The following is a 144,179-nucleotide window of genomic DNA, read 5'->3' as shown; positions in this document are numbered from 1 at the left end:
GAAAGGGACTTTTACACTCTGAGAATATTGTGAAGTACTGAATGCGCATCAAATTAGTCCAAGACTTCGCGTTTACAGAGTAGCTTTGACTCTAGTGGTACGAGTGATCTCGATAAACGAATGTGCGTAAGTGAAATTCGTAAGCGCACTAATCAAACGAAGTTTTTACTACATAGTTCATATGAGCTCAAATTGTGTTGCAGAATTTTGATTCATTTTCGCAGCGTGTAGCATATGACGTGACACGTAAGCAGAGTTTTTTCCAGAACATTTGGTCCTGGTAAAAGAAGTTAAAATCAAAATATGAGGGGGGTTACTGCACTGGGACACTATTTTGGCATTATAAAAATTTTGAATATTTGCGAATACCGACATTAATATTGCCGGACAAAGGAAGGATATAGACAATCGCACGTTATAAATTGCTAACGAACGCGTGGACTACATCAGAGTGACGTACAATCACAGTTTGTCTTAGCTCCGAAAGGGAAAGGAGTCATTGGTCAACTCTCTGAGGCGAAGGGAGTTGCTTGGAGGAAATGCTACCCGTCATTTAAAAATATATTCTGCGTTCAGCTTCATATAAATGTGTCATCTAAACGTCATATTTTATCAAAATACTGTAGATCGAATCTAGAACCACATACGTTAATACACTTGTTATAGATATTATTTTCTCCAACTTCTGAAAATGGAAATACCGGACACCATCCTGGAGTTAGAGGTCTGCACGGGCCCGACCCGGCCCGGCCCGTGAATTTACAATGTGAGGCCCGACCCGAGTCCGAAATATGTTTTAGCATTTAGACCCGAGCCCGGCCCGAGCTCATGTAATAGTCAAATGAGCCCGAATTACAGAAACTTAATAATTAACGCAAAATTACATTTAATTTACAGCAATTAGAGGTTTAATTTTGGAGTTGGGCCTTAAAAGTTCTCCAGAAAGAACGGTGGAATATATATCGCTATAAAGTATATTTACAAAGCAAGGCCCGAAAAGCAAGAGAATTATGGTTATATATTTAAAAATTTACGACCCGAGCCCGGCCCAAAATAATCTGAATAGAATTGAGAATAGGACTAGTAAGACAAAAAATTACCGGGCGTTCAATGTCCGGTTTTGAAATCGTACCGGACACCAGACAAGAAGGTAAAAAAACCGAATTGTCTGGTACAATACCGGGCGGTTGGCAACCCTAGTTGAAAGGTCGAGTAATCAGACATGTGTATTATTATTATTATTATTATTATTATTATTATTATTATTATTATTATTATTATTATTATTATTATTATTATTATTATTATATTAGGAACAAGAAAACGTGATATCGTGCTTGAATATCCTCAGAATACAAATCGAATTAGTTTTCTCTGTTTCCCTGTATCGTAAATTGTTATTATTACACCTTTCTCATGGATGAACGACACCAAAGAGTGGATCGTATTACACTCAAAATTAGACTGGTCCATCTTGATCAAGTTAAAATGCTGTTGGTATTTAGGCTATGGCTGGCAGCTTATGATGATATTGTACCCAATATGATTTAGGTATATGCGAAACCATTTATGTAATGTATTCTTTTCCCACTCTGTTGTTTATACAATGAGTTTGTGATTATTTCTAACAGAAGCTTGAAAGCAATTGTAAATTGACTAATTAAGCCGCATTTCATGACATTTATATGAAATACATTTTTATGTAGAGCTAACAAGTCTCTGCTGTTGTTCGAGGCAAAAAGGGAAAGTATTTAATATCAAGAGAAACAATACTAACCTCTCCTGTACAATACTTAATCGCTGTGGCAAATCCTTTCATCTCAATTAGTATGGCCCACAAGACAAAAAGTACATTTTTCGATTCTCGTCTCGTTTTCGATACGAGAATCGAGACGAATTTCATGGGTAACACCAGTTCTCCCAAATCTTAGATCTTAAATTAGGGATGGGCAAAACCGATTTTTAATAAAAACCGGAAACCGGTTTCTAGAAAAACCGAAACTCTAAAAAACTACATTTCGTTTTTCAAATTTCACCGAAACCGGTTTCAGTCTTCTCCAAAAACCGATTCAGTTTTTCAAAGAAACCGGTTTCGATTTTCTCCAAAACCGATTTCGATTTTCTCCAAAACCGGTTTCGGTTTTCACCGTAACTGGTTTCGGGGAAAACTTTTGGAAAACACATAAAACTATTTCCGTGGAAACGGATTCGGTTTCCGGAGAACAACGAAATACTATTCTGGTCAGAAATAGAACAAATTTTGGAAAAACCGTAACTGGTTTTGAAGAAAACCGAAACCGGCTTTTGGAGAAAACCGAAAACCGAAAATCCGGTGTTTGCGCCCACCACTATCTTAAACGCGGTTTTACTATTAGATGATTCATAATATAAAAACCACAAATTGATAAAGTGATTGCACGAACGTAATGAAGAACATTTATCAACGTTTGCAGATGCATAGCGTTTTATTATACGTATATTTAAATTATACTTATTATTGGAGCATAAGTACACTCGAATAATAAATATTGTTTTAATGTTGTTATTTCAGATCTTTCATGGATCTCTCGTGGCGCGGAACGGTTGTGATTACTTCTAGACAAATTTAAGAGAAAAATCAAGGCATAAATTTTGCAGAGAAAACAGGACGGCACTAAGGGTGGGTGGGGGTGGGCGACCGCCCACCCATCCGCCCACCCCAACAGAAGTAGAATAATGAAGGTGACATCCTGTACTTCAAAAGCAATAGGTATTACTATTGATTGTAATGTAATAGGTTCTAGGATCCTGTTTCACTCTGCAATGAACAATGATTTTATTTACAAACATAATTCCAGATGCAGCTGAAAGTCAATTTACACTGGAATAAGCAGTCTTCACCCTAAAGGTGAACATTTCCTCTCATTTGAGAAAATTGAACCACTTGCACGTCATTATGGATGTGATGTCGATAGTGTAGAGGTGGAAATGAAACTTCTTCCGAAAGTTTTGAAACGTTATGAGGAGGAAAAGCAATGCAAAATTACCTCCGTTTCTCAGTATACTGAAGTGATGGATCGTTTCAAAATTGCTTTTCATTAAATTCACAAATTAGGCGTAATTGCTGTCACCATTCCTATATCTAGTTCACCATGAGAACGTTCTTTCTCGTGTCTTAGACGGGTCAAAACATATCTAAGAAATCGAATGGAAAACTGTAGCCTAAGCAATCTTCCTTTCCTTTCAGTAGAAAGAAAACTTGTAATGAATATTGCTGTAGAGAATGTGGTAAAATTATTCGATGTTGGACATAACAATCAACGCAATGTACTCCATTAAAGTGCTGGTATAAAAGTTTATTGTAAGCTTGTTCGTACCATGTGAAGCCCTTCATAGTTTAAAATACATTATTGTTTCTGTAGATCAAGATGAAGTTTTGTTAATTGCTATTTACTTCTTTATCCAATTTATAATTGTTTTATTTTTTTTCAACTTGAGTTTCAATTTCAAAGATTTCTGTGTAAGGTATGACCAAACAATATATGCTGTCGAATTTCCCAGTTATTTTAGTAACATAGATCTTTGCTGTTGCATGTAGAGATCACGTCAAAAAAAATCTAATGTGCACAAATTAAGGATATACGAGAGAAAATACAAATGATTTATATGTTTTGTCTTTTGCTTTTTTGTATTAAATGCTTCAAAGATAAAAAATGTTTGCAATAGCCTATTTTATTCTTGTTTTACTTTACTGACTTATTGTGTATTTTATGATATTAACGAAAGGTAGAGTATTATCTGTTTGTGTTGTTTGAACCTTTTATTTCTATGCATTCATGTGCATTCTTGGAGGGAGAGAGAGAAGGTCAAGCTGTCCTGAACTTCATCGACTACACAGTACACACCGTTATTATTGTTTAAAAAAACTGGAAGTAGAGGTAGTGTGTCTGCTACGCGGAATTCGGTAGGTCGAGCATATAGCCACGAACTCCCGCAGCCCGTCCTAAGTCCTGCATTTCTTCAGACCCACCAGGCGAATTAAGAAATTGTACGTTCTATAAAGCCAAGACAGCTGTTTTCCACATCTTGTCCCTCCCCTATTTCGGTCTGAGCCTTAACTAACTAAAGAGTTTAAAGAATAAAACTTAATTATTGTCCAAAAAAAAAAGTCTACATTGCCCAGTTCTTATTTTCATTGTCTGCCCACCCAGCAACTAGGTCCGCCTTTTCCCGCCCACCCCATCAAATTTTTCTGGCGCCGTCCCTGAGAGAAAAAGTCTCCGAGAATCAAGAAGAGACGGTAGTTTTCTTTCTTAAATTATGAGTCGAGATGAAAAACCTTACTTCTCGTCTCGTCTCGTCTCTTAGGCAATAACAACTCCGATTCATTTAAAATGACATTTGTGTCCTGAAACTCCTTAGACCAGCCTTACACAACTTTTTTCAACTTGCGGCGCACTACGGGTGTAACTTGATTTCTCGCGGCACAATCATAGATATTATTATTTGTAAATATAAAATACCATGGCATTTTTTTCTGTGATTACTGATATCCTTCTCAAGAGAAGGAAGCTCGACCACTGGTTTTCCCCCATGGTAAATCATTATGCTTATTTTTCATTCCAATTTAAAAATAGAAAACAATTGCAATGAAATATTGGACTCAGGTTTTTAAAACTATGCTTTCTTTTTCGAAAACTGTATCCAACCTTTCACTAAGAAGAAAGATCACTAAATAACAAACGAACAAATCTCTTTTAGTTTTAGAACACAAATGTAGGTAATTTGTATGCATGTTTGCTTTGTCGAAAGGATTGAATATTTTAAAATTTCAAGTTACGAAATAGCCTGCATTGCAACAATAAAGAAGCAATAATAGTCATAACAATGATAACAAATCCTTTTTTCAACATTAAAAATGTACAGAAAAGTAACACAGTAAGAAACTTAAAGTTGTAGATTCATAGTAGAGGTTCATAGTAATGTGAAATACAAATATACATTTTTCGTATGTCTTGCAATTTGATTGCTATAGAATTAATAATTTGTTTCGATTTCCTCGCGGCACACCGGTTGGGAAACGCTTTGCTAGTCTAATGACTAGCGGGCGCGCCTTTTCTGCACGAGATGCTGGGTTCGATTTCCTATTGGAAAGCCTTGGAAAAAAATTTAACACATTACGCTAGTTCGGTTTCCACCTTGAATTTTAGGTCCACGTCTCATACAACCTCGGTGCTGAAAGAGGCGTTAAACTCTAATCAAAACAACTAACTTTTGTTCTTTGTTTTGAGTTTAACATCCCTTTTCAGTTCTTAGAACCGTAAGTATAAGCTTTTACCAGCTTTTATATCGTATAAGCTTTTGTGGAACCTAGTTCGCCAGCACCAAAGGAGAAACCGCGACTACACTAAAAGTGTGGCTATTGTTGTTAACATCTGATGACAACAGCAAAAAGCACGGAACGGTTGACGCAATTTTGTTCGTAAAAGCACATGTAAACAAATCATGTTATATTTATACACTTCTTCAGTCAGCGGATGAAAATGTTTTCATCTGCATAAAACTCTACTCGAAGTTCTTACCTGTGCCATGCTGCTGGTATTGTTTATAGTAATAATAATGTAGACACAACTTGAATATGAACTAGTGGAAAGTTTCTGCTCTTTCTTGATACGGTTAAAATATTTTATTTTATAATTTGTACACAAGAGGCACGAGGACTAATTTAATGTTTCTGATGTGTTCGATACAAATTAATACAGGTTAATCTTACCTTAGTAGAAATGGAATAATGTGTAGCCTCAGCACTAAAAAGACAAATATGTAGAGGCGGCTCGTGCGGGAAGTTACACTAGTAAAATGTAGTTTTTCTTTTGCTTTAAAGTACTAATGTACTAAAGTACATTTTCTTAATGTACTTTATTATTATATACAATAGTTAATGCACTAGACAACCTTTTCCCATTAGCTTGATCATCATCATCATCATCATAGATATTCTGCCATTATTGGCAGGTCACTTGCTGCAACTAAGCTTCTCTGCTCCACGGTCTTCCGCTAACCTCTTCGTCTTCACGTACGATTTTTCTGTTTTGATATTGTCCATTAAATTGTAGTCTCCTTCTCTCCTCCCACACTTTCCTGTCACCATACCCTCTAGCACGTCCTTCATGATACAGTTCCTTCTTAACCAATGTCCGTCCTTAGCTTGAAGTCCCAATAATAATAATAATAATAATAATAATAATAATAATAATAATAATAATAATAATAATAATAATAATAATAATAATAATAATAATAATAATAATGGTGTGACTTCTCTCATTGGGCCGCCTTTGCATCCACGTTTTTACATTTTTCCTTTTCCTGTATGAAACTTAAGTATGAACATATAGACATGATAAATTCAGTTAGATTAGGTCAAAAATGAGGAAAACCCGGACAAAATTAGTAACTTTTTGAAACTCGGGGGATAAGTTCTTCTGATTCTATGGAGTCATATCCCAAAAGCCCTGCACCTACGACTTATGCGTCATTCAAAATGGCGAACCCCATTTGCACGCCAACCTTGTCTTCCGATATTTTCTCACGTTATAACAATTTGATGTGAACCATACTTGAGTATATTATACATGAATGCTTGGCGCATGCGTTGATGTAACATGGTACCAGTAGGATATGTTTCCATTTCAGATTATTTGTAAAGAAATTGATTTTTTAAAAGAATGTCAAGCAATTTTGTTTTGTGACTGTAAAATATGGCAACAAAGGGTATAAATGACATATCCATAGAACTTGCGTTTCAAAAGCTTTTAAACTAATTATAATTCGTTGTCTTCTGATAGACAGAAACTTCACATTGATCGCGCAATTAAGGGCTGCAAAAGTCAAAAGGCGTCAAAAGAAGGCTTGACTTCTGCCATCAGTGTTGTTGTATTTTGTATTCTGATGACATGTTTTATTGTAAATTTTTGATACTCTTGGAATAGCTAGGTGCCTTTATAATTTGTATGCCAAAAGATCCGTACCTATTGCATTGTATCATTCAATACGGTCACCGTCAACTGTACCCAAATACGTTTTATCTTCTTGTTTTAAGGTTAATTATAGAGCCTCAAACTATTTAATTGAATATTTTCCAATTGAAACATATTTTTAATGTACAGTAACACTTCTATGTTACACTGTTAAACACTTTCACATATAGTACTATATAACAACATTTCTCACCTGAGGATTATACATATCCCGGACACAAAACTTTGCTCTTTTTCTATATTATAAGAACATAGATTAGAACGTAATTATAACAAGACTTCTATCACTGAAATGTTACATAAACAAAACGTAAAACATTATTAAAAAATACAGGCAATACATATTAATAGTTCAGAGCAACAAATAAACCTAATTTTTATAACATAATACAAGACATCTGTTGCTTTCAATTTGAAGATAAGATGCGAATGTGATATCAGGAAAGAAAGAAGATAACCAAAAGTAAAGGTACAATATGGTCAACTTATACTAGCGTTCCACTGTCTCTCCATCATTGTCACTGTCACTCTCAATTTCTGACTCACAGCTTCCACATGATTCTCCTCTGCATTCGACACACATGTCACCAGAAAGCAATCTAGCACGTCGACAACTGCATCTTAGGCGCACATGAGAGTTTTACAAGAGCAAGATATCAGTTTTGTAAGACTGTTTGGTGATAGCGGATCTAAAGTAAGAATGGTATATAGTTGTCCATTTCATCCCTGCCATCCCCATTGCTGGCAGAACATTTCCCTGCCAGGCTTGGATTTGGTAATAAATAACGAACATTCCTCATGTGATCGTCCCGTAAGATATGCAATTTACTCGAACCTGCTGTCGGTGGTAGAGCTGCAAGGTTAAAATCAGTAGTCAATGATTGATATCCCAAAATCCTCCTGTATGTATAGTATCGACAGGAAGCCAGAGTGTCACCATCACGTGCTCCATATAGCCGTAAGAAAAATTGCTCTCCTGTTTTAACAAGCTGGTCAGGATCTGCATAAGGATTATTGAGTGTACTTACCATCAGTTGTAATTCATGGTCTTTCTCCAATAATCTGTAACAGGTTTTCTTTCCTTTTTGGAATATGGAAGATTTAGTGTCACATTCTGAAACTACGTGTGTAAACAATAACACTCTGCACATATTGCAGATAAAATCCTGTCAGTTCTGTATGTTAAACACTTTTAATGGTTGATGGAGTTTTTTCCTTCTCTGTGAAAGAATATGTTGCAAGTGGTTAAGAGCAAGAACAACCAGCATGATCAGAATGTCAGTGTCTTCAGCTACAACGACAACATTATTGTATGACATTGCCACATCGATTACTATTGTGACAATCATACGATCAGCATCAGACTCAGCAATAAGTACTTCAATTCCAAGAGATCTTAGATGTTTACTTGCGAGACTTGCGAGACTTGTTTCGTAGAAACAATGATTGTGTCACAGTAGGAACCATACTTTCTTGAAACATAATTTCCGCCGATGAAGTATACATACTTCTCCTGTGTCTTCATCCTTTGTACTCGGGGCTGCTGTATGTCCATCAAAAACTAGGGTCTACTATAACTCTGGTACTTAGATTCTTACGAATGTGTTATGAATATACATAATACAAGTTGCAGTATGTAGCATTTCGAGGCAACACAACCTTATACTGTACGTATCCTCCATCAATCACGATCATATCATACCTTACTTCTTGTTTAGTGGGAGAGAGATTTTCCTTCAACAGAGGGACAACACAAGACTTGTTACATTTTGTCATTAAACCATTTTCAAACAAACATGGTGGGTAAGGTGCGAGTTCATACTCAAGGCTGTTCGCAACATCTTCATCCGAACTCATAACGTACAACATTCTGTTAAACAGCTGCATGGAATTTAATCAAATTTTCTCGCCATTTATAGTAACGATTCTGTTCACAAAAGGGAGATGTTTTACTTTTTGATTTCGCGTAAGTTTCACAGTAAATATATTCTTATTTACTACACTCATTGGAAGAATCGCAGTCAACCTCATCATCCTCTACGGTTCCTGTTGATATGGATGATAACTTATCACCGGTATTGGTGAAAGGCGAATGTTCTTGAAACCAAACAAAACATTTTCAATTACTTTTGCGTCATGACCTCTCCATGAGTGACGCATCTCAATGTGTTGCTCTGATCCACCTCCTCGAATCCCAGTATATTCCTCGATGATATTTACATCTTCTGTCTCAATAGCATACAAAGGATCCATGTTGCTAGAGAACTATTACTATTTGTTACACCTTTACCATGAGTTAGACGACTGGTTGTTTTTATTGCCTTCAACACCTGCTGTATAACCAAATCACTCCAAACACCCGACTCAACTTCTTTGGCTGACGAATAGCAAAGTTTCCGGATGTGGTAAACTGCTCGTATGCATCTTAGGAAATCATATTTTGAAGGTTCATTATTTGCTGTAAATATAGATATGAAGTTCTGGCATAATTCAGATGACCACTTACATGGAAACAGGGTAGCATTCTCTGAATGCAATGAAGACGATGTTTCCAATCTCCAATCATTTCAGCACGCACATAAAATCTCATGATATTCACTTGTTCGATGTAGAATGACCATAATTTACTGGTTCTGCTTTTTTTTTTTTTTTTACTTACTTCTTTGATTACATCATGTACTACAGCCATTGCCTCGTTTAGAGTTGAGGATGAAATGATAGATTCGATTGTTTCTTCGCGAGAGAAGAGACCGGAGGCAAGCTTCTAAAGTTCTATTATTATTATTATTTTATTTATATGTTTTATTATTTCTTCGGTTAAGTTGGACTGTTTCCGTATAGAAATCAAAATAGACAAGAGTTAAGTGTGCACGAAGAGTTCTTAAGTAGCTACGTCCGATGATCATTTTTGGAATAGAACCATGGACATACATAGTTTGTCATAGCTCTTCCAGGCCACTACCAGACATAATGTATCAAACAACACCTATGAATGACATGAGGAGGTGAAATCCGCGAAGCTTTAGAACTACATTTGAAAAATCCTCATTTTGCTACACAGCCTTGACTATTTATGATGCCTTGAGGTACAAGGCTGATCACGAAACAAGGAGAGTTTCCACACAGTCCTGAACCAAACTGAAAGGTACTGTATATAGCTGTTGGGTCAGATGGGTTCAGATTTATTAACGACAACACTCTTACAGTACGTATCGAGTACGTTTAAGTACCTTCAAAGACTGTTTCCATATATCCACTCCAACCAATTTGATAATAATCTGCACCAATATACTTTACTGTCCAAGATCATTCCAGTACAGGCAGACGTAAAAACAGTAGTTTTCATAGCATTTAGATCCAGTGCAATAATTGCGGGCATTGTCTGTATGGTTTTATTTGAATATTCTCAAACTTTCCCAATTCCTCAGCTGTTAGTCTATTCTTCAGACGAGGTACTTCTCTTGGTAGGAATAGGTAGGTAGGAAGGTGCAATGCATTGTATCCATCCCAAGTTGTGAAACGTGTTGTGTCTATCAATGGTTGTAACGTTGAAGTATGAATTATCAAAAGAAAATTGCATAAAAGCACCCTCCCCGATTTCTACCTAGGTAAATCATTAGAAACAGACAAGACAGATGATTCGTAGTGTTGTATTTCTGTGTATTTAATCTAATTGATGTCCATCAGGAATTTTACGACTTCTACAGACCTTATTTTGTCCGGCTACTGTGAGATTTCTAATTATAGGAGAACAACGTATAATACATCGTTGAAAAGCGTATAATATATATATATATATATATATATATATATATATATATATATATATATATATATATATATATATATATATATATATATATATATACATTTTAAAGATATGTTTTGTACTTATTGTAGTTTATCATAAATCAAAAAACGAAAATATTTGATTTTTAAAAAATGAATATTTTTTACAGATACTATGAGGTGGAAACACTGTCGCCTGCTCTGCTGCTGCCAAATCATACCAACCGATGCGCCAGACATTTATGTACAACATACCAAAGAATTGTTGATGTAAAATAACATATAAAAGGTGGCAGAACAATTTTATAATACAAGTGTCGATAGCCATATTGAATATGACGGCCATTTTGAATGACGAACAACTTCTAGGTACGGGGACTTTTGGGATGTGACTTCTTTGAATGAAAGGAACATATCCTCCAAGTTTCGAAAAGTTACTAATTTTGTCCGGGTTCCGACCTCTACAGACTGGACAGGAAACAATAGTACCAAGACACATTGAAGTAATGTAAAAGAGTATAGAAGATTCAGAATTCTACCGAAAATCGAACTCAGGTACCCGGTATAAGGTGCAGATATCTTAACATCGATGCCACCCACTTCCTGAGCTGCAATTCAGTCTATCAGTCTCAGAATCGGTGCCCAACTACTCAGATAGACTATCTACGTCCGACAGTTTGTCCGGGTTTGATTCTTGGGAAGGTTGATCATTGTTTTACTTCTTGTATATCATTGAGTTTGGACATAGAGGAATTGGTATAATATAAAATCAGTTATTATTTTTTTTCTTTGCAGGAAAGTACGCATGGGTGGGTCGTACGGGTCCTGACCACCCCCCGAAATTCCAACCTTTCTGTAAATTTAGTCTAATTTTAGGAGTGATTTTTACAAATTTCAATATAATTTATCCTCACATTGAATTTGGACTCCCGAAATAAATTCCTACGTACGTGCGAGCATAGCTCCCTCTTGCAGGATAACCTCAAGTGACTTTTGCTGTATTTTTTCTTTATTCCTAAATACAGGTTTTTTCCAACTGCAACACATTCGTCACAAATTCAATATAGTGTTATTTCTCTTTAGAATGAAGTTTCAGAATTAGCGTCTTCTGAAAAAAAAAAAAAAAAGATTCATTTGAGTAGGAGTTGCTGATAGATTATCTCTTTAGATATAGGGAAAAGCATTTTGGTCACAAACAAGATCTGTAAATAATGTGCTAAACACTATCATCATGGGAATATATACTGGTACATTCCAGGATTGATTATCTAACGCTTTGCTGATACTTTAACAAACAATTGATAGTATTTGTACTGTTGTTTGAGTCCACTTGTATGTTTAGGCAGGAATTTTCTTCTTATGTTAAGTAAAAACCAATTGATTTATCTGCAATGACGCACAAAAGGAGAATTTAAACAAAATAAATTTGTTCATTTACCAAATAGTGTCCTTATTTATGATACGCTAGTTTAAGATACTCGATGTTCCTTCACTTTTTTTTTTAAATTTATTTTTCTGTAAGCAACACAAAGAAAATGAACGTACGATTTCGAAAAAATATACGTACTCAGAACAAATGCTATACTTTTCTCATTCACCAAGAACACGCAAGCATAGTATGATGAGCGTTTAAATGAAAAAAAAAAAAAAGTCAAATATAGACCCCTATATGTTTATAACTCTTGAACCACCAGACTGATCTCGATCAAATTTTCAACATAGATGAGGTTCGGGCTTGAGGTGTTTTTTATTATTTCACTTTGACGATGCAACTTAGGGGAAGGGGATATATATAAACATGATCGAAGATGACCGATATTAGTGTCGACTCTATAGTTTTCTGAGTTGCTAAGATAAACAGTGACACTTCCGATGCCGTTTAAATCCACATTCAGCCCCGTAACTTTGGGGAGGAGGAGGGATATATATAATCGAAAATGACTGATATTAGTGTCGAATCCGTATTTTCGGGATCGCTGAGATGAACAGTAACACTTTCGATACCGTTTAAATCCAAATTCAGCTCTTTATATGCAAAACAAAACGTATTGTCCCCGTGCGAAGAACTGGTATTCTACCAATCGATACGTCTCTTTTAAGAGTACAAAATGATATGGATAAGTATAAATCCTTATGCGTAGTTCTTGAGAAAATCGAGGAATTTTTCGGAAAACTAAAAATTAATGCTGTACTATAACCACACCACCTACTACGATAAAAATAGACTACTATATCATACCTACTGAAACATACACTTATTCATTATGACTTCATTTTTAAATATATTCCTCTCCCCCTCTCTACGTTGCACCGTCAAAGTAAAATAATAAAAACTATGCCAGGTCCAAATCTCACCTAGACCCCTATGTTGAAAATTTGATCGAGATTAGTCATGTGGTTCAAGAGTTATTAAGTTACAAACGTAATCACTTTCATTTTTATATATGTGTGGATTTCGTAGATGCGAAATGGTCTACTATTCAAAATTACGATAGTTATCAGTTCCCATTGGATACGAAAACTTCAAAACAGGAAATGAAAATTGGTGGAAGAGATAGATATATGGACGAATAACTATAAGAAATAGTAGACTACAATGTGCTTTATATTAAATAATCTTGAACAACTGTTCTATTTACGAAAGCAAAAATCATAACATTTTACCTTTGAAAACACGCGTTCTAATTTCATTTAAGAAAACCATGAACTATCAGGCATTTTAGGAGCAGGAATATAATGAAGCATAATCCCACCTAATATTTTTACAGTTCAGCGTATATTCGCCTTAAATTAATTTACTAAAGGTTCAAAAACTCAAGCATTACATCGTTGTTAGGTTATATGCAAAAATAGGTGAAAAAATAACTCCGTAAATTGGTTTCAACTTTTAGTCTTCGGTAATCATTAAGTAGCGTAAGTCTTATAATAAATAGAAATCTTTGGTTCAACTGTCCGTTGTTATACCTTATAGGTTAAAGCAATGCTTCTCAGCTTAATTCCTATCGCGACCCCCATTTTATCGCCTCCTCGTGCTAGCGACCACTTCCTTATAATTTCTGATTTGTAATAAGTTTATGTGGGGTTTTTAATATAACCAGTGGCGTATTTAGGGGGGGCTTCCGGGCTTAAGCCCTCCCCGAAATCTTACTTACTATGATAAAGTATATGAAATATCTTGCAGAATTTTCACATTTTCAGACAAAGCCCCTCCCCGAAAGTTAGCAAAGCCCTCCCCGAAATAAAATCGTAAATACGCCACTGAATATAACTATTGAGGAGATCTCACAATATCTGTATATTTCTATAATAGTATAATCCATTTCTTGTATATAGTCGATAGTAACTTTCCTAAAAACGAATGGATTAAAATCAAATTTGGTCAGTTCATTCCTATTACAAATATCAAATCCGATCCGTCATACTGTTTCAAAATTGAGGCCGTTTGAAAATCTTAAAAGTTCAAAACTCCCTTAATTTCTGGTCATATGTTGAAAAATAAAGAAATTTCTAATTTTGGTTAAAAAAAAACTTGGTCAATTGTTAAAAAAGTTATTGAATACTTTAAATGACTTGATAATGTGTGTCACGAAGATTGAACCGGACATTGCTGCACTAGTGAAATCACACCATGCTCAGGTTTCTCATTAGCTTTCACTTGTAATTGTTTCTCAATATGCAGGTTTTATTGTATTTGTATTTTTCTGGTATTTCAATATGCAGTTCTCATTAGTTTCATATCGTAACAGTGTAATTTAAATTGATTTTTAAACAATTCTACAGCTGTTGAGAATGTTTAGACCTATTTTTAGTTGTTCTTAACAGCATGTATAAAAATAAAAATATGGCTATCAGAACAAAATTCCAAATAATATTTAAAAATATTTTACGGTATTAGATTTTAATTATATTAATCTTTTCCTCTTATCTTCGCAACACCGAGGCTGAGAAACCCTTGGTTAAAGGAGGGTAATGATATTTGCAAGTATAAGTGAGCAGTCATATTAATAGTATGGATTGAAATGGAGGGCGCCAAGAAAAGGACAATGCTGTGCTTCACAAGTTCATATAATGAAAAATAACCAGAAACTTTTGAAAGCTAACCCTATACTGAGCCATTATGCTGGCCATTTTTAGAATTGTCTTCAATGGATTTTAATACTCGTTCTTCGGACGGGAAGAATACGTTTTATTTTGCACATAAAGTACTAATGGGGGCTGATTTTGGATTTAAAAGGCAACGGAAGTGTCACTGTTCGTCTCAGTGACTCCGAAAACTATGGATTCAACACTAATATTGGTCATTTTGGATCACTTTTAAATATCTTCCCTTCTCTAATTTGCATCGTCAAAGCAAAATGATAAAAACTATCCCAGATCCGAACCAAACCTCATCTATGTTGAAAATTCGATCGAGATCTTTTGGATGGTTCAACAGTTATTACGTCACAAACTTAGTGACTCATTTATATATATAAATATATAAAATGCGATTTTCTCGAAAAAACATTTCAAATAATTTTTGTCTGTCTTACGAGTATATCATTCACGACCTTACAATACGTCATTATTCAATTGACTACGAGAATGTCAATATGATTATTCAATTGCAACATTTGGGGCGAGACTATGAATTTTCTTTAGAGAAATACACTATTGAAACAAAGCAGTTATGTATTAAGTGACCCTGGCGTATTTATAAGTCATTAAGGTTTAGAAAGTTGTCTTCTATAATAAGTGATCAATGTGGTAAAAGCAAAGAATGTAAAATATGTTAGACGTTATATATCCTTTGTCTCAGTAAGTGACTATAACATTAAAAAAACTAAATTTGAAGTATTTTTGTTTCCTAAAACAAATTTTAAAAGAAAACGTTTAAGTCACCTTTTCATGAGGTAATCAAATCAAGGCTAAGCGATGAATAAAACGTACAACTTTAAAATTGCATTCTTTTAATTTCCTTGTATGCGGAAATGTATTTTCTTTTTCAGAAACAAAAGAAAGAATGTAAACATAAGGAAATGTCATTTATGAAAGTGACTAACTAAGAATCAAATCAACCACTACATACTATTTAAATTCCTGGAAAAAATGTTATTTTGTAGATGTGCGTGTTAACAGAAATTCAAATAACTTGCTTATCTTGATCCATACAGAGCTGGAGTAAATGAGTTTACAATTATTATTATTATTTTTTTTTTCGCTTTCCGCTTGTAACGCTGTTTGTTGTAAATCAATGATGTCAGAATATTTTGTTATTTATCATATTTTGTGACAACGTTTTAACTTCCCAATGTCGATAGTTATTCAAAGTATATTAATTTTATTACATAGATACAAGTTTAATAATAAAATATTTTGAAGCATGTTGGCTAGTTCTGTCCAATCTAGTTCCGTATGCTCATCTAAACTAAGATTTCTTAGGATTAGGATTAGATTTCTGGGCTTTCGGCATCTATGGCCATGTTAGTCCTTCACGTTTGAAGGATTACGTCCCTTGGCGAGCACACTTCCAGGGAAAGGGAAGGAAGAAAGCAATCTGGAACCTGTATGTTGGGTAACATCCCGGCATTTGTCTAGTGTATAAGGAAAATACAGGAAAGCCTCACTCAGGTTGGCTGCCTTGTAAAAGCTTTTACACTTTTTCCATCGAGTGTCCCCACCGGGAATCGAACCCGGGACCGCACAAACTAAGATTTCTATCAGTTACATCAAAAAGGTCATCAGGAAGTCAAACAAGTATTGAGTCTTTGGCGCTCGAGATGGCGTTTGAATCTCAAATCTCAGGTTATTGAGTTGCAGCGGTTAAAGCCCAATGTCAGTTGACAGTTGAAACTAGTAGAAGTGCAAAAAGCGTTGGAATCCTTATAATCAGATAAGGTATTGTGCCCTGAAGAAGAGTGAACTTTATGCGAAACGGCGCTAAATTTTACAATTTTACTTTAATAAAGGTACAATTGCGCGCAGCCTGTAAAGAAATTTGTGCTGTTTATGGGCAAGATATGTTATCAAACAAAAGCAACAGCCAAAAGTTGGTTCACTCACTTCCGTTCTTGTCGTCCAAAATGCTTCTCGCAGTGTACAACTAATGGCAGCTAAAATGGATGATATTCTGACGAAAATCGAGCATGGACGGCATGAAAAATATAGAACAATGACCTAAACATCCATCACCAACCAATGTTAAACCGTTTGGAGAGAGATATCTAGAAAAAGAAGCTCGAGGTTTCGGCGCCACATGATCCGACTCAAAAACATTTACTCGATCGAATTTCTATCCGTAAATGTCCACGGATATGTAACGAGCTCGAGCCATTTCTGATGCAGTTAATCACGAGTGATGTAGGATGGATAATGTACAAGAATGTGCGAAAATGTCGTGGTCGAAGCGAGAAGAAGTTCTACAGTCTGTAGCAAAGCCTACACTGACGCCTAGAAAAATTATGTTGTGCCTTTTGTGTTTGGTGTAATCGGAAGGACAACATCGTGCATCACGAGCTGCTGTCACCGGGTAAAATGTCAAACTCGGACCTGCACTGTCGGCAATTAGAACGACTGCAACTAACAATTCAAAAGAAACAGTCAGAACTGGTCAACAGAAAAAGTATACCAAATACCACACTGACAACGCCAGACCTCATATACCTTTAACGACCCGTCAGAAATTGAGAAGCGAAAGAAAAAAAAAGTTTGTCATCGGCTTATTTGATAGGAAATATGACTTTCAAAATTATTTCAACTTTGGTAGAGCTCGTAACAGTACGTTTCTGCTTTGTTTCCCATTATAACGCGAAAATACATTTAATCACTGCATTCTAAAAAGAAAATCCTTTTTAAAAATCAAGAATCAAAAGACCAGTCATTCAATAGGAAAGAAAAAGTACATGGGTTTTCTAGCTTCATCGAATTGTTTTTAGGGCTAATAGATTCACGTTCAAAAACAAAAATGTTTTAGTAAAAAAATTAAGTGTGTCTGCAATAAATGTTCCAAAAGTGTAGTATTTTATAAAATGAAATTATCGTTCAAAATGTATGAACAAGATAAAACTTTATTATAACTATTCTGTATAAGACATTGAGGTTGCTGAAATTCGAGGAGAGAACGTTTAAAACTCTATCCACAACTTTCTTACTTCAAAAATTGCGACAAGATATTACAGTAAAGGAAGAAGGAATTCAGTAATGATGTAATATAATACCATACCTAAAATAACTGTTTATGATTTTGAACGTGTAAACTGAACTCTCTGAAGTTCAGAATAAAATATTTTCCGAACGGAGAACAAGATGTAAGCAAGATTTTTTAAACCAAAACAAAAATGTTTTTTATCTAATAGTACGTTTACCTTGCCTACCAGTTTGTATTTAGGCAACTAGTAAAACACGCGTTGTATAACAAGTTGTATAACTTCCGGGTACTTGATAAAATATTTAGGCAACCAAAACATCACTTGGGATATAGGATTGCATAACTTACACTTGCAGGTAATAACTGCAATGCCAGTCCACAAAGCACAATCAAGACAGGCAGTCCCGGGCTGAACATAGGACCCACAACTACTCGATATTGTAAATACTTTTTCTTAATTGTAGGATTCACTATAGAAAAACAAAAGTGATACTTAAACGAGAAAGTCTTAGGGGAAAAAAGAAAGCGAAAATTTCTTTTTTTTTAAAAAAAAAGGGGGGGGATTTTCATGCAAGAAACTCCGTCTCCAAAAAGCCGCTTTTTAATCTCATATTAGAATAGTTTTTCCATTTAATTGTTTTTCTTTTAGCCAATTTGGAATTAAGTGTGTCAAATGAAATCGTTAAGTTTTACATCCCACAATTACGCCGGCTAGGCTAAAGGAGACAGTGATGATGAGAAATGAATGGAATGGTGGAATGAAGAAAGTGGGAGGAAACGGAAAAACCCTGAGAAAACCCACGCACACGGCAGTTGTCCACCACAAGGCTCACTTGGTGCGAGCTGGGATCGAACCAAGGACCCCATGCACCAGAAGTGAACACTACCACTGAGCCACCGCGGCTCCTTAAGTGTATTAAAATATTTCCATTTGTTATATCTTTTATTAATGGGGTATTTTTGATTTGTGATTAGTAAGAATTATTGTATTAGACAGTAAAATGAGCTAAGGTTTATAGAAACTTAAGTCTTGCTTCCATTCCGCAGGTTATTTCTAATTTTATTGCTTGCAATCATTAAGTCTAAATATAAAGGTATATTTTTTTTCTTGGAATAGATGGTTTAATGGTAAAGCTTGTGCCTCTGATGCGAAGGGCTCTGGTTCGATATAAGGGTATGTGAGGTATTGGTGGTCAACATCCTGTCAGGGGATTTTCTCGAGATTCTCCTTTTTTCCCTCACTACCTTCACTTCACCAATTCTTTCATCATTGCTCACGTCTATTGAACACCCGTCGCCTTTATCTTACAGTGGCATAGCCATGGGAGCTTAAACTGAGAATTTATTTCGTTTTATATTTTAAACGTTATTTTGTTTTAATTAAACATTAAAAAGATTTATTCCATGCTTTAATTGAATAATTTCCAAATTTTTTAAAGAACAATAATTTCCATATTTTTTTAGAGAGCACAGTTTGGTTCCAATTTCTGACAAAAGTCACTACGAATACCAAAGCAAATACACATGCGAACTATTTTAATACACTATACTGAATTAAATTACAAATCTGTCCCAACTGACTAAAATAAAATTTCTGGAATAAATTTTAACAAAAGAAATTTTAATACTTTGGAAAGAACTGAACATGCATTGCCGGTGATGAATTGGACAAACAACTCAATATTGTAGAACTCTTGGTCTGCTTGCTCATCTTAACCTTGTACCTTGTTTCAATTGCCTCTGTCGCTACATTTACACTCCTTTGTTTATTAGATAAATCACTGTTCTTGCTATCTCATCTGTAGATTGCGTTAGCATACAAAGCTGAAACATCTGGACGTTTAACTAAAAAAAAAAAAATGTTTCTTAGTCATTATTTAGTGCGGAAAATTCCATGTCTCAAAGGTATTTGAACTCAAGACCTTCTGTTCTGATGCGTAATACTCTGGGACACTAAAATCGTATTAGCTGCCTTCACTTACTTACCTTTTGTTAACTATCACCGCCATTCTTTGTTAAAGAACTGGTCTATGTTTGAGAGGTAGCTGTACTGTTAATGAGTAATAAGCGTTGAAAGATTATAATTTGTAGCCTGTTGTGTGAAGTTCAATTGTTTCTTTCCGTCAATTTTTAGTTTTTGTTGAGAAATGCTTAGAGTTAATAAAGACTGGAAAAATTATCAACAATAACAACAAAAAAGGCTGTAGAAAAACATTTACTTTTAAAACTATATATTTCAGCCGTCATATAGTCATAACCGTAAACCATCATATAGACTGTACTGACTCAAAGGCCTTGCCCACACAAACTACCCTGCAGTAAAAAGTTTCCACTCATAAAAAAGAAAAGGTACTGGTACTCACGTTTTTTAAGAATAATTGACGTTATTCAAGTTCATGAAGTAGTTAGTTCATTATACTTCTTTTTGAATCAAAAGATCAAATAGTTGGGTTCCTGGTAGGAGCTCATGTGGTTCGGATTCCACGTTAATCACATAGAGTCTCGCTGCTGAATGGGACGTAAAACTCAAAAGCAACTCAACTCAACTCAAAAGATCAAATATATTTCAATAAAAAAAAATCTTTTATTGATCCATTTTTAGTTTTCCTAAAATTCTTGATTGTTTTATATTGTTTCAAACTTGGAATGAAAAATGCTTTGTTATGTTGCCAGAGTCTTGGCAAATTTTATCAACAAATCTCAAAAGCTTTTAACTTCAAATAAAATGAATAAATTGTAACTAATAGCTGAAAAGTAAAACCATATCCTAAAATTCATCCATGCAAGCTTGGAAGTTTGAATCAATATGAATTCAGGAATTGGACAATATTGTTATTAGTACTGGTAATACTTTGAACTAAGGAATCAGCCGACACAAGTACTTTAGCTTTGTTTTCCATGATCTGTATGATAAACAGCACTGTGCTATTGCATACTTTTACTGTAAAAAGACGTATAAGTTTCCCGCTTTCGAGACAGGCCATGAAAGCCCAAGGTTGTGTGTGGAGATGAAAGATTAAATAAACAATATTGGCACGCATGAAGGCGATAATCAGGTCTACACCCCGATTCTTTTATTTGCACTTGGTTGTCTCAGGTGTACCCATTTTAAAGAGACTGGATGAACCTCAGATCCGCATTGGAACGAGAAAATATTTCGCCACCTTTAGGAATCGAATCCAGACTTCCCAATCACAGGTAACCTACTGCCTTATCGATTACGCTCTCATACTAATAATTTTGGATCCTGCAGTTTTATGGGAAGAAATTTCGGATATTTAACAGATTTTCTTTTTCTTTTTTCTTTTTCTTTTTCCTTTTTCTTTTCTTTTCTTTTTTTTTAAGTTTGTAATTTGGTTAACTGTTACTCTCCCTTGAGGCAGTACAGAGAAGCCGCGCCGGTGCCTTTCTAAAACTCATAAGACTAATAGTTGAATGCGGAGAGAAAAAGGAAGAGAAAAAGTCACGCTATGGTAAATTTCTTCCGCCAGCTTTTATGAAGACAGGATGAGACTTCTGTGATCGCAAATGAGATGAACGATTTGCAGAAAGACAAATACATGCATTTTCTTTCTTTTTTGTTTGTTAGTGTGTAGTTTAACTTTTCTCCTTAGTATTGAGACTATGTGAGACAGTGGCGTATCCATGGGGGTGGCATCGGGGCGAAGACGAAAACTTTCTTATTTTATATATAAATAAAACCCATACCAGATTTTGGAGCTCTTAAAAGTAGCTCTAAGTAGCAGTATTACAACCCAGCGCCCCCCCCCCAGAAGTCCGTTCTGGATCCGCCCCTAATGTGAGATATGCACTTACTGTGAAATGTGGTACTAATATATTATATAGAAACTAGAATACCTCCACCGGGAATCGAATTTGGGTCTTCCTACGAAAAACGAGAGTATTAATGTAAGATGGCTTAGTGGCAGAACACTCATCTCTAATGGAAGTGTGACTGTTTGATCTCCTATCATGTGAATCTGAAGTGGATAATATGGTGTTCATGTGTTCTCTCTTCTCCACTCACATTATTATTCCAGTAATTCTACTAAAGTTATTATCATCCGTTCCTACAACCTACAGAAATAACTGTGGGATTTAAACTAAAGATTATATTTCGTTTCCAGTAGAACGCTAATTGTTTAGCAGCGAGAGAGTTATATTCATGGTATATATATATATACAGTGAAACCTCTACTAACGGACACCTCTATAAAGCGGACACCTCCCATAACGGACATATTTTGTAATCCCCAAACACTGGAATAGGCAAAAGCACATAGGCAAACCTCTCTAAAGCGGACACTCTCTAGTACGGACACGGACAGTCTTTCCTGTCTTTTATAGGTATTATTTGCCTCCGTATTACGGACACTCTCTAGAAACAAGTTGAAAAGTACAGTAAAAAATAATACATTTTTTGTGATTCATACGTGTGTCCGCAAGGAAGCACATGATGGTGTGACAACATTTTGCCTCCTCAACTGTCTGCTCAAGAGGAAAGGTCTCCGTTTAACATCCTCATGTTCTTTGCTTCCATTCTACTCTCAACCAACCTGTTTTAGATACAAAATTGATTGACAGTTGCCTGCCGTTTGGGATGATAAGTCATTCTACTGTCCGCTGGAATCTCTAAGCAAAAGACAAGTTTGGTGTTTTTTGCCCGCGGGTACGCATATTGTTTCAAAAGTCATTACTGGACTGCAATTAACTCACAAATTAAAGCGATACACCAAAAACGTAGTAAGTAGCAATAATTGTAAAGCGCAGAGAATTATAACATCTTATTTCCATGTTGTGCCTCGAACATAGAGTATTGGATGGCGCAAGATAATACAGGTACAGTAACATTTTGGTAATATTCGTAAACACATAATTCATGCAAAAATATTTTTCTAATTGCACAATACCTTGTATTAATTTACGTAAGAAGCAGGGATGTAATGGGGCGTATACGAGGGTATACGGCGTATACCTACCTGAATTTTTTATAACTCAGCGTATACTAATCTTAAATTTACGAAAGAGTGAGCGCACATTGGGTGCGTATACGCCAAGTAGTCTTGTGTATACGCTATACTGTTTTAAACGATTGAGCGTATACCTACCAAACGTTCTAGCATTACACCACTGGTAAGAAGATACTGAAACCTCTCTAAGGCGGACACCTCTCTATAGCGGACAATTTTTGATTCCCCACGGCTGTCCGCTTTAGAGAGGTTTCACTGTATAAGCGAGAATAAAAAGCGTAAAGGACTATATAAGTAGTATGGCAATATTGTAATTTTCCTAAGATTAGCCATATCCCAGGTGATCCAAAAGATTAGCACATTTAGCCTTTATAGTCTTATGTTTGAGTTCATTTGGATATAGAATAACAATAATTATCAAACTTGATTTTCATATCACATAATGCAATTGTTGTACACTTACTAGTAGAATGTGTATGTCACTGCTAGAAATATGAATGAATGTAACTGTTAGTAGTATGAACGCCTCTATTAAGAGTGTGTATCTCTATTCGGAGTATGTGTGTTCTATTAGGCCCTATATTATATTATATTATATTATATTATATTATATTATATTATATTATATTATATTATATTATATTATACTATATTATATTATATAATATACTATACAATATTATATTAACTATGCATTTTTAAAAATAATAATATGCATACATAATACATAAGTATATAAACAATCAATTGCACAAAACAAAAACTATAATTTATTTGCAACGAACGAGATATGTTTTAGGACCATAAAATTTGATTTTCTAGATTATCTCGAAAACTACGCATGACAATTTACCCTTAGGCCTACCACTCACTGGCGACAAAACAGTTGCGCAACTATCGTGTCGCTGTCGCCTACAGTCAGCAACATTTTTGTCGCCACACCCACGCTCACTGGCGACGGCAACAGAAAAAATGCCGGGCATATCACAATTTGGCGGGATTAGACACAATGCGATGAACTTCAAAGAATATGCTATTATTTGTGCGCTAATGCTGAACTTAAGAAGGAAAAAAGAAAAAAAAGAAATATTGGGTACGCTATATAGTGAATAGAACTATTTTTCTTAACATGTTCTTCCACGGGGTCTGGAGAAAAATAATCTCAAAATTGGGTGGATTGAGCTTCCTCAAATTAGTACAAAAGGTCTATTAGACATGTATCCTAGAGCGGGCACCTTTAACATGGTCATAAGAGGTAGTTCTTTGTCAATTCACACTCGGAATAAGCCTCCACAGGTTTTCGGATGTGTTGAAGTTCAAAGCAGGACATGAGAGTTCTGAGAATCATTTCATCGACAGTTGGGCACCCATCTGAAATGCGGAACTAAATAATTTGAAGAGGTTAAGAATGAGGGCGGGGGAGGGGCTCAGAGGGTATTTATAACATTATTGTAACAAGATCTTCTAAAATGTTCTTGCAATTTTTAGAAGTAAGCAAAAAATTATCCTAAATACGCCAATGCTATCAAAGTTCTGAAGGTAGCATTAGGGCAGTAAATTGTGCGGGGGAGGGGGCAGGGGGCAACTGCCTCCAGGGAAGCTCCCCGCCGTTCGAGGGAGCGTCCACTTTAAAACAAAATTTTCTTAGTCCATATACTATATGGACATGAAATTATAAATGAAACATCAAGCAGGTTCACTACATTACATAAACAAAACAACACACAAAAGGTAAATAAAACAAAAATGAGTCGTGGGCTCATTTCAGTAAAAATTGTCAACTATTAGGGGCCTAGAAATAATATTCATTTGTATGGCTTTGAGATTTGTCAACATTGTCCCCTTAATTAATTTGTCATTTATGGAACGGCCCAGGAGCGTAACTAACGTCCCCGCAGACCTTGCCGTGCGGGAGTGCCCTTAGGCTCCGGGGTGCCCATAAAGAGTAAGATGGAAAGAGGGGGCCCAAGAATTAGAAAAAAAATCATCTTTTTGTAGTGGGCCCAAATACGCGTATTAATGCTTGACCCCCAGAAAAACAATCTAAGTTACGGCGCTGGGTAGCGTGAATGAGTGAAAAAATATAACAACATTGTATATCGTAAATAACTGTAATACGAACGGGAACGATTATTCGAATCAAAAGATAACAATAAGAACGAAAATATAAAACGAGTGGAAATAATTAACAAAAAGAAACTTAGCTACAATCCGAAAAGACTGCACTATGACTGTATTCTCAGATGTTCTGCGTATAGCCGTAAAATAAAACTTGACTTTCCTTGTTCTTTCCGCGTACTCTTCACGTTTTAAATTGGGTCATTTTTATACTGTACAGTTGATTTATTTATATATATATATATGAAGTGAGAGAAAGAAAATTGAGAATTATAATTTTATATGTATTTTTTCTACGTGTGGGAACTCGATAAAAATAGTAGTGTGTAGTATGACAGCCATATGTAATTATCGAATTACCCAATTACCGAATTATCGAATTTACCTACCGGTGTTATTTTTTCTTAGCTGGAAAAAAATACTAATTTTTATATACTACTTTTTATGTGACACTGGGCGTTTCTCTATTTCCTTAATTAATTTTTTATTGTCTTCATCAATAAATACAGATATACATGTATTAGCTTCAATTGCGAACACTTCTTTTCACGCGCTACACACGGAACGAACTGTTACGTATGTGAAAAACCTATAGAAAACATTTATTTTATATCTCTCTGCTTGGAGGTACCTCGGCAACTTTTCTATCGCCATCACCGCAGTGAGCGGACTCCCATAAGACTCAATGCATTTTTAGATGTTGCGCAACTGTTCCGTCGCCTAGCTGTTGCCCTGCTGTCGCCCTGCTTGGCGACACCTCGGCAACTTTTCTGTCGCTGTCGCTTCAGTGAGCGGACTCCCATAAGACTCAATGCATTTAACCAGAGCAACAAGATAGTTGCCCGACAAAATGTTGCCAGTGAGCAGTAGCCCTTATTTTGTTCGGGGCCGCGGTGGCTGAGTGGTAGAGCGTTCGCGCCTGGTGCCTGGGGTCCTTGATTCGATCGCAGCTCCCGCCAAGTGAGCTTTGTAGTAGACAAGAACCGTGATTTTTCTCTGGGTTCCCCCCATTTCCTCCCACTTTCTTTATTCCATCATTTCATTAATTTCTCATCATCACCGCCTCCTTTAGTCTAGCCGGCATAACCGTGGGACGTAAAACTTAAAAGATTTCATTTCATTTCATTTTACATCATTTTGTTTATTTCAATGATCAGTGTTGATCGGTATTCGATTTGTTTTCCTTTAAAGGCTAATAACAGAATAGAGTTTCCACTTTTGCGTGTGTAAAGTTAAACAAAGAAATCTTTTAAAGTATCTTATCCATTTGTGTAAAGAGAAAATATTACGCTTCGATTAAGTCACAAGGAAACTGAAAAGAAAGCGTCGCACTGGGTCTGGGAGTCGCTGCTATACAAAAGGTAGTTATAAACGTGAAGCGAACGAGTGAACAAGCGTTCGATTCGTTCCGTGTCGTGCACAGGACTTGTGAATTCAGGAACTAATGAGATAGAAACACGAAAAGTTGTTTTCACCGGGATTTTCTTCCTTTATTAGTATTACTATTAATTTAGCTGACTCTGGAGAGTATTTGCAGCTGAAACACGTAAGTTGTAATCTTTCTATTACAAAGAAAATAATAATTATCATAAAATATTTCTTTTTTATAATTTTCAATGATTTACCTAGAGCTTCACACCTATTTTCAGCAACAAGTCAATATGACACATAAACATATTAGCTTATCACGGGATCTGAAACACTTTTGAGCTACAACCGGGAATCGATCCGTACTCTCACACATGAAAAGTTTGCAGCGGGATTTTCTTCCTTTATTAGCATTACTATTAATTTAGCTGACTCTGGACAGTATTTGCAGCTGGAACACGTAAGTTATAATCTTTCTATTGCAAACAGAAAATATAATAATCATGAAATATTTCTTTTTTTATAATTGTTAATGATATACCTAGAGCTTCACACCTATTTTCAGCAACAAGTTAATATTACACATAATCATATTAGCTTATCACGAAATCTGAAACACTTTTGAGCTACAACCGGGAATCAATCCGTACTCTCACATGTGAAAAGAGGAGACATTAATCGTTTACCCATGAGCACAAGGACACCCACAGGATTTCTAGAGGCGGCGAACTGAACGGCGAAACACCACACACAATAACAGAAGCGAACACTCACGCAGCTTGCACCATACACGGGGGTACACATGCAAGTTATCACACACATTGCATAACCTTATTATAGTAAATATACTATAGAACAATATTATTTTTATATAGGGTGTTCCATTAAAAGTGACGGATTTAATATGATTAATAAAATACTGTATATTAACAAACTGGTAAATATTTTTACACCATTACAACGAATAAATATTTCGATTTAAGAATCAAAGATGATATTCGGTATATGCTTCCAACGATTTGTATATTTCTCCAAGGCATTCTATTAAGCATATGAAATCCGTCGGTTTTGTTGGGACACCCTTTTAAAATATATTAAGTACTATAATATATAAACAAACAAATCGAATATGTGTTGACATTTATTTCGTAACAACTGAACCCTTTTCAAAAATCTAGGGGTGAGCAATTAATCTCCCCTTATTCTACCCTGTGGACGGCCATGCAAGAGAAAATAGTTATTTATTTATTTATTATTTTTCTGTTTAAATTTTATGTTTTGAGGATGTTCACCTACTCCCTAGCGAAGTTTGATATTTTTCAGCTCTTCTCTCTGTTCTAGTGGGTAGCATGCGTCCTTTGGTGCACAAGTTCGATGGTTCAATTCCCAATAGGAGAGCATTGAATGCACTATACTGAGTTAGATCTCACATTGAACTCTGGTTTTCATCCTAGCTTTACTTCAAAGGACGTAAATACAAATCAATCAACAACGTTGCAAAAATAAATAAATAAATAAATAAATAAAAAGAAAATTTTAAAAAACACATCCCAAGTCACCTGAATTTACTTTTCCTCAAAATATTTACAAATTTTCAGATAAACTATTCAAAGGCCAATTTACATTGTAATCATTAACAATATTAATAACAACAATAAACAATGTGAAATGAAGTGAAAACTTGGCTAGGAAATGTATTTAGAAGTATCATATTGGCACTCGTTGACAGAGCTGCCGAAAAAGTGGAAAGAAATTTCAGTTAGAATTGCCAACCGTTAGCTTTTAACCTCGACATCTTACGCTTGCAAATCAAGAATTTCCACTCTACTTTAAAACACCCTAAATATATATATACAGTATATATATATATATTATAATTCTTTGAAAATTAGGAAAGATGTGAAAATAAAAATCAACAATAAAAACTTAATGAGATGATTGTATTCGAAAATGAATGAAGGGTAAGAATTAACCAAGAGGTAATACTAAGTTTAGAAATTTCGTGGAAAGAAGAAAATATTCAAGAACTATCGTCCTACAACTGACAAAGTACTACAAACATTCTTTTTAACGTGTTAACAATTTGAATAGGTATCAGATCATATTGGGATTCATAACATCAACGAAGGAAAGTATTTAAAATATTGTAACATGACATTAAACTGTAAATAAAAACTATTAGTACTTTATTTATATAATTTTTAAATTCTATGAAACTGTGCTTCTAAAATTTTAATTTTGTATTTCGTTTCTCACAAGTCAGTCAGAACATATTTAAAAAATGTTACTGCTACTTACAAAATACTATTTTTTTTAATCACAGCAAACTCACGATTACTTGAAGGGTACACGGAAAGAATCGACATTTTACATTTTTCTCAGGAGAAGCAATTTAAAGTGTTGATGGTCGCCTTCTTTTTTTGTATAGTTGTTTTTCTTGTGTAAGTTTGTCTGCAACAAGTAACTTTTTTCACATTATTCGAAAATGTACTTCTAGTGCATTTAGAAGTACAAACTAGCACCAACATTTGGTGTTCATATTAACTTTTTCGGAAAAATTGCAATGAGCCCCTTTTTCCGTGTACCCTTCATTTGTGTACGCGCTTTTAGTGTGCTGATATATTTTCCTATTTTGGTGTTCTTTAAAACACGAGTTGCTATGCACTAAGAATGAATTCCATAATTGATATATTTCCTTTTCTGTCAATTAAATGCCTTTAATAGCATTAAAGTTCATATTTAAAGTGAATAAAATCATATAGCCTATATATATTATTTCACTCCAATCAACATAGACGATTATAGAGTGAAACTTAATTTATCTTCTCCCCCTTAACCCTCAACATACAAAAGGTATAAAATTCTCATTGTGCTTCTGTTTGCATTACACACCAATGAATATTTTCAAATCTTGATTGATCACTGGCAGAGATAATTTAAATATGGATCACAATTTATATAGTCTCATTATTGAAATGTAGACTTAGATAGGAAATATCTCTTTAGATAATCATGCGCAACAACCGGCCGACTGACCTCTTTTATCCGGTCCATCTGACCCCTTATTAGAAATATGCTTCTTACATAATCTTAAACTGAATTGAAAACATTTACTGGATAACTAATATCCATCTTAGGAATAGCATCCGCTTAGTGTACCATGTAACATTGAGAGATCAGTTCAGAATATGAGTAAACAAATTCCCCACTAAAATGATAAATAAATAAAAATTTTCTGCGTTTATTTAGTAAATGAATACTGTAGTTATCGTTATAACAGTTTTGTGTTTCTGTGTTGTTAGTGAACGATGATCGAGTTTCTCAATTAAATATGCTCATTCCAATGTTATTAAAATGTATGGCCCTCTACGCCAGTTAGTCCTCTGTGATTGGCCCACTACCTGTTCCAAATTGCACATACCTGCTAGAGCACTGCGCAAATTTTCCGGTCACCAGGTCGATATTGGTGACTAGAAATTTAGAGCTGGTGACCAGTGTTCAATAGGAATGGTTTCTGCCCAAACTCACAGGGCTGCGCAGTTTCTGTTTCGCACGAAAATAATTGTCACTGAGTGAGAGAAAACATGGAATGTGAAGTCTTTCTTTGTCAAACCAAAGGCCGGGGAGCAGTGACGACGCCAGCTTTAAGTTCTTAGGGGGGCAAAGGAGGGGCAGATACATTTTCGGGGGGGGCGGCTATTTGCCATACCAAAAATGATGCATTTATTACGTTTGACTTATTTTACATTACATTATGTATTTCGTTGCTGTTTTCATATTAGACCTATATGATTACAAATTAAACTTATTTCAAGTAAAATTTGTAACTAACAAATAAGTAACCTCTACACATGAAACATTTTTCAATGAAACTTTTGAGGCCTAAACATAAATTGAATTAGTTTCGCATATGCACAAGTAACACAAGCGTCTTGCTACGTATCTCTTTCTCTCTCTCTCTCTCTCTCTTTCTCTTTATATATATATATATAAGAGAGAGAGAGAGAGAGAGAAAGAGGATTTAGGAGGAGCTGCTGCAAATGTCGTGGTCCAATCCAGAAGGAGTGTAAGTACTAGATAGAAAAATGAAACCGTAGTTTAGAAAAACACATCTCCGTATGTACAAATACAAATTCTCTTATTATTAATGAAATTCTTATTATTCCTTGGGCCTCTGAAGTGATTATGTGTGCCCAAACAGCGAATGTCACGAACATCCAGATCCTAACTGTTATAACATTTTTGTTCCACAAGGAAAATCACCGAAGTAAATTAATTAGGAAAACTGTGAAACACCACCGAACGTTACAAAGATAACTTAAGTCATTATTTATATAGTTTTTAAAGTGTATAGTAAACTCACGATATACTTATTACAGTCTGAGGTCTGGCTGCACCCCGCTTTCTCAGTTTTTACCTTCTCAGCAAAACTTGTGTCAGAGATGTGGGCATTTCTTTGGAACGCGTCGATAGCATAATTCAGAATGGCTTGGGTATGCTCAAGTTCTCGGCATAATGGGTCCCCAAAATATCTGTCAGGAGAATAAAAGAGTGACGGCATTAAGAGAAGTCTTCTTCCAATTTGACCATAATGCTGATCAATTTCGCTCACGAGTAGTAACCATGGACGAAATATGTTTCTACCACCATGATCCTGAAACGAAACAACAGTCAATGGAGTAGTAGCACTCATTTCTCCCTCGCCCCAAGAAGTTCAAGACACAGAAGTAGGTTGAGAAACCGTTTGCAACATTCTTCTGGGATAAGTATGGAGTCGTATTCATAGACTACCTCCGCTACGGTTAGATATTTAATCCAGAATCTCTACATTACTTACAAAACTAAAAGAAAAATTCGAAGTTCAACGCCGCGGAAAATGAAAAGAAAGGAATTATGTTCCTTCAGGAGAATACACCTGTCCATAAAGCCCCTGCGAACACAACTGACATTGCATAATCTAGGATTTCAATGTCTAGATCATCATTCTTATTCCACAGATTTAGCTCCATCTAACTATTACGTGTACTTATTTCCCAAACTTAAATAACACTTGAAAGGACGCCATTTTAGATCTGATAGGGGTAGTGCTACGAACAGTGGTGCGAGGAAATCTTCAGATTTTTTCTTTTCTGCAAAAACTGGTTCACTATACAAGGTAGTATATTGACTCTCGGGGGAAGTGTAAAAGTAAAACTTCACCATTCCACGTGCATTCCTTCTGGGTTGGGCTACGAATATTTCAGCAGTTCCTAGTCAATATGGTAGACGTCACGTCAGTATTTTGAAACAAAATACGTAAGGGAGCAAATTACTAACTAAAGATCAGCACTCTGACAATACGTTTTATTGGGAATCAATTTAATTCCATAAATTTATTATCATTTACAGGAAGAGAAAACACAACTCTTTTTATCCCTTTCAAAAAATTAATCACTGGTAGTTGCAAACCAACCTCCTGAATATTGAAAGCTGAGAATAATGTTTCAGAAAAAAGAAGTATAGAACCTTTAAATAAAACAAAATATGAAACTGAAAACTTAAAACCTGGATAAATACAAACAAGTTACGTAACTGGTTTTACCTTTCTTTTGTTTCCAATCGAAGTTGATCCAATGAGAAGAAAACAAATCGATCAAATCTAGTATTGTTCGCTAGGCACAATAATTAAAAATTATAAGAAAGAAATATAACTAAAATTTACCTCAAAAGGCGCTAAATTAGAAAACAGAAATATGCGTGCATACCCAGACGCTCAAAGAAGAAAGCTTGAGGACTAATCTGCCACATAGTAAAGGCATGGAGAGTAGACTACAATTTGACAATGAAATTGATTATGATACTGATATAAAATACTACATGTAGAATGTTTAAAGATTGTAGGAGTCTGGGGGGGCAGTCAGGGGGGCAGAAGTAGCTACTAGGGGGGCGCTCGCCCCCCTTGCCCCCCCTTTGGCGTCGTCACTGCCGGGGAGGGGGGAAGGCTATCATAATTTGTACGTAAGAGATACTGGCGACCATTATTTTTGAGTTGGCGAGTGCGTCTGATTTTGAAATTTTGTGCCCTGTGCTAGAGTGTAGGTAAATTCACAATGGCGGATCTAGAAAGTAAAAATTGGGGACTATGATAGATATCATGAGTTTACTATAAACTTTTAAAAATATATAAATAAGAGCTTGCATTATTTTTGTCACTCAAAAACCCGGCGCGTGGGGAGGCGTAGGCTCTTCCTGCCCAGAACTATATACACCATTGTAAATTCATTTTAACTAATTTTCGGCGTAACGTAATTCGACCAAATAGCAATTCCTGTTTCTCCAAGTGTCCAGGTCATTGAGCGAATCAAAAAGGCGGCGAAACAGGAAGACATAGCTTAAGTATAAAATATGCATAAACGTGCTAAAGGAAAGATGACCCATATGTGTATATACTATGAAAACATAACATATATCCATATACGTGTCGTATTTCCTCTGGCACGTTTATGCGTACTTTATACTTGAGCTGTGTCTTATATAAGTTTATTTCTAAACACGATTACAATGCTAGACAGGATCTGCGATTATGTATAACATAGCACACAATACAAAGTAAAGTTATGTTAATATAAGATATAACTCGTACGTGTCAGAAAACATATCGTATACTCGTACAATAGAATTGTAATCTATACTTAAATTATCTCTGCCAGTTATTAATCAATGTTTGGAAATACTAATTGGTGTATAACGTTAACAGAAGTGCAGTTAAAATGTTGTTCCCTGTTCGTGTTGGAGGTTAGGGGGGAGAAGACGAATTGTGTTTTATTCTATAACCATGTATATTGATATTAAAGTGCAATTATGTATAAATATAATTTTATTAATCATGAACATAAGCTTTAACGGTATTAGAGATTCTGATATGAGCCTAAAGTCGCTAAATTCGATTCAATAGGAAACCAGTTGAGAATGCTCCATGAGCATTGCCAGATGGAGCGGGAAAGAAAACTGTGATTGTTTCTACATGTAAAAGTAAGTCTTTTTATCCGCACCTTCGTCAGTTTCTCGCAAAAACTCGACAGGAACGAATTCAGTTTCTCTCTATGACTTACGGTTCCCGAGATATGGCTCCTTAAATCTTCCGAAATTCGAACTTTTTTGGCCAATATCTGGGAAACGGTGCCCAGTACTATTTGGTACTATTTGCTGGTTACTATTTGGTACCAAAATGTTCACCATCCTCTTAGGTATTAATCAACACCAATATGATCTATGACTCACGGTTCCCGAGATATGGCTCCTTAAATCTCCCGAAATCGGAACTATATTTTGGCCAATGTCTCGGGAATTTTAGGTCATAGAGAGATGATATTGGTGTTAATCAATACCTAACAGAATGGTGAACATATTTTACCAATATTTACTGGTAGCCACTGTCCAAGATAGTGGTCAGTTGGACAGTGGCCACCGGTTACTATTTGGTACCAAAAAGTTCACCATCCTTTTAGGTATTGATCAACACCAATATAATCTCTATATAACTTATGGTTTAGAGCAGCGTTTCCCAACCTTTTTCAACTTGCGGCACACTATGGGTGTAAGTTGAATTCTCGCGGCACAGTCATAGATATTATTGTTACTATTATTATTTGCAAATATAAAATACCATGGTAATTTTCTTTCTGTGATTACTGATCTCCTCACAGAGATGAAAGCTTGATCACTGGTTTTCCCCTATACTAATTCATTATGCTTATTTTTTATTCTAATTTTAAAATAGAGAACAATTGCAATGAAATATAGGACTCAGATTGTTAAAAATGCGCTTACTTTTTCGAAAACTGTATCCAACCTTTCACTAAGAACGAAGATCACTAAATAACGAACGAACAAACAAATGTCTTGTACTTTTAACTTTGCTGTTTTAACCAAAACCGGTGCATATTATTGCAATCATACAGCTTGCGATGCGTCGAAGTCAAAACACAACTGTTGAACAAAGAGTTGTTTTGTCATTCATGTGCGAATGAGTGTTCTACGAACGTTCACTTGACGCGTACCGTACAAGTGCTTCCATTTCAGATGTTAGTATGACTCTCAATTGAAACGTAACATAGCAGCTAACCGTGGAAATGTGTACGAGCCGAAATACTGTCTGCTACACAGTAATAGAGGTAGAATAATATATTACAATCACAGTAATTTTTTCCATGGTAGAAATTCATAGTAATGTGAAATACAAAAATTAACATTTTTTTAATGTCTTGCAATTTGGTTGCTAAAGAATTAATAATTTTGTTTCGATTTCCTCGCGGCACACCAGCGGTCCATTCGCGGCACACCAGTGTGCCGCGGCACACCGGTTGGGAAACGCTGGTTTAGAGTGACGTGAAAAATTCCATTACTCTTTCAGAAAGTTTTTGATGCTCTATCGCATGGAGGGCTCAAAATTATTTAAAAAAAAAAAATCGCAAAGAACAGACACACATAAAGAATTCAGTAACTAACTTTTTTTAAGTTCGTTGAATATATCAAATAATTATGGAATAAATTGCTAATGTATGGGAAATTTCTTTAAAATAAATAAATAAATAAAACCGTATATCATAAAGATACTGAAAGCGCGTGCCCGGATAATCGTGAGTTTGCTGTATATCAAAACGTAGTATTTAATAAGTAGTAGTAAAATTTTGTGATGTACAACTCTAACAGTCGTTCCATGCAAAATTTAGCTGCCGTTTCTGTTTTCGAATAATGATGTAAAGAAAGAGAAGCTATAATCAAAATCAAAGTTTTAAAATCAGGGCTTCGTAGAATTTGGAAGCGCTGTAAAGTGGTAACAATTCTATTTACAGATGAAAAATGTGTTAAACATTATGCTATAATAATGGTTCCTAACCTAGGGGACGTGAAGAGCGAGCAGGTAAGGCGCGACCACTGGTAGAAATAAACTACACCCGTAATTACAAATATTACGAATAATGTAACAAAGAGAAGCTAAAATAAATACTACACATACACAAAACATCTACAATGTGCTGGAGTATGAACTGTGATTCCATTGAGAACAAAGCTAGTAAAAATATTCATAAGACGGTAGCCTGCCATATTTCCTCATGAGAATACGGGACACCTTCGATCCCACCCACCCAACTGTACAACACAATACTTTTTTGAAAACATTTTCACTGCATTATTTGAAATGGGTACAAAGAAGTAACGAACAATCTGTTCTTAACAAACGCTATGCTGCTGGAGAACTCTTACGAGTGTTTTGCGTTTACATGACTTTTTTTTTTTTTTTAACCTGAAAATGCTACCAAAATAATATGTCATTTAAGAATCTAGCAGACAAAAGAAAATAATGAACCTACAATGTCCTACATAAACACAATAGTGCGTATTCTAAAACGACTCACGAAAATTAAATGTTGTTCATTGATGATGATAACAATAATGCGGTTTTCACAGAAAGAAAATTAGTACATGAAATTTTACTCATATATTGTACGAAATATAATTTTCTTTTCTTAAATACAGAACGTTACATCTTGCTGATATTGATATCGAAAAGTTGGAGGATCGGGTCAGATGCTCAAGTATGTTTTGCCCAAGCATTAAAATGTTGGACATTTGCTTAAGTACCTTATCTTGCTATTGATCATGAACTGGAAATCCATGTCAGGCAAGAAAATCTTGACTAATGGTCAAAACGGAAGGTTGAGATTTTCATCTATATATATAAAAGAGAACGCACAAAATCCTTTGTCCGCTCATCACGCTAATACGGCTGAACCGATTTCTTTCATTTTTGGGGGGTTGTTAGGATTTGGACCCTAGATGGTTTTTATCATATCACTTTAATTTTCAATTAGCAGTGTCTTGAGATAATTGACCAATCAGGTGTTCATACGTAGAAAAAATCCTTTGTCCGCTCATCACGCTAATACGGTTGAACCGATTTCTTTCATTTTTGGGGGGTTGTTAGGATTTGGACCCTAGATGGTTTTTATCATATCACTTTAATTTTCAATTACCAGTGTCTTGAGATAATTGACCATTCAGGTGTCCATACGTACAAATCCTTTGTTATTAGTTCATCATATAAAAATAAACGTACTTATATGCAACCCGCATGACCCTGTGACTCGGCGGGTTAACATAAATGACAGGCGCTATAAATCACTTGAAAGCGAAAAAGTAAAAATTATCTAAGTAACAAAGTTTATTGCGTTCCGGGATGACCGCAGCGAAGCGGGGCGGGTTGGGGTGACCGCAGCGAAGCGGGGCGGGTTAACATAAATGACAGGCGATATAATGTTAACATTAGTGCAATCTTCTATGGTTTTTATCATATCACTTGAAAGCGAAAAAGTAAAAATTATCTAAGTAACAAAGTTTATTGCGTTCCGGGGTGACCGCAGCGAAGCGGGGTGAACGCTGCTAGTATATGATAAAATATAAGCAGGTTGGCACAAATTAGATAAAATTTTACTATGATTTTTTATTAATAAGACTGAATGTTTTTCATGAATCATTTATGTCAAAGAAGATCTTAATATTCCTGAAGTATGTGCATGGGCTTGCAATTTAGGACTCAATCCTAGCAGTTATCACATTCTCAGTATCATATTTTCCATATTACGGAGGCAAAACACTGTATCTGAGCAATTCAAGGTACAAACTTGATTTCTTTCATTGCTTAAAAGACTTAAGAAAAAGAGAATAACTAAATACAGACGATATTGTATTTAAAACAAACTGTCCTTTTACACTGTATGCACGAATTCTTCAATAAATCACATTAATTTCTTAGGTTATGTCAGTATAATTCAAATGAGCTGTATTGAAGGAAATTATATTAAATTTTTCATTGTTTGAAACAATATGTTTTGTGTGTAATAAGAACAGTGTTAGCCAGGAGACGAGATTTAAGGCTGTTTCGTCTTTAAAATGAGGCGTGAAAGTGTTGTCTCTAAAAACCTGTTTATTGGAAGAGTTCAGTGTCAACTCGAAAATTCTTCCTCGACATTATGTTGGGTAACACTAATACCATAATCTACTTAGTACTATTATATAAAAGAGTGGAAGTGATTCGCTCATCATCGCCTAGATCATACTTCTTTCTGTAAATATAAACGTGAAATTTGGACAGAATATTCTTTGGATGTACTCCACTAGCGCACAAAGAAATGAAAGAAAGTGCTTATGGTGTCGCGAGCACACAATATTCGATGCTGCGCTGTTATGTTTGGATTTCTTTTATAAATTATATAAGAGATTGTTTCTGTTACATAGAGAGGCAAATATCAAGAAATATAATAGACGTTTATTATAACATGATTAATTGCCACATTTTGATTTTTGAAAAATATGGGAAGATGTTTTTGTATGAAAAGTTAAATAGCAAGAAGTATAACATATACGTACGTAATATTATTATCTAGTAAATTTTATATCCACGATCTGTCTTTAATTGGCATTTACCCATTTTTAGTTCGCACCTATAAAAAATAAAAAAAAGTATGTATCACCGGCTACCACCACAGTATAAATGCCGCTAAATGTGTAACTTTCGTCAAGGGGAAGATTTAAGTCTGTTTGTGTACCAGTCTTAGACAATTTAAAATACGATTCTTGAATTTCATTTATGCACAATTATCCTTGCTGTTTACTTTGAAAATGATTACCTTATGTTAATTAAGAACAGCAATTTATTTATTTATTTTTTTAACTATATGCTGACAATATGAAAGTATAAAGACATGACATGTAATATGTTGACCTATCTCCAAATTCTGTTTTCTTCTCCAGCGCGAAATAAACTAATTAATCTTGTGCCCAGTGATAATGCAATATTTGTTTCGAGAGTGTAGGATGGTGATTTTGAAAAGAAAAAGATTACTATTGCCAAAAACTGTTTGACACAATGGAGCATCATCGCATCATATTTTGCGCACTCGAGGTTTGTTATTTATGTCATGATCGCACATAGGCCTTGTTTGTACGCTCCCGGCCTATTGCTTTTATCACGGAGGCAAGAGATAAGAAAGGATTTTTTGGAGCATATATTCCAAGGGAAATGAAGATTTAAAAAAAAAAAAAAAGAATTGAGTATCTCACACATTCATGAAATTAGAGAGATGAAATTCAACATATAAACTCTTCTTTGAAATAAGGGAATACGCATTTCAGCGCTTTCAAAAATGCCGCTTCTAACGGAGACATTTCTGTAATATTCAAACTTCTCTTCTTTTCTTCATAGACTGTCGAATGTAAAGATTCGCTTAAGTTGGACGTGTGGAATTCGGTACATAGATTCTTAATTAAAAATAAGATAACACGTATTTCAAGAGCAGAAAGTAGGTCATATTTATTATATGGAAATTTCCTTTTATTTATACATAAAGTGCAGAGTGTGACAATTTAAATTTCCCGTTTTATATTTATTACACCTTATCTTCTCGTGAGAAGAACGGAAACTTCTGCTACTGTATGTAGGCCTATAATCAAAATACGATAAAATATACACTATGTGATCAAAAGTATCCGGACACCTGGCTGAAAATGACTTACAAGTTCGTGGTGCCCTCCATCGGTACTGCTGGAATTCAACGTGGTGTTGGCCCACCCTTAGCCTTGATGACAGCTTCTACTCTCGCAGGCATACTTTCAATCAGGTGCTGAAAGGTTTCTTGGAGAATGACAGCCCATTCTTCACGGAGTGCTGAACTGAGGAGAGGTATCGATGTAGGTAGGTGAGGACTGGCACGAAGTCGGCGTTCCAAAACATCCCAAAGGTGCTCTATATAAGTCAGGACTGTGCAGGCCAGTCCATTACAGGGATGTTATGGTCGTATAACCACTCCGCCACAGGCCGTGCAGTATGAACAGGTGCTCGATCGTGTTAAAAGATGCAATCGTCATCCCCGAATTGCTCTTCAACAGTGGGAAGCGAGAAGGTGCATAAAACATCAATGTAGGCCTGCGCTGTGAGAGTGCCACGCAAAACAAGGAGTGCAAGTCCCCTCCAAGAAAAACACGACCACACCATAAGACCACCACCTCCGAATTTTACTGTTGGCACCACACACGCTAACAGATGACGTTCACCGGCCATTCACCATACCCACACTCTACCATCGGATCGTCACATTGTGTACCGTGATTCATCATTCCACACAACGTTTTTCCACTGTTCAATCGTCCAATGTTGACGCTCCTTACACCAAGCAAGGCGTCGTTTGGCATTTACCTGCGTGATGTGTGGCTTATGAGCAGCCGCTCGACCATGAAATCCAAGTTTTCTCACCTCACACCTAACTGTGATAGTACTTGGAGTGGATCTTGATGCAATTTGAATTCCTATGTATTGGTCTGGATAGATGTCTGCCTATTACACTTTACGACCCTCTTCAACTGTCGGCGGTCTCTGCCAGTCAACAGACGAGGTCGGCCTGTACGCTTTTGTGCTCTACGTGTTTCTTCACGTTTCCACTTCACTATCACATCAGACACAGTGGACCTAGGGATGTTTAGGAGTGTGGAAATCTCGCGTACAGACTTCTGACACAAGTGACACCCAATCACCTGACCACGTTCGAAGTCCATGAGTTTCGTGGAGCGCCCCATTCTGCTTTCTCACGATGTCTAATGACACTGAGGTCAAGCGAAAGTAGCCAATCAGAGATGCCGATGCTCGGTTGCTTTTGGCTTCATTGCTTTAATAGGATGAAGATACCTATGGGCAGATCCTCTATTTTATAACATCCTTGGTTAATACGTAGTTTCAGAGTTCTCCTCCCCCACCGCCACATGTTTTCTGAAAGAAACACTAGTTTCACATAGCTACTTTGAGAAAATTATGATTATGCCAAAAGAAACTGATTCCTCCTAAATACAGAAAAATAATTTAAATTAAGTTAAAATAAGTATTTGTTCTGTTTTCAAATATTTTCTCATACTCGCTAACCCCATCAGAAATAGTGTCCGCTTTTCTGAGTTTGACATCTTTAAAAAGTTGACCTTTGTACGGGTCTCTCTCTCATTATCTCGTTCGTCAAATCTATTGTGTGGATTGAAACTGATAAACTTTACAAACTTATTTATTGAGGTCATTCTCATCGTTTTGGAATTCTTGTTATCTTACAAGAATAAGGAATTTGGGACTGAAAGCCATTGTTGACTTCGAATAAATATGAATAAATAGGGGAATTCATATTGCTTATCTAACAATTTTAATCCTTCACTTTAATCTATATTTATTAAATATGAGTTAGGTTTGAGAAAATAACAGCACAACATAGATATAGATAAAACAGATGGAATGTTTATTTTGCTTTAAGTATATTATTTAACTGAGAAGCGCTATCGGTGATGGCTCAACGTCACATGTTCGTTCACTCATGCCAAGAATTGCAGAAAAGCTCCCTGATTTTTTTTGTATGATCCTTAATATTGTCGTTTTAAACAATATTTAAAAAGTACCCATCGTTTTAACTCCTCTCAAGTGTTCATAGTGTCAAAGATTACTTTTTTTAAGTGTTCTACATGTAAGTTCATAATTTACTGCATAAAGCTGAAACATTCTTTAACGTGATTATGTAGGCTCCGAGTAATAAAATGACAACTATGCTATGACGTAATATATTTTACAGGATATTGAATGATTATCATAAGTAAGATTTAATATAATCCTCTAAAAACATCAAGGATGTAGAAGTAACTAACATGTCAAGGGTAGATCTATTAAATGAGACTAAAAATAATATATGCTATATGCTTTTCCTAGGACATAGCCTAAACACTTCAAGTGAATTTAAAGTTATCGCTTGACTTCATGTAGAAAGTACATTATTTATTCTTAGAAGTCACCGAAATCCTCTTGTGTATAGGGTAATGTTTGTTAAAAGATGTTAATAGAAATTTACAATGAATACTTAAGACAAAAGCATTTCATCGGAGAAACGTAAATTTCACATGTACAGACATATCCTAAAAATGTATGGTGATAATGTGACATCTGGAGTTCCCAAACATTTCCCCATAAAAATTTCGAGTTTTGAAAAGTATATTGTTATAGGTATATTGAATATCCTGAAAATTTACAATGAAATATACGACAAATGGAACATCGAACTTTCATTTTTTTTTTTAAATTTTGACACTAATTTGCTTGGAATTATTTGAGTAAGCTAAAATAATTAAAAATGATAGCAATTTAATTTTACAATTTACATTTATTTTAATAACATATTATAGCGTTTTTCTTACTAAGGTACTTGGTTTCTATTAAGTAATATCGTCTATATTGAAAACTTGTACCATGGTTAAAATACTTAATCAAATCAATTGAAAAGCTCAAAAGAACTCCTATAATTGTTATTGTCATAGTTTCTTTATACATGTAGGTTATATCGGAACCGGAAATATCATTCTTGCCAATTTGTTGATAAATTAATACAGAAATATGATTCAAGTACTTAAACAATGATGAGGTGACAATTCAGACATGCAAGCTAGCAGCACATTTCTCACATTTGAGTACGAGACATATTCAAATAGGGCCGATAATTGTTTACGCGGAGTTGGCAACGCTCATGAAGTTAAGCATGCGCAATAGTGTACCCTAGTATTCTGTGCTTGCAACAGAGATAGAATCGCCCGAGTGGTGTTCGTACGTACGAGTAGCAGCAAGGTGAAATAGCTGTAATAATACAAAATCCCGCCAAATGTGAAGTGAGATCTATCATACGATTTCTGAAATCCGAAAGCAGAATGCAACTATCCATTGGGATTTTTGTGGAATTTACGGACCGACAGTAATGATTGAAGTGAAGGTCAGTCAAGGGTGCAGAGAGTTTTGGGAAGGGCGTTCAAATGTTCACGACAATAAGAGATGATGATGATATCATACGAAGAAACAGGCAATGCAATTGTGATACTCTGGTTCTCCTAAAGCGAAGAAATTCAAACGGACATTACTAAATCATTGCAATTTTGTTTTGGGACCAGGAAGGTGTGACTCTTGTGGAATTGTTGGAACCAGGACGAACAATTACAGCAGAAGTACATTTCCAAACAATGAATAATCTGCGACGTGCCATCCAAAATGAGTGAAGAGGAATGCTACATTCTGTAACTCATTTGATCCATAACAATGCCCTCCCACATATAGCTGCTCATGCGTTTGAGACAATTCAAACATTTCGATGGGAACTATTCAATCATCTCCCTTACAGCCCCGACCTTGCACCCAACAATTTCTTTTTTCATCTGAAAAAGTAACTTAAATCGAAGTGTCTGAACAACAGTGAAGTTCTCAAAACATCAATTTCGGATTATCTGCACTCTCATTCGGCACATTTTTACACAAAAGGTATACGGAAGCTTTTGCTACGTTACAGAAAATGTCTGGAGGTTCATCGTGCCTACGTAGAAAAAAAAAATCCCACGATATGTACTTGTATATCAATCACTAAATTTCTTCTCCGTTCATTTTCTTGTTTGTATATATAGTCACCATTGACACGAGTGGCATAATGGTTAACATTCGAACTTCAGGGCAGAAGCATCTAGTTCGATTCGTTCGATTCGATAATATCGTTGCTGAAAATCTTATTTATAATGCAAAAAAAAAAAAAGTCGATCTATGAGTAACGCTAATTCCTAATAGTACACTGTCAAGCTAATATATGTCGCTACTTGCCTGCCTTATGCCAATAGATGGCGCTAGCGTACACCAATTTGTAGATTTAAAACTATTGTGACGATTTAATTGAAATTTAAACTATATTGTTTCAATTTGATTATTTGAAAACGGGTAATGATACTAGTGATGGTACCTTGTTGTTTATTTTAGGCCAAGTAAAGAATTAGAGCTATTAATTCAGAAATGTTTTAACCTATAGTGTACAAAGGGCCGAAGGTGTGGGGGCAACAACTACATGATTTTAATTCCAAATGAATAAATAAATAAGTTACCATTATACTGTCATGTTCCGAAATTAGAACTTCAATCCGCCATATTTCTAATAACCTCATTGACTGTTTTTTTTTTTAATTCATTTTAATACCCTTCATTAATTATATAACTTCCTTTCTTCCTTCCCAAATTTTTCTTCTATAATAAGTTACCTTCTGTAATTCACTCAAAATAAAATTTCTTTCCAGAGACTTATAAAAGGGAAACTCTGATATCCGTAAGCAGAACAGTATTTCTCTGTTTCTTACTTCGAAATAAATATATTAGGTTAGGGGGGAAGGAAAAAGGGCCCGCGACATATTAACTGATTCTTGTAGTACTCGACGAGAGAAGTCGATTAATGAAGGAATTTTCAAAATCGGCGCAGGCAAACATGGAGAAAATCGCATTTTCATGTACCGGTTCAAAATGAGGAAGGAAAAAGAGCCCGCGAGTTTTTCCTTCCCCATTCATGAAAATGTGATTTTCTCCATGTTTGCCTGCGACGAGTTTGAAAATTCCTTCACTAATCGATTTCTCTCGTCGAGTACTACAAGAATCAGTGAAAATCTCGCGGACCTTTTTTCTTCCTCCCAACCATATATTTTACTACAAAGAAAAACTAATAATAATAATAATAATAATAATAATAATAATAATAATAATAATAATAATAATTATTATTATTATTATTATTATTATTATTATTATTATCACCTATATCTTCGTATCATCAAAACTTGTTTTCTAATACTACTATGATACATTTACATTCGAATTCGAACAAGTTGAACGTGTTCGTTTCCTAAATAGCACATGAATTTTTCTATTCTTTCTCACTACATTCACTCATCTCTCATAATCACCGTCTCCTTTAGCCTAACCGGCATAACCGTGGGACGTAAAACTTAAAGATTTCATTTCATTTTTTTCTTTCTCACTACAATAAAATCTTTTTAAAAGTCTTTCTTATTTTAATATTTTGTTATCTTCTCTTCTTCACTTTAAGTACAATATTTTACCTCTTTTATTCAAGGCGCTACACGTTACATAATTTTCCTTCCTAAATGCACTCATACTTTGCTGTCAAAGATGTATTCTTTTTTTCTTTCCTATTTTGATTTAATGTTTCTATGTTGTGATAGCTGGTTGCTTTTAAAATGTCGGCCACGTATCGAGAAAAGAACTATCTCATTAATCTGATCTGAAAAGTGGGCACATTTGATAAGTTGATAAAGTAATATCACATTATTCTTATCATCTTGTTATTACACTACTTCAAATAATTATAATCTCGGTACGAGCCCACTTTATAAACAATAAAGAAAATAGTAGAAGTGTAATTAGGTACTTCATGTTATCTTTGAAATGTAAGATTTTTGCACTCAATTCTATTGTTGATATGTTTTCTAAGCTTTAAAGGAAATTTTCATGATTCATTGTTTATTTTCTAAAAGTAAACATCATTTGTTAAAAATAATACAGTTTTCTCAATGTTTCTCAATATATATGGCTAAGCGGTTAGCGTACGCGCCTTTACCTTTGGCGTGAAAGACGGCTGGAAGAAGTTCATGTGGTTAGGACCTCATATCAAGCTGTAGTTCAAAGTCTCATATAGCCTCTCTGCTGAAACGGATGCTAAATTCAAATAAATTAAGTATTCTGCCTGTCAACAGGTCCTGGGACTAATGATTGTTTTCTTCTTTCTGAGGTTCCGATCTGGAAATGTTTGCTTCATGATTCTCGGCCTTCAGCTTCCTCTTTTAACGTCCAATCTTTTCTTCTGTTTTTCAAATTATCGATCAGTTGTGTTCTTTCTACTCCTCTCTTTTCTTCAATCTTTTCCTCTATGGGGTTGTAAAAAAGACAATTTCTTCGCAAGATGTGTTCAATCCAATAGGCCTTTCTACGAAAGATGATGGCTGAGAGTGTCCTACCCGTGTTAAAACATCTTCAATCCGTTTTATCTTTTCTGTCTTTCTCCAGCATCACATTTCGAACCTCTCGAAATACGTCTTCTCTAACTTCTGTAATGTCAAAGTCACTGAACCATGCACTTAATCAGCTTCGTGCTTACAAGATACATTCGCGTAGTGCCCCCTCGAGAATCGTGTAAAATTGATTCAAATGCAAAGTTCTCCGTGGCAAAATATGTATTATACTATAATAATTTTAGCGGCCCATACCGGTAATTTGCATACTTATTGTCCTTCGTATATCCGGAATTCAATCATACACTACTATAAAGCTCGGACACAAAATTGCTTTTAGTTTCTTTAGATTTAACTCGACATGAATGTGGGCATATGCAAAACAAATTGGAAGTATTGCTTCTCTGACACATGTTAGCCACTCTAGTCGCCATCTTGGATTCGTCATATTGTATTCAATTTTCGGTTTCCCCCGCCAAGTGAACTTTGTGGTGGACAAACACCGTGTGCGTGGGTTTTCTCGGGGTTCTCTCGTTTCCTCCCACTTTCTTCATTCCACCATTTCATTCATTACTCATCATCACCGTCTCCTTTAGCCTAACCGGCATATCCGTGGGACGTAGAACTCAAAGATTGCAAAGATTGATCAATTTTCGGTTTTTCAAATAGAAATAGCTGCAAGTGATACATCAAATTCATGTGCAATTTTCTCGAAAATTCATTGGTGTAGTGAGGTTTATCATAGTTTGTACCGTTTAAGGTATTGCATGTTAAATGTCAGGCACTTCACGAGTATTAAACCAAATAGAAAGTTATGCAGGGCCCTGTGTTTATATGTAATTTTTTACGTGATTTATTGTTGATGAAATATTCTCTGAACGTACATACATACAGGCACACAGACGTCATACGGAAATGGTATATCTTCACTCAAATCTGGTCATATCTGGATTTACATTAGGTATTTTGATCGTAATACAATACTTTCTTGTTATAGTATAGCACGAAAGTAATAAAAATCACTCACAGAAATGTAATAAGATTATGACACCAATGTTGTAAAGAGTTTGTTTATACCTACAGTATTTTTTCAGTTAGAAATTATTTTGATTTGTCAACATCAAAAACGTAAGCGTAACTAGTATTACTCTGCAATGTCTATTTCCGAAGTGCCTGAACGGATTTAACATGCAATACCTTCCAAATGGTACAAACTACGGTAAAATTCACTACACCAATGAATTTCTGAGAAAATTGTACATGAATTTGATGTATTACTTGCACCTATTCCCATTTGAAAAACCGAAAATTGATTCCAATATGACGGATTCAAGATGGTGGCCAGGGTCGGTAACATGTGTCAGAGAAGCAGTACTTGATCCAATTTGTTTTACATATGCCAAATTCATGTCCACTTACATCTAAAGAAACTAAAAGCGATTCTGTGTCCAAGTTTTATAGTAGTTTATGATTGAATTCCGGATATATATGATGGTCCAAATGCAAATACCGGTATATGCAAAATACCAGTATGGGCCGCTAAAATTAGTGCAATGTATATTGGGCCACGGAGAACTTTGCATTTGAATCAATTTTACACGAATCCCGAGTGGACACTTCGTGAATGTACCTTGTTAGTCCAGTATTAACCTGTTAGTTGGGAGTGATCTTTCCTTGTTCAATGCCCCTTTGGTTACGGAAATTCTTGACCTGATCTCTTTGGTGCAATAAGCTACTCTCGTCAAAAGATTTCCCAGCTATTTGAACTGGCCCACCTCTTCAAGCTCTCTTTGCTCCACTCGGATCCATAAATAAGTGGGATATTGTCATGCCTTCCGATTTTTCGATGTCGATTTCCATTCCATATTGTTTCCCAATATCAACTATTTTACCCACTATCTCCTGTAGCCTCTCTTCGTTTCTCAGTATATTGACTGTGTAATCCGTATATCTAATCTTGTTAATGATCTGCCCTCTAATCTTGAAATCTCCAACTTCCATCAACCCTTCCTTCACTAAGTATTCACTGTAAACATTGAATAATTAGGGTGGCATATTAAATCCTTTTCTGATTCTTCTCGCAATCTCCACACTGTTGGTTTCTCCTTGACTCAAGGGCAATTTCACTCGTCCTGAGTCATCGGTCTCTCCATTTGGTCAGATTTCTTTAAATATTTTCAAAAGTTTGGTCCAATTGGCTCGATCGGAAGCTTTTTGCCAGTCAATGAAGTACTAACACAACTCTTCTCTTAATTTTCCTTCTGATTTAATTCTCATCAACCCAATAGCATCTCTGATACCTTTTCCTTTCCGGAATCCAAATTGATTTTCCTCCAACATCTCTTCTATCTTACTTTCCAGCCGTTTATTCAGTATTCGTGGAATGATCTTTCCAGTATGGGAAGGAAATAAGACTAATGAATCTGTGATCATTATATTTCCGTGCGTGCTTTTTCTTAAATAATGCCACCATTGTAACATATAGAAAATCATTTGGCCATTCTCCATTCAGGTAGACCTTGTTAATAAATGATGTCAGTACTTTTATTGGATTATCTCCTAGTCCCTTGAGCAAATTTTCTGGTATATGGGTTCTAGTGGCCTTTCTCCTTCGCACATCTTTGATGGCTTGTACTGTTTCACTTTTCAATATACTGGGTTCTCTTTCTTCTTTATCCACCTCTTCCTCTGTTTCGATAGTGATTTTGTTGTGCGGTTCTTCTGGTCATGTAGATCTTTTATGTATTCCTTCCGGATTCTAAGGATGCGTTGATAGTCAGTGACTACGTGACCTTGTCGATCTTCGATTTCAAACGTATGTATAATTCAGTTAGCTTTCTCTTCCAATTCTTGAGCTTTCTGACACATCAGGTCATAGATTCCGTACAATTGACCTTCCATTATTTCTTCATATATCTCTTTCATGTACTTCTCTCTGGTTCTCTTAGTTTTTCTTCTCAACCCCTTATTCATCCTTCTGTATTCTTTGATGTTCATGGTTTTTGCCCTTCTGCTTTCCTCAATTTTCTTAAGCATCGCTTCAGTTACCTACAGTTTCCTCAGTTCTTTCTCCATCTTGCCAATGTTGTTGTTCAATGTATCTTGCAGAATTTGCTTAACTTCCTCTGCATAATCTGCCCAGCTGCTCTGTACGCTGCCTATCATATCGTCCATTGCACAGAATGTTTCTCTATCTCTTCTTTTATATCATTGTCTACATTTCTTAGTCGTTCGAGATTCCGTTTTCTATTTCTCCTCCCATTTTTCTTGATTTACCTTAACCAAGTTTGCACTTCTGCCAGTTGGAAATTGTGGTTGTAATCAATGTTCGCTCTTGGTATTATCTTCACGTTCCTTGCACTATTTCTGTAACGATGCCTGACAATAATGCAATCAATTTGGTAGCGTTTCTTATCTCCTGGACTTTTTCACGAGTGCAGCTTGTTTCTTCTTTTCTTAAACCAGTATTCTCCATTCTCGTTATATATTTCTTCTACTTCATTGTCATCATGATCGATTGTTGGCACATACACTTGTATATCACGATATCCACTGGCTTTCCACTTAGCTTTACAAATATCAAGCGATCACTACAGCATTCCACACTGGTTACGCTTTTTGCTGTTTTGTTTTTCATTGCTATCGTGACACCATTCTCGGCCTTAACACCATCCGAATAGAATATTGTGTTATTTTCCGACACTATTTTACCTTTTCTGACTGTCGCATTTCATTCAAACTTACTATGTTTATTTAAAATGTACCCACTTCCACTTTCAAATTTGCAAGTTTAGCCGCATGTCGTGAAGTGCGTACGTTCCAGGTTCCTATGCTGAAATGAAATTTATTAATTTCTCCTTTTATTATTCTTCCCGGAGATTCAAAAGGAGGACTATTTTACCTCCAGAATATTTCACCTCAGGAAGAACCATCATTGTATTTGTTCTTCTTCGTTCTTCCTGAAAATAATAATAATAATAATTTGGTAGTATTCCTATTTCCTTTCAACATCTCCAGGCTGTCGACCACCTTGTGGTTCATCCGCCTTTTATGACAGTTTCCCTTCCTAAGGACAAGTAGATGCCCTTATATCTACTCGCTCATCCGCCCTCCAAGAAGGCCGTTGGCACCTGGTAGAAGCTGACTTCTTATCCCGAGAATCAGTTACTCCCTACCTTCGTTGGCCACTTAAGGCGTTGCCCACTTTCTTCTGCGAGGAGGTGTAGGATGAGATTTTCCCTTCGTTTAGGATGAGACCCAAAGGTATTATATATAATTAGTTATAAATAGGTTACTAAGATTTCTCGGAAGGAGATTTTTTTTTTTTTAAGTTTAACTTCCCCACGATAATGCATCGAGGCTAAAGAAGACGGTAATGATGAGATGGATGATAATGGTGGAATGATAAAAGTTGGAGATAACGGAAAAACCGAGAAAGCTCACGCACACGATGTTTGTCCACCACAAAGTTCACTTGGAGGGAGCTGGGATCGAACCAGCAACCTTACGCGCCAAAAGCTAGCGTTCTGCCACTGGGGATTAATGTTAGATTTATATCTGTCTGGTCTTCTCAGTTCATACAAAGTTTGCGTACTCAAAAATTAACATTTTGATTTCCAGGTTAAAAGAAAGAGAAAAACTTTATTTCGAATATATACGTATTAATCTTCTTTACACTTTATCCACGTTACAATTGTAACGAAATGATACATATTATAAACTTAAGGCTTTTGTTTTTCATATTGTATTTACATAGCGTATGGCGTTCATGTCAAGACATTCAAACGCCAATCAGTGTAATTGTTCACAGTAATTGGCCATAACATTAGATGCACCTTGATTCTTTCTTTTTTTCGAAAATGATGATCGTTAAAGAAAAAAAGAATGAAGGATGGACTGTATATTTAGTGCGCCCTCTGGTTACATCCCGGCTCGTGCCAAGTAGGCTTTGTGGTGAAGAAACACCGTGTATGAGTGTGGGTTTCATATGTGTTCTTCCGTTTCCTTCCACTTTTTTCATTCCACCACTTCACTCATCATCAGCATCTTCTTTACCTTCTGTGAATAATCGTGAAACCTAAACTCAAAATTATTATTATTATTATTATTATTATTATTATTATTATTATTATTATTATTATTAATAATAATAATAATAATAATAATAATAATAATAATAATAATAATAATAATAATGAGATAATTATCAATGTGCTTCAACTTGGTTCTATTCTTACAGAAAAAAAAATAGAGTCAAGTGAACATTTTGCAAACACCTCTAGAAATCTGCAGTTGGTGTTGCACTATCTTTCAATGAAGATAAAATACATGAGTAGATAAAAATTACACTTGGCATAAATAAAACAAAAGCTTAGAATGAACTCACTACTCCAGAAAATCATATTGATTTCTTTAAAAGAGGCACACAATTCTAGTAAGGATGTGTTTACGCTTTTTGTCACACACACACACACACGAATATATATATATAAATTGCTGATCCATTAAATAAATGTTCTCAGTTCATTAGTCTAACTTGTAAGTACAAGGAAATCCAATTTGTTGATAAGTTCCATATTTCGGAAAATACTGATCTTAATCGAGAAGAGAAGAGAATGGAGGTTCGTACTAATCGAGAAAAGTAGCAGGGTTTAACGGTGTTAATACCTGCACCATTTTTTTAGATCAGTAATTTTAAATGGAAAATTATTTTTCTTATTTCTACGAAATAAACTGGAATACTAATCGTTTAATGTAATTGACTTCTTCTTTAAATCTTTATAAATGTCCCTTATTTCCAGTGGCAAATCTAGAAGGTAAAAACTGCAGGGGGGGGGGGTGCACCCAGAAACTAGATTGTGATAGGTATATCATGAGTTTACTATTATGGATGCGCACGAGACAAGGTTTGAGGCTATCTCATCTTGAAAATGTGCTGTAAAAGTGATGTCTCGACTCGAAAAATGTGTTCTTCTCTATTGGAAAAGCTGTCTCGACTCGAATTCTGTCAGAAAAATTCTGTCTCGACTCGTCTCGTGCGCATCCCTATTTACTATAAACTTTCAAAAATATATAAATAATAGCTTAAATTATTTTTGTCACTCAAAAAAACTGGGGGGGGGGCTAGATCCGCCCCTGTTTATTTCGTGAAAATTAATTTTTGTTATGTATAATATTTAATAATTGAATTTAAATTTAAGCAATAGTAAATTTATATATAATGCGAATTCATTTTGAAACAGGTAACCAAAACTTAGTATTTTTAATTTATTTATGGTTATTTCGCAATGATATGTTCTACATGCCGTCCGTTATGGATAATTACATATTCCATGCGTTCTCTCGTTGCTAATAAGCAACAACATACGGAAATACTGTTCAGAAGTTATAACCCTAATTAGTGACTGAATTTTTTCACGAAGATGATCTACAGTTCGTGATAATCATCGGGGCTCTCTCAGCCTTAAGAAATGTTTTGTTTGTTTGTTTGTTTGTTTACATGATCACTGTGGAGAACATGACAGCCTCCAACTATCTATGTAATATGGTTCCTCATACATATTTGCTAAAACATATGCACAGTACTACAAGCGAGCACGGAAATCTGGTTACTTCAACAGTTGAAACACCTGTATTCAATAATAAGAATAATGAATAATAAAAAATTAACATTAACATAAGAATTTAACATTAAGCATATAAGAAACATGCATTTAATATCATTTCATGGTTTTAGTTTTGGTTACCTGTTTTTCTTTGAATAGCCTTGTATTAATCAATGAGCTAAAAAAAAAAAAGAGAGAGAGAGAGAGAAGGCATAGCTACCGTTAAATGTTCAATACGTAAGACATTTGAGGTTGAGGGGCCGCAATACCTCAGTGGTAGAGGATTCATCTCTGGTGCGTGCAGTCCCTGGTTAGATCTCAACCCGCCCCAAATAAGCCTTGTGGTGGACAAACACTGTCTATATGGGTTTTCTCGGGGTTCTCCTGTTTCCTCCCACTTCCTTCATTCCATCTTTGCCACCCATCTTATCATCACCGTCTCCCGTAGTCTCGATGCACAATCGTGTTACGTCAAACTAAAAAAAAGAAGAAGAAGAAGACAGAGTACTACGTACGGTAGCAATCCTATTTTGTAAATCTCGACTATGTATTTCCATAATCATTACATTAAATTTTACAGTTCTTAATATAAACGAAATATGAAAACAAGTCACAAAGTATTCTTATTAATGCCACAAGTTTTTTATTATTTCTGGAATCAGCAAAGTGCATTAATTGTTTACAGAAATATTTATATCGATAGATGGAAACAACATATTAAAGTGAGATAAGTAGTTATAATAAATCTTTTTTGCATTGTGTGAAATAGTAGCAATTGTGTAAATGTATAAATTGCCTGTTCCACTGGTATGCAACTTTATAGTTGTTACTTCATTTTGTCTAACCAATTTTAATATACTGACCGTTAATTATATGGTAACAATATTATCACTTGCAATTCCAACATCATTTCATAACCCCGTCTATCTAGAAAACGACAATTGTTCATTTATATTTACTATTATATTTGTAGTAAAAGATATGTTATTTATCTCACTAATACAGGTAAATGTAATGAAGTGTTTTAAAATATCTGGAGTTATTATATAAAGGTTATAATTAATTCTTTAGAAATATTTACATACATTCTATACCTTTGCATGCGGGGTTAATAATGAACAGAGAAACAGAAAAATTCACGTTTAAAAGATAACATGCATGAGCCTGACGAGAAGAAAACTTGTTTTGATCCCCTATCAGCTTCTCGGGAATGAACCATATATTAACTTTATCGTGATTAGGAATTACTGTCGGATCGGGAATTGAGCGCGTGGATATTCGAGCTTGAGTAATGGACATCATCAACTAACTTTAAAATTTTACAATAACACCGTAGAAATTCCTAAATTTTGTAATTTCGGTTGCTTCCGGGTCAGATCGAGTTTGAGAAGCGAGATCTAGATTCAGCTGACCCAGACAAAAAAGCTTATTCTAAGCGACCCATGCTACCCGTGCTATCACTGATAATTGTGATTAGAGTAAGAGTAACAAGCAGGGGCGGATCCAGGACCGACTTCTGGGAAGGGGGCGGTGGGTTGTCATACTGCTACTTAGAGCTACTTTCAACAGCTTCAAACTCTGAGATGGGTTTTATTTATATATATAAAATAAGAAAGTTTTCTCTTCTGGGGGGGAAGGTGCGATCGCCCCCTGGATCCGCCACTGGTAACAAGAATATAAATGCCCGGCGGGAGCTCATGTGGTTCGGATTCCACGTTAATCAGTAGGTCCACGTCTCATATAGCCTCGCTGCTGAAAGGGACGCTAAACTAAAAAAACTCAACTCAACTCAAGAATATAAATGAACATATACGATTTAATTTTAAAAGGAATAAACATCCAGAGCTGACATCTGCTTTAATTCTAAGTGCTTAAATGACTTAAGTGTTTCAGTTTGAGTTTTGTGTCCTTATGCAATACGGAGCGTATGAAAGTTAAATCTACTCTTAATATGGGCTTCAAGCGACAACCAGGACGAGCTTGAATCCGGTATAGTTGACAGGTACACAGACCATTATGTTAGATATAATTACTTCCAGTATAAGTCGTTCCTCATTACACCAACTCGCCTCCAAGAGAGTTGAATTATAGAAGCACGCCACTGGTTCCGGCTGGGGAGAAATTCCCTTTCTATTTTTCATTATTAATATTTCCCGTCAAAAATGAGCTTAACTGAAACGTAACTGGAATTCCTTGAAAGCAAGGTCCGTCGACCCTACTGTTCCTGTTCCTTCCCTCTTTTAAGGTCGCGTCATAACTATCCTTCTTTGGAAACCGAAGATGTAGTAAAATCATGACGTCACCGCGGGAGCAGAAACAGCTTTCGCCCAAGGTTCTTCTCATTCACCAATGCTTGTTAGTTTGATTTTTGCAGGAAAGCGAATGATTCTTATTTTCTTGTATTCAGAAAAAATAATTGATCTAGTGTTCGTGTTAGCTTATAAGCATGTCGAATTATACGATAAGTACTTGTTGCAATCATAGTAGAAATATTAAGGGTTCCGAAGTTATTTATCAGGTATTTCCCTCGGATCCTCTGTGGAATGTTTGGCAAGAGATATGTTGTCGGAAAGACACCTACGCCAGCGTCTATTCCGATCATTTTATTCCCGAAGCTTATAAACGTGATTTAAAACGTGAGTTTCTAAATATTCCACTCAAGAATAAGTTTAAAGCGATGCTGTGCCTTCACTGAACTTATCAGTGTCATACGGAACCGTGTTCCTGTAAATAATGAAAGAAATAAGTGTACGAAAGCTAGGTGTTTAGAGTAAAAACAAATCAGGCATTTGGGTACAGTCAGATGAAATAACTATTATGACCGGAACAAAAAATAACTCTTTATGTTCCGTTTGTTCTGTTGAGAGTGAGGGGCATGAACTAAAGGAATAACTTTCCTTTTTGCGTGACGAGAACGAGAAACTAAAATTAAGTTTTACGTCGCATGATTATGCCGGCTGGTCTAAAGGATACGGTGATGGTGAGAAATGAATGGAATAGTGGAATAAAGAAAGTGGGAGGAAGCAGGAGAACCCCGAGAAAACCCACGCACACGGTGTTTGTCCACCACAAAGTTCACTTGGCGCGCAGGGATCGAACCAATGACGCATGCACCAGAGGTGAACGCTCTACCATTGAACCACCGCGGCCCAACGAAAAACTAAACTCTGTCAGTATGTACAAGGCCAAAATAATAGTCTATATTTACAAACGAAGTTAAAAGAATTGGAAAGCAAATATAATAAAGAATTAATTTCAAAGACCGGTTCTAAAATATAATATTATGATCATTTCAATAGAGTGATTAATAACCGGTGGTGGATATATTACGAAAAAGTTTTATACAGGGCCAAGTAAATATGCTAATAAATGGCAAGAAAAAACTAAGATGGACTGATTAAGATTTTATTCGTGCATTAACACAACGCGCCAGTGATACACAAATTATACAATCATCTGCGGTTACATGTTCTAATCCGCGTACCCAGTGTGTCAACACTTCGACATTGCATACAAAAATAACCATTTTATCGTGGTATTCTTACACCAGTTTTGAAAATTTGGCGGAGCGAGAGCGCTGCTTAAAGAGTGTGAAGAAATTTTCAGTGCTTATATTTGATTAAATGAATGATAATGGGCGCGTGTCCTATGACGAATAGGTTTACTTAATTTTGGAATGACACAGAAATGTCCAGGTGGAATGATTCAAGGCTTGATAGATGTGTGGAAACAGTCAATGTATGAAGAGTCCGATAAGACTATGAGTAAAAACTTAAACTTCGAAATCATATCGAAAGTTGAAGTCTTAGGATTAAACATAGTTGCGATTCTTTCCAAGTTGAATGGTAGCCATGTGAGGCTATGTTGTGGTCTCATTTTACCGCCTTCCCGGTAGATGGAAGCAACAAAAAATAAGATGTATTTTGAAAATTTTACCAAAAAAAAGTCGAAAACAAAAGAATGTGATTGGCCGACCATTTGATGTCCTAAGAAAGACACATCTATGTTGAAACTATTTGACAAGACTAGGACATTCTTCAGAATTCGGTTTTTGAACAGAAAAACACGGGATCTTCGGAAGAAGGATGCTTTTAAGATAGTGGATGCAAAGCTATTCTTCAAGTGCTGCACAATTCTAAAGTAAGTACGTATTATATCTGTATGTACTCTATTTTTATCGCATTTTAAAATTTGTTTTCCTTTGCAAATCAGTATGGCGGAACATTGGCTTAGCCTACGATATTTGTCCCTACTTCACCGCGGTGACGTCACACTACAGCTGGAGAAAGTGGCTACGCAGAAACATCGAGTTATGAAGGGACCTGTAAAAGCGCGGAACAGTAGGGTCGACGGACCTTGCCTTGAAAGTAAATGTATCTTAAAACTCCTTTTTATGTTTATTTATTTATAACTTCTCCAAACATTGAGAAACGTAGACTAATAGGCCAATTAAAATTTTACTACAAACGTAACTTTTTTTTTTTTTTTCAAAATTTCAACGTTCTCAAGATATTTCTCATTGTTACGCTATAAATAATGATGTTATTAGATGAGGTCATAATTACTTTCAGATTTACAGATATATAACCCATGGCATTCTAGAAAAGAGAGTCACTGAAGGCTGATTAAAGTATCGAATGGACAATAGAGAGCCATTGAATAGTCTTGACCTTAAACTCGAAACGTGAGTAACCTGTGATGTGCGCTGGTCCATAGAGAACGCTCAAATTACGTCACAAGGTGGTGTTAGATGTGATGCAACTATTAAGTGCGGCAAAAGAAAGGGTGAACGAAGGCCAAGTGTGTGAAAAGATAAATTAATTTTATTACTAAGACATTGAACGTTCTTATCTCCAGAATAGCGACAAATTTGATCATACAGGATTACAAAAAAAGAGAATGATGCTATCCATTATTGTTTCATAAACAACGTAGGTAATAAAGACAAGAATATCTACTAGACGAGACTAGGATGACCTGATACAGAAATGTCTTTTACTTTATCCCGGAATCTGCCTATCTAGGTAAAACGCTAAAATGTCCTACATTAAAAGATTTTTAAAAAAATAATAATAATAACTTATAGATATTTTAGAATTTATGTACGCGGCGAAATTCAGTGTTCCCGATTTGGAGGAAAAGTCACTAAACCTAGGGAATTCGACTTCCAAGACAGCGAAAAAAAATCGTTTATCCGATTAGAGACTTTTTTTTTTTAGTGATTTTTAAATTATGATTTCGGAAGTTACAAATCTAAGTAACTTTTGTGCTGCCACACTAACCTAAATTAAATGACAGAGAGGATGCTTTTCTTATTAGTTGAATATCGATAACTAATAATAATAATAAAAAAAACTGGTAGTTTTTAAATATTGCGTGAATGATCTTGTGTATTATAGAAAAACCGAAACGTTTGGAGCTTTGAACAGTTTTTGGTGGGTACATAAGATATAAATTCGGGACATTCGCTACTAAATATGTCTGGAAACTATCCATGTAAAAAAAAAAATTCATTACTAACTGTTTTAGATAGATTAAACATAACAGATATCGGTAAATCAATAACAAATAGATAATGTTACGAAGTTAGGGAAGCCTATCACGAAATGAGGAAAGACAACTGCGAAATAAGACCAATAGTCGTCTGAACCTCAAGCCAAAATTACTCAATTTCTAGAAGCAACAAACCCACAACACATATGTATCTGTCCATGTTATAAAGGTAACCAAGAAATTTCTTTTACTTTTTCACCCACCAACTTCGAGCATCGATATGTCACTTAAGACGTACCTGGAAGATTTTTAAAAAAAAGTCCCCATCAGCATCGACGACATTCTGCCAACGTTCTGGAAGGCCATGCATTCTATCGTGGTAGAACTTGGTGGGCTGTGAAGCGAAGAAGGCATTGTGCACATCTACTAGGGATTTGAACTGGTGTCCTTGAAGGTGATTGTCCAAGGAATGGAATAGGTGATAATCGGACGGTGCAATGTCCGGGGAGTATGGGGATGCAATAATGTTTCCAATCTAAGGCGAAGAATGGTGGCCCGGGTTATCCTAGCCACGTGGGACTTAGCGTCGTCCTGTAACAGGATGGCCCATTTGCAATTCAGAAGTGCTGACTCCAGAGTTTTGAGTTTTTCTTGAACACTACTCAACTGCTGACAGTACACAGTTGTATTGATGCTCTGACCAGCTGGTAGCAATTCCCGATGCACGATGCCGCGAGGAGTCCACCAAACACACAGGAGGATCTTCTTCTGGTGCAATGCTGGTTTCGGTTGTTTTGGACGGTTGATGGGATGCTAACCAATGGTGACGGCGCCGTGGAGCTTCGTATAGGACCCACTTCTCATCACATGTCAACACCCTGTCCAGAAATGGATTCTTCCTCAGCGGCGTTTGACCCCAGTTTGAACTCGTACAGCATAAACGCCCTTATGACGCTCTGTGGAGATCCCATGTTCACTCTGTCCTTACGCAAGTTTACGGTGTAAGTGAAATGTCACAACCAGGTAGTATGTTGGATATACCCACACCAACAACTCACCTTTGCCTTATCTCCATTCGCATTCAATTCATGGTGTGAAGGCCAATGGAACACAGACCCCACAAAAAGCGACAGAATTTTTTTTGGTTACCTTTATAGAATGGACCTTTCATATTATCTGGTATTATTTGCTAATTTTTGTATTTCGTAATGTATATCAAAACATAAAATATACTCTGAAATTGGGCGTAGTTGCCCCATAAACTAAAAATGTATTAGAAAATGATGGAGAATGAAATACAATAAAGAGGATGATTAAATATATAAAACGATAGTCATGCATCTTGTTCTGTATGGAGAAACATGGTCGCTTACGTTGAGGGAAGAATGCGAACTGAAAGTATTTGAGAATAAAATTCTGAGACAAATATTCGATCCCTAGAGGAACGCGAATTGAGAATGGCGGAAACTTCATAACGAGGAACTACATAATTTATAATGTTTACCAAACATTGTTAGGGTAATCAAATCTAGGAGGCTCAGATAGGCAGGTCATGTAGCCAGAATGGAAGGAAGTATGAACGCTTTCAAAGTTTTAACTGAAAGTCCAAAACATAGTCCTACCATCTGGAAGACCTAGGCGTAAATGGGAGTTAAGATGGATCTCGCAGAAATTGGAATACAAAGTAGAAACTGGATCCAGTTGGCTAAGGATAGAAGTCAATGGAGAGCTTGTGTGAACACGGCATTGAATCTCCGGTTTCCATAGGACATAAGAGTTAGTTAGTTAGATAGGATGATTGGATACGTTATCATGCTATTAATTTTGTGGAAATAGCAGAAGGAAATATCTAAAGGGGGGCTACGGCTGGGACATACCAAACAAATTATAGAAGATATAAGGAAGAAAAAGTAAATGGAAATGAGAAATCTGGCTCAACATATAGAAGAATGGAAAGTAGCATCAAACCACTGGAAAGATTGCTGATTCGAAGAGGAGAAGAAAATAAGTCGTAATTCCAGATATAACTGAAAGGATTTTACATTGGAAAATATTCACAAAATTTGGGAAGGATTTTGAAAAAGGCGAGAGTCTACACTTAATGTACGATCTCAACATTCATCGGACAATTTTAGTAGAAAATCTTCTAGAGAAACTTAAATCAATTTGGCCGGAAGCATTGTTCAACTCGGGACATCCTGGTTACCAATCGAGAACACTAATTACCAAGTAGGCCTACTCTGTAGTCGATCTCCTGGCTTCTGAAAAATAGAATGAAAATAATACTATAAAAAAATTGCTAGTAATATAAAATACTTTTTTAAAAAATTGAGCGTAACCTTTTGCAAGTATTGCAGATGTATTGAATCAAAGTGATTTGGTACAAAACATGATTACTCTGTAAATTTGTCGTGGGAAAATAACTACTGTTGGCAAGCATGATAAAAATAATATCCTTTCCTTTCGCACTGACTTCGAAATTGTTTTATGGATAATACTGTACTAATACATTATTAACTGGTTTTAAGAGTATTATTATTATTATTATTATTATTATTATTATTATTATTATTATTATTATTATTATTATTATTATTATTATTATTATTATTATCTGCGTTTTAGCCTTTTTATTATTTTCTACTTGTTAGCACTTTTGTTGAAGTTTGCAGGGGCGGATCCAAGGGGAGCGATCGGCGCAATTGTCCCCCTCAGAAGAGGATACTTTCTTATTTAATATATAAATAAACCCATCCATAAAAAGTTTGGAGCTCTTAAAAGTAGCTTTAAGTAGCAGTATTACTAACGACCGCCCCTGCCCCTAGAAGTCTGTCCTGGATCCACCCCTGGAAGTTTGTCTATACTGTTTTTAAATAGATTTTTTTTTAAAAACTTATTATTAATGTAAAGGCTATCATTAATGTGAATTCGAAATTCTGTAAGAAGTTCTCAATCACATGTTTCCGAGTTTTCTTTCATATGATCAAGTTGTAAGTAGAAATTAGTCAAAATGAACATTACTTACACAAATCTTCAATATAGTGCTTACCAGTGTTGAATTCAGACATGTTCAAGGGGGGGGGGGGCTGAGCCCCCTAGAATATATATGCGCCCCTCCTAGAATATCCATGCACATTCATTGAAATATTTGCTTTATTCTGTTTAATTTTTTTCGGAAATAAGTGTGTCTTAAAAGCAAAAATAAATAAATAAATAAATAAAATAAAATAAAATAAAATAAATAAAATTACTTTTTTCTTTTGCCCAACCTAATTGTTCTAATTAAACAACTCATCTTCTCGTATAAAGTCTAAGTTAAATAAAAAAAAAAAAACTTGGAAATTAGATACAGACGCACACAAACGTTTTACAACGTCACTTAGGGAAAAATGACAATATGTTGGTTATTGCAACCGACCAGACAATTACAAGTCGCGAGTTTTGTTGCGACAGATTCCTGCTCTTCTATTGGTGACTTCAACTTTCGCCTATTCAAGATTCGCCTAATAACCTCAGGCAATGGATTTTACAGATGTCAACAGTGTAGGCGAATCTTGAATTCAAGATTCACCTTTCAAGATTTGCCTAATGCGAAATTATGTTGGTAGTACTGACAAGAAATGACACAAAATTTTTGTATTAGTTTCTAAATTGAACGAAATATATATATATTTTAAAAAAAGTACATATCAAAATACTGTAAGTACAATTAATGTATATGACAAGATAGTAAATTTTTGGCCGCGAGATATGATAATGTTACATAAAGTTACAAAACGTACTACGGAAAATATAAAATGAAGTAACATAAATTATACAACAGTTTGCATAAATCATAAAATAAAAGTAAACAAAACACCAAGAATCAGCATAAGCCTGAAAATGTTCAATCACAGCGTGAGAATAATTTCAAGAGGAAATGTTAATTTTCAATTAAGTTGAAGCTTTTCATATAGGGGTCTGACTAGGAAAAATTAGTAACTTAATGAAACTTGCAGAACAGCTTCCAGCTTGAGCTTCACCCAATATGGATGGCATATCTAATTCCTAAAAGTTTTTTCTTCCTTTTTTCCTTTTAGTTTTTCATAGTAATAGATACGTGTCCTGTTCTGAAAGAAGCAGAGTTTGTTATATGAAATTTTAATTACTAAAATATAAACGTTCTCCTTAAAACTCGTTGTTTCAACGACTTCCTTTTCTTCTTTCATCTAAAGCAGCAGTGGATCAGATCCAACCCAACCGTATCGTTTGTGTTCCAACAGTGCCCCGTGTCAGGGATAGGTTAATTTTTGTGTCTTTTATGGACTATAAATTATTTCTATCGTTTATAAAAAAACTGAATTTTGCTTAACGGACTATGTTGGTAAATAAGTTTACAGAAACAATCGTATAATACCTCATTATTCTCAAATGTGTCATATTTTGTATATATCAATTGTAATAATGGCATGTTGACATATTTTCTTTAATTTTTAATTTAAATATTTTATGTATAAAAAACAAGGAAATCAGAAAAATACGCTTGAAAGAAACACAAGTACAAGTTTAAGCGATGCAATCCTACTCTTTCATATGTAACATTATATCTAACTAACGTACAAAGATGAATTATATATCAAACAAAGGGAATTTTATTTACAGAATATTTTGTTACAAGTTCCAAGACCGTAGATTTGAACCTAAGGTAAGAAATCAAGGAAAAATGATTGTTCTATAGACGGTAGTGGCCAAATTGGATATGGCAGTCACATTGGATGAAGTTCAAGAGAGATGTTCGAGGACGTTTGGGATATTACTATATTTGATGAATGGAAACTAACTTGCAAGTTTCATTAGGCTACTTGCTGGGTTTGTCAAAATTTTCCCCTACATACTGGACTTATTAATAAGGGTGCGAAAATAGTTTCAAGAGCAAATGTTAACTACTGATGAGGTACAGGACTACCAACGTATGCGAGATAAACCAAGTTCTTTAAAAAGTTCAACATTCGCCTAATAAGAAAATCAACTGTTGTCATCGGTTTGATTGACGTTTGCATAGCTAGAAGGTATTAGGCGAATCTTGAATAGGCGAAACTTGAAGACCCGGTTCTATTGCAATCTAGAACAGAGCCCCCCTTAAATTTTTATTTCACCCCTTGTACAAAAGTCTGAATTCAACACTGGTGCTTACCAAGGATTTCAGTTACTTGCTAATATACATAAAGACTCAAACATGCCAAACGATTTTTTTTTTCAAATGTGTGTTAGGGGAATAAAAAGAAACCCTAATTGAAATCGAGACATATTGCATTTTTTGTTGAAATGTTTACACGCAGTGGGTCTAAGGAGTTTTAAAAATCCGCGAGAAAGAACATGATACAACAAACGCAAGTACTAAAACGAAAGAAAGACATTAAAGTTTACAAAACACAGAGAAGATAATATTTGAAAACAACGATACAGACAAGGTGGAGTACTTAATTACCATAAGCGTTAAGTGGAATAGTTAATTTGAATTTCTGTACGTGCGACGCGACAGTGTAATGCTTTGAAAAAAGAAAAATCTTTCACAACCAACAGTAAAGAAAATTCATACAAGACGGAAGCAAAAATAGTTATTCCAGGTTTGTGAGGTTGCTTAGTCATCAACACGAAGTAAAATAAATTCGATCATCTTATTTGTAATGTCCATTTTATCGTGTGTCAATGTTTGTTTATACACTAAAGCTAGAAGAAAAGAAGATCACAGTTGAGAAACACGTGTCTCCATAATGAATCTTGTGATTTTCCAATATTTATTCGAAAAAGGAGGTAAACAACCTGTTACCATTTAAATGTACTTAGAAAAATTTTCCAAGAGCACACAGATTCTAATGTCTACTGGAAGTATGTAATCCGTTGCTCACGCGCGAGTTTTCAAAAGGTTAACGCGTCATTGTCCTGTCTTTGGGGAACGTACACAATACACAGGATAAGAATTAACAATTGAGGCACTCCGAGGTAAAAACGAATAGGTGATACAATGTTTGATTAAAAAAAAAAAAACTAAACCAATAAAAAAGTTTTTTTTTTTTTAAATAATGGAGTCATACACCCTACAATTTTATTAGCGTTAAACAAGAAAATGATGTCCATAGATAGGACATATACTAATTTACAGAATTCAATGAGCTGAGCAAAATTGTTATGTGGGTGAATAAATTCTCATACGTAGTCTCCGAGAAAATCCAGGAAAACTTTTTTTTGTACATCTAAAAATTGATGCTGAGCGACAACCATGCCATGAATTAGTCCTAGAAGCGACAGTCCTATTAGCGACAGAAATTGTAATCTGCCCTATGAGCAACCGATTCATTTACATTAAGATGATGAAAGATCATATGATTCCCTCTCATAAAATATGTTTGCCTCTGGCGTTTTTTTTAAAGCATCGAAACAACCTTGTTATGAAAAATACACGTGTCAGTGATACTGTTCGTCAAATATATTTCCCTCTACTGTGAGTGCAAATAAAACTTATCTTAATTTTGAGTTAGATTTGATATACAACATATCAAATAACTTAACGAAACAACAGGGATATTTCCGTGGAAAGTATATTCCAATATAATTAATTATTGAAAATCCAATTGTAATATCCCTTTTCTTCAAACGGCCTGCTTTCTGTACTTATTTTAATTCAAATCTAATTACTCACTAAGCAAAGCAATATATTTTGGAAAACTTAAACTTGTAATAGTTTCTTGAACTATCTACTTTTTGGACTTGCTAAGACTCTATGAATAAAATGAGAAAAACACTTCAATAAGAAAAGACTACTTTGGAGATCCCTGTTAATTTTTAAGGGTGTATGTTCTTTGTAATTGTGAAACGGCTGGAAGAAATGAAACCTCTAGGAACATAGATTTTTCATAGTACATTTTCTTAGGTTCTAAATCACACTAGCGCGACACAAGTTAAAGAAGAAGGAAGCTTATCACGATTAATATAAACGAATCGGTGATTCAAGCCAGTTAACAGATCGAATTGGTCGCTCATAGGACAGTTAATAGTTCCATTAGCACATAAGACTGTCGCAAGTAGGACGACACCCCATGCTATCTAATAAAATGTAACTTACACTGAAATGCACACTAATCTAGCTTTCTGTTATGAACTAGCAAAACGACAGTTTATTTGCGAATTCAACGTAACTTGAAATTCGGAATCAATAACTTCGTTCATAAATTCAAAGGGAGGAGGAATTAGGAATCAAGTAAATTGTAATTCGTAAATTCATTACTTTTGACATAACTTAATAACCTAAAAAATCCTAATTTATAGGCTATAAGCTATTAATGACCATTAATTCAGTTTTTTTTTTCTTGTGTGGACTTAGTAATCACATTAGGTGTGGCACGGTACGAACAAGTTCGCATTATTATTGCAATCAAAGTGACAGAAAAATTAGCTTTGTTTCATACACCAACAGATTCTAATCCTTACCTACATCAGCAGTCTCTGTAAATTAACTTAAGCAGCGTAAGTATTTTTATGCCTTACACAATGCAGTAAAAATTTATGAATCCTTTCCTTAACAACCTCTGCTCGAATAAGAGTGCATTAAATAGTTAAAAAAAAAAAAAAAAAAAAAAAAAGCTAATATAATGAAAGGGCGTTTTATACTTCGGCGTATTTTCTGCGTGTTAAAGAGGACTACAATACTAGCGACTGTCTACCATCGTTACATAAGGTAGCTTCCGTTTTGTGAGAATTTGATTACCATTGTTGACAATTCACTGTGTGCAAGGTCACGCTCTTGAAATTACTGTCACATTCATTATCTACGTACTACTATTGCAGGAAATAATTTTATCACTTTTTTTTATATTCTTGAAGTGAAAATATTTGTTTTCAACATAATTTCCATATCTCATACATTGATGTAATCCATTAGAGCCAATGAATGCTTTTATTCAATTTTTATTTCTGTTTTCGAGAGACAGCAGAAGGGAAGACAATATAGTGATCACAAAGGAAAATATAATTCAAGAGTTCAATGAACTTAGCATTTCATGACGTTTATATGGCGAGAAAGTCATCTATTTGGATGATTGTCCGTCTGTTCGTCTCGATGTATCTACAGTCGCCTGTTCAACGCATCCGGACCAAACTTTAAACTTCAAGTTTTTATATGATATCTCAAATTTCAAATTTTCTTTCTACCCACCGCCCCATAAAATTAAGGATAGATTACTGTGGGATGAAGATGAAATTTTGAGGTTTTCTCAGAAATGGCGCTAACAACGTTGTTTATAGTTCACAAATCATCATTCTATTAACAACTCTATAATATGGTGTAAGTCGTTTTTCTAAGAAAAGTCCAAAAGGGGTACTTTACTCTTAAGCAGTCCCGTAGCCAGCCCCAAACATTAGGGGGGGGGGCGGTAGAAGTTAGGGGGGTCTGACCCAACCATATTATACTTCATCACCATATTATAGTTCATTTGCAAGCCTACCGCGAAATTTTATGGGGGCCAGCCAAGGTTTACGGGGGGCCGGCCCCCCTTTCCCCCCGTGGATACAGACCTGCTCTTAGGGTAAATTGTTTCGGGAAAATTTTCTCGAAAATAACTTAGGGCTTCATTAACAACCCTGCAAACATAATCATTTGTCTTTCTCCTTGATGGAATCCAAACGGTTTGTTTAATTTGGGAGTAAGTTTCCTTCGGACAAGATTTCCGAAAACTCGTTAGAGGCTTTCTATTTCAAGTATGCCCCTTCTGGCGCTATTGTCGATATGTCTTTCCCCGTACCTCCCTTGAAAGAGGAAGGACAAGTTGCTGTGACAGAGATCTTTCAATTGTTTGATGCGGAAGCGTTGCCACAATGAATTATTTCACGGACTTCGCTCTGTACTGTCTTGTTACCCATTCTAAGTAACCTATCTTCACTCGTCAACACCAAACGACTGAATGACAAATTGGCAACATGTGAGGTCATTCACTTCTTTTCCCTATGCAAAGGGAGGTTTTCCTTCGTCAGAGGGGACGGGGGTGGGGCCGAAGTATAGTTCGCAGATTTTCCGAGGGCACATCTGAAATAGACAGGCTCTAGTAACACTCACAGGAGTTCAACAAATGAGCTACACAGGGCGCTACTACGTTGCCAACCGTAGACGAAGGTCCTAGGTGCCTGTGACCTTCCTAACTTCAGTAGTCCACAAGAAAAGAAAGTGTATATCATAATAGTATGCTCATCGTAAACTTATTCTTTGATCATTTTTTTTTTGATTGTTTTGTTTTGTTTTTCGTTGAAATTTGTACCAATAGAATTTTTTGTAACACAAGCATCACTTGTTTGTTGAGTCATGAAGGTTTAATTGAACAAATTTTGTTTCCAACACTAATCAAACATCTCAAGCAGAGCTCGATATATAATGGATAAATATCTGAAAAACATCAGATACTGAACTAAGGTGTAATATTTTTTAAAACAATTTCACGTATTTATAAGACAGCCTGAACATGGATATCAGAATTACCCAAGATACGAGAGGGAAAAAATCTTGACGAATACGAGACGAGACAAAGCTATTTGAATAGAAACATATACACTTTTTTTATTGTGAAAAGACATCATTTTCAAGACACCTTTTTGAGACGAGACACTCTCAACTCTTGTCTCCTAAGCAACTGTAATGGGCATTGTACGGGATGATCACTGGTCAAAATCTACTATACATTTATTTACTAAACATAGATGTCAAACAGGGCGCGAATTACCGGGGGGATGAGGGGGATTTTTCCCCTCATTCACATTTTGTTTCCCCCAAAAGAAATCAACTGAAGTATACCTACCGGGGATGCTCGCTTTCCCTCCCAAACTATGCTTAGTTTAATGCCAAATTTCACTAATTGTTGTCACTCCTTGTAAGTTTAATCTGCTAGCTGTATTTCGAAATGAGCGATGTAAACTAATCAGTTTTTTCTTCCTAATTTCCCTCTATTTTCATTGTTGTTCAGTTGAACTATATTCACCTTGTTGTAAGCGTCGGTGGACCACCGATTGACAATTAGCGACCTCTCGCCAAAAATTGGTGACCCCACAGCGACGATCCTCGGTGGCCCCACTTCCGTGTTTCCAAACAGTAAATCGCCTATATGTGTGATTTGTTTACATTAAGGTGAGTCTAAAAAACACTCATAAAGTACTAAAAAAAGAACCCCGAAGTGAGTGCGAACCACCAAACTTACGATTACTAGGCACGTATTCTTCCGACTTCGCCAAGGAGGCGATGAAGAAAACCTCGCTCTAAGAGGGGTAGAACGTTGAGGTATTTTTAATTTGGTCAATCCGTTTGGGAGCAGCTAAAATGCGTTCGCCATGTAATTTTATAACAAAATGACACGCATCTATTTACTTTATTTCCATATTCACTTTCTAATGATCGGCGACAGTTGCCATCTAAATTCATACAATTATACACACTCATCCCAAGATTTTTCACTTCATGATGTAGAGGCAGAGGTTACTCTTGACCCCCGTAGCTCACTTCAGGAACAATTCGTCAGGAAAAATAATATATAACAATAACCGCACGCACATGACTGGCGATAGTTCGTGTTGGTCCCTTCGCGATTCTCCGCGACGTATGGAAGAAGCGCAGACCAAAATGAAGTCTTCGCTGCTACGCAGTGGTAACTTCACCACCCCGACCGTACTAGTGGGTTTTCTCGGGGTTCTCCCGTTTCCTCCCACTTTCTTCATTCCACCATTTCACTCATCTCTCATCACCTTCTCCTTTAGCCTAACCGGCACAACCGTGGGACGTAAAACTTAAAGATTTCATTTCATTTTTTCATTTTTCAGCACCCCGACTCTAGATATCTGTTTCGACTCGACGAAACCCTACCGCCAGTGGCACACTAGAAGCAATCCTACGACGCGTTCCTGAGCCATTAGGTGTTGGCTACGTTTATAGGATGAGGTTATTATGACTACAGTTGTTAGTTGCAACCGTATCCTCGTATCCTTCAGTTCGTCATCGTTCGTGAATTTGAATGTATTAATTGCGCATAATAGTCACATATGGTTTTATAAATACTCTTAGCGATTGGCCAAGAACAACTTTGCGAAGATCGGATATGTCATACTAACCTCTACATTTGCATCGATTATCATCTTGGTTTAATTTTTGTTATATTTCATTTTCCAGTGTATTCTCTGGTAGCGCATGGTCCTCATTCCCTAGTTTGCGTCTACGCAACTCAAAAGTTGCATTTAATTTGTGGTAATTGGCATAGTAATTATAATGGCTATCTGCATTTTTTGCGATGCGATACACAAATTTTATAGTATATATACTGATTACCGCAAACTGAAACGCAAAGTTTGCGTTGCGTCGACGCAAACGACTACGGAAGTAAATCGGCCGAATTGTTAAGGAAATAAACTTTACAGAGCTGCGAGCACACGCGTGAGTACAACATATAAACACGTTCAGAAAGGTTAGGAACGGTGTGTGCATGTCAGACAATATATACGTACATAGTTATTGTCGGTAAATTTATTCAATTAATATATCTTTTATTTATTACTGACTAGCAGCGTTCACCCCGCTTCGCTGCGGTCACCCCGGAACGCAATAAACGTTGTTACTTAGATAATTTTTACTTTTTCGCTTTCAAGTGATATGATAAAAACCATAGAAGATTGCATTAAATGTTAACATTATATCGCCTGTCATTTATGTTAACCCGCCCCGCTTCGCTGCGGTCACCCCGGAACGCAATAAACTTTGTTACTTAGATAATTTTTACTTTTTCGCTTTCAAGTGATTGCAGTAAATGTTAACATTATAGCGCCTGTCATTTATGTTAACCCGCCGAGTGACACGGTCATGCGGGTTGCATATAAATACGTTTATTTTTACCTATGATGATCTAACAAAGGATTTGTACGTTATGGACACTTGAATGGTCAATTATCTCAAGACACTGGTAATTAAAAATTAAAGTGATATGATAAAAACCATCTAGGGTCCAAATCCTAATAACCCCCCAAAAATAAAAGAAATTGGTTCAGCCGTATTAGCGTGATGAGGGAACAAAGGATTTGTACGTTCTCTTTTATATATATAGATGTCATGTCATATTTATGTACGTGTGTGTGTGGGGGGGGTAGGCATTATTGTCTCATTTTGAATTATTGCACCTTCAGACGCTACGTCCTGTTGGCTTAATTTTATCCCCCCAATATAAATTATTTAATTCGAACACTGATGTCAAATGTGTTTTTTTTTTTTTTTTTTTTTTTTTTTTTTTTTTTTTTAGATGTGACAGTTAAAACATTATAGATTATCAGAGAATTATGTACTGTAAATTCAAAGGAAGTTGATACATGAAAACGAACTGTTATAAAAGAATTTATGGAACAGAAACTCCCAAGCAAATCTATGGATAAGCTACTTGTTAATTTCGGATCCCAAATATGTCCTGGCCTGAACCTGAAACCAGATACTCTGAACACTATACTATAGTTGCACTATTGAACCACTGTCCTCACCCCAATTTAGTTGACAAAATGATATTTTTGAGAGATTCATTTCACGATATGCGATGCCAATAGAGAATAAAAGAGTAATCTAGATGTGATATGGATATCTGGTAAAACATCATGCAAAGTATCATACTTAGGTTCATCGGACGCTGTGTAAATATTACGTTTAACTGAAGTCAAGGAATTTGTCACAAAAACAAAATCCTGAAAACTCGAGTTTGCGTTCGTTCTAAAATACAGAGACGGGAAAAGCAAGAAAGAGAAAGAGAGGAAAAATCCTCTGTTAATTCTCCTTGGCTATAGAATGATTGGTGGAAGTTATTGTTTAATTTCTTTCTTTCTTTTCTTTCTTTCTTCTTCTTCTTCTTTTTTGTCTTCAATTAGGCAAACTAAGAAGGGCTTAAGATTTTGAATAAATAATCGCAGTAGCATCCTGGACGCACTCATGGAGGGGTTCACAGGGTCCGGAGCCTCCCCCAATACTTCCTAACTCTATGTTCATTTGCACACTCTCAATAAATCTATACTTGTTTAGCAGGGAAATGATGGCTATAAATTGAAAATTTGATCTTATACTTCCTCTGTACTGTTTTTCTTATAAAAACAATATACGTATCTTTTTCTTTTCTGAGTATATAGGTGGAAGTATTTTACAACTATTTATTGTCTTTTTGGCTGCAGAATAATACTCATTCAATACTACATAGACGTAGTGGCTTGTAGTATTCCCCGTCCCCCCCCCAAAAAAAAAACTCCTGTCTGGGTGCGCGCCTGAGTAACACTGAAGCCCTAAATCTGGGCGAGTACTTGATTCCGTAACGATTAGCAGCGGGCGATTGCACTTTAAAAATTGAGGTCATTGTAAAACGAATCAAGTTTTTCTTTTATTTGTTACCTTTTTCGATATCATTATACATAACCAAATGAATCAGTATCTTGTGTTGTAGCTGAAATATAACTCTATTTTATAGCTGAATATTTATAATATGTAACGTTAAAACTCTGCACTGACTTCCGGGTGGTGATCCACCTACGTTCTACGATTATGTCCTTTTAGGCTAAGAGAGACGAATTATTAAGTCAAGTGAATGATGATATAAGAATTGGTGGAATGAGAATGTGGTAGGAAACGGGAGTACCCAGGGAAAATCCATGAACACGATGTTGTCCATGTTCACCACAAACTTACTTGGGCCGGGGATCGAACCAGATACCCTACACACCAGGAGTAAGCGCTCTAATACTAAGTCACCGTCTGCCCCAATGCGATTGTAATTTATTTGGACGCGGTATCAAATAAGAAACTAGACAGTAAATTGTAGTTATTTATCGCTAACGCTTACCGTAGAGGTAATCTATCATGTATATGGTTTCTTCTGTCCAGAATTGAACATAACTTGATTACACACTTCGTGCTACTTTCCTTTTAATCTATATATATAAAAGAGAACGTACAAATCCTTTGTTAGCTCATCACGCTAATACGGCTGAACCAATTTCTTTCATTTTTGGGGGGTTATTAAGATTTGGACCCTAGATGGTTTTTATCATATCACTTTAATTTTCAATTACCAGTGTCTTGAGATAATTGACCATTCAAGTGTCCATAACGTACAAATCCTTTGTTAGCTCATCATAGCTAAATCTAACCGTATTTATATGCAACCCACATGACCGTGTCACTCGGCGGGTTAACATAAATGACAGGCGATATAATGTTAACATTTACTCCAATCTTCTATGGTTTTTATCATATCACTTGAAAGCGAAAAAGTAAAAATTATCTAAGTAACAAAGTTTATTGCGTTCCGGGGTGACCCCAGCGAAGCGGGGTGAACGCTGCTAGTGTGCTATATAATTATTTTCACTGGTTTTCGACGCTGTGAGAAAATCAACGAAACATTACGTGTTTATTACACACCATTTCAGTATAACCAGAATATTTTACAGAGAGCTTCATTCACGTAGTTTACCCTGAGCCATGGTCGAAATTTTCTGTATTACAATTTGGTTGGCATACTTCCTGTATTTGAGGTCAAAGAACTTGTGTGGACCCTAAACAAAAGAAGCAAGGCATCACAGCAGATAGCATTTGGTAGAAATCTTCTGTGTGGGCGTTTGGCAAAGCCTTTCCTGGGGCGAGTGCATGACAATTGAAAAATCACTTTGAGGAAAAGTCCGGTTCAGTCTGAAGGAAAAGAGAATGGTAGCGGGAAATACCCTCGCTCAAGAAGAAAGTATGAAACGTGTTTCCTTCTCACGTAAGCGGGCCATTTTCAGGGATTTCACACTAGATTTACTGAATTACTTAGTGAAATCTACACAATTTAATGAGTTTCGGTATTCAATTTTTGATGAAGACAAATGACAAGGAGATGGTTGTTCAAATAACAAGGAAAAATCTATAGTTCGAAACGAATGTAGAAACTTTTTATCCTCTGACTTATAGTAAACTCTGCTGTGAAATAGCCATAGATAAAATAGAGAGTATCTATGATCCTTTACGTCTTTCTCTTCGCCGTTACATAGAATAGAATTGAGAGATAGTTTGAGTGAAGGGGCATTTTTCTGAACGTTTTGTCATGCATATAGGCGTCAGCTCTATTACTTACTTCGGTTGTTTCTCAATGAGTTTAAAGGAAGGGGGAATTATGAATAAAATGTATGTATCTTAGCTCCTCCGCGACCATCCCCAACCCTCCAAGTTATTTGTTGGTGATAGATTCCAAAAATAGCTTGTCATTATATATTACCGTTCTTGTTCTATAGCGATCAGCGTTGAAACCGGAAATTATTGATGTCTACCACTTCCGGCTTGAATAGGGGGTTAGTCGTAGAGATGGTACTTATTCCTGGAACGTATAATGAACTTTAAAAGAACCGTTTTTCGATTTTGTTAGACTTTTAGCTCTATGAAAATCAATATTGAAGTCCAGGAAATATCAACCACTTCTGGTTTTGATAAGTGTTACAGGTGGTAAGGTTTACCTGGAGACGCTGAATTGATTCCAGAAAAAAAAAAAAAAAAGCTTGTCGTCATCTATCGCCGTTTTTATTTTACGGCGATCAACGTTGAAATCTGAAACGATTGATTTATAACACTTCCTGTTCCAATAGAATATTAACGGAGGAAAATTCTTGGGATGCTGAATCAAGTGCGAAAAAACGCTTCTTGATATCTCTGACCGTTTTCGCCGTGATACCTGTCGACAGACTGACGAACTAACACTGACCTTCTATTAAGACTTTTCACCACTTCTGCAGGCATTAACATCGTCCGGAACTCTAAAAAAGGGTCGAGTAGAGAAGAGGGACAAATATCACATTGCCTTAATCTACTGACTTATTTCCTTGCAACCTAACGACCCAGAAACTATATATCAAAAAAATACTTTAAGTTTTTATCGTTTCATTTTCCGTTCTTAATCTCGTTAGATCATTTGTGTGGTTTCTTTTCCTTTCTTAATAATGAGTTACATGATAAATAAAAGAAGAAGACAAATACGTAATTATCACTTTAGACTTCGCAACATAATTAGAACGGTAACTAAATGATGAAATTTAAGACAGGAAGATATACAGGGTGTTAATGAACTATACCAGCAAACTGTAAGAGGTGATTCCTCACATCGAAATAATAACAATAATAAAAAAGTTTCGCATGGATCTGTGGGGAAAAGTGACCAGAGCTATGGCCTTCCAAAAGCGTAGAAGAAATACATCGCAACGCGTGTTATTTCGAACATGAGGAACAGTGGAATGAAGGTCCGTATCAGCGTAAAAGGAGTTGCACATGTGCCACTCAAAAATACATATTTTAGCAACGTGCAATGGATGCTCAAGAGAATTCCCACAGGGGATAACTTCCCGGCATACTTGCAAAAGAATTCCCAGATATGCACGGACTTGAAGATGACTCCAAAGTAGACAAAAAGTGGACCTTGACAGGAATGAATACGGAATGTGTCGGCGAGACATCAGAAATGTTAGGGACAGTCAGAATCGTGGTCAAATCAAAACGTAATTACGGGTATTGACTTTTGAGCTACTTAAATGGAAGTAATTCTGTTTTATTAAATCATCACAATAGTTTTGTATCTGCAAATTGCTTCCACGCTGGCTACGTTCATGTCAGGAGCGTCAGGCAGCACAGCTAGCGACAACTATAAGTGTGACTGTTAATTATTAGAACTTGCCGTGACGCATTTTTAATGTTTGTCTTTTATACGGTAATAAGGTTGTTGGAAACCAAAGTAGCTAATAAATACGTACATTAATTACAGTAATTTCATTAAGAAGATTTTTTGTTTCAAAAACCTGTTAAACTTAACCTATTTTTTCTAATTGTTTCTATGTTCATTCGAAATTATTATAATACGTACATTAATAATCCACTCAACCCAGTAAATAAATTAGTGATTTTTGAGTATAGTATAATAGGTGTGTAGTGTTAGTAACTATTTTGCAAAATTGATTTTCTAATTTCATTACGATTTACAGTAGATTAAAACCAGGGGCGTACACACGAATGTCCATTAGCTTCGGAATCCTCTTCCAAAAACTTCATAATTCGTTTTAAATAATATACTTGTGCTTTGTCTGCACTACGACGCTCGCACACACAGGAGGCCTAGACTCCTTACATTGTTTCGATTTTGACTACCCCAACAAAAATTTATGGCTGTGCGCCTGGGTGAAAATATGCTTATTTCTGTTTTAAATTATTATTGCGTAGTACTTTACTTTGTCAACAAGATATTAACAAATACTCCTAAGGTTGGAAACAACACATTGGTTTATCTTCTTTATGTGCGAGTCTCTGTGTGTGAGAGTAATTAAAGACAAAAAATATTCCACCAGACGTTTTTTGCCACACTAATGCATAAGTTTTATATTTACCGTTTGTATTCAGGACATGGCTCGATTTGGCGGAATTGTTTCTCTCTCTTTCTTTCTTTTTTTCTTTCTTTTTTTTAATGAATGTGTTAGACAAAAACTGCTTAACGACGGGACGTCTTAAAAAAATGATGTGGAAGAATTATAGTTTCAGACATAGTATTTTTCCATACAATAATTGACAACAAATTATAAAGGCTCGGAAGCAAAATATTTTCCTTCCGGGAACGTATATAGATATCAAGACTTGATAAAATGGGTAGAAACACGGACATTACTTCTTCTTGGAATAGATTTTCAGATTAGAGAGAGAGAGAGAGAGAGAGAGAGAGAGAGAGAGAGAAGGAAAGAAAGAAAGAAAGAAAAGAGAGAATAAGAAGTTTGACCGTATTTGGATTGGTCTTGTACGCCGCAATTGTCGTGTAAATTAGTCTGTTTTCTGAAATTGAAGAATGCAAGGGAACAGCGTAATAGTTTTCCGCTGATTTAGTAGTCTAATAGAGCGTTTATCTCTTTTGGAAAGAAAAAAAAAATGAAATGAAATTAAGTTTTACGCCCCACGATTATGCCGGCTAGGCTAAAGGAAACGGCGATGATGAGAAATGAATGAAATGGTGGAATGAAGAAAGAGGGAGTAAACGGCAGAACTCCGAGAAAACCCACGCACACATCGTTTGTCCACCACAAAATTCACTTGACATGAACTGGGACCGAACTAACAATCCCATGCTCCAGAGGTGAACGCTCTACCACTGAGCCACCGCGGCCCCCTCTTGTGGAATGGGTCCCTCGTTCAATCCTAGGATAATGTCGTGTCTACAAAATATTTTCTCAGAGTTTTACTTGGGTGTATTTATTTTTCATCTCCTTTACGTATAGAGTGAAGCTATTACTAGGTATTCTCAGATTGTCTAGTCATGTCTCAACTAAACAAATTAATTCACTGCAAAGCTAACTTAATTTATTTTCTATCTTCTTTAAAAGATATCACCCTTTATCGAATCATTACCAGCTTATCTAAATCATCTATATTTTAGGGGAGCCGTAGGGACTGAGTAACAGAGGGCTCACCTTTGGTGTGTGGGTTCCAGTTATTAGTCACTTTCTAGTTACGTAAAATAATCTTCTAGCAGTGACGAATCCACCTTTAATTTCTTGGGGTAGGCCAGAGACATTTTTTAGGGAGCGCTGTTATTTTTTTTTTTATTTATTTTTTGTATGACGAAAATAATAGTTTTATGGCTATTACTTGACTTACATTAGAATACAATTTGGAGACAGACGGGATGGAGGATTCCACCGGGGGCACCCACGCCTTGCTCCCTCTAGCATCATCGTTGTCTTCTAGACTCCACTGTATACAGGGTGTAAAAAAATGCGTCATAATATTTTGGAAACAGGTTCCTCACATGAAAATAAGAGAAAAAGTTCATATGGACCTGTGCTCAATATTGGGTAGTTTCGGAATTATAGGGTGCTGAAAACGTGAAACAAGTGAACTTTGACAGTTCATAGCTCTACTACTATGGGACCTATCGTAGTCGGGTCAAGACATCACTGAGGAACTGGTATGTAAACTATCCAAATATCCATGTTTAAGAATGCTCCAGTACTCTCACACCAATTTTTAGAGAAGTAGGTGGAGAGTGATCAATTACTCCCAAATAGCTTCTCCAAAAATGATTGTGCAACTACCGGAGGTTCTGAAAGATGGAAATTTGGGTAGTTCACATACTAGTACCTCAGTAATATCTTGACTCGACTATGGTCGGTCGTATAGTAGTGGAACTATGAACCTTTCAGGTCATTTTTTATTTTTCACGTTTTCGGCATCTTATAACTACGAAACTCTGCGCTCCCGAAACTCTGCACTATGCACTATGCACGAAACTATGCAGGTCCTTATGAACTTTTTTTTCTTATTTTGATGTCAGGAATTTATGGGAACCGGTCAAAACCCCCACAGCCAAAACACCCACACTCAAGAAATGTCAAAACGCCCACACAAACGGTCATAACGACCACACAAATGGACAAATCTCCCAAACACACGAACGGTCATAACCCCCACAGCCAAAACCGCCACACTCAAGAAATGTCAAAACGCCCACACGATCGGTCATAACCCCCACACAAATGGACAAATCTCCCAACTCCAACGGTCATAACTCCCACATAAATGGACAAAACAGCCACACATAGCAACGGTCACAATCCCCACATAAATGGACAAAACCCCCACACAAATGGACAAAACTCCCACACAATCGGTCAAATCTCCCACACTCTGAAATGATCCTGGTTGTATGTCTTGCCCTTGTACTTTTTAATAACATTTTTTATTCCACTTAAACCGAGGTTGGAACTATTCTTCTTGCACTGTTTTGTAATGACAGAAACACTAAAGTGGGCGTCGTAAAGAGCCGCAACAAAGACGTGCAACCACGATATTTTCAGAGTGTGGGGGATTTGTCCGATTGTGTGGGGGTTTTGTCCATTTGTGTGGGGGTTTTGTTCATTTATGTGGAGATTGTGACCGTTGCTATGTGTGGGAGTTTTGTCCATTTGTGTGGGGGTTATGACCGATCGTGTGGGCGTTTTCACATTTCTTGAGTGTGGGGGTTTTGGCTGTGGGGGTTTTGACCGTTCGTGCGTTTGGGGGATTTGTCCATTTGTGTGGGGGTTATGACCGATCGTGTGGGCGTTTTGACATTTCTTGAGTGTGGGGGTTTTGGCTGTGGGGGTTTTGACCGTTCGTGCGTTTGGGGGATTTGTCTATTTGTGTGGGAGTTATGACCGATCGTGTGGGCGTTTTGACATTTCTTGAGTGTGGGGGTTTTGACCTAGACCCGAATTTATTCCCAAAATATTAGCGACAAATTTTTGTAACACCCTATATAAATGTCTTCTGCGGGATTAACCAACAAAAGTAAGATCGCTATAATTCATTTTGAAGTTAGGAAAAGTAAAACAAACAAGTAAACAAAATATCCCATGAAATTCACTTTATAAAGCGACTTCTTTAATAGCTATTATAAGGATTAATTAAGGAAGCACATAATGATGCACGTGTTCCTTGCAATTCAAGGGAAGAAAACTAGTAAATACTTTTAGTTTGTTAAAAATGTCACGTGACTATAGTTTCTGCGGCATGTCAAAAATTTTGCAAGCGACTTACCTACTATGGGATGAGCAAAGCTGCACGCGCATTTGCAGACTTTTTTTTATTCTTTTGTTTTTTGCTTCTCCTTCCACAAGTTGACCTTCATAACATGAAACGGAAGAGCACGTGTGGTGGTGATAGTTGAATCGAAAAGCTTCAATGGTCAAAATGATACAGGATGCTAAACTGGATTTGGCGTTCTAGAATTGAGAACAAGCCGGTACTGGAAAACAGTATAGTGGCATTGTGGTCCGCGGACTCCTGGGGGTCCGCGAGAGATTAAAAGGGGGTTCGCAGAACATTAAACTTTACCTTATCATGTTGCTCACCAGTCTTAGGATGTTTATCCTGAAATTTCGAAAAGGGCTGTCTGCGCTACCTGTAACATGTGCTATCTTTGGAACTACGTATCTGTGCGAGATATTTTCTCGTCTCAGATCTCCTTCATAGCCAAGCGGTTAACGTACTCACCTTCCTGGTTCGGGTTCGATTCCAGGTGGGAGCTCACGTGAATCAGATTTCACGTTAATCAGTAGATCCCGTCTCATATAGCTAGCTGCTGAAAGGGACGTTAAACTCAAAATCAAAACTCATTTTCTCGTTTCTCACATGTGAAAAATACAGGAACAAATTTAATGGGACCAAATTACGACTGAAATTATCCAGCTTTCTAGACATACGGAAGTTGACTTTTGAAGAACAATCAACCATCGCATTAGGTGGGTGTTAAGTAAATAATAAATATATTAGCTCTAACTAGCATGACCGTATTTATTTTTTCAATACCTCCACTTATAATAGTGTTGCATAATTATAAATGAGACATTTCGTGCTGAAAAGTTGCAATTTATTACTGTATATTTATGATATATGTTATTTTATTTTTAAACAAATCATTTTTGATTTTATGCGGGGAGCAGCGGAGAACTAACAGTTGCTACAAGGGGTCCGTGACATTAGAAAGATTGGGAAACGTTGCTGTAATGAATATGTAAATGCGGGATTTAACCCCTTTAAAATTCGAGGTCCTTAAGGAAATTTTGAACTTTTACTTCCGAAGCTCTAATTGTTTTAGGTTTATGACTTGTATATCATTATCTAGAGAATAGATCAGATTTTCGAATGATATGAAACACTTGTCTCTACAATGAAAAGTTCGGGAATTTCCGGGATTTTCAAAAAGATGATAATCAGGCAAGGGCGTCGGGCCCCCTATTGTATTTATGGCATAATTTGAATGCAATTTGTCTTAAAATCCTCATATATATATATATATCTTCTGCATCTGAATGCCCCCTTCCCAAATTTATAGAGAAGTCGGCGCCCTTGAAATCAGGTAAATTATTAGGTAAACCATGTTAAGCTCCAGGGACAGGCACTTGAATAGGCTTAATTTACTCGTTCGGTTTGCGTCAAGGCAAAGGCTTTGCGTTTTGATTTACGATATTCGATTTTACAAATACTACTGAATTTGCGATAACACGTCCATGGGCCTCATCTTGTAAGGGTTTGTATCAACGCAATGTCATATTTACTTTTTTTTTTTTATTTTGCAATAATGGATATCACGTGTTGATTCTGTGGCTCAGTGGTAGAGCGCTTACTTTTGGAACGCGGGGTCCGTGGCTCGATCCCCGACCAAGTAAATTTGTGGTGGACTCGAGAGTATTCCCATTTCCTCTCACACTCTCATTCTACCAATTCTTCCATTATCATTCACTTGCCTTAATCATTTGTCTCCTTTAGCCTATAAAGCACATAATTGTGGGACGTTAAACTAAAGGAGTTAATTTCATTCCAAACTTTCAGTTTTAATCATAGTTTTAAAAAATGAAAATGAAATCTTTCAGTTTTACGTTCCACGGTTATGCCGACTAGGTTAATGGAGATGATAACAAATGAATGGAGTGGTAGAATTTATAAAGTGGGAGGAGATGGGAGAACCCCGAGTAAACCCATGGACACGGTGTTCGTCCATCACAAAGTTCACTTGGCTCGAGCTAGGATCGAACCAGGGACCCCACGCACCAGAGGTGAACGCTCCACCACTGAGCCACCGCGGCCCCAGTCATAATCTTGGGCTATATCACATTACCCATACTGTCTGTTGTCTTCTTGGCAGTGTCAATAAAATCTCTAACGAGAGAATATACCGCACAATACTTCGTTGTCAGTTTAATCCCAATATGCGGCGTGGTTATTTACAACGTTAATTTTTAGATTAAAAAAAAAATCGTTTTTCCCAAAAATTGCGCATGAGGATTTACTCACCTATATCAGTTCGTTGAGCTCGATCAGATCTAGTGATGGGGCCGGTAGAGCGTTCACATCTGGTGCTTGGGGTTCCGGGTTCGATCCCGGCCCCCGCCAAGTGAACTTTGTGGTAGACAAACACCGTGTGTGTGGGTTTTCTCGGGGTTCTCCCGTTTCCACCCACTTTCTTCATTCCACCATTTCATTCATTACTCATCATCACCGTCTCCTTTAGCCTAACCGGCATAATCGTGGGACGTAAAACTTAAAAGATTTCATTTCATTTTTTCAGATCTAGTGATTGGTAAACGCAACAATAAAAACTAACTAAAACTCTATGGCCTATGTAACCCGGAGCTTCAATGCCGCATTCACAAAAGCGACTTCTATCCTTAGCCAACTGGATCCAGTTTCTATTTTGTATTCCTATTTCTACGAGATCCATCTTAATATTGTCCTCCCATTTACGTCTAGGTCTTCCTAACGATGGTTTTCCCATTGGACTTCCAGTTAAGGCTTTGAAAATGTTCGTACTTATTTTTTCCACTCTGGCTCCTGCCCACCTAAGCCTCCTAGATTTGATTACCATAACTATGTTTGGTAAACGGTAAAAGTTATGTAGTTCTTCGTTATGAAGCTTTCATCATTCCCCATTCCCTTTCGACTATTCGTCTAAGGATCTTGTTCTCAAATACTTTCAGTCTATGTTCTTTCCTCAGAGTAAGCGACCATGTTTCGCAACCATAGAGCAAAACGGGCATTATTATAATTTTATATATTTTAAGCTTCAAATTCCTCGACAGAATTCGCGATGACAAAAGATTTTTAACTGAATAATAACACGAATTCCATGCTTATAGTCGACTTTTAATTTCTTCGTGAATATGGTTTTGGTCTGCTAATGTTAATACTATATAAAAAGCAACAATACTGTAGAATTTTAGAGTGTATAGTTATACAGTATTACATGCAATTAAACGATATGATATGAAATACAAGGAGAAAACATATTTAATGTGAAGAGTCTCTTGGACTGATTCGCCCGTGCACTCGTATGAGGTCCCTTAAATTGTAACCAAGGAAGGGGAAGAGAAAATTTGAATCACCATACTACCCTTTCTCATGTCTGCATATAAATGTCCGTTCTTTCAAATATTCCCACCAGGCAATGTTCTGATTGTTTTTGTTTTGATGTATCTGAAATAATATGTTTTGAAATTGGCCCGGAGGCAGACGTGATACATTTTCTCGTGTTGTTCTTTTATGCTGTGTTTACTTTTTTTTGTGTGTGTATGTGTGTGCGTGTGTTGGTTACTCCAAAAAGGATGGGAATTTTGTAACTAAAGTATATATTTTCTACGATGTAAAATGAAAGAAAGAAAATGATCCTCCAGGTAATTCGTAGTGTTCAGATGGCTTGAAACACATCAGTTTTTTTCTTGCATATTTTAATTTATTTTTTTAATGTGTTGTTTTTCTTTTCCTTGTTTTCCTCTAGTAAGAATGCAGTCATGTAATTTTTGTTTTACATTTTAAAAAAATCTACTCTTCGGAGGTGTGTTCTGCTTCTGTCCAATGAGAGCAGCGGAAAGTTTGACCGTGGTCGCTTTTTACCTGCACACAGACTGTTCAGACATTCGTAATTCAATGATGACGTATTGTATGACGAGACACGAAACGTCACTCGGGAAGACAGGACGTTGGGGGCAACATATCCTTCCGAGTACACTTGTTTGAATACAGTGTGCTTTCAGATATTTGCCGCTAGTGCATCAAGCTAGCTGGAACGAGGGGTGGCCCCATTCAACAATATTTTGTATACAAGTAGTAATTCGTACGTATCATGTACGATCATACAAAATAAGGACCGCTAGAAGATCAATCGCTTCTGTGAAGGGATCGCAGAATTCCGTTGTTCTCTGGCCGAAAGGACCAGTGTTGTTTAAATCGCTGTGTTTACGAAATCCCGGACAACTTAGTTTCCTCCTGACAACATCTACAGAAAGGTAAGAAGTTAACAATCCTCTAAAATATATTACTTATTTTCAAGCAGCCGATAAATAACCCTCCCCTGATGTAAGGAAACTTGTATTTTCGCGATTCATGTGATGAAGAACTGTGTTTTATTTCTTGCTCCGCATATCAGAAACAGTTGCTGACCAGAACATTGACTGATTTTTTTTAACGCGAGTTCATAAAATAGAGTAGGTTTCCTTTAAACGAAACTACACTTTCTTACAGAAAACTTCTTTCGTGACTAAGTATTCAGAGTGCGTGCTTTCTGTGCGCGCAAAGGATTTGATTTTAGTATGGATAAAAACTTAAGTAGTCAACCATTCGAATCTTACGCTAAGCAGTAGGACCATTAGTGTAATATAACCTGGATGCTAAAAGAACAATCGTAAATCTTAATCAATGAAACTGGCTTCTGGACATGGAAAATCAGCGCCTCCCATACATATATTACGAGTAATTTTTCCGCTCTTTTTTTCTTTTTTCTCCCGAATTTTTCGCCCCCCTTACTTCAGTGCCCTCCACGGCATGGTACTGTTTCTGGAGAAGGGTATTATAAGCAGTGGTTCCCAAACGCGGTGTCATGACACACTGATGTGTCGTGCAGTCACTTAGGGCAGTGATTTCCAACCAGTGTGTCGCGATACCTAGTGTGCTGCACGGTTCCATAAGGTGTCGAGACATTCTAGAATTTAAAAGTCCTGAAGCATTTAATAATTAAAATGAATTTGAAGGCAGACTGAACCAGTGAACGTGTCGAGCGGCAGCAGCAGTAGTACATAGTCACAATTTCTTAGAAACTTAGTCTTGCACTACTGTAATTTATATTATTATCAGGGCGCAAAATTTCCGGCCGCGAGGTCGTCATTGGCGACTAGAAATTTAGAGTTAGCGACCAGTGTTCAGTAGGAATGGTTTCTGCCTAAACTCGCGGGGCTGCGCAGTTTCTGTTTCGTACGAAAATAATTGTCACTGAGTGAAAGAAAACACGGAATGTGAAGTCATCACAATGGACATGGAAGTCTTCACAACGTTGTAATTCGCCCCCTCCTTTCCCACCCTCCTGAATCTGTCTGGTTTTGAAATTTTATGCGCTGATGTAATCTCTTTCTTTGTCAAACCTAAGGCCGTTTGGGGGAAGGGACCTCTCATAATTTGTATGTGAGAGATACTGACGACCATTATTTTTGGATTGGCGAGTGTATCTGACATTGAAATTTTGTACCCTGTTATTATTATTAATTTAAAAAATCAAGTAAATGTATATCGATGCCGTGGGAATTCAGTAAAGTCCGTCATCAGACAGAAACGTCTGAAACCACTGCCATAGGGTGTGTCGCGGAATATTAAAATTTAAAAATGAAGCATTCAATGATTAGTTAATTTTGAGATAGACTGTACCAGTCAACGCCTCCAGCAGCAACAATGCTCAATACTACATTGAGTCACTACTACATAGAAAGTTTGTATTACACTATTATAGTTTATATTACTATTATCAATAAAAAGATCACGTGATACCGTGGCCCACTGGTATAAGGCACAGTGTATTAGGCCAGTGTGTTCACTTCTAGTATGAAAGGTTCCCAACTCAATATCGGGCTATGTGTTTATGGTGAACGTTCTTTCTGTGGATTTTTTTTTTTTTTTTTTACGTTTCCTTCAGTTTTCAGTTCTTTTTTTTTAAAATTATTCATTTCCATTGATTTTCATTAGTCTACATAACAAAACCACTGAACTGAAGATTATAGTTTGAATTTACTCAAGTTGTTCGCAGATGGAATTAGAGAATACGCACTTTAACTCTCAACCTGTGTAATATACGTATGAACAAAATATCCACTGATGTTTTAAGAGTAGTGCAATATATGTTCGAATTTGAGAATTTTAAAGTTTTTAATACGTGTTCATAATATTTCCGTGTGTTTACAAACATTTGTTCACACCAGCGTTGTCGGATTTTTTAGAGAGAGAAAAAAAGGGAGATTTTTACGATTTTTTTAAAATACATGTAATATTAAGACTTTACATGTAAAACACTCGTGATTTCATGTACTGTAGTAACATAGAGTAATTTTATTTGGAAACTGGGTCAGTATATCCCAGTGGATCGAAACTACGATATGATCGAGTCGAGACGATGTTTACAGACAAAGGCTAAGGTGCAAAAACTAAACTATTCTTAAAACATTCGTTGAGACGCCGGTAAGATGGGAGATAAACACGCAAACTGTTGCATCTTCTCTCTAAATACTATATTGCATTGTTTGGTTGCGTTGTTAAAAGTGTAAGAGAAATATTCCTCTATTAAGAAAAAAGATTTAAAAAAAAAACACTAACTTATAAAACTACTTTAAAAATGTGGATGACTATCATTCTTTATTTACTAAAAATAGAAGAAAGAGGAAAAAATTGTTTTACGGGGAAGATAGAAATTTATAACGTAAAACGTGCCAGAAAACTTGAAAATTTAGGGAAAAAATCTGGCAACCCCACTTCCCACATTTATTTACCAACACAACAAACAGATACCCAATTAAAGTGTTGAAATATTACAATCACATATCACAATATGGCACTGATCTCATACGTATCCTAGGATAACCGGGCCAGCATTAGAAAATTTACCATATGGAAGTATTATGATTTTCCTTGTGTTTCAGTGGGATATGACTTTCACAGGATTTCCATAGGGTGTTCACGGAACATCTTTTGTCACTAGACATCCCAACACATTTATCCCTTGAATGTCCAGTGAAAGTTTCTTTGCTCTTTAGGTTAATAACAACTACTTCATTAAAATTGAAGTATCGAAAGATATCCGGTCACCAGGCGCGCACCTAGAAATTGTTGTTGGGCGTGGTCCAATACTACGAGGTGCTATGTCTATCTAAAGCCTGTGACAAACATCTTGGCATTTCAGCTAAACGAATAAAACGCAAGCTCTGACGCGACGTTGCCAAGTGGTAAAGGGGTCTGGCAATGGCTAAGCAGACAAACTACAGCGCAATCAGGTGAGAGGGAATAGACGTGGATTTGTGCAAAATAAATGTGGCAATACCGCTGGCCTCTCATTTGCTAGCAGCAGCATTTAAAGGGAACTTGAAGCGCTTCCTTCAAATGCCAAGATGTTTGTCACGCAGTTTTCTTTATTTTAGTATTGAATGGGTATTATTCTGCACCCAAAAATACTATGAATGATTATACTATATAATACTTCCACCTATATTTTCATAAAAAGAATAATAAAAAAATGTTAGAGCTAGGTTGTAAGATCAAATTATTATAATACATCAATCATTTCCCTGTTAAACAAGTTTTATTGAGAAAGTGCAGAAATATATGTTAGGAAGTTTTTTTTTTTTTTTTTTAATAGGGGTCTAGCCTCAGTGGATCCTCCCCTATGTGTGCGCCTCTGCCGATAAATATACTAATTGATCATTCCATTTTATCATTTTACATCGATTTTGTATACATTTATAGCCTAATTATGTACTACGTAAATTAACACATACTTAATTATAGATCAATAATGAAATTAATTAATTGCTGGGATGATAAGGCGGAAGAGAAGGCTTAAGACTATCCTCAATAACTTGCAAAATTTAGTCGATCATAAAGTGCGACTTGCTGGAATCATATTGAGTCTATGGGTTTATTCATTCTCCTTTCCAGAGTCTTTGAATTTGAAATCTGATACGAGACTGATTGAATGCATAGTATGTTAAATAAGTAAACAAAAAAAAAAAAAAAAAAAAAAGTATAGTGTTGGTCCAACTAAGTTTTTTTTCTTCTTTCTTTTAAAATATTTTTCATTGGCGTTGCCGATAGTAGTACACAACAGTTTCAATATAGAAATTTAATAAAGGAAGTAGTTCGTGTATAGGCAGTTGAACTCGCTCTTCTTTTCATTTTCTTTTTTAAGTTTTAGAATTCGCAGACATTGGAATTGAACACCTATAATAGGGATCCCTATATTTTATTCCGTGGAAATGGAGATTTTATCATCCCGGCGTCTAAGTATGTAGCAAGTAGGCAGTGGCGTATTTAGAGGGGTGGCTATCAGGCTATCTCCCCCGAAATCAATTTGTTATATGCATAACTTCATTAAAATTTGTCGGCACCGAAAAGGAAAAATAAAAGTGCTTATTCAAGTGTTATGTATAGCCTCTTCCGAAATACAATCCTAAATACGCCACTGGAAGTAGGTATCTGCAAATAATATCGAAATCTCGCAGCACGTCGCGTGGAAAGAATTGTTCTAGAGAAGTCGTTTGCGTATGACCGTGCATTTAAAGTAGTCTCCCATTTCATTTCATTTCATTTCATTTCATTTATTTGCCTGTTTCATTAGCTTACAAAGCATGAGAAATTCTCATGTAAGCATTACAGTTGTCAGAAAGAAAGAAAAAAACATACAATATTATCAAGTACCAGAAGTATACATCATGCAATCTTTCTAAAAATACAAAAGCACATAATTAGGTAACTGTTTCTACCACACCAGGCATGTACTCACGGGTAAGTATCTGTTTCCAACTCTTCGATTAATGAGTCATTTAAATATTCTTTAATTGTGTAATAGCACTTTTCAGTGAGTAGATTATATAAAGTCTTACCAAGAATGGAAACATTGGTCATATTTTTCAAGTACAGAGGAAGTTTATTATACAATCTGACACAATTCATGTACACGGTTTTGCTTATATTAGCATATTTTTGATGCATCACAAATATGTCACTACCTTGTCTTGTATTATGGCTATGAACATTTTTATTAAAGATAAAAAGATGCTTGTTTTTCACAGTAAAAAGAATAGATTTATAGATGTATAAGCTGGGGAGTGTTAAAATTTTTGCTTCTATGAAAACCTTTTTACATGACGATTTTGTGGGTAACCCAAAAATTATTCTAATCGCTTTCTTTTGCAATCGGAAAGTGCTTAAACTATTTTCAGCAGATCCCCAGTGTATTATGCCGAAGTTAATTAATGAATTAAACTTGGCGTAGTAAAAGCTAAGAAGTGCTTCTCTCGATACAGTACCTTGAAGTTTGTATAAGGCAAAACACACGCTACTTAGTTTCTTGTTTAAAGTGGAGATATGAGCAGACCATGAAAGATCATCACTTATGATTACACCTAAAAGCTTTGTTATGCAAGAATATTGGAGTAAGTTAGAAGATATTTTTATTCTAGGTGATATACGCGGTTTTCCTGGAAAATGAAAATGTAAGAGGATCGATTTATCATGATTAATAATTAACCTATTCGCTGTTATCCATTTTACTAATTTGTCCGTAAAAATGTCAGATTTCCTCTCAACTTCTTCTATTGATTTTCCTGATATTATCATACTGATGTCATCAGCATATAGAATACATTTCGCTGGATGCATAAATTCTAACAAGTCATTTATATATATCAAGAAGAGAATAGGACCCAAAATGGAACCTTGAGGAACACCTCTGACTACAGTTGATAAAGACGAACAAGTTGTTTGAAACCCATCTGCAGCTAATTTTGATATTTGTACCGCTTGTTGCCTACTGGATAAATAAGAGAGAAACCAGTTGTGAGCTACTCCTCTAATACCATAAGCATACAACTTGCTTAAAAGAATAGCATGATCAATTGTATCAAAAGCTTTGGATAAGTCGATGAATAGGCCAACAACATATTTACTGTTTTTTAATTCAAGAGCTATATTGGACATGTAATCAAACAAGGCTGTTTCAATACTTTTCTTATTTTGGAAGCCATGTTGTGATGGTGATAGTAAGTTACATGACTTCAAAAAATTGCAGAGTCGTGACTTCATCACATATTCAAAAATTTTTGAAAACGTGGAAAGAATGGAGACTGGGCGATAATTTCTTACATCATACATACTCCCCTTTTTATGGAGAGGAATTACTTTTGCCACTTTTAACACTGATGGAAAACATCCTTTCTCAAGAGATAGGTTAACTAAATAACAGAGATGATTTACAATGAAAGGAAAACAAAATTTAATAACAGTCACTGGAACTTCATCAAAACCTGAAGATCCCGAATTAGACATCTTACTCAATATTTTCCGTAACTCCTCTACTGTTGCTGGAATTAAAAAGATCGTATGTGAATGCATTTGAAATTTCATCGAGTCGTCATAACTCGCTTGTATGGGGTCAGGTAATGGTACACTATCTAGAAAATAATCATTGAAGGCATCTGCAATCCGCTTAGGTTCTTTAATAATTTCGTCCCCAACTTTAACATACTCAAAGTCGCTCTTTTTGTTGTTTGTTCTACCATTTAGGATTTTCCACATAGTTTTAGCTTTATTAGTAGAATTAAGTATTGTGGAGCTATTTGATAGTAATTTAGCTGTTTTAATTACTCTTCTGTATATTTTCCTGTACTTAAAAATATAATTTCGAAAGCTATGAGGAAGTGATGTATTTATTTTGAGTAATCTATTATATCTAAATAGGTTACTTTTAGAAATTTTAATGCCTTTAGTTAACCACGATTTAGTGGACGACGTCCGGATTTTACGAGTAACTTTTGGAAACGCCATATTGAAGTAATGTAAGAAAGTTTCAAAGAAGTATTTAAACTTATATTCAGTGTTAGACGTATTGTATATGCCATTCCAAGACTCGTGAGAAAGCAAGAAATTTAGATATTCCATATTATGACTGGAGAAAATTCTCTTTGTAACTGTGTATACTTTAGACTTAAGAACAGTGGTATTGTTTAAAGTGATTTTTAAAATAATCGCATCATGATCAGAGAAACCGGGATCAAATACTTCAAGGTTATAGGCAAATTGATTTTTACTAATGATGAACTGATCTAGCGCACTTTTATTATGACGTGTCGGTACATCCACTAGCGCTTGGAGATTGTACACATTCAGCAGATCTCGTAGATCGGATTTCTTTTTTGCTTCCACTATCCAATTTACATTAATATCACCACAGATGATCATTTTTTCAAAGTCTTTTCGTATGAAGTCCAAAAGACTTTCGAGTTTCTTTAAGAAAACAGTAAATATGCCGGATGGCGACCTATAAATGCATATAATACAAATGTTAACACTTGGTAATTTAATGGCTACAGCTTCAAAGTCAAATTCACAGGTAAATTTTGTAATATCTATTTCAGAAGCTTTTAAACTGTTGTGAACAAATATGCATACACCTCCACGTTCGTGTGAAACACGAGAGAATTTAGTGATAAGATTAAAGTTTTCAAAATTGACCTCCTTAATAAGTGTATCATTTAGCCAGTGTTCACCAAGACAAATAACCTTACATTCTTTCAAATCATCAGCTAAAAGTACATCAAAGTATTCGAGTTTATTCTGGATCCCTTGTACATTCTGATGAAAAATACTTATTGTATTAGCTATCTTGGATTCGGATTTTCCATCTGGTGTGCTAAAAAAGTTACATTTCTTACGTTATTTTGTCCGGCTGCAAACGATACTGTATTATCATTGCTAAGACCTGTACGGGGGAAAGTAAGAGGAATGGGATCCCTGTTTCTGTTCTGAGCCTTAATCATATTACTTAAATTTTCACATACATGACGCTTTCCTAGATTATTCAAATGTAAACCATGATGGGTGTGAAATTCTCGTGGAAGACTACTTACATCTAATAACTGTACATTTTTAAATCGACTACAAACTTTACTAAAGATGCTATTTGTTTTATGTACTTCTGAGTTAACACAAGAACTCTTCAATAGATCATGCCGGTGTGGCAGATTAACTACTATTACATTTGTATGAGTAAGAGTGCTGAGTGTAGTCTTCAAAACACGGACAGCATCTTCAGACTCATTTTTTGACACATCATTAGTGCCTCCTATAAGTACAACAGTATCAGTATCTGAGAATGATTTCTGGTCCACACATGAATTTACAACGTTATTTAGTTTTGCACCAGGCTTAACAATACCTACTACGTTCATATCATCACACTCCTGCATTAATCTGGAAGCAAGACCACGACCGTGACTATCTCCTACAATGAACACCTTCCCTTGCACTTTTTTTACCCGATTTACTGAAATTGAGTTTCCATTTTCAACGCCAAAACATGACTTACTGCTTGAATCCTGTGACGGAAATCTTGGGCGATCCTGCTGGTTTAAACGATCTACACGTCGCACTTGAATAGGCCTATTTCCTAGGCTAACTTGCTTTACACTATCACACTGGCCACTTAACTCACTGAATCTGTTTTTTGTTTCAATATTATAATCGTATTGTAGACCTGATACTTTATTACCCAGTAGTTTACCCTTAGTATTTGAGTTGCACACAGTGTCGTGTCTCTCTGCAGCTTTGACACTCCATTGGCAATTTGCTCTTGCACTTGCGTTGTGGATAGGGCTACAAATGATTTTCGGAGGGCTAGAATTTCCACTATATTGTGATTTCCAACTGGAAAAAGATGGTATCTTCGCGCTGTTATTAGGTTCACTAGTAGCATTTGGGACTTCGGCCGTAATTCTTACGATGTCGCTCCAGGTCTTTCTATTTTGCCTTGTACTTAACGATTCTTGACCCAATTGTTGATATTTATCTTGGCGTTGTAGTTGCTGGATATCTTGCGCTAAGAGTTCGACAACTTTACGTAATGAATGTAGTTCCTCAAGAAGATTTGAAACAAACTCAGCTGAAATTGATACCTCACTAAGTTGATTGTCATTTGTTTTTTCACAGCTACTACACGACATGCAAGACCAGCTTAAAATATTGGAATTTTTGTCAACTGCACTGCACTTGCCAAAATGAAAGAACTCCTTGCATCTTTCACACTTTATGCCGTTTTTCAATACTCTTTTACATTTACCACATTTAGTATTAACTGTAAAATTACCTGACATATGGGACCCATTTATACTGTCCAACACACTGTCCGCCATGCTTTCTGGTCTTTTTCAATTTGTTATATGCATAACTTCATTAAAATTTGTCGGCACCGAAAAGGAAAAATAAAAGTGCTTATTCAAGTGTTATGTATAGCCTCTTCCGAAATACAATCCTAAATACGCCACTGGAAGTAGGTATCTGCAAATAATATCGAAATCTCGCAGCACGTCGCGTGGAAAGAATTGTTCTAGAGAAGTCGTTTGCGTATGACCGTGCATTTAAAGTAGTCTCCCATTCCTTAATGCATATCCACAACCAGTAGTAGCAATTTGTAATTGAACTCACCATATTGTGTTCACATTTAAAAGTCGAGACTTGGCGAGATGAGCAAGCTTAGAGCAGTTCCCTTGCGTTGATTCCAAACTTTACTGCGGTAGGTCAGTTATGCCAACAATATTTTGGCTTAGTCCCTATGCAACTAAGTTAAAACGTCCCTAATTTTAACCAAATAGTTCCTGCGGGAAATTTTAACTTTAATATTAATACTGAATAATTTATATGACCATGCATTAGGAATGTCATTACACATCTCTCTGCCACATAAAAAATATGTTTTTACTTACCAGAAATCTTTTATGCATACTATTGTTGCTTTATTCAATTGTTTTTCTTTTTATGAAAACATTTAGGGCGAGCTTGTATTTTACATACAGCTCATTTACAGTATCACTGGGTTTGAGTTTTTTGAGTTTTACGTCCCACGGTTATGCCGATTAGGCTAAAGGATCACTGGGTTTGAATCCAGGAACTTCACTTAGGGGGCAGGGGGCAATTGCCTCCCCTAAGTTTGAGGTTTATATAGATTTTATCAATAGAGTAGTAGTAAATTAGTGAAAAACACAATTTTACTTACATCAAGGGGTCTTGCCCCCCACCAAGCAAAATCTGAAATGACTCTCCTGTTTGAATCACTTGAATACCTTATAATACTACAGTTATTGAGTGATATGTGCTGACTATTCGTCAGTTCTTTCTGTGCCTTCAGAGGAAATAATTTATAACTGAATTGAATTAAAAAGCTGCAGCTCTTTGTTTTAGCGTTATTCAACGTAGACGAAATCTGTTACAGTTTACTCAAATTCTATGGTTTTTTCGTTCCTTCTTTTCGGAAGTTAGATTCTTAATTGATCGAAACTATTTTTGGTAAGTTACGTAGAACTAAGGATACTGTGAAACAGTGATATTAACCAACTAATATAGCCAGTATGACTGTTAATGATATACTTCAAGTTTTTTTTTTTTCTCCCTAAGTTTCCTACCAATTTATGAAATCCATCCTTATGGTTAGTAAAGATAAGGAACTCCCGAAGTATACAAAGAAAACTCTGCTACATTTCAGTTCAATATTTTATAGTATAGTGCTGATTTAATTGAACTGGAAATTTCGAAACTTGCATTCTTATGCAACACCCAGGTTATGATGAATGAGACTTATTTCTTTTTTTTTTAAAAAAAAAAAAACTATTTAGTGAACTCTGAATTGTGCAGTTTTACGAGATGTAAAATTCAAAAAAAGAATTATTTTAAATCAGTTTTCGTACTTTCAAATATCATAATCATCCTACAGTGATATTTTCGTGGCGCACGCCCAATCATTGCCTACAGATTGATAATATCTACACACTGAAATGGCATAAAAGCGATTATCCACGTAGAAAGCACGCACAAACCTGTACTGGATGGTCACAAGCAAGATTTGTAACTGTTCTGGTTCAGAACAGGCGAAGCTCATGGACCCGTGCGGCGGTGCTTTCGTAGGTAGCAGAGGCGAAGTGGTAGCGGATATCGTAAACTAAAATTTTTTTAACCTTACAGTAAGTGCGTTTGCACACGGCAACGATAATATCGGTGGGACCACCGATAATGTCGGCGGTGAAATCGACTTCAATGTATTCAAATCGTAGCTTGCACACGCCACCGATATTATCGGCCGATCCTCCGACACGCAGATGCTGTCGGCCAAGCCCCCGATACTGTCGGCGGTATCGCCGACACCGATTTTGTCGGGGGCAATGTTTTCTTATGACTGGATGCACACGCCACCGATAATGTCGGCCGGCCAGCGGGTTAGATGAAGAGAGTGAGTGACAAGGCGCTGTGTATTTTTGTTTCGTTTCTTGTTTTTGGAATTTTGTTGTTTCCATTTTTTCTATTACAATTGTATAATATTATTATTATTATCTTGTCCTATAAACAACTTCGGAACAGCTTATTATTTTTTTACAGTCTCTGTTTTGGAGTAGCTAATTCCCTTTATTAAATAAATATAAAATGTGGGAAGTCTGAAGAGTACTGGTTTCCCTCTAAATAGCTATTACCAAATAGAATATAGCAAATTTAGATAACCAATTTCTTGATTATTTTCCTCTCCTTTCTATATTTTTGTTCTTTCTCTCTCTCTCTCTCTCACACACACACACACACTCTTTGATGGTATATTTTTTAATCTATTAATGCTTTTAAATTTTAATACATTCTGGAAATTAATTTAAGTGTAATTTTCAAAGTTTGTTACACTGTGAAAATAAGCATATGGAAAAAATCCTGATTATTATTACTTTCTTTTATTTTCATCAGAATTGTGTGCAGATCACTTTTCCCGGTTCCACTCAATAAGTAATGATTGAATAGAATATTTGTTGACAAGTCAAAGTAGAATTATTATTATTTTGAAACGAAACCAGCACAATTAAACACTCTTTCCAAAGCTCCAAGGACAAGTTACTCATTTGGCATTTTCTTGATTGTGATCTCAACAATAGGGATGTGACTTCATGCTTCACTTGTTGCAGATTTTTTCTCTCATTTCCAAAACTATCCCAAATTCCCCTTTTTAAAAATAATTTGTGGAATGGCAATTGAAAACAAAGACCAAAGCTATGTATTCAAGTTTTCCCTCTCTCCTTTGTACCGAAATCGACCCCCTGATAGAGTTCTGCAGTTTAGCTACAGTGACTGAATGAAAAGGTTGTGTATTATTGCATTCGTATCTTTCTAGTTTTGCTTAGATTTTTAGAGATGGCAGGAATTTTTCCATTCGATATTTTAACCCTTATTGAACTTGTGGAATGTAGACCTTGCATATGGGATAAGATAACAGAGTCTTTCAAGGACAGAATTGAAAAGCAAAAAGCATGGCGAAAAGTTTATGCAAGCCTTGCCCAGGATTTTGAGTTCATGGACAAAAAAAAAAAAAAAAAAAAAAACTACAGGTATGTATGAAACAGCGCAAATCTGTCTTCAACATTGGGGGGAGGGGGAGGGTAAGATCGTTCCCATATTATATATATATATATATATATATATATATATATATATATATATAGCGATGTTCAAACTATTTCTGTAGTCGAGAAACAATGCTGTGGAGGATCAGGGGAGCAGACTTGTCTTCAACATTGGGAGGCGGACAGATTTGAGGCTTATTCTGAGTGGACATTAATTTCATCTCACTTTCCTTTCTGGCGATCAGACACAATCAAATTTCTCTCCCAAAAACGCATTTCAAATCGGATTATTGGGGGGACAATCTCCCCAGTTCCAAGATTGGATGGGACATGTCCCCTTCATTCCCCCGGGATTTGCGCCAGTGTATGTATGGAGCAATATAAAACAGAATTACTAATTCGAATCTTATCATTTAATCTACTATGACATTAATGTTAATTGCATGGAAAACAAAATAATATACATACAATATGTAACAGTGTTCCAACAAAAATTAAAACTAATATAGTTTGCAATGTACAGCAGCATCAAGTCTCATCGAAACAAAAATAATATGTTTACAGCATATATTTAAAACAGCACTGTTAAATCTAAACATGTTTAGGCATAGGACTATTTTTTCTAAGTTTTGTACCGTCCTCCACACCTCTTCAGAACAGTTTTTGTACTCCTTGTTTTAAAAAATAATTTTCCCAATTATTATTTTTTTTTATTTGTTTTCATATATGGAGAAGATTTTTTTGTTTGTCGCTTACTTCGCTCATCACCGGCAACGATATTGTCGGGGCTTCCACCGATATTGTCGGCGACGTGTGCAAAGTACGCCGACACCGACACCGATATTATCGGGGCTTCCACCGATATTATCGTTGCCGTGTGCAAACGCACTAACTATTATTATTATATTTCTCTCCCGTGTTCACTTAGCGCAATACTTTTAGTAGGCCACATTCAAAACACAATGTTAGGTAGGTGCCGAGAGAATTACATAGAGTTTAACACTGTAATGATTGTATGTTGCATTTACTTGTATATTAACATAATTTTCGCAGTGTTTGAACGTGCGTGACATAGGAAATAGCTTCGTGACAGTCTGCTGCAAGCATAATTGTAAACAGTGAAGATTAACAGTTATACGATTTCCTATAACACTTGTAATGGTTTCACACTAGTAACCCTCATTTTGTAGGCCTAAAATACAACTTTCTTACTTTGTGTGGAGGTACAGTGCTATTGGAAATTAGTAGACAGACTCCTCTTTCACGTGCAGTCACTCGCTTTGACCGTACAATTATTATTATTATTATTATTATTATTATCCTAAAACACCACCATCCGAATCAAGACTGAGTCAGTAACTAGTGCAGTTGGCGGGCGTAGAGATTATCATGCAAGTGCATACCTTACAGTATATAACCAGCGGGAGCTAATGTGGGTCGGATCCCACGTTAAACTATAGGTCCGTTTTATATAGCCTCGTTGCTGAACGGGACGCTAAACTCAAAATTAAATAATTTCCTACTACACCATCTTGCATCCAAGAGCTGAATTACAGGATCAGCCCCATCCCCGACCCCGGCAATAACTTAAGTGCTAATGTAACTGTGGTTCGTCGTCTTATTCATAGTAAGCATGCTTGATAGTTGACAAACATTTTGAATGTTTTATTTATTTGTTGTCCCGTCTGTTTGTGTCGTTATGGAACAGATGACTTTTTTGTAAGAAAGAAAACACTTAGCTACCACGAAATCTACGTAATATTTTGAGCTGTGCGTAGTAATCTAAAGTTGAGTTCAGTGATCTATCAAGGTAGCAGACTGAAGTTCCTGTTGTTTAGCGTAGCGTAATCCCCAAAACAAGGGAGACGACGAGGATTTATATAGTTTTCTCTTAATATCAAAGTACTGTCATAAGTGGCAGACAACTTGCCACAAGGTTAGAAGTTTTCAATCAGTACAGTTCTCCACAAATCTCATAGTCTTGAGACAATTGCTCTTTTTAATATCATTTATAAATAGAGGTCTTGTTTTCCTTCTTTTACCTTATACATTGTAGTATATCTTCTGCCATCCGCAATTAGACCATTTTTTTAAAGGAGTAGCAAACTCCTTCATACCGGCATATTTAACCTCTTTGCCCCTGTGTCCGTCCGTCCTTGACAGTGATAATTTCAGGGGTGGCCTAGGGGAAATTTCCCAACCGGACCTGCGCAATTCTTATACCCTGGAGCAAATCTTGATCGTGCTCATCAACACTTACTGGTATTTTTTGCAGTACTACTTTAACCCAATATGTATTAAAATTCCCTCCGGAGGAAATAGTTTGAAGCCATAACTGGTCAGGGAGACAAAAATTTCAGGAACTATCTCATGGATCACCATTAATTTTGGCAAAGACTAGACTACTACATTCTCATATATTTCGTGAATCAAGTTCAGACGTAAAAGAAGTGACTAAGAGGATGAATTATATAGAGATGGTGGTAGCGATATCACCTGACGTTATTTTGAATTTTTAGATATTTTATAAATCTACGGTATACTAATCTTGATCTGTCCTTCTTTGTCGGCCAATTCAAGTACCTTCTACATGTATTTACTTGCATGTCAACAAATCGGTAGACCCAAATATCGATACACAATAGAGATCGGGCGTCAATAATAGGTTAAGAATGGCTAGACTCCTAGGATCTAGATATTTTTGCTTGGATATGTGACAAGTGACACACATATTCCTAAATGAACTTCTCCCCCCCCAAAAAAAATATTCAGAAATTGGCGCTGCTGTTGATACGCATTACCTTGAAATAACATGTGTGTCTATGTACATGTCTTGTCACCAGCTTTTCGGATAGAAAGGGGCTCACGTAGTCACCAAATTTTGTATACAGATAATCTTCACCAGATCTACTTGCGTACGAAGCCGTTTTTTTCGATTTTCGATCAGGGATCAAACGTTATGAACGTTTTTTTTCTGGTGACAAATTTGCGAAGTTGACATGCTCTGTAACGCCTTACATGTATGCAACCTACTTCACATTAGATGTGCGGGCTTACATAAAAGTACAGGATAAGTGCGTTGCTCTTCGTTATTCGTATTAATTGGGACTTACAAAAATGATAAATACCCGGGCAATGAAATGGTTCTGGGAATTTCCTTTTAAGAACATCATTCTTTTTTCTGGTTCTAGAGGTTCTGAATTAAGACCCGGCAACGATAACTAATATATGAGGAATGTTATAGTGAAATGATTTTAAATTTACTATCGACACTTGGGCTTCTCGAGGGTGTATGGTTAACATACTCGCTTTTGGTGCGGCAGACCAGGGTTCTATTCCCGGTTAGAGCTCATATGGTTTGGATCCCATGTTAAACTGTCTCATATAGCCTCGCTACTGAAAGGGACGCGTAAACTCACATCCAACCAACCAACGAATTATCGACATTTATTTCTTCACTGTTTAATAAATTCAACCTTTATTCTAAATTGGTTGATAAGTTGAAAATAGGCTGCGAGTTCTAATACGACGTGCAAAATAATTTTGAACGACTCTAACTGCATGTGACAGAGTAATATTCAGTTTTAGACTTGTGAAACCAGCAGTCAACTGTTATTTATTCCTCCTAAACTGATAACCAATCAAAACGAACTCCTTTACTCTGTCGTCTTTGTCGTTGGAAAAGGAAAAAATACTTCGCTGACCTTGTAAGGGAAAGTAAACTTTAAGTACATTATTGTGTAAAATCTAAAATTTCCATTCAGATTTGCTCGTACTTGATATGACTGACAACGCGCAGTCTTCCTTTAGCCGCTATCAACAATACCTACTTAATTTTTGTCTTTAAAATAAGTATTGATTATTATGCATTATTCTTCATTAATTACAATACTGTAAATTAAATGAATCTTACGCACTCATCGTATGAATGGTTGTAAAAGTAGCCTTTGAGTTCCCAACCGTGACATTGTTTGCTATTTCAATATTCTCACGAAGCCCAACTACAAAATAAAAGGAAAATTTTGGAAGAAATTCACAATTACACTAGCTATGTTATTCATCTCACTAATACAGATTAATATAGAAAACCCATGATTATGCTAAAAGGCTAAAGAAGACCAATAATTGATGAAAGTGAACATTTGTGAAATTGCAAATTGGGTATGCTTCCAGGGAATCGAACCCAAGACCACGTATACCAAAAACTCATGAGCTAGCCACTAAACCAGCAGGGCTTTAAAATACATGCGTATAATTAATTCCTTATGCGTGTTTAAAGGTCTATGTGCAAGGGTTACTAGTGAAAGAAACTCTAATAGCCTATTTACATTTCTTAGATTACGAGTGAGCGTCGTGGAAAGTCTTTGATCGCTTATCGTGCGTAGAAAGATTAGTAGAACACCAATTACGAACATGATCTAGCATCTCGATTTCTTTCCAGTGACTTTGATGTATAATTTCATCTCGGTCGGCGATTCTTCACGCGGGACTCAGTTCTCAAGCATTTAGATTTACAGTAGTTTTCCTTTTTCGCGATTCAACAGGAAACTCGTGCCACAGATTAAGTAAAGATTTGTATACCTTTGTTTGTTTACCGGAAATATCAGCCTCGTGGATTTGAACAAGCAATGGGTTCACAGGAAACAAACAAGCTGTGACGCAGGAAATAAATAGCATATTGTTTTGTTATCAGCGGCCATTGCGTAAGAACTTAAAACGTATGAGTAGACTTAGAAAAAATATATGCACTGGTCTTTATTATTTGGGTGTACGATATACGTCAATGCACATATCTCTATATGAAGAACTTGTGCCATTTGCGAGCTCGAACTCTGATATGCCGGGTAAGTATAAGATCAAAAACCAAGGAGGCGCCATGGCAGCATTGCTCCTTCTCGGACGAGTGGAGAAGCTTCCCTGTGGTTTACACGTCTTCGGCGCAAGAGACCCGAGTTCGATTCCTAGTGGAATCTCATGTGGTTCGGATTCCATGTTAAGCAGTAGATTTACGTCTTGCATAGCCTCACTGCTAAAGGGAGGATCTAAACTGTAATCCATCCAACCATCGACCGACAGAAGCACATAAAAAGGGAACAAATATATTAGTAGGAACAATGCGAGTGTCTAAACTGTGAGGGGGAAATTATATTTAAGTTTTATAAAAACAATCTGGTAGTATTTATCGCTATCTCAACTTTTAAAGTGGGGGGCGCGGTGGCTTAGTGGTAGAGCGTTCACCTCCGGTGCTTGGGGTCCCTGGTTCGATCCCAGTTCGCGCCGTGTGGACTTCGTGGTGGACAAACACCGTGCTCGTGGATTTTCCCGGGTTCTTCCGTTTCCTCCCACTTTCTTCATTCCACCATTTCATTCATCTCGCACCATCGCCGTCTCTTTTAGCCTAGCTGGCATAATCGTGGGACGTAAAACTTAATTTAATTTTCATTTTTTTCAACTTTTGAAGTTTGATTCCTTGTTTATGCTGTGAAATATAAGATGCAAAATATATGGAGGCTGATTTTAGTATCTCCCCCCAATCTTGCACATATAAGATTTACAGGGTTACTCACTTTACAAAACATAGCTGAGCTAGGGACAGCTAGCGAAGGGAGTTAGAAGTCCCCAGAGCCCTTATACTTCTACCTTTATCGAAATTTAGACAAAAACAAGGTACTAGGTTCTGGAACCATGAAATGAGTTGGGGGATATACTAAATGCCATTCTATATGGATTTTGGTTTACCAAAGTTCCTTTATATGTTCACTCTCTGTCCATCTGGGAGGCAAACTATGTAAAACTACGCGATGGATCACAATCAGTTTTGGCCAAGATATAGAAGGTTAAAAGTTAAGAATAAATTACAATGATGGAGATTATCAATCCAGCAGAAGTAATAGAAACCAACAATTTCCGGTTTTAACGTTTTACCATTATAGAGTAAAAAACGTTAATAGAGAGCGGGAAGCAGTTTCTGAAATCAATTAAAAGCGTCCCAAAAATATATTCCATCTTGACTGTAATTCTCTACTAAACCGGAAGTGGTAGAAATCTACAACTAAAACACTTCCAATTTCAATATAAGAAAACACCACTCTATACAAATAACTTCTTCTCGTATTGTACACACTACACACCCATACTTGTTTCAAATTTAATTCTGTGCAGATTGACCGACCCACAAGAGAAATTTGAAGGGGATTGATGGCTTCCTGGACGATTAATATATGATGCTTGAATGCGGAATTTTACATCAAATCAGAATAAAGTAGTGGAATAGATCTATAAAATTGTCGCACCAACCCTGTGGATCCGCCAGTGATTCTGTTCTTATATCATTAAATATTAGACATGGACTTTTTTGTGTGTGTTTGATACTATGAATGTTAGTATTAGATACTTAGGAGTCGCTACCTGGAAATATCGGATATATATATATATATATATATATATATATATATATATATATATATATATATATATATATATATATATATATATGTGTGTGTGTGTGTGTGTGTGTAGAACTAACTTGAATTTACAGTTTATCAAGATATTAGCGACTACTGATTATTTCACCGAGTTTCCTGATATGGAGAAATTTTCTTCTTATTAGTTTAAAACTTTATAAACAACTACTAATTTTGACTGGGAAGTGGGACATTGTTCAAATGTCCTAATTAGTTAGATTGATGTTTTAAATATTACAACTATTACCAACAAAGAAAAACATAATCATGGAAATTAGACATATATTAAGTAAGCGAAAGAAAACATGCATTTGGGGCACGAGAAATGAAAGAAATATGAGTGGCCATTTATCCTGCGCTTCAGAATGGACTAACATATCATTGGAAAGGAATGTTGAAGCGAGAATCGGACGCGGAGGACCAAGAAAATACAAAATATATCTCGACGATATCAGGAAAGGACGAATATCGAGCAACAAATGATACAACTATCTTTACTCATTGGTCTAGTGCACTCTAACAGGCACGTAGCCAAGAGGGGGGGCTCCGGGGGGTCCGGACCCCCCTTCGAGACTAGAAATGAAAAAATGAAGGAAAGATGAAACAAAATGAAATAAGAAAAACAAGGATCAGTGTTAAAAATTTTAAAAAAATGGAAAATAAAAATAAGAATGATTACTCTTTCTTATAAGGAGATTTGTACAGAATGTATTACTTGCAATACATGGTGGCGAAGTGATTGTGATATCCTGAAAGAGTCAGGGAATTGGAAATTTCTAGAAAAGTTACAGAATTCTCGGAATTTCTGCTATTAGTCAGGGAAATTTCAAGCTCTCGAAAACCTAGTGAAGTTCTGTAATAGTGTGGACATTTTTTTAAAATCATTTTTCGTCATTGCTTCTCTGCAGTATCAAACATGTTATTTCAGAAACAGTTTTCTACTGGTCCTTTAACTTATTTGGAACAGACAGTAGTTGACGGAATAATAAAAACAAAACTTTATTTGGAAAGAAAGTTCTGTTAATATTTGATTCAACAGAGAAAGGAACGTAGATATTGTAAAATATTTTAGAAGACATTATTGAGTATGTACTTTTTGTAATACTGAATATGTACTTTTTATAATAGTTAAGATCATAATGAAAGGAAAATTGTTTTATTTGAACGAACAGAGGAAATACCTAAATATTGTAAAAAATTTTCTCAACACATTTTTTTTATTTTACTCGAGATTTCTTCATAGTTTGTTACTAAAATATTTTGCGCCATATCCTAATACTAAAATACTTAGCACCATAGAAATATATGTTGATAGTAAAGTAGTTTAGATTGATCGAGCTCCTGGGCATTCAGAATTTCATGTCACTCCCCCCCCCCCCCATTACGAAATCCTGCCTAAACGAACAAATATATGTTCCAGTAAAATAGTTTAGAATGATCGAACCCCTGGTGTGATGACCACAGTATTTCTTGTCACGAACCCCCCCCTTCCTTCACGAAATCCTGGCTAGTGTCTGACTCTAGTCCAAAGTGGGGAGCCTTTTTTTTCTTTTAAAGGCCACATGAGCAATGTTCGTTTCTCAAGAAAGCCGCAAATGATAGTTCTGAACAGATTCTTATTTTTTTTATAGTTGTTTTACAGTGGTTAATTATATAGTTACATTAATACTTTACATGAAAATGCATTACAATATAGCATATTAAAAAGTTAAAGAAAGAAAATTTATCATTAATTCCTCTTTGCTCATTTACTTTCTCGAATATTTCATATTTTTTTCATAATTTAGTATTTTTCACAACAGACCAAAAAGGCCGCAGGTTTCCAGCCCCTAGTCAAGTCTGTGGCTTGGCTAATGCAAGTGCCTTTGTTGTGTGAGATTCCGGTGGGCAATATTATTAAAGGTTGGCGTGGGGAAATTTCCCACACGGAACAACGAAAATTTTCCCCGGACCTTCGTGCTCAATGCAGATTCCTAGTGTTCTACTAATACTACTTTTCACGCCTTGTGTATTGAAATTTCCCCCGGAGAAAATCTGACATCGTCAGTGACTGTGGGGGAGAGTTGAACGCATAACAGCCTTTTAGGTCCCAGTCCGTACCGTGCCGTGAGGGGAACAAGCGGGGCGACGGCCCCGGTGCGAAGTAAGGGAGAAGCGCAAGATTCGGGAGGAAAAAGGAGAAAAGTGGAAAAATACTTGTAATATATGTATGGGGGCGCCGTCGCATACTCTCGCCCTGGGCGGTGATTTTCCACGGCACGGCACCGATCCCAATTTAAACTTTAGGGATCCTCGTTCCTGACAAAGGACATTAATACGAATTAATTACGCGAATGCTTAAAGAAAGCATATAAAACATCGCAGATGATAGAACAGTCAAATTCAATACTACGTATTTCGATTTCATAATTGGTAGGTGCGAATTCTGCTATTTTGGCCAAGAGTAATGTCGCCCTAAGTATTTCACGGAGTATGACATAAAATCAGGGGCAAAAGTGAGGAGGAACGCGGAGGAACGCACTTCCATTGAATTGTATGGAGTCCCTCTACTTCCTAAAAAGAATACAATGGGCAGAGATAGAGACGGAGTGACGTCATGCGTCCCCTTCCCTTTTCAGATCCACTTTTACTCCTGCATAAAATTAAATAATAATGCAGCTAACAAATCTTAGGCAACACTTGAATACATTATTTCTATCACGTTCTCTGGATTAGCGTTCTGGCAACACTAGACTTTGAAAATAGTCCGAGAAGTTGTAAATCAACCACGTACAATACTACTAACAAAAGCAAAACAAAAATGAACCTTTTTCCTCAAAATTGACTATCTGAAAGGATGTTTTGAATTTTGTTTTCACTTTCGAATAGTACGATGTTTTCTGTGCACTATTACAGATGTTTATTTCCCTTCATGTCGTTAAAAATAGCGAAAATGACAAAAGGTAGAAAGGAAAATAATGCTAAAGGTATTGGAAAGAAGACAAAAACGAAGGACGTAAACAACCAGTCGTTTATACCTGTCAATCCTTAAATACAAATCTCAAGGAAAAACCTTTTTGCTTTTATTTAGTTCTTTCTAACAATAAGTAACGGCATTCGGAATTAAAAGTTTTTAAGGTGAACGAGTAAATAGATTTTGCACTCAAGAAAATTTGAAAACAACAAAAAGGTTTCCGAAGACCTTTTATACTTTGATTTGATATTTACTTAACAAACAAAAATAAAATAAAGTGAATTTCGTTTGTGTGAGACTACAAACGACTACCAAACTACGAATTCAATATTCAAACTTGAACTAATAAATCTATAACTTTTCTGGCTGCAATAGAGGAATAAGATCAAAGATAAGACCTTTCCTCGGACGCTGAACCCACACCAAAATGTCATTACATGCTACAGTGGTGCCCCCCCCTTGTGTCCATGACGCACCCCCCCAATTGTCTATCCGTAGGTGTTCTTCCATGAAAAAATCTTCTTTTCGATTAATTTTACCCCCCATCAAACATATTTATATAGATTTTAACCCCCCCCCAAATATTTCAATGACGCAGTTTGCGTCATAGCCTCCCCTTGTGGGCACCCCTGCATGCTATCTCCTATGGTTTTCGATCTATGGAGATTAAGGGGGCAGACTACTAAAAATGATACAAAAGCTAACCATTTTTCTTTTGCCCGTTTTTCGTAAGTGAAAGGAGATAATGAAATGTAACTTACCACAATAATATATAATGTTATTCTACAATCGAATAACGAATCAAAAGTATTGTCGGTGTCACCATCCGTAGAAAATACAGTGTGGCCAGAATATAAATTACTCAAAAATCTAGGTTAAGGCAGCAACTAGAAAAAATAACTCGATGGTAATTGATGACTTACATTGTTTTGGCTCCTTGTTAACCACTTTTAAATAATATTTGTATTTATTTTGTAATAAACAGAAAGTGTAATTATAATAAATTTCTGTTTATTACAAAATAAATACAAATATTTAAAAAAAATAGTTAACAACATAAGTCACCACTCACTGTTGAGTTCATTTTTCTAGTTGCTGTCTTAACCTAGATTTTTGGGTAATTCATATTCTGGCCACACTGTAATTTCTACGGATGGCAACACTGAAAATGCTTTTGATTCGTACGGGCAAAAGAAAAATGGTTAGCTATTGTATCATTTTTAGTAGTCTGCCCCCCTAATCTCCATAGATCAAAAAACATAGGAGATAGCATGTAATGTAGTCAGAAAAGTTATAGATGTATTATTTCCAGTTTGAGTATTGAATTCGTAGTTTGAATATTGAATTACGAAAAACGGGCAAAAGAAAAATGGTCCACTTTTGCATCATTTTTAGTAGTCTGCCCCCCTTAACATGAAAACTGTAAGTGGTGATTGATGTTTACCACTTCCGCTTAAAATAAATAAATAAAATCAGAGGTGAAACACATTCTTGGTACTGAATCCATTAAAGAAAGCTGCTTGTCGCTAATTATTTTATCCATTCTGCGATCAGTGCTGAAATCGAAAACGGTTAATGGAGATAAAACCTATTCTTGGGATGCTGAGTTTACTTTTAAAAAGAATCTTCTTGATAGCTCTTACCGGTTTTGTTCCGATTCCTGTCAACAGATATACGGACGGGCATAGCAGTTCTTGTAAGATTTCCCACACACTTATGCGTAGTATAGTTTGGAAGTATGAACTGAAATTTTGTATGATGCAAATCCCTACATGGAAATATTATTTGACGCAATTAGAACACTGTACCACCAGATTAAGTATTGCCATTACAAATGATACTACGTCAGGCTAGTACATATTTTAAATGTACGCCTTATTCAAAAAAGGTTGAGCGCATTGATTATGACTGTTTCGAGGCAAAAATTTTCTAACTTCGTGTATCTTCGGAAACAGTAAACCAAAGATGCCACATTCGAGCCCACAAGCCAACATTCGCAATTGAGAAAAATTGTGCAGATGTTTTTTTTTCTTTTTTTTTTAAAAGTATAGTAAGACATGCTGAAATGTTATTAACTGTAGAAAAAAAGTAACATTGATTGTCTGCAAATGTTATTTTTGTCATTTACGTTTCCATACGTAAAAGAACATTTCCAATGAAATGAAAAAGACCGAATAAAGTCCTCGCATCCATAGTAGAATACAGGGTGCACTCACAAAGTTTTAAGACTGGTCTCAGAATATTAAATGTATTACGCATTCTTGTACAGCGAACTAAAAGTCTTCGAAATATGACCCTTGGACATCAACACACCGCTGCCAGCGTGTTTTCCATTGTTCATAGGTTCCCTGAAAGTCTTCGCGCGCAAGGCTGTGAAGGGACATCATCGAAGTCGCCCGGACCGCTGGAATTGTCCAGAAATGAGGATCGTCTTGGAAACGTTCAAGCATTTCTTCGCAAACAGCCAGGCCTTCCGTTCATCAGTCAGAACTTTGGGAGCAAGTTTGGGACACACTTTTCTCATCTTCAAATCTTCTGTCACTAACTCGAACACCGTAGTCGGACCCAATCCCAGTTCATTGGCAATTAAGCTAACCCTAAGGCGACGATCAGTGTTTAAGAATTAATGCACTTTCATCAGATTTTTTTTCAGTTCAGCTTGTTTCAGGTCTCCCAGAGCGGTCCTAGTCTTCAACGTCCTCGTGGCCCTATTTAAAACTCTTGTGCCACATGAAAACCATTGCAAGTGCGTCTTCTTTGTAGGACTCTTGAGTGGCCCTATTTAAAACTCTTGTGCCACATGAAAACCATTGCAAGTGCGTCTTCTTTTTAGGTCTCTTGATATGAAAAGTGTGTTTTGTTCAGTTTCGCATAGAACTTCACGGCATAACGTGCTCCAATTGCCGCTGCACTTTCTACTCACTCAGGTTTCGACGGGGTCACCGACACGCCCTCACGACACTAGCTATCGACTAACTCCCGCGTTTCGGAGGCAACTGACGCTCGTGTGGACGGTTAGCTGACATCCCCAAATACGGCATCCTGTCAGTGGAACTGGTTTGTGCGCGCGCCCCTACTCAGGTAACTCAGTCTTGAAATTTTGTGAACGCGCCCTGTATAAAAGACAAAGGAGAAGAAAACAGCAGCAGCATTTGCAATGATACTGAATGTCATTGTCTTGGCAATTCTATTATATTCCTCCAGGAGCTCAGCACGAATGTTCATATTAGCTTAGTGGTAAACCACAAGACTTCTAATCGTAAGGTCGTGAGTTCGATTTCATCATATGTTTTGTAAAGATTCATAATTTTAAGTTTTTCTCATCGTGTTTGTATGTTTATTTTGAATATTAATTACAGTTAGTTGCTGAACAACTTTACAAAAAACAAATTAGAAAAGTCTTTACCACTTTTCCTGACAAATTTCGTTTTAGGAGCCCCGATGTAAAATAAAAAAATAAAAAATATAACTCGTCTTATGCACAGCAAAATTTATTCATGTTTTGTTTTATTTTTGCTAGATTGTAATACCGACATTGCAAGTAGATGTGATTTTACTTTGTTTCCTGAAATATAGTTCCTATACAAAAAATGGATTGGTAAATCACATGTTATCCCAGAAAACAGAAGAATGTTTTCAAAACTCTCGCTTTTACCCTGGTGACTTCAATGGGGTGACTAATTACTCTTTAGTTTTGGTTCCAAGGAAGGTAACTGGACAAAGGTATGTTTTGCAGACACTTAAATTGACAGTGGAACAACTAGGAAATTGCATGAAGCAGATGGGTTATTATTGTAATCTATTTGTAGTTATGATATTTTCCATACTTCTAGCATTATTTAACCATCTACTTCGCGCTAGATTAAAAATATAAATATTGTATCACATTTGCGACTTAAAATTACCGTAAGTTTTTGTATTGTAGCTATTTTGTTTGTGTACAACGAATATACTGCAATACTATCGTACAATTTCCATCCCTGATTGTGGCAACAATGCAGGGAAAAAGACAGACCTAAAGGGAATTCGGAAGAATCTAAAGGTTATTTATTTCTGACTTAAGTCTCTGGAAGGCAGTGCCACTTTTGTAACCAAGAACTGTACAACATACTTATAATCTGAGACAAGCTGCTTTTACAATAATATGGCTTTCAATTATGACAGGTTTTATATCCTGTAAGATGTCAATCATGGTATTAAAATTCATTCATTAAAATGCCATTTCTATCTTATATTGATCAAGATTGTCACTTGTCCTAACTTTGTGAATTATTGATGTACCGGTATGTCGCTTCAAGGTCAATATCAATTATTTTTTCACTTCCGTTTCAGCATCCGTCACGCATCACTCTAATATAACTTGATTAGTTAGCAGGAGCTACATCCTTCTTTATGAATTTGTACCACATTATTATTATTATTGGACTGAGCAAGAACTGTGGCTCCTCCAATCATGTTCGACTGAATGATGCGTGGTCAAATTCAATTATCACTTTTAAAACTATTATGATTTTTGACACACAGTTCTTTCAGTTGCATCACAACGCTGGTTATCCTCGAATTGAACTAAAATATAATTACAGTTTTTAAGGTTGAATCCGATCAATCATAATGCATTCAATGTTCTTTCCTCGGGAATCAAACTGCGGATCCAGTGTACCAAAAGCGTAAGTCACGAGACCACGGGTGGGAGAAGGCATGGGAAGTTTTAGCAAGCGAAGTCTTAAGAGATAGTGTAAAACCGTCTTCTGATATGGATATAACAACCCAAGAATAGGTTAAATGTCAGTCCTTATCCCTTGGTTACAACAAAAGGCAGTAGAAATGAACAGTTCTATCAACGTTGATAGCGAAAGAGTAAAAGCAACAATATCAAGCGAAATCTTTATATAACCGTATTTCCTCCCTCTTCACTCCATTGAAACTGGGAGAAGGGCCAAAAGTTTATAACTAGCGTTGCCCATGAGACTAGATAACACTAGAAGTAAGTTTTGTAAGAGTATCGCTCCTATACTAGAAAAATTCCTTTCTAGTCTGTTTCCGCGAAGTTTTTATCGTCTCGCTTTGTATATTTATGAATAAAACTAGCTGAACCTGCGCTTTCTACACAGCGCATCATTCGCATATGAGCATAAAGTTCATCTTAGACTGCACAAGTGCTTATCCTTCCTTTTCCATTATTATTTGGCCATGAAACAAACGACTGAGACATATACAACCCCTATATACAACAGTGTGGTGTTGGAATGTATAATGCTTAGGATGCGATGCTTTATATTTTTTTTAATTTCAACACTTCCAATGTACCCGTAAAAATGTAATAAAGAAATAGCGTCCATGTTTTTTAAATATTCAATTAGAACTGGACAATCTACATGAAATTTGCAATCAATCAGTGAAAACGTCATCTTTCTAGAGCCTGTAGTTTCCGAGATCTCATTGTCGAAAGGATTGGCCACATACATATACGCGTAGTTTAAAAGAGCTCCAAAGATGGCAGCACAATTCATTTGCATTTATTTCGGAGAAGGCTTATTAAAGGCAAAGGCCTTCGAACAATAATTTAAAAGAATAAAAATTTTCTGAAAAATATTTCTTTAGGTAATTTATTTAAAATACACTCTTTTAAAAATATTTGTCTTTGTTATAAACGTGAAATCACAAATAACCGTAAACCAAAGGGTTGAAAGCCAAGGTTATAGGTTAGAACTCGGTCGCTCATAGTTAGTACTGTAGCATTTTAATATATAGATTTATCCCTTGATTTTTTTTTAAATTTTTTAGTTTCACCTAGAAGTTACCTGAAACCTTCTGCGACAAGAGATCCACGATGGGTGTGATATAACAACAATTAAACTATATTTATTGTAGGAGTATATTGCGTAATGACTTGCGTTATTTTTGAACGTTGATAAATGCTCTTCATTGTGCTCTTCATCAATTTTTAATTTTACACTATGAATCATATAACACTAGAACAGTGTTTGAGAAATGAAACTTGGGTGAATTAGTGTTGCCCAGTGGCATATTTAAGGAGGGCTTCCGGGCTTAAGCCCCCCCTCCCCGAAATCTTACTTATTATAGTAAAGTAAATGAAATATCTTGCAGAATTTTTACATTTCTAGGCAAAGCCCCCCGAAAGTTAGCAAAGCCCCGCCCGAAACTCATTTTTGCAGCTTTCGGTCTGAATAGAGCATTAGGAGAGGTAGTACCTATTATAAGATGCTAAAAGCTAGAAAAAAAAACTTCTCGTTATCTTTTATATCTTTTGATCTATGTAGATCAATATTGCAACCAGAAGTTGTAGTGGATTTCTCACTTAGTTTTAAGTAGATGGTTAAGGATTGGAGATGGAATGTATTGTTGACACACTTAATCGATTACAGTAAACCGCTTCTTGTTATTACAATTTTTTGCTCTATTGTTATCAATATAAAAACCGGAAATATTTTTTCTATCGCTTCCGGTTTCAATATTTATCCACATAGAACAAAAACGATGAAATATAACGACAATGTTTTTCCTAGTAATGTATTTAGCGTTCTTAGGATAGGTACTACCTATCCTACTGTTCTATTCAGACCGGAAGTAGTAAAAATAAACCACTCACTTCTATCAACGAACTCAAATTCTAACTTTTGACACTCTACGTGCTGACCAAAATTGCTGATCCATCAAGTATTTGAGATCTTTTTTTTTGTCTCCCGGACAGTTGGACAAAAAGGGTAAATATTAGGGATGGCCATTTCCGGAATTTTTTTCCAGTTTCCGGAAATCATTTTCCGTCTTCCGTTTTTCCGGAAAATTTTCCGTCTTCCGTTTTTCTGGAAAATTTTCCGTCTTCCGTTTTTCTGGAAAATTTTCCGTCTTCCGTTTTTCTGGAAAATTTTCCGTCTTCCGTTTTTCTGGAAAATTTTCCGTCTTCCGTTTTTCTGGAAAATTTTCCGTCTTCCGTTTTTCTGGAAAATTTTCCGTCTTCCGTTTTTCTGGAAAATTTTCCGTCTTCCGTTTTTCTGGAAAATTTTCCGTCTTCCGTTTTTCTGGAAAATTTTCCGTCTTCCGTTTTTCTGGAAAATTTTCCGTCTTCCGTTTTTCTGGAAAATTTTCCGTCTTCCGTTTTTCTGGAAAATTTTCCGTCTTCCGTTTTTCTGGAAAATTTTCCGTCTTCCGTTTTTCTGGAAAATTTTCCGTCTTCCGTTTTTCTGGAAAATTTTCCGTCTTCCGTTTTTCTGGAAAATTTTCCGTCTTCCGTTTTTCTGGAAAATTTTCCGTCTTCCGTTTTTCTGGAAAATTTTCCGTCTTCCGTTTTTCTGGAAAATTTTCCGTCTTCCGTTTTTCTGGAAAATTTTCCGTCTTCCGTTTTTCTGGAAAATTTTCCGTCTTTCGTTTTTCTGGAAAATTTTCCGTCTTTCGTTTTCCTGGAAAATTTTCCGTCTTTCGTTTTTCTGGAAAATTTTCCGTCTTTCGTTTTTCTGGAAAATTTTCCGTCTTTCGTTTTTCTGGAAAATTTTCCGTCTTTCGTTTTTCTGGAAAATTTTCCGTTTTCCGATTTTTCGGAAAATTTTCCGTTTTCCGATTTTTCGGAAAATTTTCCGTTTTCCGATTTTTCGGAAAATTTTCCGTTTTCCGATTTTTCGGAAAATTTTCCGTTTTCCGATATTTCGGAAAATTTTCCGTTTTCCGATTTTTCGGAAAATGTGGCCATCCCTAGTAAATATATAAAGGAGTTTTGGTAAACCAAACTCTTTAAAGCGGTAAGAGAGAGCGAAAAACTTTATTTTGAAGTGGTTTCAATGTTGCAACAATAATTCCATCTCAGTCCTTTCTCCATATTGAAATCTGTAATAGTTTAGCGGCCACGTTGGCTCAGTGGTAAAGCGCTTACCTCTGGTGTTGAGGGTTCCTGGTTCGATCCCCGGTCATGTAAGTTTGTGTTGGACATCATCATGTCCGTGAGTTTGCTCGGGGCACCAGTTTCCTCCTACTTTCTCATTCCACCAATTCTTCGATCATCACTCACTCACTTGCTTTAATAATAGTCTCCCTTAGCCTAAACGACATAATCATGGAACGTTAAACTCAAAGATTTTATTTAATTTTTGTCTGTAGTGCTATAGATAAACTATAACATTTCAGCTTTGTCATGGATTTCCGAAAAGTGAAAACTGCCTGGGATAGCAAGAACTATTTGTTGGCATCTTTTCGACGTCTCAAGGGTAGGTTCTATCTTCATCTCCCCCAACCCTCTATTGAAACTGGCCCGGAACCGAAAAACAAATCAATTGTAAGCACATTTAACCAACTGCCAGCCGATGTCTGTGTTTAAACTCGAAGCAAATACCGTAAGACCTTTGCGTAACAGTCCTTAATTAATAAATATACTTCTTAAATCTTTTTATGGGTTTGTTGAATGCACAATGGACTATTGTTAAATATGTCAAAGAGGTCCAACTAATATTTGTTGAAAGCTGTCAGTACGTGAACAGTGTTACAACGAAATAGCTGAGGACGAACGCTTTGGGTACTTCGATTGGGAGACGTCCTTCATGCATTTCCTATCATGAATGACAACATGCATTGCATTGAAATGCATCTTAACAAGGGCTGAATTATTCGTAATACGTATCTTCACTGCTGAAAAGAGGATAATTTGAAGGTTCAAATCCTAAGTGCTTTCACTATTAAAACGCTTGTAGCCTCTTTTTCTTCTCCCGCTCCCAGAGAAACAAAACTCAATGTGAATCTATTCATGTAATTTTATATACAGGGTGTATCAAAAGTGCGGGGTCATAGGTCAACTTAGTTATAAATGAGTAAAGATACGAGAAAATGCGGAGAGAAAAATTGTTAGAAACACGCGATTGTCAATCTATAATGATGGAATTTTTCCAATCATAGTAGTAATTTGTGCTCCACACTAATAAGGTGTCCTATGTTAAACGAAAGAGTAACGTTTCCACTTAAACAGGCCGTTCGAACGGAACTACACACACACAGATTCCATGTTAAGCTCTATATCCACGACTCATACAGCTTTGGTGCTTAAAGAGGCATTAATTAAATTCTAAGCAAAAAATAAAATACAGTATAAAAATAATAAACTAAAGGTTTTGTTTTATCAAGGCTGTACCCGGAAGGGATAGTAGTCCGAGTATATTGGAAGTCAGAACCATCTCACCTCGAAATGCTGAAGTTTGCATTGAATAAAATAGTTCTAAGTATAGTATCTTTACCTCATACTATAAGCCGTTCCCCACCATACTATATCGCCTCCAAGAGAGCTAATTACAGGATCATGCAACAGGTCACGAGAAAACTTTTTCCTATTGCTTTTTCTGAATCTGCTTAAACTACCTTCGTTTTGCCGTCAATCCCACAAAAGATTCCAGCGTCATAAACACAACTTTTATTATAGTCTTTAAAATATGAAACATACTTCACGGAAATTAAAACTGAAAATTTTCATTCGATATTGTTACCTTTGAACTTGTAAACAGATATGAAAATTTTTCTCTTGGTTTTGCACTTAGGAGCTTGAACCTACCAGTAGGAAAGGACATTAATGAATGTCTTTTGTATGTAGCTCATAAGGGATGGATTCAATGTAATGACAACTTTGTTATAATTTATGCACAGAACACGTGCTATACATTCCGTCAATGTAATCGCCTCGCATTTCTATTATCTTCTGCTACACCTGTTATATACCATCAGCGCGTCAATCTTTGTCGATGTCCCGCAGGGACCGCCATTTGGCACGGATGATGGATCCTCTTGTGCCGTAGAGCTTTCCGCAAAGTAGTTCCTTCATTTTGGCGAAATGATCGTCAGAAAGTCTCTGAAAACATTGTTGTGCTCTGTGCTCGAGTGCCACTTCAATCTTGATCCAACCACATTGTTCGTCTTTCCGAAACTTTTTGCTTTTAGCGCTTCCACTTTCATCCTCTGCTTTTACTGTGCTGCTGCTTTTGACGAAATAACATAGTCGTTATCACTCACCACACTTCATGTCTCACTCCCTCATCAACTACGGAACTCTTGTAGTGATGAGTGTTGCCACTACCTTTTGTCCAACCTATGTAAATATTCTGCTTGTTAAGTCTTGACCGAGAAACATTCTATGATGAAAATAGAATTTTCTTTTTCCTCTGTGGTAAATACATAGTTACAAGGTAAGACTACTGCACGGAAAAGCACCACGACCATAAAATGTATATTTGTTATTAAGATTAGAAATGTGTACAATCTTGCATACTACGAAGGTATTTTACATAGTTACTTTTTTTTTCACAGTACAGTAATAAATGTAGAAAGTTTCTTTGGAAAGAGGATGAAAAGAAAAAAAAAATGAAACTAACACGTGGAGCTAATTCGCAATACTATATCTTTATAGTAAGCTTCTGCATTGTTTAAAATACAGTGCATGCAAGTTAAATTAGATCTTGTAACTTCTTTTAGGTCATTTTGCAACATCGTGATTATAAAGACGAATACCTATTATTCAAGTAGTCTGCACCAGTACTCTCTGTATTCGATCCGTCGTACTCTTTGAATCGGAGACCACGCACATCAAGAGCTAGCGCTATAGCCATATCAATGACTAAGGAAGAGTATTATTTCCTGTTGCCACAATTACTAATTACCTGTATTAATTCTGGAAATAAAGAAATGGTAAATATTTATTTCATTTATAATTACTCTATTTTTTCTTTTTTCTTTTTCTTTCTTTCTTTTTTCTTTCTTTTTTTTTTTTTTTGTATTGCCAAGGAGACAAGAAGGAAAGCTTAAATTCGAAACCTGACGAGAAACATGAAATTCTAGTCTTATTTTCAAGACGAGACGGAAAATTTTGGATCTCGTGGCTAACTATAGCTTATCCAAGACTGAGATTTTAAATACTGTCTTACAAGATTCATAGTATAAAAATTATGAATTGATCAATTGACAGTACGAGCATAATGAAGAGCATTTATCAACGTGTAATAATAGTCAAGTCATTACACAATATCCTTCAATTGATTACAAAGTTTGGACTAAAGATGATGGATGATTAACTGAAAAATTATGAAATCGGTAAAATGAGAATGTGGGAGAAAACAGGAAGAACCCTAGAAGTATATGGACACGATGTAAGAAAAAGTCTAGTAATTTTCGCTAACCAGACCATAGGCCTGATTTGATAATAGCTTTTATGATCTTTCGAAAATGAAATATTTCAGTTTAACGTCCTGCTATTATCCCCTTGAGGCTAAGGGAGACGATGATTAAGGGAAATAAATGATAATGGAAAGAATTTATGGTATGAGAATGTGGGAGGAAACAGGTGTACCTCGAGAAAACCGGCGGACATGATGTTGTCCACCACAAACTTACTTGACCGGAGATCGAACCAAGGACTCCACACACCAGAGGTAAGAAACTCTATTACTGAGCCACTGTGCACCCCCCCTTGTGATGTTTCGAGAAGGGCCATTTTAAAGTCTGAACAAATTATATCTTACGTAGTTTCTTAAATTAAAATGACCAATTTGTCCCAATATATAAGGCACTACACCAGATATAATATGGTCGCATAGCATTTACTTGTAATCTCTAAACCTATTTAAAAAGTGTTGACAATTATGTTAGTTGGATTACTGTATCCCGAAAATTTAATATATTATTTGGAAGACATAATCATGCCTGTTGTTCTGTATGGTTGCGAAACATAGTCGCTTACTCTGAGGGAAGATGATAGACTGAAAGTATTTGAGAACAAAATCCTGAGACGAATATTCTGACTCAAGAGGAACAGAAATAGGGAATGGCGGAAACTTCGTAACAAGGATCTGCAGAATTTATACGGTTTTACCAAACATTGTTTGGGTCATTAAATCTAGGAATCTCAGGTGGGCAGGTCATGTAGCCAGGATAAAAGAAAGTAGGAGCGCTTTCAGTCTGAACTGGAAGACCAATCGGAAAACGACCATTAGGAAGGCCTAGGCATGGATAACAGGACAATATTGCGATGGATCTCGCAAAAATAGGAATACAAAGTAGAAACTGGATTCAGCTGGCTAAGTATAGAAATCAATGGAGAGCTTTTGTGAACGCGACATTGAACCTTCGAGTTCCATAGGCCATAGATTGAGTTAGTTGGAAGACATATTGAAGCATTTACATAAATCTCAGGAACATACGAACAGTAGCTACTTATGAATATGTTGATAGAATAGCAGGTGGTGCAGTGTCCCCAAAGTTTGTTGCAAAGATGGAAAGTTGTCATAAAATTGCAACAAATATAAATCGCAATATTAAAAGTAGTCTTTTCGCAGAGACACTACGAGTATAATCATTTCTTTTTCTTTTTGCTTAAATGTAACACAAAACAAAATTATGTACTTTAATACCTCAGCAAATTAAAGCGTAGGAGTACTTACGTAAGGCCTACACATGTTCTACTTATTTCCAGTGTCCTATTATCATGCAAGAAAGAATATATTTTGACACAATGACTGATAACCAATACGTCATGTATAGCACATAAGTCATGTCTGAAGGTCTTGGTCATATTGTATCTGCATATTCACTTGTCTGCCTTATTTTTTTCCTCGTACGCCATTTCAACGTGATTGATTTGGTATTACTATTTTCATTTTTTTATTTCTCACATAACACATACAAATTCAATATTTCTTAATCTTGTTGATAGTCAAATTATAAATAAGTTTTATATTGCGTTACCGTATTAGAAAATGCGTTGATATAATAGTGTTAACTGGCTTTCTACAAGGAAGGAATCGTTCCAGGGGGATCAAAGTGAATTCTAATAAGATACATTTTTTTAAAACTTTTACCCATTGCTCAGGAGACAAAAATTTGAGTCACCGTAATTTTTTATCTGATTTATGAAAGAAAGAACGATGGATCAGTGGCAGTGATCGTGGATGGCTTTAATCATTGATGCTAATTTGTTGCCTTCTTTAGCCTATACAGGGTGTTTCAAAACACCGTCAACATTTGGGAGGTGATTTCTGACACCAAAATAACACAAAGTATAGACCAATCTGGGTGCAGAAATCCGTCATTTCGAAGTTATAGGCTGCCGAAAACATTGAAAAAATGAACTTTAAAGGTCCATAGCTCCAATACTATGGGACCTACCGTAGGCGGGTCTCGACTTCATTTACGAACTAGTATGTACCCTATCTAAATATCCATGTTTCAGAATCCTGCGGTACTCACACAACAACTATTATAGAGGGAGTTTAGCTACAAGCACATAATTTGAAGTACTCACTAACTACATCTATAAAAATTGTGCGGAAGTATCGCAGGATTCTGAAACATGGATATTTGGATAGGGAATATACTAGTTTCTACGTGGTCTTGACCCGACTACGGTTGGTCCCATAATATTTGAGCTATTGGTCTTTAAAGTTCATTTTTTTTTCATGTTTTCTGCAGCCTATAACTCCGAAATGACTGATTTCTGTACCCAGGTTGGTCTACACTTTTTGTCTTATCTTGGTATCAGGAATCACCTCCCAAATGTTGTCGGTGTAGTTTTAAAACACTCTGTATAACGAACTCACTTTTAACTTGATACTCTGTCGTGATATCAGTTTGTTGCTCCCATTTTCAGAAAATCATATATCCAAAGAAGACAGGAGTAGACTGTGGCGTTGGCAAAAGAGAATGGTGACAAGTAAACAAGAACATGGATGACGTAGTCAATGACTGTGCAAACGCTAATCATGGATCCCTTACTATTCATAGACTACCAACACTTGTTTTATTTCCTTTTTCCAATACCTCATCCTCTTCCTTCATTTGCTCTTATTGAAATATCTAGCGGTTACGTTTAGCAGAAGCACGTAAAAACACCAAATTTAGAGGAGAAATGGATGCAAGTACCTTGACCTAACATAACGTAACCAAATCTAACCTAAACTAATCTAAGCTAACTTGAACTAACCTAAACTAACCTTATGCAGTGGAGTTTCGTTAATTCGAAGTTGGATAATTCGAAATATTGGATAATTCGAACAGAAGTTTATTCCCCTTGAAAACTGTATTGAAAACAATAGTAAAAAATCGTGGATAAATCGAACTTTTGAACCTATGTTTTGGATAATTCGAAGTAAATACAGTTGAAAATTTTTAATGTTGGCCAGATGTAAACAGAGGAATACAGTTTTAACGTGTTTCCAGTTATCCAGATGCAGCCATAGGGAAGAGTAATACAAAAAAGTAATAGAAAATCTATGTAATGATAAAGATGAAGATGAGTTGGGGAAGAAGTAAAGATAGAGAACGTGTGCCAATCTCATCTTGTTTCAGAATTGGTTGAAAATTTAAGATGAATTATTGATAAAGTCAACCAAATGTTATTAATATCGTATTCCACGCAATACATGAAATTCAAGATTTATTGACCGTACAAAAACAATCAAATTTAAGTAAATGAGGTTTATGACTTCTTAAAAGTGATAACAGAGTATTCAAATTGTTACTGGTGTTTAATTGTTTGGGCTATTCAATGTATGTTGTAGCGTTGTACGTAAATATATTTTCCATTGTACACGTAGTTTGAATTAAGTGGAGTCAATGTCGTTTGTTAGTTTGAGGTAATCGATCACGCAAATAATAAGCTGCTTTAAAGGTAAAGTCTACATCATATGAATATGTTTCAGATGCACAGTACTTTGATTTGTTTGTTGTTATATAAGTGAAAATGAATGTTGTTGGATAATTCGAATTTTGGATAATTCGAAGTTTTTTCGTGTCCCCTTGGACTTCGAATTAAAAAGAGTCCACTGTATAAGCAGAAATAAGCGCAATTCTATCATTTTTTTTTTGAAAATTATGCTGGACCCCTAAACTAACATAATCTATCATAAACTAACCTAAACTAATCCAAATTCACCTAAACTAACCTAACCTAACGAAAACTATCCTAATGTGAACAGAAATGAGCGAAATTGTGTCATTTTTTAAGAAATAATTGCTGGATCCCTTCTGCAAACATTAGCCATATCTAGCTTTTGAAATATGAAGAGTTTTATTTGTAAATTAAGTCCCAAAGTTGCTGATTTATCTGAGAGCGACCACTACTGTAAAACATAACACATTGATAATAATTGATTCTTTATGATACATGTATATCCTAGAAAGAGTAACACAATTACTAAAAGAGATTATACATATTAACAAATACATTCAATATCTAAATAAGATATCCATCCATTAAAGAGTACATACAGGAGAGTCCAGAGGATAATATATAATATCTTTGCACAGATTTACACCGACCAGTCATCCTAATTAGAGTACGTGCAACTTTCTGTGACACTTTGAGCCAAGTTCAAATATTCTGTAGCATTCTGTGCCAGTTTCAATTCCAAACAGCTGTATTCCTTCCCTGATTGTAAAAATGTGCTTCTATGTCATACATTGGCCAGTTTTAAATTACTGCCATATGGCATAATTTATTTTTTAAAATAGATATTTTCATAACTCAAATGACAAACCTTCTTTGAACAGTGATCAATTCAATTGTAGGACCTTAAGATTTGGATTTTATTCATATCTTTTAGTTGTAAATATGTAATTCAGCGAACATACGAGGCGTTTTTTTTTTTTTTTTTAAAGTACCGTTTAAGAGAGAAATATATTTTTCGTAACAATATTATTGCTACATAAAAGCCTTTACCTTAATCTACTTTTTCACCAATACTAAGACATTGTATCGTACAACAAGCTTTTCAGTACTATCCTCCATACAAGTCTGCCGCCTGATTTGACAACTACTGCAACACGGCCGTTTTGACATCATCGTTGTCACAATGTCATAGAGAAGACTTCTTGAAACTTATCAGATAACTACGAAATCATAATGCCTTTGTTCCTTTTTTTACTTTTTCGGAAACTTTCTGCACGAAGTCTTGTGATGACAGAAGGTTGCTTACTTCATTTCTCATCATGAACATTCGTCCGGCCATCTTTAAGGCTCTAACTCATTTCCATACCATTTCATCGCTCATAAGGTTTTCCTCCGTAGAACCTACTTCACTAATTTGGTGATGAATTTCAGTAGGTTTCACGCCTTTAGCACTAACAAAGGGAGTGGTACGCGGGGATCAGCAAGTGTTATATATCGTTGGAAAGGTCACACTGAGTATACCTTCACATGTGAAATATCTTGCTTGAATTGGGCCTGTAGGGGGCGTGGCGACCATTTGAAAAACAGAACAAGGTACGCTGCGAAACACTAGAAAAAATGGACAAAATAGGAAGCTATGATGTGATTGTTTTGAGACGCGGTATATGTAGGTTTGAAAGGTAGCTGAATACGAATCTAACATCAAATGTTTACAAATCAAAATGGCGGATCCAACATGGCGAACACAAATTACAAAAAAAAAAAAAAAAAAACAAGGTATGGATCTAAAATTGGGTATATAGATACATTCGACGTCGCTATAAATAAATCGGATACCAAAAAATATGTAATTCAAAATGGCAGATCCAATATGGCGGACAAAATGCAAAACACTGCTATGGAACTGAAAGCAAGTAGATAAAGATTTTTGTGGTCGCGGGGTACGAATCCAATGCTAAAAGTGCAAAATGCAATATGACGCATCTCATATGGCGGACAAAATGTGCAAAACTACAGAATGGACGTATATGTATCAAGACGATCCTGGGCTCCGTCTCGATTTAGAAAAGCACATCACGGTCTCAAATTAGAGACAAGATCGAAACTACTCTCGATGTCAGTACCATCCCTACTACGGAGAGTGGACATTTGTCATACATATTTCTCACAAGTGTACACGGCATAATGTGAAAACGGAAAGACCGTTATGGAAACATAACGATATTTTAAACACGCACTTTTCACTGTCACTGTTCGGATTTTCAGATGGTATCTGCCAATAGTCGCAACGTACCCTACAGGCGCCATTCTTGTGAGATATTACAGATGTAAAGTATAGTCGATGTGAGCTTTTCAACGATATATAACACATGCCGATCCCCGCGTATTTCTTCGGGGGCGGGGAAGGGAGTTGGTAGTTCTTATTCTATGATTGCAATCTGTTCATATCATAAAACTTTCATATGCTCTACAAAACCTGCCCTGCATTCTGTGCCTCAATTTCAGCATGATTATATAGCAAAACACGCTCCCTGTTTATTGTAAAACATCTGCCCCTATTTGACCCCTTATGTACTATAGGTATTTTTCTACTGTATGTCTATTCTGTACATTTTTTTTTTTTCATTTTTCGTCCTCCACATTGGATCAGTCATATTCCGTTTTGCACTTTTTACATTCAATTCGTACTCAGCGACCACGAAAACATCTACTCAATTTCAATTCCATACCAGTGTTTTGCATTTTGTCCACCATATTGGATCCGCCATGTTGAATTTTACACTTTTCGGTACCCGATTCATACATAGCGACGTCAAGTGTCTCTATATACCCAATTTTAGATCCATACCTTAGTTTTTTTTTTTTTTTTTTTTTTTTTTTGTAATTTGTGTCCGCCACATTGGATCCGCCATTTTGATTTATAACATTTGATGTTAGATTCTTATTCAGCTACCTTTCATACCTATATATACCGCGTCTCAAAACAATTACATCATAGCTTCCTATTTTGTCCATGTTTTCTGGTGTTTCGGAGCGTACCTTTTTCTGATTTTTCAAATGGTCGCCACGCCTCCTACAGGCCCCATTCAAGCGAGATAGTTTACATGTGAGGTATACTCGGTGTGACCTTTCCAACGATATATAACACTTGCAGATCCCCGCGTACCACTTCATGTACTTCCCTAGTAAGAAAACGAATCACAGCATGTATTTCAAAGTCGGTGGTATGCTCAATCACAACTGTTCACCGTAACTATGGTATGGTAGATCCTGAGACGCGGATAAGCTATTGGTTATCATTCTTGCTTCGCAATTGGGAAGATTCGGTTTCGAATCCGATGGCTGGATCATGGGACTTTTCAAGAATTTTTCCTCACTTTCACCAGGTAATGTCGGAATGGTACTTTATATATAGACCCTAGCTTATTTTCTTCCTTTCCCATAATTGTTGTCGCTCCAGTGTAAATTGGACTCGTAGGCCAACAATCCACAAGTTCAGGTAAATAAATAAATTCTGCTAAAGACTGTAAAGATAAAACGATTCCATATTATTTTATTATAGGCAACCGACATTTCTTTCTACCGTGCAGGTTGCATAGAAGCTAGGGAATGTTGTAAATTTTAAGTAGGATACGGATAACCACCGTTAAAGTCAGTTATCCATGGACTTGTTAAATTAACTGCATTAACGAACTTGACAAAGATAATTGCTTTAGCTATTTATTGCAGTGAACAGAATTTAAAAATTAACATTGGAATTATTATGTGGAGTAACGAATGGACGTACTCAAAGGACAATCTTAAGTCCTACTGTGTGATCCCAATAATAATGAACAAATGTCTAAGCTGGAACTTTCTCAATTTTAGCATTTTTGAGAAAATAGCATTTTGGATTTATCCTCTGCCAATCCCATTTGATTAATAAAGCACTATGGCTCATTAATGCATTGCTCATCCCTAGCGATAAGTTTTTTTGTTTCAATCCCAGACCAAGGTTATGGAGGATAACTTCGCATCCATGGGTTTTCTTCACCCCTCACTATTTTATCAATAAAACAGATAGCTTACGTGTGTGCAATTGGGTCTCGAGGGGAAGAATGAAATAAACTGAAATGATAGTTTTACGTCCCGTGATGGTCGTATTATCATAACCGCACGTAGGAGAATTTATTGCTTTGGTTTCAACTAAATATAAAAACCCAGCCAAAGAAAATCCATATCTGTTCATTCTCGCGTATGTGAAAACAAAACTTTTTAAAACCAAAGAAAATCCACATCTGTTCAATTTCGCTAATGTGAAAACAGTGTTAGATGACCAGGTTCTAAAGTGCAAGACGAGGCAAGTTTAATTTCCAAAAATTAAATTTTGGTGTAATCAGCACACTAACTACGACACATAGGCTAAGGTGCGCCGGATTTGCAGGATGACTGACAGTTTTTCAAAGAGTGCCAACTTCATAATGCTTTTTATTGCATAAACTAACATGATGAAAATTTCTTCTCTACTTTTTAATATGAAATCAAGTTTGTTTTAGTTTACTTTAACACTCATGTGTAATTGCGTTAAACGATAGTGTATAGTTGACGATGAGGCTTAATGAGCAATAGTACTTATAGGTGCATTGTAGCAGTAGCACAGGCCAGGGCGGTCGTGTGCGTGCTAACTGCACTTCTAACTACTTTCAATTGAAATATTAATGGAGAGGGAAGTCTTATTCCATAGTTAAGCCGTTCGAAACGTCGGCTCTGTAGTCTAGATTGTAGGAGTGAGTGGGACCTGGACCTGTAAAAGGTCGATAAGTTTGACTACGCACATGGGCAGTAGCGTATGCAGGAATTTATTTCGGGGGAAGGTTCAAACTCATGAGTGTATTTTATATTAAAATTCCTAAAATTACCCCTAAAATTAGGCTAAATTTACACAAAACTCGAAATTTCAGAGCGAGGGGGTCCGGATCCCCCGGACCCACCCCGTGCGTACGTCCCTGCACATGGGCAACAGAAACCTTAAATTCCACCCCGGTTGAGTTGAATTTAACTCACGGTAGTTTTAAACTCGGGGATTTCATGATCACTCACGTATCTTTACCTTGGGAGCTGCGTGGTAAACGATGATTCCCGTTTCCATGCTGTGATGTTTATATAATCTAATGGGAGGAAGCAAAACCCTGCAGTTCTTAATATATTTTCATAATAAGACTGCGTGACCTCCAGGAAAATATTTTTCTTCTAGTGTCGCAGTCAATGTGTTGACGTATAAAGTATTGGTTGAATTCATGAAATACAGGAAATTTTCGTCGGAGATAAGTATGCATGCATAATTTAACAAAAGTCTTTATAATACCAAAATTAAAGACGGTGTGGGTAGAAGTGGAACAAAAACATGACTGCAAAATTTGCTCGAGACGCATACCTTGACTTACACAGATAGACCTCTCCAGGGCTAGTTTCGTAAGTCTAAATTTACGTTAAGTCGAACTTAAGTATATTTCGCAGGAGCTCCAGCGTATTCCTTACAGTTTGACCAAAGCAGTGTTGACAGATTAACACGTAGTTCGTGCTTCATTCATTACATGGCTCTCAAAACAGAATTTAGAAATGTAATATTTCTAACTTTTGATGTAAGTACCTTTTGCGAATTTTATTTTATCGGAAACTTCTTATTTAAATATGAATTTACGTAAGTTGGAACTGTCTGTATATAATTTACATGTGCACGATAACACTTTTTGAATTAACCTCGTATTGAAATTAGTGTTCTTGAGCCGTGTGGACGTATGATTAGCGTCATACTAAAGGCCTGACTACTGTAGGAAACATATGTTAGTTGAACTCTTTAGTATCGCAGTAATCACGAGTCAGAACGACTCTGCATATGGCCCCTTAAGTTTAGTAAAGTTGGAAACCAGTAACTTTTTTTTTTTTAACTGATCCCAACAAAAATGTAAGTTATGTTATTATGGTGCTAGCAGGAAAATGTGCATCTATGTTTGTGTAGATGCGTACTTGTCCATAACCTTGAATGTTACAAGGAAATCACTCCGTCCTGACTTAATGTTTCCTGTATCGGTCAATTTTCCCTTATCACACTCAAAGTTCTAATGAAGCCTCACAACAATAAGTTTTCGAAAGTGTTTGCGAAATTAGACAGACAATGAGAAATCCAGGAAAATTAAGCTTACGAAATAAATACGAGATAATGCACTATCCTTTATGCCTTCTCAACCGATGTGTTGACACACTAGTATATCGCACAGTCCCGTAGGGTGTGCGGCAAAATTTTAGGATTTTAGTCATGAAGTATTTAATATAATCAATTAAAATCAGTTTTGAGTAGAGATGCAAGGGCTCGGAAAAAACCCGGCTTTTTTGGAAAAAAAAACTCGGTTTTTTCTCCTTCGCTTTTTTGCTTGGGAAATTTTGGGCTTTTTTGAAAATTCTGCTTTAAATTGATACACCAGATTTTGTTTCGCTTCTCTATAACACAAAAAGTCATTTAATTAGTGGTTGATGCCGATAATAATATAAAACCTCGAAAATAAACCATGAATTTCGAAAAGATATTCAAACAGTTTTACCTCTCAACATATTTACATTATGAATTCCAAAGGATTAACAAATGTATATAATAAGATTTTTTTAAACCTCTTACATACAAAAGTAAACAGGGTTGGCAAGAACCATGGTTGTTTTTGAAAATGCCAAAAAAAAACGTTTTTTGGAGGGGAGTTTAAACTAGGTTTTTTGGGGTTTAAATCAGGTTTTTTGGGTTTAGATATTTTGCTTTATATATTTTTATTAGATATTGACAGAAATAAGTATGTTTCGCCTTGGTGTTATTATGCAACAATGAGGTTATGCTGGAAGAGGTCACATAAGCTTAAAGAAGTCCGGTCAGTAAATTTGTTAAATTGAGAAACTCCCGCCCTAGCCATCGGGAAAATCCCGTAATTATTCTAAATGTAAACCAATAACGGAAAAATCCTGTTATTGCTTTGCATGTAAAATTTAAAGGTCAACGTATCATAATCAGTACGCTAAAACTGAGGTATTAAATTACAAATTTAGTACGTACATATCATTGAAAGTACAATCCAAGCTAATGTTGGAAGCTACGTAGGCAATCCATAAATTTTGCCAATTTCTATCAATATATTTAATCAACCTTGGCTTCTTTATAAAACAACAGGCATTCAGGCATGCGGAAATATACAATTTAGTTTCGTTTCGTTTCGTATGTTCAGGCTTAACATCCTTACGTAATACCGAGGTTATCAAGGAGAAGACTTTCGCTTGAAGTTACATCCGAACCGCTACTTTGTTTACGCATGAAAGAAGGGTTGTGGTTTGACCGAGAATTGAACATGGGACACCTTGATTAAAAGGTGAAAAGGAAATAAAACTAATGCAGATGGTTTGATGTATGGAAACGTCACCATAAAGTTCACACGATTCGCATTTTTCGTTCTATTTATTTTATTTTTTGGTTTAAACCAGTTGTTTATTAAAAAAAAAAAAAAAAAAAAAACAGCTGGTGTAAACCAGCCAACCCTAAAAGTAAATACTTCTTTAAAAAAATATTCAAATAAGTAGCAAAATTCTATGCAGTATTTTTACTTCAAAATATTCCATACCCTCTTTTTGGGCTGACACACAATCAGTCATACGTCTTGCAAATAAAATCAGAAAAATAAACACACTGCTGAACAAGACTGCACTTATTTAATACAAAAACACATTTACACGTGACGTTTCGATCTTCTAGCCAAGATCCTCATCAGACGTACACTCTGATGAAAACGTCTGATGTATCCTGATGTATCCTCTGATAAGGATGTCATCAGAGTGTACGTCTGATGGGGATTTTGGCTAGAAGATCGGAACGTCACGTGTAATTGTGTTTTTACATTAAATAAGTGCAGTCTTGTTCAGCAGTGTGTTTATTTCTCTTTTTGGAACAAAATAAAATTAAAATAAAACATAAGAAAAATACTTAGATTTATATGATACACTTAAAGGCTGCACATCTAGAGCTTTTGGTTTTGTATATTCTTGAAATTCTACAGTTTTATATAAGCACCATCATGGTTTACTCAGTCCTCAAGTTTTCTGTATTTTTAACAAGAGGGATTCAACATATGAAGGGTGTGAGGTATGAACATGGTAACCCACAATTTTACTATTTTAAGAAATTAGAAATTTTCTGCTGCACAATCCATTTTGAAAGTCGGAAAACTGATTTTTCACATAAGACTATATATGAAGGATTAAACTAAGCGGTATGCGTTGCTGTTTATCTGGTGCTGCATAACTCAGCAATTGAAAATTTGTTACCATGTTCTTGGCTCACACCCTTCATATAATTATGGAACTCTCCCCACCCCACCACCACAAAAAAAAGAAAAAGACTACGGAATATATTTAAGTTAAGATAAATACAACTGCACAACAAACATGACTGAGTGGAGCTTTTGCGCTTCTATCGGGAAGTCCGGGATTCAACTCAGCATTCGACCATTCTGACAAAACTTTTCTTCATTCCATCTATGAAGTAGAAATAGTGCGTGTACTGTGAGTTGGCCGACTTCATTTCTTATTGTTTTTAAATCGTTATTATTACTAATTACCAGCAGTGACGGTTTTGCGAAGGTTAGGGGGACGGTCTTTCGGACTGAAGCCTGTCCCCCAAAATTACGGAATGTCTAAAACAAACTAAATATCTATTAGTTATGCCTTTACTCATAAACTTTAAGCTCCCGTCAAATAAAAATTACGAATGTTTAGAAAAACTAAACATTAGTAAGAAAAAAACCCCTCCCAAAATACTTTTCTAAATCCGCCACTGATTCTCCGTATAAAATGATCTTCAAGGTAGTATTCGGAAGATTATCTCTAAATATATAAACGAAACGAAATACAGTATTAGTTATGCCTGTACCAGGGGTGTCCACAAAGGGGAGCTATGACGCAAAGTGCGTCATTGAAATATTGAAGGGGGTAAAAATCTATATAAATATGTTTGAGGGGGTGTAAAAATTAATCGAAAAGATTTTTTTCATGGAAGAACACCTACGTATAGACAATTGAGGGGGGTGCGTCATGAACATGGGGAGGGGTGGGCACCTTCCTGTACTCATAAACTTCAAGCTCCTCCCAAATAAAATTAGGACATTTTAGAAAACGAAACAATCAGAGAAACCCGCCCCAAAGTACGTTTCTAAATTCGCTACTGATTATTTGTATAAATTAGTATTCAAGGTTGTATCCGGAAAATTATTGCTAAATCGTTGCACAGCTACAGTATAACAGAAATGTGGAAGTACGGTTAGACGGATATATTGAAAAACGTACGCTTTGACGGATATATAGAAAAAACGTAAGTTTAACTTTTGCACTAGAAGCTAGAGTACTAAGCCCTTAGAAATGAAACACAGACGACAAACTGAAATGATCCCGAGAAGAAAAAAAATGTCGATAACTCAAAAGTTAAAAAAAAAAGTTAAATAGCATGTAAAATTGCCCTCAAATATTACATTCTTCATGTTAGCTTTAATTCGTAAAACATGTGCTCCATCCATCTTGATGGTGAATTTCAGAGCGAAATATCACATTCAGGTCATGGAATTCTTATCTAAGTATAGAATATACTATAAGAAAGCTATTTAGATAGAAAAATCATGAAAATGAAAAAAGCCAAAATTTCCAAAATTCTCGGTTTTTTTTCCAAAAAAGCCGGCTTTTTATGTGCAAAAAACCGTCGATTCAAAAAAGCCGGCTTTTTTGCATCTCTAGTTTTGAGACACTGCACCAGTGAACCGCAAAAACAATTCCCAAAACTACATAATTGTTACTTTGTATGTATTTATAGTCTTATACCATTACAATTACATTATCACTAATAGAAAATCAAACATAAGGTCATAAAAATTCTCTTAAAGAGTATAAATATTAATCATCCTTAGAATTTGAATTTACGGTATATGTAAATACGTGATTAATAGGATCTAAACAAGTTTGGATATGAACATAGAATTTTGAAATTATTTAACTTTAAATTTTATGTAGTAATACGATCATTTTAAGTCAATGGTATGACATAGGGAAGAGAGAGAAAAGTCTCTCCCGACCTAAGCTTGAAGTTAGTACGTCACTTTTATTATTTCTTCCTTCTCCACAAAAATAAAATTTCTTTATTTCTAGATTTACCTGCTAAAATATATTTTCCTTCGAAGGGAATGAGTATAGCCCGCTCCCTCCAGTGATTTTTAAAGAGTCATAGTGATTCTAACGATTCATATTAGTTCATAATGAATCGGAATCGCATGTTATAAAGATTTAAGATGTAAATCTTGTAGTAAGGAAGCTTTAGTAGTAGTAGTAGTAGTAGTAGTTAGTAGCAATAGTAGTAGTAGTAGTAGTAGTAGTTAGTAGCAATAGTAGTAGTAGGAACGGGTTAGAAGGCGAGCAGGGGTTGGTTGGTTCTGTTCTCGATATAAGTAATAGCAACAGTAGTATTGTGCTGCCAAAATGTCTTGAGCCGTGGCAAAAATGCGAACTAAAGCTCTCAGCCTCACACACCCACGCGTTGAGCCAATAAGGGTTCAGCTGTTCCTAAGCGAGAGAAAGCGAGTGGAATTATTTCAGCCGATAGCAGCGCTTGCTACGGAAGACTAGGGATCAAGTCAATGTGGCATATCTTTAGTAGTAGTGACTCTTCCAGTTCCGGTGACAAAGATCTGGAGTATGTGGGCTCTACAAGCACTCTGAAGTACTTGAGCAATTATATTAAATGTATCTGCGTTGTCTAACAATATTTTAAAACTGCCCTTCGTGAAGCACTAATAAAATTCTATTTTAATGTCTTGTTTGTTTATTATTTTCGATTAGAAAAAAAAATTAAGAATTGTATCTTCTGGTACCGACCGATGTCCACATTGCCACATACAAAATTTAGTATTCCTGCAATGCAGCGCTGATGCACAGTAGCTGAGCATCACAACTTGTACTCTAGTCCTAATGATTTTTTGGCTTTCTAGACTATAGTCTTGCATCTGTTCAGAGAGCTCCCCGACTACCTCATGATGTAGGATCGGGCCGGATCCACGAGGGTCTAGAGGGGGCCGGGTCCTTAAATTTTTACTGCCCCCTAAAATTTTCACGATAGGCTTCCAAATGAACTATAATATGGTTGGATCAGGCCTCCCTAACTTCTATCGCTCCTATGATTTTTTTGGCTGTGTAGGATTAACATAAATCAATTTATTCTCAAAAATCAAAATAATCCGCACCAGATACATTTGTTTTTTATGTGCTCTCGGCTAGACAGAAACACTCAAGTAATCTTAGTCGTCTGTTTATGCTAACCCCTTGTATGTATTTATAGTAAAGTTTTTGTTTACTTTTAAATTTCATATTCTTTTAACTTCTCTACATAATATAGTATGTTTTTATTTCTAATAATTGATTTCTGAATACAGTGTTTGCATGTTACGGAATTGAAGTTAGTGTCCCGCAAGTAGTTCTGTTACACACCGACAGATGGCAGAGATATCTAATTCCTGAACTGTCAGTAATTGAAACGGCCGATAGAGAACCAAAACTTTCTTTCTCTCTCTCTCTTTATCTCTCTCTCTCTCTCTCTCTCTCTCTCTCTCTCTCTCTCTATCTATCTATCTATCTATTTTTGAAAGCGCAGCACTTGCGGTATCGACATTTGCGGTACTTCGAGTATCAACATCTGTGGTACTGGGGCATTTGCGGTACTGTTCGAAATAGCTTCTTATTGTCCAAGCCAAGAGACTATATTTTCGGACGTTCAGTTAGAGGAGAAGCACACAGTATAAATTGCTACACAAAGACTAAGTTTTATTACATTGGCGTAGACGGCAATTTGTTCTAGGGGAGAATAACGACTTTTCTCAGGGTACTCGGGCTTTTTTTTTTATACTAAAAATCTTTCTTCAAAATATGAAACCATTATTATGTCACTATACATACCTACATACAAGCCTTTCTAAGAAGATGTAAACCCAAATATAAGTATCTTTTATACAGAAAAGTGAAAAAAAAAATACTAGGAAACATGGGAGAGACACCCGAAAGATATTAACAAATGCTTGTATGTGATTGGCCAAAACTTGAAAATGTAAACAACTCATAATCTCTGATTGGTGAAATTCCTATCGATGATATTTAAAGGAAACTTCTAGAAGTATTTATATATTTCTTGCTTTATTTTATAGCTTTCATTAGTTTCCAATGACTATTTGCCAGTGCCATAGATTCTCTTGGCCAGCTAGGAACTCGTTCCCAGATCCTCACATTTGTTGTGATCTCACACCTTTTATTTCACCCTTTGTTCTCCTTCTTCGCACGGCCGAAATACGATTATACCATTGTTCTTTGCGAAAAATTTAACCTCCTTTCCTCCCCCTCAGAATACAAATTTCCAAAGTGAAATGATAAAAAAATGTCGGCCCAAGTACTGTGTTCAAAAATTTATTTCAAACGGTTCATCCGTTTTCCCTTTATATTTAGACTGACAAACTGTCATTTTTATATATTGAATAAAAATGAGAAATTCACACCCCATTTTCTCTTTAGAAGCGGAATTTCGGGTAACTCTGTGGCATATGCCCACTTGTTTTGAACAAGTTCATGTAGCAAGTTTCATATCCCTAACGTGTCTTTAATCTTAAGGGATTTCGAGATATTCTCATATTTTAACAATTGCAATTTTCGTCCTTCCTTTTTCCTACCTTTTCTCGTTTTTTTTGAATTGTCAAAAAAAAAAAAAAAAAAAAAACGTATCGAATATTTTAAATGGGAATTCCACATATCAAATTTCATGTTTCCACTATTCAGAAATTCTGAGATATGGTATAATAATAATTGCCACCCCTATTTCCCCCTCTTTCTCGTCGAATTTCCAAAATTCCTTAGTGGCACCTTATATCACAAACCGAATGCACTATCAAAATTTGTTTCTCGCTTAAGCAGTTTGGGCGCTGATCACTCGCACTCAGATTTTATTCTTTTATGGTAGATATGAAATAATTTTTTTTTTTTTCGTGTGTGTACCACAAACCAGTATGATAATGCAAAACCAAGTAAGGAAAAGCGATGACAATTTTAGACTATTTGCAAAAAGGTTTACAATTGTCGTACTAGTAGAAATTTTGGCATTCTATAATTTGTGTAACTTAGTTTTGAATGTATCCATATAAAGATATTATTATTACTGGCCATTTAGGAACAACCAGATGGTGTTGGCACTGCAAACTTCGCCCATTGTCATGGAGGCAATTGGTTGAACTATTTATATATTAAAATGCTACAGTGACCAAGCTCTAACCTATAACCTTAGCTTTCAACCCTTTGATTTACGGTTATTTGTGATTTTACGTTTATAACAAAGACAATTATTTTTAAAAGAGTGTGTTTTAAATAAATTACGTAAAGAAATATTTTTAAGAAAATTTTTATCCTTTTAAATTAATGTTCGAAGGCCTTTGCCTCTAATAAGCCTTCTTCGAAATAAATGCACATGAATTGTGCTGCCATCTTTGGAGCTCTTTTAAAGTACGCGTATATGTATGTGGCCAATTCTTTCGACAATGAGATCTCGGAAACTACAGGCTCTAGAAAGATGGCGTTTTCACTGATCGATTGCAAATTTCATGTAGATTGTCCAGTTCTAATTGAATATTTAAAAAACATGGGCACTATTTCTTTATTACATTTTTACGGTACATTGGAAGTGTTGAAATTAAAAAAAAAAAAAAAAAAAAAGCATCACATCCTAAGCATTATACATTCCAACACCACACTGTTGTATATAGGGGTTGTATATGTCTCAGTCGTTTGTTTCATGGCCAAATAATAATGGAAAAGGAAGGATAAGCACTTCTCCAGTCTAAGATGAACCTTTTGTTTTGGGGGGGGGGGAGTGTTTTGCCCAATGAACACTATATATAATTGACATTATAATTAATTGTGTATGTAATGTATTTGCTTATTACATACTGCATGCAAGAAGAAATAAAACACTGGTCATACATGAATTAGAAACTCCAACCGGAAGCTGGCTCAAATCTTGCAAACGATGAGAGATATTGAGAAAAATAATCGAAAAAAGTCCCCCCTTTATGATACCCCTAGGCTTTTTTTTAATCAATACGTCTTTCACTTGTGTCTGTAAGGGAACATTTACAGATGTTGTAAGGAATGATAAGGAGATTTATGCTTATATGCGAATGATGCGCTGTGTAGAGAGCGCAGGTTCAGCTAGTTTGAATGGAAAACTTAAATACAACAAACTAGTAAGAACCCGATACCACACATCTTTGAAATTCACTAACTGGTCACTTGAAGCCTTGTTGGGTTATGTGCCAGAATTTAGTTTGTGTAGCACCATTTAAACAGTCAACTATATTGGCGTTCAGTTTGAAGACAGTATGACATTTTCATTACTCTAGCTATACCTAAGTAGTTCTAGTAGTTAAGCATTAACTGTCCATTACTAGGTCGTGCATTTTTCTACTTTTATAAGTTGTTGCATTCTGTTGTTGTTTGTATGCGGGAATCATCTTATTGGTTCATTAACATGTTTAAATTCAATTTTGTTTTTAATTTGGCATATGATCTCAATCCCAATGTAACTGCCATGTTCTCATAGGTATCTAATTTGAGGTAGACGGGATTTATATATTTATTTTTAGGTACTTCCCAGATCGTTCACAATTTTTGTCCGTATTGTTCAATGTGTCCACCTTCTATCTTGTCAAACAGATAGGCTATTTTACGGTACACTAACAAATATTGTTGCTAATCTGTGATGCTGCTAATGTTGAAAGATTGTAGGGTTGACCACGAGATAAGGTCACAAAATATATTTTTCGTGACGAAATACGAGACGAGACTCCAGTTTCACGGTAAATTTGAGACGAGATAGACTCAACCCTTCTCATAGGCAACCCTATTTCTAATTTTTAAGCTTCATATGGGAACCATTTGGGGAGAATAGGGCCAATTACCCCCTGAGTTTGAGAACTTCATTTTTTAGCCAAAAAAGGTGACTTACTGTTTACTTAGTTACGCCCCTACTCCCAATCAAAATCTGAAATTACTCTGCTGAAGCCTATTCCCTTATACCTTCAAGTGACTAGGGATGTGCACGAGACAAGATTTGTGGCTATCTCGTCTCGAAAATGTGCTGTAAAAGTGATGTCTTGACTCGAAAAATGTATATTTCTCTATTGGAAGAGCCGTGTCTCGACTCGAATTTTGTCAGAAAATCCTGTCTCGACTCGTCTCGTGCGCATCACTACAATTGACGCCACGAAGTTTCATTCAACCGTCGCGTAGTTCTTTCATTGTATTCTTTATATATAGAACTTAGCTAGCTTATTGCAGTAGAGATAATTATTTTTCTTTGTTTCTTGCAGTATAAAGGAGTGAATCATGAAGAAGTCGTTAGGAATTAGTACATCAACCTTGATGAATACATCTACATTTACCGTAGAAGAGAAACCCCAAGCCAACAGACTTCCACAATATGTAGCAGCATTGTCAGGTAAGCTAAAGAAACGCCATAGAAGCGTGATAATTTATTCCCGTAAGGCAATATAACTCTTTTAATCATAATGTTCCTTCTTCATTAAATATGCCCTGCGGCTAAAACGAGGAAATTTAAAGTGAATGAAATTTTAAGCGAAGTTGTGCTCAATGTTCGCGAAGTATGTAATCCATCTCCTGAAAAATCTCTCTAGTCAGTGTTGTATGGAGTCTTCTCGATTTCGGGGGGATCTAAAGCTCTAAAGGAGAGACTACATTCATCACCTACATGCTACATATATATATCTTCAAAACTTTTTGGGGGAATTCTCCCTCTCTAACACTTCTTGATAAAACACTGTCTATTCTTTCGGCGTTACGGAAAAGGAAGGAATCATTTTAATGGTTTCATGTTATCACGATTGTGTTGAGTAATTTTGATGTAATTTGGGCGATAATTTAAATATTCATTTAAAGGTGTAATGTGAAAGGACATCATAACGTTTATAAAATTACAGAAAATGTGGTACAGTTCGGCAGAGAGGAAATTACAGGGGTCTTAGCCAAAAAAAAAAAAAAAAAAAAAAAATCTCACATGAGGAATAAATGTCAAGTTCTTGCCCAAAAACATTATGAACTCTCTTAAAATACTGTGATACACAAGGAAGTTGGTTTATCAGTCTACTGCTTCTTTATAGCATTGCCTAACAATACATTCTTTCGCCGTAATTGAGATTACTTTCTAAACCTACATAATAATAAAAATAAAAACTGATCCGTCTACTATAGTAAGCAGCTCTCAGTTGCTAGGAAATCACAATTATTTTAAAAATACTCACTTGTCAGAAGACCGGAAACCTTCATGAAACGTTACTATATACAATTGTAACGTTATATGTAATCCTATCAAATTTTTATTTTACTTCACCTATCTAGCAAATGTCTTTCTAGAAGTTGCAATACTGAAAGTCAAAATCATAAATAATACTTCAAAGTGAACTGTCCTGCAAATTTGAATATTATGATAAGACCAATTGTAGTATATTTAGCTGTAATTGTGGAATTAGGCTAAACAAATTAACAATTCATTTATTTTCTGTAAAATATATTTTACTTACAATATTAGTATGTTCTGTTATGATGTCACTTTCAGAACGCACTTGCTATTTCCTCCTAAATTGATTAAATGCCCCTACACTTTCCTTTAAATTATAATATTGTTTAGAGATAACCTGTCCTTCTTGTTTACAATGTGTATCTGTTCCCAGTGGCGACGCCGGAGGGGGAGGCAAGGTTTCGGAGTTTTCCCGACACATACTATATTGTATTATTCAATTTTAGAGATTTTCAGGAAATTTATGTGTAATTGTACCTTCATATACCTCGTTACTTGTGAAATGGAACCAATATTTTTAAAATGAACTAGTTAGTGATTTCTTATTTCTAATGCGTGACAAAGAATCACTTTTTTGGAGAATGTTTATAGTGATCTTGGGAGTAAAACGCTGATCAAAAGATAACGAGAGGTACTGGGTCCACGACCGAATGGACACCTGTAAAATTTCTTATCTGATTGCATCCAACGACATTTCTCGGATGGGCACAGGGAAGACTTTTTGCTCTCTTACTGAAGATTGAAAAATATGACAACGTAACCCATCCAGTTAACCTTTAGCATATAAAATTATCCTTTTCGATATAATAAGAATAGATACCTTCCTCCCTCTTTCTTTGTTGCTCCTTCAAGAAATTATTGTAAAGCTGGCGACGTCACTGTACCTTTCCAATCACATAGTTTATGGTTTAATTTTGATCAACACGTTTTCCTTTATAAACCGGAAAAGTGGATCTTGAAGACAGTGGGGGGGGGGAGGTGTTTGTTGCTTGTATTGGGGTTGAATCCCTTTCAGCACAGAGGCTATATGAAACTTGGATCTACTGTTTAACGTTGGATCCAACCCAAATGAGCTCCCATCGGGAAACGAAGGGGTCTTCCGCACCGAAGGCGCGTATGCTAACCATATAGCCATTAGAGATCTGTAGAAATTAATATGACTCAATCATTTTGAGAGAGATGAGCTCAACTGAGCTAATATTCAGTAAAGAGCGCCAGTCCATATGAGGATGAACTGAGACCTTGGAATCCCGAGTAAAGCCCCTATGCCAAAATGAACATCTCTGATCTAAGATAATACAGGACAGAACTGGATAATCTTTAAGATGATATAAGATTCCGTCTTACTCTGTCGTTGTTTGGTTTATGCGAGAAGTAAATCTTCATACGTAGCCCTAGCCATAACCAAAACGAAAGATGAATAGCTTTGTTAATAATAGGGAACGTTTTAGGAATTTGTATCTTAGTAAAGAACCTAACTAATAGATTGTAATACAAAGAGAATTTTTAATAAAATGTTAGGTATCAGAACTTTAGAAATTTTGATAACACTACCTTTCGTTCCATTTTTCTTAAATGTGGCCCTCTACTTCAACGCGAAACTAAAATGGTTCCATAACAGTATATGGAGCTGAACTTTTTTCTTTGTTACAACATCTTATAAATTAAGTTGAAAATAAATCTAGATGAGTGTGTTTTAAAATATTTCTACTTATTCATTACAGTTACTCTTGGAGCATTTGCCTTGGGAACTGTATTGGCGTGGACATCACCAGTGCAGGAGCGTTTGGAAGGTAATTCTGATGTTCCAGTCTCGAAGGAACAGTTCTCATGGATTGGTGCATTGATGGCTCTTGGAGCAGCTGCGGCAGCAGTCCCTGTTGGTTTTTTCATCGAACTCATTGGAAGAAAACTAACTTTGCTCATTTTGATCATACCGTTTGTAACTGGTTGGGCGCTCATTGCGTTTGCCACATCTGTTGGCATGTATTACGCAGGACGATTTATCACAGGAATGAGCGGTGGAGCATTCAGTATTGTTGCACCAGTTTATGTGGGAGAAACTGCTGAGAAAGAGATACGTGGAAGTTTAGGGTCTTATTTTCAGCTCATGGTGACATTTGGTATTTTATTTGCTTATGCGGTAGGTCCATATATAGATGTAATGTGGTTCTCAATCATGTGTGGGATTGTGCCAATTGTGTTTGGTGTTATTTTCTTCTTTATGCCAGAAACACCTGTATATTACCTCAAGAAGAACAAACGAGACGCTGCTGTTAAATCTCTTAGATTTTTTCGTGGTCCACATTACATTATAGAATCTGAACTTAATGAAATGCAAGAGTCGCTTGATGAAGCTGAGAAACACAAAGCTTCCTTGGTGGATATGCTTACATCAAGAGCTGCACTAAGAGCTTGTCTTATTTCTTTTGGCCTGATGCTCTTCCAGCAACTTGGTGGTATCAATGCCGTAATTTTTTATTCACAATCAATTTTCGCAGAAGCAAAAGTGGAACTTAGGCCTGATATATCAACAATCATAGTTGGTGTAATACAAGTAGTAGCCACTTTCACGTCCGGATTAGTTATTGATCGTTTAGGGCGTAAAGCGTTGCTATTAATCTCAGATGGAGTCATGGGTATTTGTGCCGTTCTTCTTGCTATATTTTTCAATCTTCAACACAATGATGAGAACTCTGTAAGTAGTATAACTTGGCTTCCAGTACTCAGTATGGCTATTTATATTGTTGCATTCTCTTTGGGGTACGGACCAATTCCATGGATAATTGTAGGTGAGGTATTCCCACCAGAAATCAAAGGAGTTGTGGGATCTATCTCTTGCATGTTCAACTGGATATTGGCTTTTATTGTAACAAAATTTTATGCTAACATGGCGGACAGTTTGGGTAAACACATTACATTTTATATATTTGCAGCAATTTGTTTTATAGGAGTTTTGTTTGTTGCTACAATTGTGATTGAAACCAAAGGTAAATCTCTTGAAGAGATTCAAAAGGAGCTTTCTGGAAAGCCACGAAATAGTAAAGAATTAAAGGGAATTGATCACGATATTGAAAAATATTAATACTGTTTTAATAATTCTGTAAAAATTAATTTGTTTTTATCAGGGAAATAATTTTAATTCATTTCATATACTTTAAACTGCAATACGAAGAGATCATAGTTTTAAGTGAAATAATTTTTATGTTGAGAAGAGAAACTTGCTGAATTGGAACACAAAGTAAAGAATTGTAAATTATTTGTAACAGAACGTTTGTCAGTACAAATTAACATCTTGGCAAAAAAGTTTCCGTAAATGTGCTTTAAGTACAATGCCACAAGTTGTTTTAATATCAATTCTATGTTTCTCTATGAAACTAAGAGAAACAGTATTATGGAGGCATTTAGCTTCCTTGATTATCTTGTAATATATTAATATTACAAATATTACAGATAGATGCCATACTCTATTTTTAATATTGTTAGTTTTTAATCATGTATGTACAGATATAGAAAGCATGTTGTTGTTGTTGTTCTGTTTTAAATCAGAATGTGTGAATATGTGTATATATACGGTATAGTTATTTACTATAACTCTTAAAAATATTAAAATTGAAAATATATATGTTAAGATTATTTTGGGAATTATCGTGATTAATTTGTGTTAATTTAAAAATTTCTTTGTTGGCACTTTCATCAATCCCCTACAGAATGGGGAAACAAATCTTATTTTCTGTATTAGTTCATAATGAAATTGTCTGTCTTGAAAACGTCATTAAAATACAATTTGTTGTTTCGTTAGCCAATGTAATATAAATTTCATGCTAGTCACTTACAGTTCTGGCAAAAATACAATTTTTGTAAATAATTTAGTGATACATATTCAGTCATTATGTATGATCTTTGAGGGCCAAGGCGAGATAATTTTTCCGCCGCAGTACTTTTGTAAATTATTCAAATATGAGTGAAACAAACACAAACAAACAAACAATCTTCACCTGTAGAGTACTTTGTTTCTTAACAAAGAATACCGTTACTATTGATTTCAATCTTAACCTCTTGAAGCCTGAATCTAAAATCTTTGGGGTATGAATGCTAACTCTAAGGTTACAATCATTGAATGCTATTTGTTATTAAATAACAATAATAATAATAAAAAGCTTGAGGTGGGTATAATTTTTGTGCTTGCTTGTATTCATATTTGAATCATTTACAAAAATAAACAAAATTGTGGGAAAATTCTTAACTTGGCTCTGAGTGCAAAGACTATTAGTTTTCGGCTATTTGCTTATATATTATACAGTTGAAGACTACAGGGTGGCCCAAAAGTAGGTATACAGTCCCATACTGACCGGCTCGTGGCATTTTACATATTTTACTTATTGTTATCCATATAAGCAGTGACTCGCAGCTTCTTTGTTTTTAATCTCTTTTCACTCATATCTTAAGCTTGGAACAAACAGAAGAAAGTAAACTTACCTTAATAAACTAGAATGTCATAATTTGTAGGACTGTGTACCTACTTTTGGGCCACCCTGTAGAGCAGTTCGTTACAAAATATTAGGGTTGGCGAAATAAAAAGATAGCTACTAACATATATTGATTGAACTTTTATAAACATTTCTAGTGGTGCATTCTATAGTATTCTATAGTTTGAAGAAACTTCCAGCAATTAAAATACAACAAATTTATACATGTTATAGCCTATTGTTTAAAACCTTATTGAATACCCATTTTTATATGATGTATTGCCAAATACTAAGTTGTATAATTATTTTCAATAGCTGTTATAATCTAGGTTGTGAATACGTAAGACAGTCAGTTGCCTAAAATACATAATGCTTTCTTAATATTTAAGTAAACTATATATTGATAATGAAAGTGTGTTTCGATTTGTTGTTTTTAAGTTGTCATAATCAGAGATGGATTTCGGTTTCACTTCAGCCTGGCTTGATATTGAAATTTACTGTAGGGAAGGAATGCTTTTTCTTGGTGTTTTTAAGTTTATTCGCAGCGATTCAAAACTGTGGTTAATGTTAATATTACTTCTATTGAACTATTTATCCATTATAAAATTTTAATCTACTTGCTAAAATATTATTTTGGTCACCAACTGAATAAGGATTTGGCCTGACTTGTCTAATTTCCTTGAAGTTTTTAAGCCAAGCAGAACCAGAGCCGATTTGCATCACTGGTTGTAATAATACTTACAAATCTACCTTGTAATTTTCTTCCATGACCTCTTTAGAATTAAGTGCATTCTGTGCTTGGAACAATATTGTGTAGTTGTCATACTGTGATATTAGATTTAGTGTATGTATGTGTGATGATATGTACATATGTGATCATAATAATTTGTATTGTATATATATTTTATTCGCGCTTTTATTGAAAATGCGTGTATATGATAATGATTATTAAAATATTTTATAAGTATCACTAGTTCTTTTGTAAGTCGTCCTGATTCCGCCTTCGAAGTGGCAGAAAACTGATTATATTAATTTGTTAACAATGTTGTCCAATGTGAGCGTAACTGCTATTGTTTCTGTTGAAGTCGGTTTCATTTCGTGGGCAACACTTCTTCCTAGGGAATTACACTATTAACTCTATCCAGACTTTAGGACTAGAGATAAAAATGGATAAAAAAGTCTTGTTAGGTATGAAGTAAAAGCGAATTCGATCCTATGATGAGATACATAGTTTCCGATGGATAGCTAAGTAAGGGTTTGAATTCCACTTTCAAACAGTATGTCTTGTCTTGTGTAACCCTCGGTACCGGAAAGAGAAGTTTAATTCTAGTAAATCAATCAATTACATAAATTATATTATCATGGCATCTTAACTTTGTGAACTTTCCGAAAACTATGAAAGGTGTAAAATTTCCACACGGTTTTCAGGTTATACCATAAGAAAGATCAAAGAGAATCTCTTCTTAGAAGTGAAATATAAATTTCTTAATTAGTATCGTGATAACTTATTTCGTTGTTGAAGTAATTGAAACTCATTTCAAGTAACAATGTTCTACGAAATAATTATCACGTCACTATATGTACATAAAACAAAATTTACCATATTAATTACTCAGGCATATGTTCAATCAATCTCGCCAAGACTCCTGCAAACTGAAAGTTAAAATTTTAATTGTTAACTTAGATTTCCATTAATAATAAATCGTTAAAATAGCAAAATAACAAGTTACTGCAGTTGCTGCAATACATATTCTATTGTAGCAACTGCAAAAGTTTCCTACTTTGCTATTTTAACGTTTTTAAAACTTTATTATATTACTCAAATGTGACGAATCGGCGGAATGCCTTTTGCTTAGACTGATACCTCCACCAAAGTTTAATAACTAACTAAAAAGGTTCTTAAGCTGATTTGCAAAAAAGTTTCTGCAAAACCTCAATTGTAATTTAAGTGGCAAAATCACAATCAGGAACAGGAACTCGGCTGATAACCAATCTGGGAGATTGTAGTTTTACATGATACTGTTGGTCTTAGCCAAGACTGAACTACAGATAGAAATAGTTATTCTGATAGACTTGATAGCCACAAACCCAAGGTACATTATAAGTAACAAATTAGATCGAATTCCTTGCAATATGCCTATAGTTTATTATTTCCTGGAAGAATACAGGTTCTGAAAGCAAGATGAATGAATTTATCAGAAAATCTACGGTGTATGTATGAAAAGGGTAACTTACATATCTGTAAATGAACAAGCTTTTTAACAAGTAAATAAAGTTAACTTCCTACTGACTGGGAGGATTGAACCAGGTCCAGATACTCTAAATACATTTTCTTACGTATCAGATGAGGAGGATATTAGGTAATCCCAGTTAGCGGCGGATTACGTGAACGTACAGGGTTCTATACATGCGTATGCAGTACAATAAAAACTTCTTGATGTGCATCAGTAAACAAGTTACAGTGTGACAGATTTTAAACACATTTATTACAGTTATATAATTATTACATTGCAACATTCAATTGTATGTCACTCGTTCGAATATGGATGAACATATTTCCTGCATATGTATGTATGTGGATGAGTTTATACATACTTGGGAAAGTAATGAGTTCAATGGTTATATATCCTATATAATTGTGGCGTACATAAATACAGTACGACGTCGATAATCAGAACGTCAAAAATCCAAACGCGGTCCCTAGAAGCTTCTTACATTTTGTCTTAGCGATAGCGATAAACAAACAATAGGGTTGTCCGTCGGTGTTATGTGAAGTCAGTGGTTTTACAAAAGCTCATTCATATGTAATTGTCATACATATTTTTATTTTCCCTTAGGCCTATACAAGTTAAGTTTTAAGTGTGAGTTACAACAATAATGTGATTTAGTGTACGAGCAGGTTCTTCAGAAACATTAAATGTAAGTAGCCTTACGTACGGTATTGTAATTACTGTATGCACTGTATAACCACTGTATCGATAAAACAAAGCATACCGTACAGTATATTTAAGTCGAAATGGCATTTTCGTGGTCATTTTCGAAAATCCGAACAATTTGAAAATCCGAACCTGTGGTCCCAATTAGTTCGGATTTTTTCCTTCCCACTGTGTATATGTTTAACGTATGTCATCACATAAATAAGAACTCTTGTATGAGGTTACATCGTCAATCCAGAGTGCCCTCTTTCATTGTTCTAGTATATTTTATTTTATACTTTCTTTTGTCCGGGAGTGCATTTTTCGCAGTCTCCTGCTTGAAAGAATGGTTTATCACAATTCTACTCCAAGACCAAAATTATGAAGACGCTGAGCCACCATTCTATTTGATACCAATCAGAAATAACTCTTCCGTAGTTTCATTGGCTCTTTCGGAGTGGTTAACATCTATTCCGTTTGCTTGTTTTTCAAGTAAGCTTGTCTTTAAGAGAACAATCAGTGCGTTTCCGTGTAATATTTACCAGGGTGGTTTTGTTTAAAACAAATTATTAAAACTTATCAAAACAAATTATCAAAACAAATTTTGTATACGTTTTAAACATTTTGTTTTAAACACGTGTATTTTTAAGACTTGTTTTAAACATATGTTTATTTTATTTTATTTTTGTAAAAACAAATCTGCCAGAGAAAGAAAATTGTCAAAAAGTGCTTTCGATTCAGATACAGTACATGTTGGTTCTCAATCTCCGTACAACTTGGAATCATTTAACATTAGTTTTACGGGAATAAAAAAGTACATCATTTTGAGTTATTAAAGTAACTCAAACTCCATCAGATGAGAAAACGACCATACGCGCTCGTTGCAAAACGTGTAATAAAGAAATGATTGGTTAGTTATGAAAAATGCAATGCTTTAAAAAACTGGAAATCCAAACAAATGGTAAAAGTGTTGATCCGAAAATTGCTTCTGATGATTCTAACGTCAATGATGTGAACTAAGGTTGAGATGCAACTAAGAATTTCAGGTAAGAATTAATTTTGTATCAATTTATTTTTCATTATATTACGAAAATTCAATTTCGTCCCTTTCCCACCTCCGTTCTAAATTTTCTCAAAACTTTACACCTTGGCATAGCTTTTATGAAGGGGCCAGGCGGGAAAGCTCAAGGTATGGCAGTCGCCCGCGTAACTAACCATTAAAGCGTGATACTTATTGTAATATCAGTGCCGAACGTGTGTCTGGGACAATTTGATCTCAATGTGTTCATCTGTCTCGATGTATGTACCACGCTACAGGGCGCAATTTTCGGTCTTTTAACACTAAATTTTGAGGGAAGAAGTACGAGACTTCGGAATTTGCTGTATAGATTTTGACTGCTATCCGACGTAAAATTTCAAAATTAGTGGTTCGGATCCCACTTTAAACAAAAAGTCCTGGGAACAAAAATGCACAACACAGTAGAATATAATAGCAGGTGGTCAACACACGTAAAATAAACAGCAACAGTAATATCAGTACCACGAATGAGTATCAACATTACATCACTACGAAAATACGCGTACAACATAACAGTAATAGTAATATTTTTGTTTTTGTGTTACTACTGCCTACACACTTTCGTTTCCAAACTCCACCTAATCATTGTTCCTATACCTATTACAGGATATATGCAACCCGCTGCACTGTATTGTCTTGCTGGCTGTCTATATGAACGGCGTTTGCATCCTTCCTGCGTGTTCTCCATCTTCGTGCATTGAAATGAATCTGCGTCTCTTTCGCATACTGGCAACATATGCACCCAAAGAAAAAACACCCAAATTTTTTGTTTTAGTTTTTTCTTTCTTCCTGCTTCTTACCACCCTTTTCGCTAATTTCCGTAATACATTGCGACAATGT

The 144,179-nt window shown here is 35.7% G+C and overlaps 1 protein-coding gene across 2 annotated transcripts; it reads left to right on the top strand.

Moving 5' to 3' along the window:
* The first annotated feature begins 26,383 nt into the window (after positions 1-26,383).
* LOC145666799 (facilitated trehalose transporter Tret1-like) lies at positions 26,384-140,313 on the top strand. 2 transcript variants are annotated; one of them, XM_081734359.1, is made up of 3 exons: positions 26,384-26,568; positions 133,874-134,001; positions 136,602-140,313. In XM_081734359.1, exons 2-3 carry the CDS (start codon positions 133,890-133,892, stop codon positions 137,960-137,962), a joined length of 1,473 nt encoding a protein of 490 aa, XP_081590485.1. In that variant the 5' UTR covers positions 26,384-26,568; positions 133,874-133,889; the 3' UTR covers positions 137,963-140,313. The 2 variants fall into 2 exon arrangements, with proteins under 2 accessions (XP_081590485.1, XP_081590484.1); XM_081734358.1 differs by lacking the exon at positions 26,384-26,568 and adding an exon at positions 81,855-82,201.
* Positions 140,314-144,179: the final 3,866 nt, after the last annotated feature.

Source organism: Thermobia domestica, chromosome 12 (assembly GCF_964235325.1).
Source record: "Thermobia domestica chromosome 12, izTheDome1.hap1.1, whole genome shotgun sequence".
Taxonomy (NCBI): domain Eukaryota; kingdom Metazoa; phylum Arthropoda; class Insecta; order Zygentoma; family Lepismatidae; genus Thermobia; species Thermobia domestica.
Note: the sequence above shows the minus strand (reverse complement) of the source record. Positions and strands in the feature narration are given on the sequence as shown.

Coding starts and splice junctions, on each gene's coding strand:
- LOC145666799 (XM_081734359.1), top strand. CDS start 133,890: ATGAAGAAGTCGTTAGGAATTAGTACATCAACCTTGATGAATACATCT. Junction 134,002..136,601: donor ATATGTAGCAGCATTGTCAG/GTAAGCTAAAGA, acceptor TATTCATTACAG/TTACTCTTGGAGCATTTGCC.